General features: G+C 42.8%; 1 long non-coding RNA gene and 2 gene segments (V, D, J or C); all 3 read right to left on the minus strand.

Moving 5' to 3' along the window:
* Positions 1 to 68,622: 68,622 nt before the first annotated feature.
* On the minus strand, positions 68,623 to 71,406 carry LOC141089151 (uncharacterized). The gene is made up of 2 exons (XR_012232192.1): positions 71,292 to 71,406; positions 68,623 to 68,804 (listed from the first exon to the last, which is right to left on the minus strand). It is a non-coding gene; the product is annotated as an uncharacterized lncRNA (long non-coding RNA).
* Positions 71,407 to 76,763: 5,357 nt separating this feature from the next.
* Positions 76,764 to 92,109, minus strand: LOC141089147 (Ig heavy chain C region-like). The segment is given in 5 exon segments: positions 76,764 to 77,448; positions 79,865 to 80,191; positions 80,509 to 80,829; positions 81,549 to 81,848; positions 91,968 to 92,109. Coding segments are annotated over 5 exon segments (1,389 nt in total).
* A 12,984-nt stretch (positions 92,110 to 105,093) lies between these two features.
* Positions 105,094 to 116,036, minus strand: LOC141089239 (immunoglobulin heavy constant epsilon-like). The segment is given in 3 exon segments: positions 105,094 to 106,749; positions 106,885 to 107,172; positions 116,006 to 116,036. Coding segments are annotated over 2 exon segments (579 nt in total).
* Between the last annotated feature and the right edge of the window lie 28,143 nt (positions 116,037 to 144,179).

Raw genomic sequence — 144,179 nt, forward strand, 5'->3', positions numbered from 1 at the left:
AAATACAAAATTTGGGGCTAAAAAAATTTTTGTAGCAAAATGTGATTTCTTTATTTTTACGGCTCAACGTTATAAACTTCTGTGACGCACCTGGGGCATCAAAGTGTTCACCACACATCTAGATAAGTTCCCAAAGGGGTCTAGTTTCCAAAATGGTGTCAATTTTGTGGTGTTTCCACTGTTTAGACAGATCAGGGGCTCTCCAAATTCGAGGAAATTTTACATTAAAAAAGTCAATTAGCACTGTTTATTTTTTCCTTCTACATTCCATTAATTCCTGTGAAGCACCTGAAGGGTTAATAGACTTCTTGAATGTGGTTTTGAACACCTTGAAGGGTGCAGTTTTTAGAATGGTGTCCCTTTTGGGTATTTTCTGTCATATAGACCTCTCAAAGTCACTTTAAATGTAATGTGATACCTAAAAAAAATGAATTTTGTTGAAAAGATGAGAAATCGCTGGTCCAATTTTAACCCTTATAGCTTCATAAAAGAAAAAAAAATATTTTTCAAAAATTGTGCTGCTCAGTAAAGTAGACATGTGGGAAATGTTATTTATTAACTATATTGTGTGACATAACTTTCTTATTTAAGAATACAAAAATTAAGAGTTTAAAAATTGCTAAATTTTTGTCAAATTTCCTTTTTTTTCACAAATTAATGCAAGTCATATCGAATACATTTTACCACTATCATGAAGTAGCACATGTCACAAAAAGCAAACTTAGGACCAGTGGGATCCATATAAGAGTTCGAAAGTTATTGCCACATAACATGACAGTGGTCAGAATTGTTAAATTTGGCCTTGCCATGAAGTTGAAAACAGGCTAGGGGGTGAAGGGGTTAAAGAAGATTTTTTTTGCATTAGGTAATAAAATTTAGTGATGGTAATGCTACCGCAGGCAACAAATATATAGTTGCTGAAGAATAGTGGTTATCCACATTTGCTGTACTATGCAAGACTGTTACGTATACACCTGTGGAATGCTTACTGTGGACAGCAGAGGGAACCAAAGCTAGCTGCATTCCTCTATATTTTCATGTGAAACATATGTTGAGTGGATAACGCAGAATTCACATTCACCTTTTCATGGGTTTTTTCTTTGGAAATTTGATGTATTGTTCTTCATTATGCTCTGGCATAATAAATGTAATATGTATAGAACAAAATCTTTATACTCATCCTTCACTTACCTTCTACTACTCATCGCCACCTGTCAAGTCCTCACCGCATCATCTGATTTTATGCAGCTTGGTTTGGAATCTTCTGTCCTCACCTTGTGCCGGATTTTCTTAGTCATAGCATGTACGCGGGAGGTCAATGACATCTTGATGTTGCAACTTGCGCTGTGACCTCCCGCACGCCCGTGCAGAAGCATCTCGGCGGCATGACGGCAGAAGTTAGGCACAGTGCGAGAGGACAGACAATTCGAAGTAACGGAGAATCAGAAGTTGCGGTGAGGACCTACTGGGTAGCAGTGATTGGCGGACGGGTCTAAGAGGTTAGTGGTGAGGTGAGTATAAAGTTTTTTTACATCTTCTTAACCTTTTGAGGCCCAATATGGTTCAGATAAATGGCAGTTCATGGGAGGGAATTTCGAAGAATCTGCATTTTGTTGAAGGTGGCTGTTTGTAAAATTCAAGTACAATTTCATTCCATTCGAATTTATTTGCTCATACACTACCGATCAAAAGTTTAGGGCCAGCCAGACAATTTTGTGTTTTCCACGAAAACTCATACTTTTATTAATCAAATGAGTTACCAAATGGATTTAAAATCTAGTCCAGACATTGACAAGGCTCGAAAAAAAGATTTTTATTTGAAATAATAATTTTCTCCTTCAAACTTTGCTTTCGTCAAAGAATGCTCCCTTTGCAGCAATTCCAGCATTGCAGACCTTTGGCATTCTAGCAGTTAATTTGCTGAGATAATCTGGAGAAATTTCACCCCATGCTTCCAGAAGTCCCTCCCACAAGTTGGTTTGGCTTGATGGGCACTTTTTGCGTACCATACGGTCAAGCTGCTCCCACAACAGCTCAATGGGGTTGAGATCTGGTGACTGCGCTGGCCACTCCATTACAGATAGAATACCAGCCGCCTGCTTCTTCCCTAAATAGTTATTGCATAATTTGGAGATGTGCTTTGGGCCATTGTCCTCTTGTAGGATGAAATTGGCTCCAATCAAACGCTGTCCACAGGGTATGCTTGACAGATAGCGTCAGGCACTCTTCCAGCATATTTTCAGTTGTTCTGCATCTCACAAATGTTCTTCTGTGTAATCCAAACACCTCAAACTTGGATTTGTCTGTCCAGAACACTTTTTTCCAATCTTCCTCTGTCCAATGTCTGTGTTCTTTTGCCCATATTAATCTTTTCCTTTTATTAGCTAGTCTCAGATATGGCTTTTTTTGCCACTCTGCCCCGAAGGCCAGCATCTCGGAGTCACCTCTTCACTGTAGACGTTGACACTGGTGTTTTGCGTGTACTATTCAATGAAGCTGCCAGTTGAGGACCTGTGAGGCATTGATGTCTGAAACTACAAACTCTAATATACTTGTCTTGTTGCTAATTTGTGCAGCGGGACTACCCACTTCTCTTTCTACTCTGGTTAGAACCTCTTTGTGCTCTCCTCTGAAGGAAGTAGTACACACCGTTGTAGGAAATCTTCAGTTTCTTGGCAATTTTTCGCATGGAATAGCCTTCATTTCTAAGAACAAGAATAGACTGTTGAGTTTCACATGAACGTTCTTTTTTTCTGGCCATTTTGAGAGTTTAATGGAACCAACAAATGTAATGCTCCAGATTCTCAACTAGCTCAAATGAAGGTCAGGTTTATAGCTTCTCTAATCAACCAAACTATTTTCAGCTGTGCTAACATACTTGCACAAGGGTTTTCAAGGGTATTCTAACCATCCATTAGCCTTCCTACACAGTTAGCAAACACAAAGTATCATAAGAACACTGGAGTGATGGTTGTTGGAAATGGGCCTCTATACAGCTATGAAGATATTGCATTACAATCCAGACGTTTGCAGCTAGAATAGTCATTACCCACATTAACAATGTATAGAGTGTATTTCTGAATCATTTAATGTTAGCTTTATTGGAAAAAACTGTGCTTTTCTTTCAAAAATAAGGAAATTTCTAAGTGACCCTAAACTTTTGAACGGTAGTGTATCTATTATATACAATGCCTTGAAAAAGTATACATAGCTTGTGATCTTTTCCACACTTTTTCACTTTACACCCACAAACTTAACCAATTCAGCCCCAAGGGTGGTTTGCACGCTCATGACCGGGTAAATTTTTACAATTCTGACCACTGTCCCTTTATGAGGTAATAACTCTGAAACGCTTCCATGGATCCCGGTGATTCTGATTATGTTTTCTCGTGACATATTGTACTTCACGTTAGCGGTAAAATTTCATTCAAATAACTTGTGTTTATTTGTGAAAAAACGGAAATTTCCAACTTTTAATTTTTATGCTCTTAAATCACAGAGATTCGGCACGCAAAAAACTTGATAAGTAACATTTCCCACATGTTTACTTTACATCAGCACAATTTTGGAACCAACATTTTTTTTGTTAGGAAGTTATAAGGGTTAAAAATTGACCAGCGATTTCTCATTTTTGCAACACCATTTTATTTTTACGGACCACATCACATTTGAAGCCTCTTTAAGGGGTCTATATGATAGAAAATACCCAAAAGTGACACCATTCAAAAAACTGCACCCCTTAAGGTGCTCAAAACCACATTCAAGAAGTTTATTAACCCTTTAGGTGCATCACAGGAATTTTTCGAATATTTAAAAAAAAATGAACATTTAACTTTTTTCCACAAAAAAAATACTTCAGGTACAATTTTTTTTATTTTACCAAGGGTAACAGGAGAAAATTGACTGCAAAATTTATTGTGCAATTTGTCCTGAGTACGCTGATACCTGATATGTGGGGGGAACCACTGTTTCGGCGCATGGCTGAGCTCAGAAGGGAAGGAGCGCCGTTTGACTTTTTCAATGCAAAATTGGCTGGAATTCAGATTGGATGCCATGTCACGTTTGGAGAGCCCCTGATGTACCTAAACAGTGGAAACCCCCCACAAGTGACCCCATTTTGGAAACTAGACCCCCCAAGGAACTTATCTAGATATGTGGTGAGAACTTTGAACCCACAAGGGCTTCACAGAAGTTTATAACATACAGCGGTACAATTAAAAAATCATATTTTTTCCAGAAAAATGATCTTTTCACCCTCAATTCTTATTTTTCCAAGGGTAACAGGACCCTAAAAGTTATTGTGCAATTTGTCCTGAGTACGCTGCTACTCCATATGTGTGGGTAGACCACTATTTGGGCGCATGGCAGAGCTCGGAAGGGAAGCAGCGCCATTTGACGTTTTTGGCTGGAATTGAGATTCGACACCATGTCGCGTTTGGAGAGCCCCTGATGTACCAAAACAGTGGAAACCCTCCACAAATGACACCATTTTGGAAACTAGACACCCCCAAGGAACTTATCTAGATGTGTGGTGAGCACTTTGACCCCTCCAGTGCTTCACAGAAGTTTATAACGCCCGGGTGTGAAAATAAAAAAATCGTATTTTTTCCACAAACATGATCTTTTAGTCACCAATTTTTTTATTTTCTCAAGGGTACCAGGAGAAATTGGACCCCAAGAGTTGTTGTCCAATTTGTCCTGAGTACGCTGATACCCCATATGTGGGAGAAAACTACTGTATGTGCACACATCGGGTCTCGGAAGGGAAGTAGTGACGTTTTGGAATGCAGACTTTGATGGAATGGTCTGCGGGTGTCATTTTGCTTTTGGAGAGCCCCTGATGTACCTAAACAGTGGAAACCCCCCACAAGTGACCCCATTTTGGAAGCTAGACCCCCTAAGGAACTTATCTAGTTGTGTGGTGAGCACTTTGAACCCCCCAGTGCTTCACAGAAGTTCATAACAACCGGGCGTGAAAATAAAAAAATCGTATTTTTTCCACAAACATGATCTTTTAGTCCCCATTTTTTTTATTTTCCCAAGGGTAGCAGGAGAAATTAGACCCCAAAAGTTGTTGTCCAAGTTGTCCTGAGTACGCTGACACCCCATATGTGGGAGAAAACTACTGTATGGGCACACGTCGGGGCTCGGAAGGGAAGTAGCGACGTTTTGGAATGCAGACTTTGATTAAATGGTCTGCGGGTGTCATGTTGCCTTTGGAGAGACCCTAATGTACCTAAACAGTGGAAACCCCCCACAAATGACCCAATTTTGGAAACTAGACCCCCTAAGGAACTTATCTAGATGTGTGGTGAGCACTTTGAACCCCCAAGGGCTTCACAGAAGTTTATAATGCCCGGGAATGAAAATAAAAAATGGTATTTTTTCCGCAAACATGATCAATTAGTCCCCAATTTTTTTATTTCCCAAGGGTAACAGGAGAAATTGGACCCCAAAAGTTGTTGTCCAATTTGTCCTGAGTACGCTGATACCCCATATGTGGGAGAAAACTACTGAATGGGCACACGTCGGGTCTCGGAAGGGAAGTAGTGACGTTTTGGAATGCAGACTGTGATGGAATGGTCTGCGGGTGACATGTACGTTTGGAGAGCCCCTGATGTACCTAAACTATTGAAACTCAACAGAAGTGACCCCATTTTGGAAACTAGACCCCCCACGGAACTTATCTAGATGTGTGGTGAGCACTTTGAAACCCCAAGTGCTTCACAGAAGTTTATAGCGCCCAGGCGTGAAAATAAAAAAATCATTTTTTTCCACAAAAATTATATTTTTGCCCCCAATTTTTTATTTTCCTAAGGGTAACAGGAGAAATTGGACCCCAAAAGTTGGTTTGCAATTTGTCCTGAGTAGGCTGATACCCCATATGTGGGGGTAAAACACTGTTTGGGCGCATGGCAGAGCTTGGAAGGGAAGGAGCACCATTTGACTTTTTCAACCCAGAATTGGCTGGAATTGAGATCAGACACCATGTTGCATTTGGAGAGCACTTGATGTGCCCAAACAGTGGAAACCCCCAATTCTAACTCCAACCCTAACCCCAACACACCCCTAACCCTAATCTCAGCCCTAGCCCTAACCCTAACCCTAGCCCTAACCCTAATGGGAAAATGGAAATAAATACATTTTCTTTCAATTTTATTATTTTTCCCTAACTAAGGGGGTGATAACGGGGGGTTTGATTTACTATTTATGGCGGTTTTTATGTTTGGCAGCTGTCACACGCAAAAGACGCTTTTTATTGTAAAAATTATTTTTTGCATCACCACATATTGAGAGCTATAATTTTTCCGTATTTTTACCCACCGAGTCATGTGAGGTCTTACTTTTTGCCGGACGAGTTGACGTTTTTATTGGTACCATTTTCGGGCACGTGACATTTTTTGATTGCTTTTTATTCCGATTTTTGGGACGCAGAATGAACAAAAACCAGCGTTTCATGAATTTCTTTTGGGGGGGTGCGTTTACACCGTTCCGCGTGCGATAAAATTTATAAAGCAGCTTTATTCTTCGGGTCAGTACAGTTACAGCGATACCTCATTTATGTCATTTTTTTATGTTTTGTCGGTTTTATGCAATGAAAACTATTTTATATATAAAAAAATTATTTTTGCATTGCTTTAATCTGCGAGCTATAACTTTTTTATTTTTTCGCTGATGATGCTGTGTGGTGGCTTGTTTTTTGTAGGACAAGATGACGTTTTCAGCAGTACCATGGATATTTATATTCGTCTTTTTGATCGCGTGTTATTGCACTTTTTGTTCGGCGGTATGACAATAAATCATTATTTTTTGCTTCGTTTTTTATTTTTATTTTTTAAGCGGTTTGCTAAAGGGGTTAACTAATGGGACAGTTTTATAGGGCAGGTCGTTACGGACGCGGCGATACCAAATATGTGTACTTTTATTGTTTTTTTTTTTTTATTTCCAAAAAATGCCCCGCAGCAGCGCATAGAAGCAGACTTCCTCATGCCTGCGCTCTGCAGGCACTGAGGAAGTCAGCTCCCTGCAGGCCCCTGAAGGTCCCCGTCACCATCTTGGATCCGGGGACCTGTGGGGAAGCAGCGCTGCACATTGCGCTGCTGTGGGGGGCTCAGGGAAGCATGGAGGGAGCCCCTTCCCTGCCAATGCTTCCCTTTAACCCCCGGTACACCGCGATCGTGTTTGTTCGCGGTGTGCAAGGGGTAAACGTGTCGGGGGCGGTCCATGACCGCCCATGACACATTGTGCCGGTTGTCAGCTGTGATAATCAGCTGACACCCGGCCGCGATCAGTGGCGCGCACCACGTGGGCGCCGCTGATCGCTATGACGTACTATCCCGTCCCTGGGAATTAAATCCCAGGGCACATGGATGGGATAGTACGTCATATGGGATTAAGGGGTTAAATATATTTTATTGGGATTTTATGTGATATCCGGGCACAAAGTAGCAAGTATTTGTGAAGTGTAAAGGAAATTATACATGGTTTTCTAATTATTTAAAAAATATAAATGTGAAAATTGTGACTTGCATTTGTATTCGGCCCACTGTAGTCTGCACTCTGTAGGACCATCTTTCGTTGCATTTACTGTTGCAGTTCTTTTGGGGTATATCTCCTCCAGCTTTGCACATCTAGAGGATAAATTTTTTGCCCATTCTTCTTTCCAAACTAGCTCTAGCTCAGTGAGATTGCATGGAGAGCGTCTGTGAATAGCAATTTTCAAGTCTTGTCACAAATTCTCAATGGGATTTAAGTCTGTACCATAACTGGTCCATTCACACACATGAATATGCTTTGATCTAAAAAATACCATTGTAGATGTCATATTATGTTTAGGGTTGTTGACCTGCTGGAAGGTGAACCTATGCCCCAGTCATAAGTGTTTTGCAGCTTTTAACAGGTTTTCATCCAGGATTGGCCTGTTTTTAGCTCTATCAATCTTCCCAACAACTCTGACCATGTTCCCTGTCCTCCTGAAGAAAACAATTCCCACTGCATAATGCTGCCACCACCATGTTAGATGATAGGGGTACTGTTTTCAGAGTGATGTGCAGTTTTAATTTTTCAAGTGAGTTTTGCATTTAGCCCAAAAAGTTCTATTTTGGTCTCATTTGCTGCACAATGCAAGATTGTTTTATATACGCTTGTGTAATGCTTACAGTGTATAGCTGATGGAAATAAAGCTAGCCAGCTCTGATCTCACTATTACTACTGCTCCCTAAAGTGGCCTATTATGAAAAATCGAGCAAAGGTTTTTGAATCGGCCAGTAGTGCATTCCTCTACATTTTTATGTGAAAGTCTCCTTGCTTGGAAGTGGATCATGCAAAATTCTAATTCACTTAGATTTTCACAGGATATTCGTAGGATAGGTGATAACTAACTGATTGGCAGGGGTTTAACCACTGGATCCAACATCTGTCAGAAGAACAGGGGACTGTTAGAGTAGAGAGACAGTGCGTATGCTTGACCACCGGTCATTCATTCCGCATTGGGCTGCTTAGCGCTGCTTTCGGCTTTTCCCAGCAGCCCGTACAGAATGAATGCAGTGGCAGTCGGGCGTCTGACCTCTTGCTTTATTTTATAGCAACGATAAAGATTCCCCGTACTACTGATTAGCACAGGTCCCAGTGATCGGGCACCCACCATTCAGCAAGTTATACTGCAGATTGGTAATAACGTATTTTAATTGGACAACCCCTATAATTTCTTACCACAACTTTATAGTGTCCGAAGCTCCATTTTTATGATACAGAGTTTCAAGTCTGCGTAGACATAAATGTAAAACATAACAAGCTCGCTACAACAGGTATGACTAGTCAATATCTACGAGACAGGAATGAGTGAGAATAAATCCTGGACATATGATTTTACTTGTTCTAATTTGTACAATTTCTTACCATCCCCCACAGCAGTTATATGCTGTACTCTGCAGTTAGTCACCAGAGGGCAGCATAACCTAAGCAGTGAAGATGTGTGCAGCTTGTGAGTAGACTAAGGCCATCGCATGGGTTTATTAGGAACAGCAAAATCATTTATGAATACTTTCAGATGTGTCCATGAAAACCTGATTCTACTAATTCTCACTGGCCATAGAAAATCACTTTATGCTCTTGTATATAATATGTGATATTAATTCTGGTTCTTGGTTATTTCTGTTAATATGATATTTGGAGTGTAGAGAGACACTCACTGCTGGATGAGGTTAGGAAGCAATTTTTTAGTAAATGATGTTTATTGATTGTGTCTATGATCATATTTATAGCGACATGCTCGATGACTATCTTTTGGGGCATTTATCTTGAACATCATAGTGGTTGTAACAGCCGACACATGATATTAAACAGTGTCTAGCTTTTATACTTTTCCCCTTTGTTCTGAACATGATTGGGGTCTAGATCCTGAGACACCCACCGATTGCTCAAAAAAAGTGCTGAAGCGCTGAGCACCTGAATGTTCGTGCGTGCAGAGCGCCGTACAATCTTATAAATGTTCCACAGCTCATGCAGGAGCTCTTCAGCCCACTGAGCAGGGGGATACAGAGCAGTGTCTTCAGCGTTCACTGGGGTCTCGGGACTCATCTGATGACTTCCTACGTTGTAGAGAATGATATTCTGTATTAGTGACATGGCAGTGGTTGTAATGACTATGATGACTAAAAATAAAGTGCAGAAAACTACAGGACAAAATCTATTCAAGTGCGCCCCATTTATTCTGAACATCATTGGGGGAAGTATAGGTCGTACTCCCACTTATCATGAAGTGATGGCATGTCCCAGCGATATGTGAAAGTTGCCCTTGACTCTGTCTTGTTTTGGCGCTCTGCAGAGGGATTCTTCAACTTGTACAGCATAAGTTATAGAAAACCACCATGTACTATATCATATGGGTGAGAAAATATCAAAAGTATTTTATCCAAATTCATATCCAGTATTAATATATTAACCACTAGATAATAATATATAATAATAATTGTTATTTCTATAGAGCCGACATATTCTGCAGCACTTTACATGTTAGAGGGGACTTCTACAGACAATAAAGACAGCACAGAATAACACATAACTCAACAGATACCAAAAGGAGTGAGGGAACTGCTAGCAAGATTACAGTCTATGAGACCGGAGATCGCCTTGTCAATGGCTGCTGGTCATGCATGAATTGGTCAAATTATGTGCTAAGCACCTACATTTTTCTTATTATCTAATCAGTAATGCTATTCATAGTTCATATACCGTATATACTTGTGTATAAGCCTAGATTTTCAGCACAAAAAAACGCCCCCCTTGGCTTATACACGAGTCATTGTTCCAGATAGCTAGTGGGGAAAGGTTTTTTGTTGCGGCAGAAGCCGGTGGCTGTCAAATCATACTCACCTCCTCCTGGCGCGATTGCTGCATATCCTCCCTGCATCTCTTTTGTTACGGTGAGGCAGCTTCCTCCTGTGCTCAGCGGTCACATGGTACCGCTCATTGAAGTAATGAATATGCACGCGTCTCCACTCCCATAGGCATGGAGCACATATTCATTACTTTAATGAGCAGTACCACATGACCGCTGAACACAGGAAGAAGCTGCCTCACCGCGACAGCTGAGATAAGACAGCTGGAAAGTGCCGAGACCGCGCCAGGAGGGGGTGAGTATGACGGGGAGGACAGGATGAACCGAGCCACGTATAGGAGGGGAGGATGGAGGGAGGATTGGGACCATGCTGAACCATGTAACAAGGGGGAGGACAGGGAGGATGCTGAGCCATGTAACAAGGGAGAGAACAGGGAGGACGCTGAGCCATGTAACAAGTGGGAGGACAGGGAGGACACTGAGCCATGTAACACGGGGGGAGGACAGGGAGGACGCTGAGCTGTGTAAAAAGGGGGAGGACGCTGAGACATGTAACAAGGGGGAGGACAGGGAGGACGCTGAGCCATGTAACAAGGGGGAGAACGGGGGGCCATGTATACAACAGGTGGAGCCACACATACCAGGACAGGGATGAGGTGACAATGCATACCCAGCTTACACTTGAGTCAATAAGCTTACCCAGTTTTCCGTGGCAAAATTAGGTGCCTCAGTTTATACTCGAGTCAGCTTATACTCGAGTATATATGGTATTTCATATTTATATGATATAACATTACAGAGTGCAACTTTATTTGTGTGTTATGTATAGAGTTGGCTACTCTTAGCTCACACCTGTACACACCAGTTTTCTGTTTTGGACATGCCAGTCAGTTTTTTGTTATTTATCCCTTTAACATGGCAGTAATGAGCATAGATTGATTACAATGACAAATGTCAGTATCATTCGTTATCAGAGTATTGAAAACATTAAATAGTATACCATTTTACTGCCCAGGGTTAAGACTCCTGCTCCTCCAATCTAGCAGAGAAGAAAGTTTGGTCTTTGGCGGTCAGACACAGCCGTGGGCCCTGGGGAGAAAACAAAAGTAGTTTGCTGGCGACATAGTGCTCAGTGAGTACCGTGTAGTATATCAGCACCTGGTGTTCATGATTGCTCAGTTTCCTCCTGTGATGGTGTGATAGGCTATGTGGATATAATTTTGTGTATATTTCTATTTCACTTATTTTCATAGTGCTTTTCTTGTATGTCTATAGCCTGACTGAATCTGTCTCTTGATGACCCCCTGTAGTTCTTTAATCCCCAAGGCTCCTTTGTTATCCTCTGGGAGGCCTGGAAACCGCCCCAACCTGTTTGACTACCCCTAGACACAAGGAAGGGGGTGGGGAGAACAGGAGCTGCTCAAGTCAGTTCCTGTGCGGCAAGGATCGTGTAAAGACTGCACTTCAGAGAGAAGGACCCATTTTATCCTCTGGTGCTAGAGTTTTGGAATCTCATCTCTCTGGACATTTTATCCTGTTACTGGACTACATTCTTGTTCTGGACTATTGTATCCTCAGTGTGGTGGATTGTTTATGGACCTTCTAATTTTGCCTGTAATAAAGGTCTTGGGATTGTTCACCCTTCCCTCGCTCTGTTGATTGTGTGGTATCGGAGAAGGACCCCGTGATACCTCCCAACAATGAAGCTGCTGGATCTTAGTAAACCAAAATCAGCTTTGCCAGTAACTTCTATTACTCTGCTATGTTTTCCCCTGTAATTTGCTCTCCTGTGGATGCCTGAGTTACAGTGGAAAAATGAAAGGAATAATATGCTTCCAGAGATCTTGCAGAATAAATAGACAAACACTCATCTCTCAACATTGAAATTGCAAACCCAGGTAGGAAAAATCATGGCGTTATGGAAATCACAAGATGTATAGACATTGTTAATGATATGTAATTGATGAAAAAATAAAAATTAAATTTTTGAAACATATTATTTATTCAGTATCGAGTATGAGCACCACACTCCTTTTGGTGTTTTCACCTGTTTTCACTGCCGCTTCCGTCTCCGGCGAAAACTTACCTGCCTTCAGTTCCAGTGCTTCATGGAGCAGTGCGGAGGTCGCTTTTCATTACAAGTCTATGAGAGCCTCGTTCTGGCCTCATTCTGGCTCTCATAGACTTGTATTGAAAGCTTGTGACATAACTTCTGAATTCCAGACAGTCACTGTGCTCACAAGATGGCACTGCGGGAGCGGAGCGGTGCTGAAAAATGGTGAAGATGCCGGAGTGTGGGTATATGACCGGGGGTAGGATGCTTACATCTAAAGCGCCACTCCAGGGGTGAAAAACCCTAAAACGCTGGAGTGGTGCCTTAATAACAAGTAGATGCCATATTTGCTTGTTTTTAAAAACATTTTTGCATTTTTTTCCCATATAATATAACAGGAATAACCATTTGAAGGTAGCATCATGAGACTGACTTCAAATATAAATATATTCCCTAAAATACTATAGCCACACTGTCAATAAAAAAATAAACATATTACCCACAAAATATTAAAACGAATCCAATATATATTGCTTTCCAGTTCCAGAAATGTATACACAGCATGTAATTTAGTTAAAATTGTATTTTTTAATGATTAAGTAGCACAGTCATATTTATTTTACCTAATGAGGCTGGTATTGCAATGAAAATCCACATCACTGTGGTTGTACTGCATATTCTGATGTTCAAATGATCATTATATCACTTCAGTCTCATAACATGCAGGACTCCTAAAATGTTCATTTTTATATTAGGCAGTTTAACTTTAAAAAATCACAAGACAGTCATTTTGACATATTTTCACAATAAGTACACTAAAAAACACAGCAGAAAAGCAGAGATACTTACACCTGCTGTGTTTTTGAATTATTGGAGGATTTTTAAGTCCTCTTTTTGTGCTATTTTAGTGTTAGGATTTAGAGTTAGGACCCGTAAACGTGAGGACCTTTGGCGCAGGTCATGGGCTCACGTATTTTGGCCAAAATATCAGCTAATACCTCACATTTTTTATGTGCTTTTTGCACTTTATTATTCAGGGTGCAGTTGGGCCCATTTAAATTGGTGTCTGTTCACATGGGATGCATTTTGGAAGCGCTGGGCAGCCCGCCTGATCTAAAAGAAGGGCGTCATTAATAGGCTGTTAACCTGGATGCTGTGCATTGCCATAGTGTGAACAGCGCTGCATACAAGTTTCTATTGTGCATTAGTATACCAAGCAACCGCTCCCTCCATGTTTTGGTAGGTTGTGAGCGGTTGTCTCATCAGTATTCTTGCACCTGTGTTGCCGCCATCTTAACTATATGGGTCCGCTGCATCCTGATAGTGCATTTGTCTAGAGGCCTGGGCGGGTAAGCATCTCTGCTTTTCTGCTGTGTTTTTGAATTATTGGAGGAATTTTAAGTCCTCTTTTTGTGCTATTTTATTTACTAATATATACATTTTGTATTGTGAAATCTGATGACAAATATGATTTAATAAATATTTTGTGAGCAGATTATTATTGTGTTAATAGCAAGATATGCGATTTTTGAGTTCGTTGAGGAGAGAACTTTATGTGGTTTTAATCGTGGACTATTCCTTAATTTACTGTGTGGTTCAGTTTTATCACCTGTATCTTTATCTGTTGCTTGAAAAATGATTTAATACTAATATTTTCGCTTATGTTAAAAATAAAAGACTTTTCGAGTGATGTCCTTAATTTTTCACACCACTATATGATACAGTTGTGGTCAAAAGTATTGACACCCCTGCAATTCTGTCAGATAATACTCAGTTTCTTCCTGAAAATGATTGAAACACAAATTCTTTGGTATTATTATCGTCATTTAACTTGTCTTAAATGAAAAAACACAAAAAGAATTGTCCTAAAGCCAAATTGGATATAATTCCACACCAAACATAAAAAAGAGGGTGGACAAAAGTATTGGCACTGTTCGAAAAATCTTGTGATGCTTCTCTAATTTGTGTAATTAACAGCACCTGTAACTTACCTGTGGCACCTAACAGGTGTTGGCAATAACTAAATCACACTTGCAGCCAGTTTACATGGATTAAAGTTGACTCAACCTCTGTCCGGTGTCCTTGTGTGTACCACATTGAGCATAGAGAAAAGAAAGAAGACCAAAGGACTGTCTGAGGACTTGAGAAACCAAATTGTGGGGAAGCATGAGCAATCTCAAGGCTACAAGTCCATCTCCAAAGACCAGAATGTTCCTGTGTCTACCGTGCGCAGTGTCACCAAGAAGTTAAAAGCCCATGGCACTGTCGCTAACCTCCCTAGATGTGGACGGAAAAGAAAAATTGACAAGAGATTTCAACGCAAGATTGTGCGGATGTTGGATAAAGAACCTCGACTAACATCCAAACAAGTTCAAGCTGCCCTGCAGTCCGAGGGTACAACAGTGTCAACCCGCACTATCCGTCGGCGTCTGAATGAAAAGGGACTGTATGGTAGGAGACCCAGGAAGACCCCACTTCTTACCCCGAAACATAAAAAAGCCAGGCTGGAGTTTGCCAAAACTTACCTGAAAAAGCCTAAAACGTTTTGGAAGAATGTTCTCTGGTCAGATGAGACAAAAGTAGAGCTTTTTGGGCAAAGGCATCAACATAGAGTTTACAGGAGAAAAAAAGAGGCATTCAGAAAAGAACACGGTCCCTACAGTCAAACATGGCGGAGGTTCCCTGATGTTTTGGGGTTGCTTTGCTGCCTCTGGCACTGGACTGCTTGACCGTGTGCATGGCATTATGAAGTCTGAAGACTACCAACAAATTTTGCAGCATAATGTAGGGCCCAGTGTGAGAAAGCTGGGTCCCCCTCAGAGGTCATGGGTCTTCCAGCAGGACAATGACCCAAAACACACTTCAAAAAGCACTAGAAAATGGTTTGAGAGAAAGCACTGGAGACGTCTAAGGTGGCCAGCAATGAGTCCAGACCTGAAGCCCATAGAACACCTGTGGAGAGATCTAAAAATGGCAGTTTGGAGAAGGCACCCTTCAAATATCAGGGACCTGGAGCAGTTTGCCAAAGAAGAATGGTCTAAAATTCCAGCAGAGCATTGTAAGAAACTCATTGATGGTTACCGGAAGCGGTTGGTCGCAGTTATTTTGGCTAAAGGTTGTGCAACCAAGTATGAGGCTGAGGGTGCCAATACTTTTGTCTGGCCCATTTTTGGAGTTTTGTGTGAAATGATCAATGTTTTGCTTTTTGCTTCTTTCTCTTTTGTGTTTTTTCATTTAAGACAAATTAAATGAAGATAATAATACCAAAGAATTTGTGTTTGCAATCATTTTCAGGAAGAAACTGAGTATTATCTGACAGAATTGCAGGGGTGTCAATACTTTTGGCCACAACTGTAAGAATCAACTCGTACTGTGCATTATCATTTAGAAAATGAGATTACTGCTCAGTGATTAAAATGTCATTTTACATGGACATGTTTAAAAATAAGTTGTTTTTCTCGTTTCTCACATCTAGTGACATAGCTGGCTTCACAGCATGCAAATACCTTTCTTTATTTCACTTCTGATGTCTCAGCTGTGATGGCTACGTGTAGTTTTGCAACAAAATTTAGGCTTTTTAATTTGTCTTGTTTTTATGGTTTATAGGTGTATTTATCTAATGTATAGAAGACTAAACATCTTGAACCCTGGTGCAAATAGATCGAAGGTAAAGAAGCGATCCATTGAATATAAAAAATACAATTTTTTGTTTCAGTATAATTAAAACAGCAAATATATAAACAAAAATTAATAAAAAAGCAGAGTGTCTCAAAAAGGAGATGCCAACAGACCACAGTTTAACACCTTAAAGATAAATAATAATATCCTCTAATGTCCATAATAGGCTAAATAGTAAGTAGAAAAAGGTGAAAAAATATTAGTTATAATCTAGGCTAGTAGGGTTGTAAGTGTCTTCAATGGATCTCTTCTTTACCTTGGATCTATTTGCACCAGGGTTCTAGGTGTTTAACTGATTAATGTGACACCTTTGTTAATTTGTATACAAGACTAGCAAAATATTGATACACACACTTATAATATATCGCTTTATATATACACAGCTCAAAAAAATAAAAGGAACACTTAAACAACAGAATCTAACTCCAAGTAAATCAAGCTTCTATGAAATCCACTTAGGAAGCAACACTGATTGACAATCAATTTCACATGCTATTGTGTAAATGGAATAGACAACAGATGGAAATTATTGACAATTATCAAGGCACACTCAATAAAGGAGTAGTTCTGCAGGTGGGGACCACAGACCACATCTCAGTACCAATGCTTTCTGGCTGATGTTTTGGTCACTTTTGAATGTTGGTTGTGCTTTCTCATTCGTGGTAGCATGAGACGGACTCTACAACCCACACAAGTGGATCAGGTAGTGCAGCTCATCCAGGATGGCACATCAATGCGAGCTGTGGCAAGGTTTGCTGTGTGTGTCAGCATAGTGTCCATAGGCTGCAGGCGCTACCAGGAGACCGGCCAGTACATCAGGAGACGAGGGGGCCGTAGGAGGGCAACAACCCAGCAGCAGGACCGTTACCTCCACCTTTGTGCAAGAAGGAACAGGAGGATTACTGCCAGAGACCTGCAAAATGACCTCCAGCAGGCCACAAATGTGCATGTGTCTACACAAACGGTTAGAAACTGACTCCATAAGGATGGTCTGAGTGCCCAACGTCCACAGATGGGGGTTGTGTTCACAGCCCAACACTGGGAACAGAAGTTTGATTTAAGTGTTCCCTTATTTTTTTTGATCAGTGTATATACTTTCATTGTGACCTGCCAGTAGACAAATATACACCTTTGCAATTGATCCTTAAACTCAGACAACCTTTCTCAATCACTATAGTTCCGCTTATAAAATAATATCCTCTCATGTTGGCACCGTTTCAGCAATGTCAGCGTGTGTTCTCCTGGGACTTGCGTGACATTGATATGTTAAGTGATTCTTGCAGCCAATTAGTGTCCACTTCCCTCTCACTACACTGCAACGAACATCCAGAGAGTGTCAGGGAGCAGCACCAGCAGCTCTTGTTTTTTATGAGTGTAAGTTTCGTCCTGAGGAAGTAAGAGGAAAGAGGCCGCTTATCAGCTGCAGGGCTTGCTTAATATTTCAATGTCAGGCGAGCCCTTGGAGAGCAGGCGCCAACATTGCTGGAACGGCGCTAGCACTATAGGTAAGTATAGATGCTATTATTTTACATGGGGAACTATTGTGATTGGCAATGGGTTGTCAGAGTAGGGGACAACCCCTTTAACTCATTTCTCCCACCTCTCATTTCATTCTTGTACATCCCTCTCCCCATCGTTTCCTACATTGACTACCCTGCAGAAAGAGTGCAATTCAAAATGCTTAGGCCAGTTTAACATGTCCAAAGTTGTGAATATCCTGACCCAAACTCAAGTTTCATAGGTGTATAGGAGGCTGTTGAGTTCGAGGCAGGAGACACATGATAAGTCTGGATATTATAGTCCGTTACTCAAATCATGAATGCCCACATGTGAACAAAAAACATTAACTCTTCTCTACCTTACATTTCTGCTCAAATAAATACAACCTTACATGCTTCCATCTTATATTTACACTCTAGTCCTTGGAAAATGTTATGAAGGTAACACCCACCCACTCACGGGTAACATAAAAAGGAACACCTACTACAGGGAGACGCCGCACCCACACCAAACTGGTCACTGGACAGACTAGAGAGCCACACAACTCGAGAGCACCTTGGACCTGGCTCCTTAAAAGGCCATCAAAGTTTTTTTTCGTACCTCTAGAGCATATATTTTAACCTAAGGCCCACAGAGTGAGTATATTTGGCCTGCAACACCAGGTGGATTCCCTGAGTATATTTGGCTCACTACTTTGGACGGATCCCTCACCTGGCATCACACTTTCACCCTGCATTTTAGATACTGATACAGTTGAAAGCAATGTGAGGGAGAGTGAATTAGCTGATGCTTCCTTTAACATCATTACCCCTGCACAGTGAGTGCGGTGACATCATTACAATGTGCCTGCTGTACCGAGCTATGCAGAGGATCTGAAGACACCATTAGAAGGCCGGTGCAGCAGGGGAACGAGCAGAGGTGAGTATTTTTTTTTTATGTGGGCCTATTAAACTGTACAGAGCACAATGTAGGCCCATTATACTGTATGGAGCACTATATCGAGCCATTATACTGTATGGAATACTATGTGAGGTCTATTATGTTGTATGGAGCACTATGTGGGGCCTATTATATTGTATGGAGCACCATGTGGAGTCATTTAAACTGAACTGAGCACTTATGGGGCCATTATACTGTATGGAGCACTGTGTGAGGCCATTATACAGTATGGAACACTATGTGGGTCCCTTTATAATGTATGGAGCACTATGTGGGGCAATTATACTGTATGGACCACTTTGTGGGGCCATTATCCTGTGTGGACCACTATATGGGGCCATTATACTCTATGGAGCACTATGTGGAGCCATTATGCTGTATGGAGCACTATGGGGGGCCACTATACTGTATGGAGCATTATGCATGGCCATTATACTGTGTGTAGCATTATGTGGTGCCATTATACTGTTTATAGCACTATGTGGGGCCATTATAATGTATGGAGCACTATGTGGAGGATCCATTACACTGTTTGGGGCACTATGTGGGGCTATTATACTTTTATTGGGCCATTATACTGTATGGAGGCTTGTGTGGGGATTATAACTGGAGAATAATACAGTTATAGGGTCACCATTCTTTGTCGGGATTGAGGGAGGGGGGTACAGAAAAGTCATCATATCCTGCGTGTGGGGGTACTATGGAGGAATTAACTGGGGGGAATCATACTGTGTTTGGGGGCACTTTTATTTGCATCATACTTTATTATCTGTATTCAAAGTTTTTTTTTATCCTTTGTTAGTGCAGTGGGAAAAAAGTATTTGGTCAGTGGTATTTGGAATTGTGCAAGTTCTCCTGTCATGATCCAGGTTGGATATGACAGAGAAAATGCACAAGTAACCTTTTTTTTCCGTTAGCTGTGTGCTAAAGTTTGGAGTTTCCCCCCAGTGGCCATTAGGGTCCTTGCACTGTGGTGGTTTCAGTTCTAGTTCCCCCCCCGGTGGCCATTGGGATCATTGCACTTTGGGTAATTTAGTTTTGTGCACGCAATTATAAAACAGGTGTGATTGCTCTATAAAACGGTGTCAGATGTGGTAATCACTGTTGGTAATAGTCCTCAGTTACAAGCAAGCCTGGGTAAAGGATGGAGCTGAAGGAGAGTCCCGGGCAGCTCAGTGAGAGTCTTGGAGTGGCAGCTATGGTGTCTGCGAGGAGGGCTGGCATGGCTTGGTGGAGTTGTAGCTATGGTGTCAGTAAGGAGTTCTTGCATGGCTTGGTGGAGCAGCTATGGTGTAGAGCTGCACTCATGATGCTGGACTCAGTTGCTGGAAAGCTGGACTCAAGATGCTGGACTCTTGCTGGAAAGCTGGACTCATATGCTGGACTCTGTTTCTGGACAGCTGCACTCAGGTGGTGGACTCTGTTTGCTCCAAGGCTGCTCTATGGTGTTGGATCCAGTTGGAGGAAAAGATGCACGCAGGTGGTGGGCTCTGTTGCTGGGAGCGTAAGCAACAGAGCAAAGCTAAGTGGTGTTTCCCTGTTTTGTCTCTTTTCCTTATGTGTGTTTTAGTGCAGCGATGGGATTAGTTTCCGCACCGTCCACTTCACTAGTGAGGGTTTAAGTGCAGGACGAGTCAGGGTTTTTAGGTTCCTGATTGGCGCCCGGTGCGGAACCCGCCTAGAGAACATCAGGAGTGTAGAGACACTGACTCAGGGGAGTGCAGGAGGTCTCCACGTCCCAGTTCCCTATCGCAGGGCCACCATTGTTATTGTTATCCAGGTTTTCCCTTTTATTGTTTAAATTCGCCTTACTTGAGGTGGGTTTTCCAGACATACGTGTATGTCCGAAATTCGCCTGTTGGGGGCGGCGTATCCAGCTGCACGTTTTATTATTTAAATTCGCCCAACTGGAGGCGGTGTATCCAGGGTCACGCGTGTCATCTAAATCCGCCCTGCTGGAGGCGCTGTGTCCAGCCACGCATGACCAAGACATTATCACCAAACCATACTTTTTTCTTCTGGTGAGCCTCGGGCCATGTTCAGACCTGTGAGAATTTGCTGCTGTGCCTCACTGAGGTGAGTGAGGAGCTGCATGGTGTGTAAGCAGTTCCAGCAACAGTAATCAGGGTCTGGGGCCTTCCCTCTGACTCAACCAGAAAATCAAATAGCGGCTGGCAATGAAGCCCCCTAGAGTCGCTGCTGGGGAGCTGGACTTGCTCATACAGGCGGACGCACCCAGACAGGTGGGTGGAGTTGGTGTCCCCATGGTGCTGTCTGGGGTTCCCCGAGATGAAGGGATAGGTCCCGGTAGTGAGCAGACTGGTGTTATAGTCCGTGGGGCTCACGTCAAATCTTCCATACCACCGAAGAAGCCGCCCCCTCCTGGTCGTGTGGAGGAAGGCGACCAGGGAGTGTATTTTTCCTTCATATCCCAGGCCCCTTCCTCTCCAGTGTGAGCAGCAGGTGCGCTGCGGGGGAGTTGGGGAAAATCTCAACCCTAGCCATTAGCCAACCCTTGGAGGCGCAGACCTTGTGGTGTAAAGGGTTGGAGGGTGGTGTTCCCTTGGTGAATAGCGGGGGTGTGAGTGTGGTGATACAGGGGGACGCCTTTGTTGTCAATCCCAGAGAGAGTTCTCCAAGTGGTGACGAATGAACGAGTGGCTGTGAGCGTTCGGGTCCGGACCAGTGTGTGGACGAGCGTGTCTGGGTAGCCACTGGGGAACATCCAGTGGAAGTGTGCTGTGGAGTGTTACCAGCTCATACCAGACTTGCACATGCATAGCTCGTTCCCGGGTTGGCGCTATGGAGATGTGTGGTGCCTTCGGAACTTGCATTGCCTATACCAGCGGTGCTTTTGTCATTAACCTGAAGTGTCAGGCAGTGGTTGGGGTGAACTCTGGATCTGGGCGTCCCCGCTGTAGGTGGTTCCCTAATGAGGAGCGGTCTTGAGGGTCCAGAGGCCCCTCATTAAGGGGAGGGTACTGTCATGATCCAGGTTGGATATGACAGAGAAAATGCACAAGTAACCTTTTTTTCCTTTAGCTGTGTGCTAAAGTTTGGAGTTTCCCCCCAGTGGCCATTAGGGTCATTGCACTGTGGTGGTTTCAGTTCTAGTTTCCCCTCGGTGGCCATTAGGGTCATTGCACTTTGGTTACTTTAGTTTTGTGCACGTACAGTTGTGGCCAAAAGTATTGACACCCCTGCAATTGTGTCAGATAATACTCAGTTTCTTCCTGAAAATGATTGCAATCACAAATTCTTTGGTATTATTATCTTCATTTAATTTGTCATAAATGAAAAAACACAAAAGAGAATAAAGCAAAAAGCAAAACATTGATCATTTCACACAAAACTCCAAAAATGGGCTAGACAAAAGTATTTGCACCCTCAGCCTAATACTTGGTTGCACAACCTTTTGCCAAAATAACTGCGACCAACCGCTTCCGGTAACCATCAATGAGTTTCTTACAATGCTCTGCTGGAATTTTAGACCATTCTTCTTTGGCAAACTGCTCCAGGTCCCTGATATTAGAAGGGTGACTTCTCCAAACTGCCATTTTTAGATCTCTCCACAGGTGTTCTATGGGATTCAGGTCTGGACTCTTTGCTGGCCACCTCAGAAGTCTCCAGTGCTTTCTCTCAAACCATTTTCTAGTGCTTTTTGAAGTGTGTTTTGGGTCATTGTCCTGCTGGAAGACCCATGACCTCTGAGGGAGACCCAGCTTTCTCACACTGGGCCCTACATGATGCTGCAAAATTTGTTGGTAGTCTTCAGACTTCATAATGCCATGCACACGGTCAAGCAGTCCAGTGCTAGAGGCAGCAAAGCAACCCCAAAACATCAGGGAACCTCCACCATGTTTGACTGTAGGGACCATGTTTTTTTCTTTGAATGCCTCTTTTTTTCTCCTGTAAACTCTATATTGATGCCTTTGCCCAAAAAGCTCTACTTTTGTCTCATCTGACCAGAGATTATTCTTCCAAATCGTTTTAGGCTTTTTCAGGTAAGTTTTGGCAAACTCCAGCCTGGCTTTTTTATGTCTTGGGGTTAGAAGTGGGGTCTTCCTGCGTCTCCTACCATACAGTCCCTTTTCATTCAGACGCCGACGGATAGTACGGGTTGACACTGTTGTACCCTCGGACTGCAGGGCAGCTTGAACTTGTTTGGATGTTAGTCGAGGTTCTTTATCCAACATCCGCACAATCTTGCGTTGAAATCTCTTGTCAATTTTTCTTTTCCGTCTACATCTAGGGAGGTTAGCCACAGTGCCATGGGCTTTAAACTTCTTGATGACACTGCGCACGGTAGACACAGGAACAATCAGATCTTTGGAGATGGACTTGTAGCCTTGAGATTGCTCATGCTTCCTCACAATTTGGTTTCTCAAGTCCTCAGACAGTTCTTTGGTCTTCTTTCTTTTCTCCATGCTCAATGTGGTACACACAAGGACACAGGACAGAGGTTGAGTCAACTTTAATCCATGTAAACTGGCTGCAAGTGTGATTTAGTTATTGCCAACACCTGTTAGGTGCCACAGGTAAGTTACAGGTGCTGTTAATTACACAAATAAGAGAAGCATCATATGATTTTTCGAACAGTGCCAATACTTTTGTCCACCCTCTTTTTTATGTTTGGTGTGGAATTATATCCAATTTGACTTTAGGACAATTCATTTTGTGTTTTTTCATTTAAGACAAATTAAATGAAGATAATAATACCAAAGAATTTGTGTTTGCAATCATTTTCATGAAGAAACTGAGTATTATCTGACAAAATTTCAGGGGTGTCAATACTTTTGGCCACAACTGTAATTATAAAACAGGTGTGATTGCTCTATAAAAGGGTGTCAGGTGTGGTAATCACTGTTGGTGATAGTCCTCAGTTACAAGCAAGCCTGGGTGAAGGATGGAGCTGAAAGAGAGTCCCGGGCCGCTCAGTGAGAGTCCTGGACTGGCAGCTATGTTGTCTGTGAGGAGGGCTGGCATGGCTTGGTGGAGTTGTAGCTATGGTGTCAGCAAGGAGTTCTTGCATGGCTTGGGGGAGCAGCTATGGTGTAGAGCTGCACTCATGATGCTGGACTCGGTTGCTGGAAAGCTGGACTCAAGATGCTGGACTCTTTTGCTGGAAAGCTGGACTCATATGCTGGACTCTGTTTCTGGACAGCTGCACTCAGGTGGTGGACTCAGTTTGCTCCAAGGCTGCACTATGGTGTTGGATCCGGTCAGAGGAAAAGATGCACACAGGTGGTGGGCTCTGTTGCTGGGAGCGTAAGCAACAGAGCAAAGCTAAGTGGTGTTTCCCTGTTTTGTCTCTTTTCCTTATGTGTGTTTTAGTGCAGTGGTGGGATTAGTTTCTGCACCGTCCACTTCACTAGTGAGGGTTTAGGTGCAGGGCGAGTCAGGGTTTTTAGGTTCCAGATCAGCGCCCGGTGCGGAACCGGCCTAGGGAACGTTAGGAGTGTAGAGACACTGACTCAGGGGAGTGCAGGAGGTCTCCACGTACCCGTTCCCTATCGCAGGGCCACCATTGTTATTGTTACCCAGGTTTTCCCTTTTATTGTTTAAATTCGTCTTACTGGATGCGGGGTTTCCAGACATACAGTGGGGAAAAAAAGTATTTAGTCAGTCAGCAATAGTGCAAGTTCCACCACTTAAAAAGATGAGAGGCGTCTGTAATTTACATCATAGGTAGACCTCAACTATGGGAGACAAACTGAGAAAAAAAAATCCAGAAAATCACATTGTCTGTTTTTTTTTCATTTTATTTGCATATTATGGTGGAAAATAAGTATTTGGTCAGAAACAAAATTTCATCTCAATACTTTGTGATATATCCTTTGTTGGCAATGACAGAGGTCAAACGTTTTCTGTAAGTCTTCACAAGGTTGCCACACACTGTTCTTGGTATGTTGGCCCATTCCTCCATGCAGATCTCCTCTAGAGCAGTGATGTTTTTGGCTTTTCGCTTGGCAACACGGACTTTCAACTCCCTCCAAAGGTTTTCTATAGGGTTGAGATCTGGAGACTGGCTAGGCCACTCCAGGACCTTGAAATGCTTCTTACGAAGCCACTCCTTCGTTGCCCTGGCGGTGTGCTTTGGATCATTGTCATGTTGAAAGACCCAGCCACGTTTCATCTTCAATGCCCTTGCTGATGGAAGGAGGTTTGCACTCAAAATCTCACGATACATGGCCCCATTCATTCTTTCATGTACCCGGATCAGTCGTCCTGGCCCCTTTGCAGAGAAACAGCCCCAAAGCATGATGTTTCCACCACCATGCTTTACAGTAGGTATGGTGTTTGATGGATGCAACTCAGTATTCTTTTTCCTCCAAACACGACATGTTGTGTTTCTACCAAACAGTTCCAGTTTGGTTTCATCAGACCATAGGACATTCTCCCAAAACTCCTCTGGATCATCCAAATGCTCTCTAGCAAACTTCAGACGGGCCCGGACATGTACAGGCTTAAGCAGTGGGACACGTCTGGCACTGCAGGATCTGAGTCCATGGTGGCGTAGTGTGTTACTTATGGTAGGCCTTGTTACATTGGTCCCAGCTCTCTGCAGTTCATTCACTAGGTCCCCCCGCGTGGTTCTGGGATTTTTGCTCACCGTTCTTGTGATCATTCTGACCCCACGGGGTGGGATTTTGCGTGGAGCACCAGATTGAGGGAGATTATCAGTGGTCTTTGTATGTCTTCCATTTTCTAATTATTGCTCCCACAGTTGATTTCTTCACTCCAAGCTGGTTGGCTATTGCAGATTCAGTCTTCCCAGCCTGGTGCAGGGCTACAATTTTGTTTCTGGTGTCCTTTGACAGCTCTTTGGTCTTCACCATAGTGGAGTTTGGAGTCAGACTGTTTGAGGGTGTGCACAGGTGTCTTTTTATACTGATAACAAGTTTAAACAGGTGCCATTACTACAGGTAATGAGTGGAGGAAAGAGGAGACTCTTAAAGAAGAAGTTACAGGTCTGTGAGAGCCAGAAATCTTGATTGCTTGTTTCTGACCAAATACTTATTTTCCACCATAATATGCAAATAAAATGAAAAAAAACAGACAATGTGATTTTCTGGATTTTTTTTTCTCAGTTTGTCTCCCATAGTTGAGGTCTACCTATGATGTAAATTACAGACGCCTCTCATCTTTTTAAGTGGTGGAACTTGCACTATTGCTGATTGACTAAATACTTTTTTTCCCCACTGTATGTGTATTTCCGAAATTCGCCGGTTGGAGGCGGCGTATCCAGCTGCACGTTTTATTATTTAAATTCGCCCAACTGGAGGCGGTGTATCCAGGGTCACGCGTGTCAGCTAAATCCACCCTGCTGAAGGCGCTGTGTCCAGCCACGCGTGACCATGACATTTCCAACTTAAAAAGATGAGAGAGGCCTGTAATTAACATCATAGGTAGACCACAACTATGAGAGTCAAAAATTAGAAAACAAATACAGAAAATCACCTTGTCAGATTTGGCAAGATTTATTTTTCAAATTATGGTGGAAAATAAGTATTTGGTCACCTAAAAACATGCAAGATTTCTGGCTCTCACAGACCTGTAACTTCTTATTTAAGAGGATCCTCTTTCCTCCACTCATTACCTATAGTAATGGCACCTGTTTGAACTTGTTATCAGTATAAAAGACACCTGTCCACAACCTCAAACAGTCACACTCCAATCTACACTATGGTGAAGACCAAAGAGCTGTCGAAGGACACCAGAAGCAAAATTGTAGCCCTGCACCAGGCTGGGAAGACTGAATCTGCAATAGGCAAGCAGCTTGGTGTGATGAAATTAACTGTGGGAGCAATAATAAGAAAATGGAAGACATACAAGACCACTGATAATCTTCTTCGATCTGGGGCTCCACACAAGATCTGACCCCATGAGATCAAAATGATCACAAGAATGGTAAGCAAAAATCCCAGAACCACACAGGAGGACCTAGTGAATGACCTGCATAGAGCTGTGACCACTGTCACAAAGGTTACCATAACACTCTACGCCGCCAGGGACTCAGATCCTGCAGTGCCAGACGTGTCCCCCTGCTTAAGCAAGTACATGTCCAGGCCCGTCTGAAGTTTGCTAGAGAGCATTTGGATTATCCAGAAAATTATTGGGAGAATGTCATATGGTCTGATGCAACCAAAGTAGAACTGTTTGGCAGAAATAAAACTCGTCGTATTTGGACTAGACAATGCTGAGTTGCATCCAAAGAGCACCATACTTACTGTGAAGCATAGGGGTGGCAGCATCATGCTTTGGGGCTGTTTCTCTGCAAAGGGACCAGGACAACTGATCAATGTACAGGAAAGAATGAATGGGGCCATGTATCGTGAGATTTTGTTTGCAAACCTCCTTCCATCAGCAAGGGCATTGACAATGAAACGTGGATGGGTCTTTCAGCATGATAATGATCCCAAGTACACCACCAGGACAATGAAGGAGTGGCTTCGTAAGAAGCATATGAAGGTCCTAGAGTGGCCTAGCCAGTCTCCAGATCTCAACCCCATAGAAAACCTTTGGAGGGATTTGAAAGTCTGTGTTGCCCAGCCACAGGCCCAAAACATCACTGCTCTAGAGGAGATCTGCATGGAGGTGTGGGCCAACATACCACCAACAGTGTGTGCCAGCCTTGTGAAGACTTACAGAAAATATTTGACCTCTGTCATTGTCAACAAAGGATATATAACAAAATATCAAGATTAAATTTTGTTAATGACCAAATTCTTATTTTATACCATAATTTGAAGAATAAATCTTGTCAAATCAAACAAAGTGATTTTCTGGATTTGTTTTTTCATTTTGTCACTCATGGTAGTGGTCTACCTATGATGTCAATTACATGCCTCTCATCTTTTTAAGTGGTAGAACTTGCACAATAGGTGGTTGACTAAATACTTTTTTTCCCCACTGTACATATTTAAATTAGGCAATTGGGCCATATACTTTCTACGGCTCTGAAGTAACATATTATTCCAATATTTTATTCTAAGATATTTTAATTAAAATTAACTTTGCTCGTGGGACAACTCATTTCAGCTTTTTTTCATATCAAAAAGTTCATCATTATATTTGATAAGGAAAAACTTCGTCAACTGTAGACAATTTTTTAATAAATATCAAGGTTGACCCATGACAGTGTCCACGTTATTCATTTTGGCCCCCTGTGTACTTGAGTTTGACAACCACATGGGAGGCCGCAACACACTGCCAACTAGAGGAAAGGAATGTGTGCAGTAATATACAACACAGGAAGAAAACGCATTGTGAGACCATTAGTCCACGTTCGTGTAGAGTAGAGAGGGGAGTCTAAGAAGAGCCAAAAGTAAAAAAAACAAGTATTACCTCCCAGAAACCTAAAGAGGTGAAAGGAACAGGAACTGGAAAGGAAAATAAACAGACTCACTGCAGGAAGACAACTGATGTATACCTTGCAAGATAAACCCCTTAGCTGAAGGGCTGGAGCTCCTAAACCCAGGTCCACCTAAAGATATAGCCAGCAAGGAAGTGCAGTGAAGGGTGAACATATAAAACCCAACTCAAAATAGGGCAGACCAAAACGGCAAAATGGAAAACACCTAGAGAGGAGTAATCCAAGAAAGGAAGAATAAAGACAATTGGAGCCATCAGCATTTGGACAGGGAAGAAAAGACAATAGCTCAGGAGACAGGGACCCAAACCACTCAGAAACAGGCCAGCGGATTGAATCACCAAACCGAGCCATGACAAATGCTCTCTGAAAATTAACCACTTCTTTCTCTGGCCTCTTGTATCTGTTCCATATTCTTATAGATTGCAAAGTAGCATAGACTTGACATCTAACAGGGCATAGCTTAGAGTGCTTTCTGTTTTCGTACTGCTATGTGGAGTAACAGTCAGGTGCTTTGCACTCTGCTCACACCGAGTGACATTTAATTGGGTGTGTTTAAGGTGCTTACTCGTGGCTACGCTCCGCCATTGACCTCTAGCTGTGGTTTCGCCATCACCGCACGGTGGACCCCGGGTTGCGAACGCACCTAATTATAATTTATATTTAGTGCATTCCGCTAATCCTAACACTGTCTCTCTCAATCTCTCTCACTCTCTCGCGTGCTCTATCGCTCTCTCTTTCTCGCGCTCTCTCACTTTCTCTTTCTCGCAGTCTCTCTTTCTCGCACTCTCTCACTCTCTCACACTTTCTCACTCTCTTTCTCTTGCTCTATCACTCTCTCTCCTCACCACCGGTGAAGCTGCTACAACCAACGTCCTGGAGATGATGCAATTGTGCGGCATGCTCTAACTCCTGCGCATGGGCTGGTGGCTTTGAAGAGAAGGACACATCTCCTGTTATATTATAGATATATAGTTGACACAGTCAAGCGCTGTCAGTGCCTTAGGAGGTGCATGTGTAGTAAGGTCTTCAGGATGTCACCAAACCCAGTGAATAGATCAGCACATGCACTGCCCATAACTGAGGGAATGATAGGCAAAGGAATGAGCAGCAGTGAAGAAGTGTAGGTGTTAGGTTAAAGAAAGCAGGTTATTGCAACAAGATTGATCTGTCAGACAAATGTGGCAGGTGGGGCATAGAGAAGGCGGGCAGGAAAGCTGCAAGTGCAATGTTCCACCCTGAATCACATGCTGATAATTTGCATACGATTTAATTACTGGATTTCCTGGAAGTGGCAAAACGGATTTCTACACTCAAGTTTTGGATTTGATCATCATGACCGCCTGTTAATATATACCTTTAGTTTGATGTATGCAATCTTAATGACAGGTTCCCTTTAACTTTATTTCACAGGCCAGTGCCATTTGAGACCACCTGCTGTCTGAGTTGGCAGATTCCCCCTTGAGGGCAGGAGCAATGAGCAGCATTTGACTTTTCTCTTGGAAAACCAAAGCAAATATTCACACTGCATTATATGCTTAATGTACATACTTGTTTATAAGCCGACCTGAATATAAGACAACCCCCCTAATTTTACCACAAAAAACTGGGAAAACTTATTGATTCGCCTATAAGCCTAGGGTGGAAAATGCAGCAGCTACTAGTAAATTTCAAAAATAAAAATAGATACCAATAAAAGTAAAATTAATTGAGACATCAGTAGGTTAAATGTTTTTGAATACCCATATAGAATCAGGAGCACCGTATAATGCTCCATACAGTTCATGATGGCCCAATAAGATGCTCCATACAAAATACACTCCATATAATGATGCACAAAGGTTAATAATGGCCCCATAAGATGCTCCATAAAATAATATGCCCCATATGCTGCTCCATAAAGGTTATGGCCCCATAAGATGCTCCTTAAAGGTTATGGCCCCATAAGATGTTCCATAAGATGCTCCATATTTTATGCCCCGTCTGCTGCTCCACAGATTTTGCCCCCATAAAATGCTCCCTAGATTATGCCTCATAAGATGCTCCATAGATTATGCCCCCATATGCTGCCTCATAAGATTCTCCATAGATTATGCCCCATATGCTTCCCCATAAGATGCTCCATAGATTATGCCCCATAAGATGCTTCATAGATTATGCCCCATATGCTGCCCCATAAGATGCTCCATAGATTATGCCCCCATAAGATGCTCCACAGTTTATGCCCCCATATGCTGCCCCATAAGATGCTCCATAGAATAGGCCCCATGTGCTGCAAATAGGAAAAATGACATGCTCACCTCTCGTCGATGAGGACCAGGTGCCGATGTCACCGCTGGCTCAGGACCCTGGCACTGGTGATATTTACCGATCCCTGCTCCATTGCTGCACGCGCTCTATCTTACGGGTCCTCTGTCAGAGACTGTTCAGGCAGAGGGCGCAGTGTGCACTATCTATGTCATCACGCCCTCTGACCTGAACATCACAGCGAGAGGATGCGGAGGACAGAGCGGCGCACAGCGATGGAGCGGGGACAGGTGAATATCTCATATACTCACCCCCTCCTGGTGCGGTCTCTGCAGCCCCTTCTCCCACTGTCTCCGGCAGCTATTCCTTCCTTCAGCGGTCACGTGGTACCACTCATTAAAGTCATGAATATGCGCATATTCATGACTTTAATGAGTGGTACCACGTGATCGCTGAAGGAAGGAGCCTGAGACCGTGGGAGAAGCAGGGAGGCGGCAGAAAAACGCCGGGGGGGGTCAGTATGATCTGACACCCCCGCTCCCCCTCCCCTGCCGACCCCCTGGTGTATATGACTTGCATGTAAGCCGAGAGGGGGACTTTCAGCCCCAAAAAATGGGCTGAAAATCTCGGCTTATACGCGAGAATATACGGTAATTGTGGCATTTTGATGCAGTTTGTGGTGGTCAAGCAAAAATGCATTAGATGGCCGCTACACTTGAAATAACTCTTAAGGTCTAGTATGTTCAGATACTCTAGATTTGCTGCATGGATTTTGCATATCTGCAGCAACTTATACTACAATACATGTTGATGATAAGTTTAAAAATAAATGCTTCATCTTCTGTTGCACAAATTCTGGTGTATTGCAACCCTTCAGTGTATAGTACAGTACAGGGCTTTGAAAAAGTATTCATATCCTGTGAACTTTTCCACATTTTTTCGTGCTATACCCAAACTCTTCAATGTATTTTATTCGGTCTTTATGGGGTATACCAACACAAAGTAGCAAGTATTTGTGAAGTGTAAAGGAAGTGATAAATGGTTTTCTAATTTTAAAAATATAAATCTGAAAAATGTGATGTGCATTTGTATTGAGCCCCCTGTAGTCTGATACCCCTAAATAAAATCCTGAGTGACCAATTGCCTCCAGAAGTCACATAATTAGTAAAGTGATGACATCTGTGTGTAATTTACTGTCATTATAACTACAGCTTTTCTGTTAAGGCCTGAGAGGTTTGTTTGAGAACACTAGGAATAAAACAACATAATGGAAACCAAGGAACAGACCAGACAGGTCAGGGATGAAGCTGTGGAGAAAAGTAAAGCAGGGTTGGTTATAAAATAAATAGCCCAAGCTCTGAACATCTTACAGAACACTGTTCAGTCCACCATCCAAAAATGGAAGGAGAATGGCAAAACTGTAAACCTATCAAGACACGGCTGTCCACCTAAACTAACATCCCAAGCAAGGAGCTCACTAATTAGAGAAGAAACCACGAGGCCTATGGTCACTCTGGAGGAGCTTGTTATGATTCCACCACACGGCAGGGGAAGAGGGTGCCACTGAGCTCCACCCACCACTGACCCTACCTACTTGCCGGTCCCACCCTAGCCGGTGGGCGACAACTGGGCGGCGGTCCCTACCTCGGCGTAAGTGCAGGGAGCTACAATGTGGGTAAACCGAGGGTGGAATGAGTGCAGGACAACCTAAGGGAGACAAGCAGCAGCAAGGAGGACTCCTAGAGTGAAACTAAGAGTGAATGAACCTGAAGGGTAAAACCACGAAAACCCCAAGCTAACACAAAAATACTAAGATTTCAGCAAAGACCAAAGCGGAAAGCTGGAGTCCCAGAGGTACTCAACGAGAGACCGGGAGGCTGTCAGAGGTTGTACCGGACAGCGCTGTAGGGAAGACAGGAATCCGTACCACAGAAGAATCACCGGCAGGGAGTGAGAGCCCTGTGGAGTGCTAAATAGGAAAAAGGCGGGACATAAGCACAGGAAACAGTGAAGCAGCCTATCACCAGAATGGAGGAAGAACAATGAACGAAAAAGAACTAGTTGATCAGAAACTGTATAATACGAATGGTTGTGTGGCACAGCAAGTAAGGCAGCGAGACTTGCTGTGGAAACCAGACTAGACCCCAGTACGAATCCTGACATTACCCCCTCCCTTATGAGGGGCCCCTGGACCCTCACACAGGGAAGGCTTCTCAGGAAAATTGATATGGAACCTCTTACATAACCTGGGAGCATGAACCTCAGAATGAGACACCCACAACCTCTCCTCAGGGCCATACCCCTTCCAGTCCACCAGGTACTGCAGGACCCCACGAACTTTCCTGGAATCCAAGATCTTTTTTACCTCAAACTCGGGGTGACCAAGTACAACAACAGGAGCAGGAGGTGTGTCAGCCGGACAAACTGGAGGTACATAAGGTTTTAGGAGAGCGACATGGAATACCTTATGCACTCTCATCGCCTGGGGGAGATCCAATTTGACAGAAACAGAGTTGATTATCTGAGATATTTTAAAAGGACCAATGTACCGGGGAGCCAGTTTACCAGAGGGGACTCTTAGTTTCAGATTTTTAGTAGAAAGCCACACTTTCTGCCCAACTTCAAAGGAAGGACTTCTCCTCCTTTTCATATTAGCAAAGTGGCATTGTGACTCCTGAGCCTTTTTGATGTTGCCTTGGACTTGCTCCCAAACTGACCGCAGATCAGAGGAAACAATCTCTACCTCAGGATTGTCCGAGGGGTCCTCAGAGAAAGAGCTGGATTTAGGGTGAAATCCCATGTTGCAGAAGAAGGGAGATATCCCTGTGGAAGAGTTTACCCTATTATTTATGGCAAACTCTGCCAGGGCAATAAAAGATGCCCAGGTCTCTTGCTTATCAGCCACATAGCAACGTAAGAATTGTTCAAGGGCTTGATTGGCCCGTTCTGTCTGCCCATTGGTCTCCGGGTGAAAGGCCGATGAGAAAGCAAGGGAAACGCCAATTTTACTACAGAAAGCTCTCCAGAATTTGGAGACAAATTTGGTACCCCTATCTGACACAATATTAGAAGGAATTCCATGCAGCCGCACCACATGATTTAGAAACAAGGGGACCAATTGCTTGGCGGATGGCAATTTGGGTAAAGTAATAAAGTGTGCCATCTTACTAAAGCGATCCACCACAACCCACAAGGTAGTCATTCCCAGGGAGGAAGGTAAATCAGTAACAAAGTCCATGGAAAGATGGGTCCATGGCTTGGAGGGAACAGGTAGAGGACATAGTTCACCCAAAGGCCGTGAGCGGTTAACCTTAGACCGGGCACAAATGTCACACGCCTTGACATAGGCAGTGGCATCCCGGCGTAAGGTCGGCCACCAAAAATTTCTGGAGATTGACTCCATCGTACCAGAGATACCAGGGTGACCTGAAAGAGGAGAGTTGTGGTGTTCATTCAGCAGTCTCAAACGCAAATGACAGGGAGCGAACCATTTATTATCAGGAGAGCCGGACGGAGACAAATGTTGAAATTGCTTAACTTCAGCAAACAAATCAGAGGAATTAGCAGCCAAAAATACTTTATCAGGTAAAATGGGAACAGGTGGGATGTTTGACGGTTGTTCAGGCAAGAAGCTTCAAGATAGCGCGTCTGCTCTGGCGTTTTTGCAGCCGGGTCTGAAAGAAATCACAAAATTAAAACGTGAAAAGAACAACGCCCACCTTGCCTGTCTTGGATTAAGCCGTTTGGCCGTTTTGAGATATTCAAGATTTTTATGGTCGGTGAGGACAGTAACAGGATGTTTGGCCCCCTCCAGGAAATGTCGCCATTCCTCAAAGGCCAATTTTATAGCGAGCAGTTCCCTATTCCCAATATCATAATTTTTTTCAGCTGGGGAAAACTTCTTTGAGAAGAACGCACAGGGTTTCAAACGAGTCAAAGACGAAGTCCCCTGTGAAAGTACTGCCCCTACCCCTGCCTCCGAGGCGTCAACCTCAACAATAAAGGGTCTCTCCTGATCGGGCTGGGTAAGAACAGGAGCAGTGGCAAAGCTCTCCTTAAGAAACGTGAAGGCATCCACTGCATCCTTACTCCAGTTTACCAAGTCGGAACCTTTCACAGTAAGATCTGTGAGAGGCTTCACCACAATGGAGAAGTTTTTTATAAACTTGCGGTAAAAATTGGCAAACCCCAGAAATCTTTGAAGAGCTTTCAAAGATACAGGACGAGCCCAATTAAGAACCGCTTTTACCTTCTCCGGCTCCATTGTGATGGCCTGGGGTGTCAAAATATGACCCAAAAAAGATAGACTTTGGACCCCGAAAATACACTTTTCTTGCTTGGCGAAAAGTTGGTTATTGCGGAGTACCTGGAGAACATCCCTTACATGCTTTAAATGTGAGTCCCAGTCCGGAGAGAACACTAAAATATCATCCAGATAGACAATTACATAGCGGCCAATAGCATGTTGGAAAATATCATTGGTGAAATTTTGAAAAATCGCCGGAGCATTGCACAGCCCAAAGGGCATAACCAGACACTCGAAGTGGCCCTCGGGGGTATTGAAGGCGGTCTTCCACTCGTCGCCAGCCTTTACACGAATGAGATTATACGCCCCTCTCAGGTCCAACTTCGAGAACCATCGAGCCCCCGAACCTGGTTGAACAGGTCCGGAATCAACGGTAGAGGATATTGGTTATGGACAGTTATTTCATTAAGACCTCGGTAGTCTACACACGGCCTAAGTCCTCCATCCTTTTTACTGACAAAAAAGAAACCTGCGGCCAGAGGTGAGGTGGACGGAAGGATATGCCCCTTTCTTAGAGCCTCTTGTACATATTCACGTAAAGCTTCTCTCTCAGGAGGTGATAAATTATACAGGCGTCCCTTAGGGAATTTACAGTTGGGAACCAAATTGATAGTACAGTCATAGGAGCGATGAGGTGGCAACCGCTCAGACTCCTTCAAAGAAAAGACATCTGCGAATTGGCCCAAAAGACTCTGAAGAGAAGCTTGTGCGGAGACGATACCACAAACGTGTGTTAACAAGCATTTCTGTGAACAATCTGCACCCCACTTCTCCAATTCACCAGAAACCCAGTTAATGTTGGGGTTATGGAGCTGGAGCCATGGAAGCCCCAGTATGACACTAGTTGGGAGGTCATGCATAACCAAAAATGACAGTTGTTCCACATGCAGTACACCAACCTGAAATGATAGCAATGGAGTACAGAGACTAATCTCCCCATTTGCTAGTGGGGTGTTATCAATACCAACTAATTTAGTGGGGTGAGCGAGTGGAATTAAAGAAATACCCAATGAGACAGCAAACTCATAACACATAAAATTAGCAGTAGCCCCTGAATCAATCATGGCAACTCCTTCTCCCTTAGAGGAGGTGAAAGCAATAGAAATTGGCACTAAGAGTCTCTTAGAACTTAAAGGAATTACCTGTCCACCCACAGGCCTAGGTGGTGTATTCCGAGAAGATTCCTGTGGAGTGCCAGGGCGCCGCGGGCAATCCTTTATCCAGTGCCGAGGATCTCCGCAGTAAAAACAGGTTCCAAGTGCGTGGCGTGGACGGCCAGGACTTGGATCTGTGGCAGCTTGCATGACTCCCAATTCCATAGGTTTGGCAGCTGGCAGATTCGGAACAGCCGGGGAGACCCTAGAGAAAACGGGAACTTGTGCTGCTGCCTGCTCCGATCTCCTCGCCCTTAACCTGCGATCTATTCTGACCATTAAAGCCATCAGCTCCTCCAGAGACTGGGGAAGAGTGTAGTGTACCAATTCATCCTTTAGGGCTGGTGAAAGGCCCCGCTGAAATTGATTCCGAAGTGCGGGATCATTCCAACGGGTAGCTAAGCTCCATCTACGAAACTGGGTGCAATAAACCTCTACCTCCTGATCACCCTGGGTCAGGGAGGTAAGGTTTGCCTCGGCCAGAGCGACTTGGTCAGGCTCATCGTAAATATTCCCTAAGGCTTGAAAGAAGTTGTCTACAGAATCACGGAGATTTGAATCTGGCGGCAGAGAGAAGGCCCACTCTTGGGGTCCCTCCCGTAAGCGAGAGATTATGATACGGACTCTTTGAGCTGGGGGGCCAGAAGAAATAGGTCGTAATTGAAAATATAATTTACAATTTTCTTTAAAAGAAGCAAATTGGCTTCTATCTCCGAAAAATGGCTCGGGTAAGTTAACTCTAGGCTCAGAATTAGTTGTCCCTGCAACGGCAGCTGCTTGAATTTGCTCCTGGCGCTGGACCTGGGCAGCAAGATCTTGCACCAGCTGAGTAAGACCCTGCATTTGATAGACTAAAGAGGTCATAGCGTCCATAGGGAAGGCCGGTGATTCTGTTATGATTCCACCACACGGCAGGGGAAGAGGGTGCCACTGAGCTCCACCCACCACTGACCCTACCTACTTGCCGGTCCCACCCTAGCCGGTGGGCGACAACTGGGCGGCGGTCCCTACCTCGGCGTAAGTGCAGGGAACTACAGTGTGGGTAAACCGAGGGTGGAATGAGTGCAGGACAACCTAAGGGAGACAAGCAGCAGCAAGGAGGACTCCTAGAGTGAAACTAAGAGTGAATGAACCTGAAGGGTAAAACCACGAAAACCCCAAGCTAACACAAAAATACTAAGATTTCAGCAAAGACCAAAGCGGAAAGCTGGAGTCCCAGAGGTACTCAACGAAAGAGAGACCGGGAGGCTGTCAGAGGTTGTACCGGACAGCGCTGTAGGGAAGACAGGAATCCGTACCACAGAAGAATCACCGGCAGGGAGTGAGAGCCCTGTGGAGTGCTAAATAGGAAAAAGGCGGGACATAAGCACAGGAAACAGTGAAGCAGCCTATCACCAGAACGGAGGAAGAACAATGAACGAAAAAGAACTAGTTGATCAGAAACTGTATAATACGAATGGTTGTGTGGCACAGCAAGTAAGGCAGCGAGACTTGCTGTGGAAACCAGACTAGACCCCGGTACGAATCCTGACAGAGCTTCAGAGATTCACAGCTCAGGTGAGAGAATCTGTCTACAAGACAAAAATCACTGGGTTACCCCTCAACTCTGGCCTACATGGAAGAGTGGAAAGACGAAAGCCATTTTTTAAAGCAAACCATAAGAAGTCTTGTTGAAGTTTGCAAAAAGTCATGTAAGGTCCTCAGCTAGCATGTGAAAGAAGGTGATCTAGTCAGATGAGACCAAAGTCTAACTTTTTGGAATAGATACAAAAAGATATGTGTGGCGGAAAACTAACACAACACATCAAATTGAAAATACCATACCCATCATGAACATGATGGTAGCAGCATTATGCTTTCGGGATGCTTTTCTTCAGCAGGGACAGGGAGAGTTCATGGGAAAACAGATGGAGCTAAATACAGGATAATCCTGTTAGATTCTGCAAAAGACTTGAGACTGCGGAGGGCGTAGGTTCACCTTCAAGGAGGACAATGACCCTAAACATAGGGTAAAGTACAATGGAATGGTTTAGATCAAAGCAAATTCATGCGTTGAATGGCCTAGGTAAGGAGCCGGCCTTGTTCCGAAGACTATTGGACCAATGGATGCAGACTTTTTCCAGCACGGAGCACCGGTTATGTTGAACTTATTGTTGTGTTTTATTGCTATAGCTGTGTATTCAAATCACTGTATTCAACATCTAGTACATGAGATTAAAATTTAATAACCATTAACCTCTCCAACATGTTTCGCCAAGCGGCGTCATCAGGGGAATGAGGCTATCCAAATAGATAGTGATGATAAATGGTAAATGGACTTACTAGATGTATAGCAAGATAGTTAGGTCAGAAATTGGTGTACTGACTGATATGAGCTCCGGCCATAGAGTCAGCATAGTCTCTCATGAATGACTCTTTATGATTGATCTGAATACTATCAAGTGAATATACCGACATCATCTAGTAAGATAACATCAGCTCATAATATTGAGTACAGTAGTCAAAAGGCTGCATGAGCCAATTAATCTGCCAATAATATAAGTACAAGCACTTTATTTAAATCAGAGATTATTATTTCATCACTAAATAATTATCACTTTCTAGGATCATGTGTATTTAAAGAGTGTGATTCATTCTGTTATTTACATATATAAGAAATAAAAGTTACATTTTAATTTAGGGTCTTTATTAGAGTTGAGCGAAACGGGTCGAAAAAATTCAAAAGTCGCCGACTTTTGGCAAAGTCGGGTTTCATGAAACGAAACCCGACCCTAGGATGAGGTCGGCCACGAGGTCGGCGACTTACGCTCCAAAGTCGCGTTTCAAAAGTTTGTTTTGCGCTCTTTTTCAGCCAATCAGGATCCACGGACACTGTGGGCAACGTGATGACCTAGGCACGGGTCACCACCATCTTTCAGAAGGGCATGCAAGTGATTGGCTTGCTTTGGTGGGCGTCACAGGGGGTATAAAAGGGCGTGCACGCCGACCGCCATCTTACTTCTGCCGATCTTAGTATAGGGAGAGGTTGCTGCTGATTCTGTAGGGAGAGCGTTAGGCAGGGAAGAAGACAAAAAAACTGCTTCTGCTGCTAGCGATTTGGCCTGCACAACACACAAGTCACTGTGTGTGCAGTGCAAGGGGAGGCTATATTGTGGTGTATCAGTGGTGTTGGTTGTTGGGCTGCCTTTTAAGGCTTCCTGACACGCTGGCATTGCTGTTTACCCACTGCTCCGCAAACTGCTTTTTTAAAAGCAATCCAATCTCCCTTATCCTCTAGTCACTTTTGTCACAGCTGTGCCATCGAGCCTGTCACATAGCGCTCAGATATCAGTGGGCCTCACACAATCCACAAGTGTCCAGTGTCCAAAAGTGTGCGCAGAGATTCAAAATCTCCATTATCCTCTCGTCACTTTGGTCACAGGCAGCTGTGCCATCGAGCGTGTCACATAGCGCTCAGATATCAGTGGGCCTCACACAATCCACAAGTGTCCAGTGTCCAAAAGTGTGCGCAGAGATTCAAAATCTCCATTATCCTCTCGTCACTTTGGTCACAGGCAGCTGTGCCATCGAGCGTGTCACATAGCGCTCAGATATCAGTGGGCCTCACACAATCCACAAGTGTCCAGTGTCCAAAAATGTGCGCAGAGATTCAAAATCTCCATTATCCTCTCGTCACTTTAGTCACAGGCAGCTGTGACATCGAGCCTGTCACATAGCGCTCAGATATCAGTGGGCCTCACACAATCCACAAGTGTCCAGTGTCCAAAAGTGTGCGCAGAGATTCAAAATCTCCATTATCCTCTCGTCACTTTGGTCACAGGCAGCTGTGCCATCGAGCGTGTCACATAGCGCTCAGATATCAGTGGGCCTCACACAATCCACAAGTGCCCAGTGTCCAAAAGTGTGCGCAGAGATTCAAAATCTCCATTATCCTCTCGTCACTTTGGTCACAGGCAGCTGTGCCATCGAGCGTGTCACATAGCGCTCAGATATCAGTGGGCCTCACACAATCCACAAGTGTCCAGTGTCCAAAAGTGTGCGCAGAGATTCAAAATCTCCATTATCCTCTCGTCACTTTGGTCACAGGCAGCTGTGCCATCGAGCGTGTCACATAGCGCTCAGATATCAGTGGGCCTCACACAATCCACAAGTGTCCAGTGTCCAAAAGTATGCGCAGAGATTCAAAATCTCCATTATCCTCTCGTCACTTTGGTCACAGGCAGCTGTGCCATCGAGCGTGTCACATAGCGCTCAGATATCAGTGGGCCTCACACAATCCACAAGTGTCCAGTGTCCAAAAGTGTGCGCAGAGATTCAAAATCTCCATTATCCTCTCATCACTTTGGTCACAGGCAGCTGTGCCATCGAGCGTGTCACATAGCGCTCAGATATCAGTGGGCCTCACACAATCCACAAGTGTCCAGTGTCCAAAAGTGTGCGCAGAGATTCAAAATCTCCATTATCCTCTCGTCACTTTGGTCACAGGCAGCTGTGCCATCGAGCGTGTCACATAGCACTCAGATATCAGTGGGCCTCACACAATCCACAAGTGTCCAGTGTCCAAAAGTGTGCGCAGAGATTCAAAATCTCCATTATCCTCTCGTCACTTTGGTCACAGGCAGCTGTGCCATCGAGCGTGTCACATAGCGCTCAGATATCAGTGGGCCTCACACAATCCACAAGTGTCCAGTGTCCAAAAGTGTGCGCAGAGATTCAAAATCTCCATTATCCTCTCGTCACTTTGGTCACAGGCAGCTGTGCCATCGAGCCTGTCACATAGCGCTCAGATATCAGTGGGCCTCACACAATCCACAAGTGTCCAGTGTCCAAAAGTGTGCGCAGAGATTCAAAATCTCCATTATCCTCTCGTCACTTTGGTCACAGGCAGCTGTGCCATCGAGCGTGTCACATAGCGCTCAGATATCAGTGGGCCTCACACAATCCACAAGTGTCCAGTGTCCAAAAGTGTGCGCAGAGATTCAAAATCTCCATTATCCTCTCGTCACTTTGGTCACAGGCAGCTGTGCCATCGAGCGTGTCACATAGCGCTCAGATATCAGTGGGCCTCACACAATCCACAAGTGTCCAGTGTCCAAAAGTGTGCGCAGAGATTCAAAATCTCCATTATCCTCTCGTCACTTTGGTCACAGGCAGCTGTGCCATCGAGCCTGTCACATAGCGCTCAGATATCAGTGGGCCTCACACAATCCACAAGTGTCCAGTGTCCAAAAGTGTGCGCAGAGATTCAAAATCTCCATTATCCTCTCGTCACTTTGGTCACAGGCAGCTGTGCCATCGAGCCTGTCACATAGCCCTCAGATATCAGTGGGCCTCACACAATCCACAAGAGTCCAGTGTCCAAAAGTGTGCGCAGAGATTCAAAATCTCCATTATCCTCTCGTCACTTTGGTCACAGGCAGCTGTGCCATCGAGCGTGTCACATAGCGCTCAGATATCAGTGGGCCTCACACAATCCACAAGTGTCCAGTGTCCAAAAATGTGCGCAGAGATTCAAAATCTCCATTATCCTCTCGTCACTTTAGTCACAGGCAGCTGTGACATCGAGCCTGTCACATAGCGCTCAGATATCAGTGGGCCTCACACAATCCACAAGTGTCCAGTGTCCAAAAGTGTGCGCAGAGATTCAAAATCTCCATTATCCTCTCGTCACTTTGGTCACAGGCAGCTGTGCCATCGAGCGTGTCACATAGCGCTCAGATATCAGTGGGCCTCACACAATCCACAAGTGCCCAGTGTCCAAAAGTGTGCGCAGAGATTCAAAATCTCCATTATCCTCTCGTCACTTTGGTCACAGGCAGCTGTGCCATCGAGCGTGTCACATAGCGCTCAGATATCAGTGGGCCTCACACAATCCACAAGTGTCCAGTGTCCAAAAGTGTGCGCAGAGATTCAAAATCTCCATTATCCTCTCGTCACTTTGGTCACAGGCAGCTGTGCCATCGAGCGTGTCACATAGCGCTCAGATATCAGTGGGCCTCACACAATCCACAAGTGTCCAGTGTCCAAAAGTATGCGCAGAGATTCAAAATCTCCATTATCCTCTCGTCACTTTGGTCACAGGCAGCTGTGCCATCGAGCGTGTCACATAGCGCTCAGATATCAGTGGGCCTCACACAATCCACAAGTGTCCAGTGTCCAAAAGTGTGCGCAGAGATTCAAAATCTCCATTATCCTCTCATCACTTTGGTCACAGGCAGCTGTGCCATCGAGCGTGTCACATAGCGCTCAGATATCAGTGGGCCTCACACAATCCACAAGTGTCCAGTGTCCAAAAGTGTGCGCAGAGATTCAAAATCTCCATTATCCTCTCGTCACTTTGGTCACAGGCAGCTGTGCCATCGAGCGTGTCACATAGCACTCAGATATCAGTGGGCCTCACACAATCCACAAGTGTCCAGTGTCCAAAAGTGTGCGCAGAGATTCAAAATCTCCATTATCCTCTCGTCACTTTGGTCACAGGCAGCTGTGCCATCGAGCGTGTCACATAGCGCTCAGATATCAGTGGGCCTCACACAATCCACAAGTGTCCAGTGTCCAAAAGTGTGCGCAGAGATTCAAAATCTCCATTATCCTCTCGTCACTTTGGTCACAGGCAGCTGTGCCATCGAGCGTGTCACATAGCGCTCAGATATCAGTGGGCCTCACACAATCCACAAGTGTCCAGTGTCCAAAAGTGTGCGCAGAGATTCAAAATCTCCATTATCCTCTCGTCACTTTGGTCACAGGCAGCTGTGCCATCGAGCCTGTCACATAGCGCTCAGATATCAGTGGGCCTCACACAATCCACAAGTGTCCAGTGTCCAAAAGTGTGCGCAGAGATTCAAAATCTCCATTATCCTCTTGTCACTTTGGTCACAGGCAGCTGTGCCATCGAGCCTGTCACATAGCGCTCAGATATCAGTGGGCCTCACACAATCCACAAGAGTCCAGTGTCCAAAAGTGTGCGCAGAGATTCAAAATCTCCATTATCCTCTCGTCACTTTGGTCACAGGCAGCTGTGCCATCGAGCCTGTCACATAGCGCTCAGATATCAGTGGGCCTCACACAATCCAAAAGTGTCCACTGTCCACAAGTGTGTGCAGAAATTCTAAATCTCCCCTGTCCTATAGACACCTTGTACCTTGTTTTACATTACTATATAGTTTGTTGGATTTTGTCTACATTTCTACCAAAAATGAGGAAGGCTGGTAATGATGGTGTTGGTGGTGGATCTGATGGTAGTGGCAAGAGCAAAATAGGACCGAATGCAGGAGGTGCTGACCCTGCGTCATCGTCTGGCTACATAAGGCCTCGAACGCTTAGTTTTCTAGGAGTTGGCAAACCGCTTTTAAAGGCAGAGCATCAGGAAAAAGTTTTGTCTTACATTGCTGACTCAGCCTCCAGCTCTATCGCCTCCTCTTCTTCAGTTGTAAAAAGTAAAAGCACTGAGTCGTCATTGGAGGCTCATGTTCATGAACCACACCTTTCCTTGTGTCCTTCACCCCAACCAAGATTGAAGGATGACGCAGGCCATACTACTGATTACTCCATGGAGCTGTTTTCTAATACCATGCCTGGATTATCAAGTGAAATGGTGAATTACCCAGGCCAAGATGAATCTGACATGGAGTGCACTGATGCACAGCCGCTGATGGATGATTCTGCTGGTACATTCACTCAGAGCACTACATTGTCCTCGCAGTGTACAGAGCCAGATTTTGACCCTGATGAGACTCAGGTGCCCCTTCCCGCACACTATACCACCATACACGGTGACACAGAGAAAGGTGCACATGACATAGAAGAGGAGGTGATGGATGACCCAGTTGTTGACCCAGATTGGCATCCATTGGGGGAAGAGAGTGCTGCTTCCAATAGCTCAGATGAGGAGCATCCACAGCAGACATCGACATCGCAACAGCTGTTATCTGGCAGGCCCGGAGCACTCCAAAGACAGGTTCCAAACATCAAAAGAGTTGCTGGACAGCTTGTCCAGAGGGTCAAAAGATCACAGCGTGCTAGGCCGCAAAATGTCTGCCAAAGTAGGAAGAGTGCAGTGTGGCACTTTTTTGACCAAAATCCACATGATCAGGCCAAGGTTATCTGTAAGAAGTGCGCAAAGACCTTTAGCCGAGGGAAAAATCTGAAAAATTTGAATACCAGTTGCATGCTTAGACATTTAACCAGCATGCACTTGCAAGCGTGGACACAACACCAAACCTCAAGTGCCACATGTGCAACTGATCACAACGAAGGTAGTCAGCAACGCTACATTGTTTCCCCCACTGTAAGCCCACCGGTTAGCACAGCAGCAAATGTTGAGGTGTCGTTGCAAGACCACAGCAGTCAGGGAATCCCACTGTTATATCAACGAAAGACTGATTCTAGGCCATCAGAAAGAACACCAACTCCATCACCATCATCAACCCTCTCTCAGTCCGCCCTGTCCACCGCTACTTCCACCATATGCAGCTCTCAAGTCCAGCTCACCCTCCCAGACACTATGAGTAGGTCAAGAAAGTACTCAGTCTCTCATCCGCGTACACTGGGTTTGAACGCCCACATTGCCAAACTAATCTCGTTTGAGATGATGCCCTTTCGGTTGGTGGAAAGCACAGCTTTCCGCGAACTCATGGCCTATGCAGTACCACGCTATGACCTACCCAGTCGCCACTTCTTCTCTCGCAAAGCCATCCCAGCCCTCCACCATCATGTGAAAGACCGCATTGTCCATGCACTCAAGCAGTCAGTGAGCGGAAAGGTGCACCTCACAACTGATGCATGGTCCAGTCGGCATGGCCAGGACCGTTACGTGTCCATCACTGCGCACTGGGTTAATGTGGTGGATGCAGGGTCCATAGGGGACAGCGGTGGTGGGACAGTGCTGCCTAGCCCACGGTATAGGAAACAGTTGGCTGTAGGCGTTCGACCCTCCTCCTCCAGAAGCGAAAGCTCGTCCACAGAGCGCAGTCGTACGAGCACTCCATCTGCAGCTGCCACTGTTGCACACGATGTGTTCCCCTATCGAGCAGCTAGTGGAAAGCGTCAGCAGGCTGTGTTGCAGATGATGTGTTTGGGCGACAGACACACCGCCGAGGTGCTGGCCGAGTACTTGAAGCGACAAACTGAGTCATGGCTGGGCAGTGTACATCTTGAGGCAGGCAAGGTAGTTAGTGATAACGGCCGTAATTTTGTGGCAGCCATAGCCCTTTCAAAACTCAGCCACATACCTTGCTTGGCTCACACCTTGAACCTGGTGGTGCAGTGCTTCCTCAAAAATTATCCGGAGTTAACAGCCCTGCTCCAGAAGGTGCGAAGACTGTGCGCGCACATCCGCCGGTCGCCTGTACACTCCGTTCGTATGCAGAAGCTGCAGCGATTGCTCCACCTTCCCAACCACCGCCTCATTATCGACATTGCAACAAGGTGGAACTCCACCCTGCACATGGTGGAGCGGCTGTGCGAGCAGAGGCAGGCCATAATGCATTTGTGGGAGGATACACGGCCAGGCACTTTGAGAGCAGACATGGAGTTGACAGGCGTGCAGTGGTCGAAGCTGAAAGACCTTTGTAAAGTCCTTCAGTGTTTTGAGGAATGCACACGGCTGGTAAGCGCAGACGACGCCATCCTAAGCATGAGCATCCCACTTATGCGTCTGCTCATGCAAACTTTGACGCACCTTAAGGAGCAGGCGTCTGCAGCCAATGTTGATGAGGAGGAAGAGGAGGAGGGAATCCTTGATGACATTCAGCCATTGTCTGCTCAGGGACCTCTCCTGGATGAGGTGGAGGAAGAAGAGGAGGAGGAGGAGGATGATGGGGATGATTACTTAGGGGAGGAGGATGCATCTCGTGGGGCAAGTGAAAATGTTGGCGTGGCAAGGTCTGGTACAGGGTTTGTGCGTGACTGGAGGGATGTGGATTTGCCAGAAAGTGCTCCTCCACCCAGCACTCGCAGTGCATCATTGACACCGGGAACATTGGCCCACATGTCAGATTATGCCTTGCGGATCCTAAAAAGGGACCCCCGCATTGCCAAAATGATGAACGATGACGACTACTGGTTGGCCAGCATCCTGGATCCACGCTATAAAGGCAAATTACAAAACATCATGCCACAGGAGAACCTTGACCTAATATTGGCTAATAAACAAGCAACTCTGGTAAATCGGTTGCTTGAGGCATTCCCAGCACACAGCAGCGGTTATGGTTCTCACACGAGCCGTACGGGCCGGGGGCAGCTTGGCAGAGGTGTTCGTGGTGCACACAGCAGAAGTGGCGTTGGAGACAGGGGTTTCATGACAATGTTGTGGACTGATTTTTCAAATACCGCTCACACAACTGGTAATACTGCATCGATGGAAAGTGACAGGAGACAGCAGTTGTCAACTATGGTTACAAACTACTTTTCCTCCCATATCGATGTTCTCCCACACAGGTCATTCCCCTTTGACTATTGGGCCGCTAAACTGGACACCTGGCCTGAATTGGCCCAATATGCCTTACAGAAGGTCGCTTGCCCAGCTGCAAGTGTGCTATCGGAAAGAGTCTTCAGTGCAGCTGGATCAATCCTGACAGAAAAAAGGACCCGTCTGTCAACCCAAAATGTGGATGATCTAACCTTCATTAAAATGAACCACGCATGGGTTTCCAAGGATTTTGTCCCACCTTCCCCTGATGACACATAGGGTGACAGAAAAATGGCTTGCTTTGGTCCACCTTTTCCTGGTACTTCACCTATTTCGCCTTTTGCATCAGCTGAATGTCCAACATCAACATATGCCACTTTCTAAAACTCCCTAACTGTGCTGCCTCCCCCCCCATGGCCGGGGTCACCACCTACCGCACGACACCGTGCGAGTGCCGTTGCCCTGGACAGGTGGGTAGGCCGACTCTTGGGCGCGGGCACTGTCACAGGGTCCCTCATAGTGCAATCAAGTGTCTCTGACGGTGGTGGTGCACACCCGCCGTCAGACACACCGCTGTACTATGAGGGGCCCAGTGCCAGTACCGACGCCCACGAGTGGGCCCCCCTTGCTTGGGCAGGGCCCCAGCATTTGCAATCTTTACCTCTCCCTGCTCCTCCGCTGTGTAATCTGGGCCGTCAAATCCATACTGTGCCTGACACCGTCTGAGCCTGCCTCCTGAGACATATATTTTGAATGTGTACGCTATCCATACATGTTATCCGGGGATACGGTACCCTTTCTAACCTTTGTGCAATCACGTGCAATCCATACTGGGCCTAACACCGTCTGAGCCTGCCTCATGCTGTATAGACATATATTTTGAATGTGTACGCTATCCATACATGTTATCCAGGGATACGGTACCCTTTCTAACCTTTGTGCAATCACGTGCAATCCATACTGGGCCTAACACCGTCTGAGCCTGCCTCATGCTGTATAGACATATATTTTGAATGTGTACGCTATCCATACATGTTATCCGGGGATACGGTACCCTTTCTAACCTTTGTGCAATCACGTGCAATCCATACTGGGCCTAACACCGTCTGAGCCTGCCTCATGCTGTATAGACATATATTTTGAATGTGTACGCTATCCATACATGTTATCCAGGGATACGGTACCCTTTCTAACCTTTGTGCAATCACGTGCAATCCATACTGGGCCTAACACCGTCTGAGCCTGCCTCATGCTGTATAGACATATATTTTGAATGTGTACGCTATCCATACATGTTATCCGGGGATACGGTACCATTTCTAACCTTTGTGCAATCACGTGCAATCCATACTGGGCCTAACACCGTCTGAGCCTGCCTCATGCTGTATAGACATATTTTGAATGTGTACGCTATCCATACATGTTATCCAGGGATACGGTACCCTTTCTAACCTTTGTGCAATCACGTGCAATCCATACTGGGCCTAACACCGTCTGAGCCTGCCTCATGCTGTATAGACATATATTTTGAATGTGTACGCTATCCATACATGTTATCCAGGGATACGGTACCCTTTCTAACCTTTGTGCAATCACGTGCAATCCATACTGGGCCTAACACCGTCTGAGCCTGCCTCATGCTGTATAGACATATATTTTGAATGTGTATGCTATCCATACATGTTATCCAGGGATACGGTACCCTTTCTAACCTTTGTGCAATCACGTGCAATCCATACTGGGCCTAACACCGTCTGAGCCTGCCTCATGCTGTATAGACATATATTTTGAATGTGTACGCTATCCATACATGTTATCCAGGGATACGATACCCTTTCTAACCTTTGTGCAATCACGTGCAATCCATACTGGGCCTAACACTGTCTGAGCCTGCCTCATGCTGTATAGACATATATTTTGAATGTGTACGCTATCCATACATGTTATCCGGGGATACGGTACCCTTTCTAACCTTTGTGCAATCACGTGCAATCCATACTGGGCCTAACACCGTCTGAGCCTGCCTCATGCTGTATAGACATATATTTTGAATGTGTACGCTATCCATACATGTTATCCAGGGATACGGTACCCTTTCTAACCTTTGTGCAATCACGTGCAATCCATACTGGGCGTGAGAACGGCTGGCGAGCTGTTAAGCAAGCTACAGCACCTGTCCACACAAGTACAGGGATTCCCTAGTGAGGAGACTTATTTGATTGTTTTCAATGTTGGGACAGCAATTTTTGGGGAGCACTATACTCTGGAGAATGATAGATGGGGCCCACCATACACTGGAACATTCCAAAGGTGGACATCAGACACTGGAGCAGCATTTACAGGGCCCATTATACACTAGAGCATTAGAAATGGGGCCCATTATGTTTGGAGCATTATTTGGGCCCATAAGACAGTGGAGCTTCATCCATGGGGACCAACATATACTGTAGCATTATGTGGAGCTCATCATATACTGTTTCAAACATTATATGGGACCAATGATTCTGTATGGAGAAATAGATGGGCCTCGTCATGAGATGTAAAAAGTGAGGTATTTTTCATTGTACTATACCGCTATTTATCTGCCGTATCGGAGCATGATGAGTTGTGGTATGTGTTAAAGGGGCGCTCTTTCGCCCAGGGCACATGAAAACCTGCAGCCAGCCCTCCCCCCCCACAACTTTAGCCAAATAACCCCCATTTTTCAGTGCGTAACTTGTATTATGAAGTTAATTAAGGTTGACAAGCTTAAGTAAGAAGAATTGATGCTTTTGGCATTCAAATGGGAACTGTAGGTGTGTTTCCTGTCCTTCTCTCACTGCCGACTTTTATTCCCCATTGACTTACATTGGGTTTCGTGTTTCGGGACGACCCCTACTTTTCCCTATAATCGGACGATCTTGCTCGACCCGACTTTTGGAAAAGTCGGGTTTCACGAAACGAAACGCGACCCTAAAAAACCAAAAGACGCTCAACTCTAGTCTTTATTAATGGATCTTTATTTGCCTTTGGAAATTTGTGTGTATATTGTTATACCCCTAAGCTGACATCTGAACAGTATTACTCTAATGTTGGCACATATGGTACAATCATTAGTTTAAGGAATTTGTTTCCATTTTTTTTTAAATACATAAAATCTATGTATTTACTAGGCAGTTAAGGGATACAAAATCACCGTTATAATTGAAGATTAATTATATTTTTATAACACTTTAGTTATAAAATTATTTTTTTTGTTTGGCTAGTGGCAGCATGTGATGTGTTTTTAGTTTCATGTTCCTTTAGTAACAGGTGGTTACATGTTTCGGTTTCAGCAAAGAATGAAGATATTCTTCCTGAAACTAGATTGCTAATTGTAAATTAGGAGCCTGCAGGTGTTCATGTTTTTGCCTATCTATCTATCTATCTATCTATCTATCTATCTATCTATCTATCTATCTATCTATCTATCTATCTATCTATCGGTGCTTGTCACAAAATTAGAATATCATAAAAAAGTTAATTTATTTCAGTTCTTCAATACAAAAAGTAAAACTCATATTATATAGAGTCATTACAAACAGAGTGATCTATTTCAAGTGTTTATTTCTGTTAATGTTGATGATTATGGCCTACAGCCAATGAAAACCTAAATGTCATTATCTCAGTAAATTAGAATATTTTATAACACCAGCTTAAAAAATGATTTTAAAATCCGAAATGTTGGCCTACTGAAATGTATGTTCAGTAAATGCACTCAATACTTGGTCGGGGCTCCTTTTGCATCAATTACTGCATCAATGTGGTGTGGCATGGAGGCGATCAGTCTGTGGCACTGTTGAGGTGTTATGGAAGCCCAGGTTGCTTTTATAGCAGCCTTCAACTCATCTGCATTGTTGGGTCTGGTGTCTCTCCTCATCTTCTTCTGGACAATACCCCAATAGAGTCTCTATGTGGTTAAGGTCAGATGAGTTTGCTGGCCAATCAAGCACAGGTATTGTTACTTTTGGCAGTGTGGACAGGTGCCATGTCCTGCTGGAGAATGAAATCTCCATCTCCAAAAAGCTTGTTGGCAGAGGGAAGCATGAAGTGCTCTAAAGTTTCCTGGGAGACGGCTGCGCTAACTTGGTCTTGATAAAACACAGTGGACCTACACCAGCAGATGACATGGCTCCCCAAACCATCACTGATTGTGGAAACTTCACACTAGACCTCAAGCAGCTTGGAGTGTATGTCTCTCCACTCTTCCTCCAGACTCTGGGACCTTGATTTCCAAGGTCTAGTGTGAAGTTTCCACAATCAACGATCACAATCAACGATGGTAAACTGAAATAAATTAACTTTTTGATGATATTCTAATTTTGTAAGAAGCACCTCTATCTATCTATCTATCTATCAATCTATCTATCTGTCTGTCTGTCTGTCTGTCTGTCTGTCTTTCTATCAAATTATCTATCTGTGTAACTAAAATTGTCTAAATTCCCACAATGAGTATTTGGTGCATTTTGATGTCGCAGATTTTCTGTGGTATTTCTGCATTTATTAGACAAAATATTTTATTTTGCATATTGTAAGATGTACCCCAAATTTTGAGATGAAAAATAAGACTTTTTTTTAATAAAATGGTGGTTGGTGGGGTATCTTACAATCCATAGCTTACCTGGGGGCTGCAGTGGTGGAGCAGGGTCACATGAGGCAGGGTTGCTGCTTCAGGAGGCTGGCACCAGCAGCAGCAGTAGTGGGGCGATGCTGCGGTGCCTAGGCGTTCATTAGATGTTGGTGCCGGTGAACAGAGTCGCCTTTCCCATTCAGTTACCTGTGGTGGGCTATGGGAAAATGGGCGCCGGAGACGGCGGATAAGCAGATTGAGATCTCAGTAAACGAGAACTCATCTCCCGATGTCTCATTCTACACATATGCCGCTTTCAGCGGCCATTTTTCTGAGGCCCATGGCAGGGAATTGAAGTGGAAAGGGGACCCTGCTCACCAGCGCCGACATCTAATGAACCCTCAGGCACCGCAACATCGCTGCAAACTCCACCACTGCTGACCCCAAGTAAGCTCACTTTAGATTTTAATCCGGCAAACATCCAGAATGGCTGTTCCAAAGAAAACTTGTTGTTCAATATTGGCTTTTCAAAACAGGTTGCCAAGAACAAGCAAAACACTCAGTCGTCAGGTGAGATAGTTATATTGACTATTGTAAACAGGATATGTGCTGCTGCTGAGAAAAATATTATTGTGTGCACACAGAGTGAATACATAATAGTTTTGTGTGCATGGGAGTGTGGTCTGCCTGTTTAAACAGGCTGTTAAATTACCACAGTTTGTGTGTAGCTGATCGGCGCTCATTAACCAATCATAGATTGACTAGTGTATTTGCACTCTTCACTGTCATATTTGAAAATGTCTCAAGTAAACTTAGAAAAGACTAGGTCATAATCAAAAGGGATAAGAAAGCTTAATAATCGGATGGGGTAACAAAGGGCTCAAGGACCATCATGAAAGAAATTACCTTTAAAAGAGGAATACTTAAGGCCCTGTCACACATAGCGAGCTCGCTAGCGAGATCGCTGCTGAGTCACAAGTTTTGTGACACAACAGCAATCTCACCAAAGAGATCGCTGTGTGTGACAGCGATCAGTGACCGGCCCCCCTGCCGGTATCGCTGATCGCTCTAGGCAACCTCTGGAAATTTCTTCCATCGCTGGTCTCCCGCTGGCCAGCATGCATCGCTGCGTGTAGCAGGCTGGAGACCAGCGATCAGCTGGTAACTAATGTACACATCGGGTATCCAAGGGACGTGCGTCCCTTAGAAACCCGATGTGTACGTTAGGTACCAGCGCGCTGATGCAGGGAGCTGGTAACTAAGGTACACATCGGATATCTAAGTGATGCACGTCTCTTAGATACCCGATGTGTACCTTAGTTACCAGCTCCCTGCATCAGTGCGCTGGTAACTAACGTACACAGCGACGCCGCGCGCTCGGCGTTGCTGTGCTGATCGCTGGTGAAGCTGTCTGTTTGACAGCTCACCAGCGATCATGTAGTGACTCATCAGCGATCTTGACACGTTGATATCGTTGTCGGGATCGCTGGTGAGTCGCTATGTGTGACTCCAGCTTTAGAGTAGACAGGTTTTCCCAGCAGTGCCATATCTGCTCGTAGTCCTCCAAGATCTAGACAGAATTTCCACCCTAAAACTGTAGATATTTCTTGTCTTCGGCAAGTTTATCTCCTAACTCCATCATTTGAGAAAGATTAAAATTGTAACTCATGAGTGAGTTGCAAGACTGAATCCTTTTATTTTTAATGGTAACAACCATATTTGTCTACATTGGCATGAGAAATAGCCATTTTGACCCCCATTATTTTGGCATTAGTTCCTGTGATCACATGAACAAAAAGTTGAACTCTTGAGATAAAACCAGCAGCATGATGACAGCATTTAATAATAGGAACATTATGGTAATGGTAGTGTGGAAGTACAGGGTACTGTGCTATTTTTGGCAAAATAGACTGCAAAAATTATAAATTGTATTTATTTAAAAAAAAATCCTATTTCATAATATATCTAATATGCCTGATTGTCGGTCTATAAACTAAACAATGAAAGTTAAACAGAAAGGCAGCTACAATTTACATGGAAATGTTGAAGAAGGCATAATAAGCGAAATGAAGTGATGTCACTCATTTATATATATATATATATATATATATATATATATATATATAAATATATATATATATACAGTATATATGTGTATAAATTAATTGTGAAAAGATATTCTGAAGATTTTTTTTAATGATTTGTTTAGATTAAATCTGTTACATGACAAAAAGTGAACAACCTTTAATGAGATGCTGAAGGAAAGGATTTTGGTTACAATAATTGTTGCTAGAAGGGGTACAAGTACAAAGTGAATGGCTGGTGAAGGAACCACCCAATGTGAATGTGCAATAGCAGGGGGTAATACTACTACATCTATCCATTCCTTTGTAATATTTATTCTCCAGAGAACAAAATTGTTTTATTTTGCTAAAAGAATCTATTAACACGTGTAATATCTGCATGGTTGTGCATTTTATTTACGCTAAACATGAAATGTGTGATTTATACAAGGGCCCATAAAGGATTAAGCCGATTTGCCATACTATTGAATATTATGGTTTGCTCTTTAGACAATTGTGAAAAGTTTGCCTTGGCTGGGTGGTTCAGTGGTTAGCAGTGTTGCTTTGCAGCGGTGGGATCTTGAGTTCATATCTACCAAAAGAAAACATCTGCAAGGAGTTTGTATGTTCTCCCCGTGTTTGTGTAGGTTTCCTCAGGGTTCTCCACTTTCCTCCTACACTCCAGAGATATACAGATAGGGAATCTAAATTATGAGCCCCGGTCAGGACAGTGCCGATAATGTCTGTAAAGCGATGTGGAATTTAATGGAGGTATATAAGTGAGGAAAATAAATAAATTCCACTTGAGTATGGCGGTGGTATACAGCTCCCAGAGGACCCAACTTTTTCACGTTGGACTATTTATTAAATGTCATGACAGTTGTCACACCGTCTCTGCATACTCACTCGGCCATCGCTCCCACGCCGCAGCCCCTCGCCGCCCGACAGCCACGGTGGTAACCTCTGACAGGCGCGCGGCCGACGGCGTCTTTGCATGCAATGCGCATGCGCCATAGGCCGCGGCCACGCCTCCCTTCTGCTTCTTGTGCTCTGGCTATGCTCTACCCGGAAGCACCCCCTGACCAATGGCAGACCAGACAGGGGCATATCAGGCCGCTTCCTCTTGAGGGAGGCGCCTGATCGTTGTGTTTCCTAGCACACTGGGCCTCGCTTCTTCGTGTGCTTTCTGCAGTCTTACAGTCCCGTTCTTGTGTGCTCCCTGCAGCAGCCTTGCAGTCCGGCTATCCGTGTCCCCTGCCCTACTCCAGTCCTGCCTCCAGTGTTCCTGTTCCATCCTGCTCCAGTCCTTCCGTCCTACTCCAGTCCTGCCTCCGGTGTTCCTGTTGCATCCTGCTACAGTCCTTCCGTCCTACTCCAGTCCTGCCTCCGGTGTTACAGTTCCATCCTGCTCCAGTCCTGCCGTCCTACTCCTGTCCTGCCTCTGGTGTTCTTGTTCCATCCTGCTCCAGTCCTGCCGTCCTACTCCAGTCCTGCCTCCAGTGTTCCTGTTCCATCCTGCTCCAGTACTGCCGTCCTACTCCAGTCCTGCCTCCGGTGTTCCTGTTCCATCCTGCTCCAGTCCTGCCGTCCTACTTCAGTCCTGCCTCTGGTGTTCCTGTTCCATCCTGCTCCAGTCCTTCCATCCTACTCCAGTCCTGCCTCCGGTGTTCCTGTTCCATCCTGCTCCAGTCCTTCCGTCCTACTCCAGTCCTGCCTCCGGTGTTCCAGTTCCATCCTGCTCCAGTCCTTCCGTCCTCCTCTAATCCTGTCTCCTGTGTTCCTGCTCCAGCCATCCCTCCACGTTCCAGTCTACTGTCTTACTCCATTCCTGTCTCCTGTGTTCCAGCTCTGTCCTGTCATCTACACATCAGTCCCTCCATGTTCCAGTCTACAGTCTTACTCCACTCCTGTCTCCTGTGTTCCAGCTCTGTTCTGTCATCAACACTTCAGTCCCACAGTCCTACTCCAGTCCATCCTGAGCCGCCCTCTCGGTACCGGCTACTGTAGTACTCGAACCCCCGCTCCCTGTATAGGGGTCGGTTCCACCTGGCAGCTCGCCCGGGGCCCCTTGTGCCATGGCCCAGAGGGTCCACTCCTGGAGATTCCGGCTCCAGACCAGCCACGCTAACAGTACGATCAGGCCATGGACTCCGCCGGTACTACTGCTGCTACCCAGAAAGAGTTACTCTTCCTGTGGGAGAATCAGAGACGCATTATGTCTGTCATGAAGTCTATGGACACCCGTTTGTCGGTCCTGCAGGTGGCCGATCCTGGAACTGCCAATCAACTGGCCAGTCTTCAACAGGAGCTGGGCCAGCAACAGGATACTCAAGCCCATATTTTGTCTTACATGGCCTCCTTTGATAGCCGCTTGTCGGTCCTCCAGTCTGCCGCCGCAACTCCGACTCCTCCCTCCGCTCCTACAGCTCTCCCGACGCCCCGCCTCGCCAAACCGCCTCACTTCACTTGGAATCCCAAGCTCTGCAGGGGGTTCTTAAATCAGTGTAGCCTCCACTTTGAATTGTTGCCGCAGCAATATCCCTCTGACCGGGCCAAAGTAGCCTTTATTATGTCCCATCTGGAGGGAGAGGCCCTGTCCTGGTTGAATCCTCTCTGGGAACGTGACGATCCTGTTGGCTCAAGTCTTCCGGTTTTCCTGGATACTTTTCGCAGGGTCTTCAATGAGCCGGGTCAGTTAGCTGCTCTCACCGAGTCACTCTTTAACCTACATCAGGGTTCTCTCACGGTCGGACAGTATGCTATCCGCTTTCGCACTATCTCCTCCGAGCTCGGCTGGAATAACACGGCTTTGGTAGGAGTGTTCTGGCGCGGTCTTTCAGGCAGAATAAAAGATGAACTCGCAGGTCGAGATACCCCGACCACCTTAGAGGGCCTTATCTCGCTGGCTACCCGCATTGACCTACGCATCCAGGAGCACGCTCGGGAGTCAGTGAGAGACAGGAGGTCCACCAGGCCAGCTCCCCTTCTCACCCATTCTGCCAGTCCTCGTTCGGCCGGGTCCCCTTCTTCCTCCTCGGTCGAGTCCATGCAGATAGACTGCCTCAGGTTGGCCGAGTTGCGTCAGCAAGAGAGGCGGGCACAAAGTCTGTGCCTTTATTGCGGAGGTTCATCACACTATTTCCGCACCTGTCCTAAGAGACAGGGAAACTCCTCCGCCTAGGTCAGGTAAGAGAGGCCTCCCTAGGTGATGATAATCCCTCTCAACCTCTTACTATATCTGTTCTTTTGCTTTCAGGGAAGAGACGTGGGTCCTAGGTGGTCTACGTCGATTCAGGCTCGGCAGGTAACTTCATTTCGCCTGACGAAGTGAACAAATACCAAATTCCCGTGGTTGCTCTATCTAACCCTCTCCAGATTGCTGCGGTGGATGGTAAACCGCTACAGGTGACCATCACCTTGGTCACTGAAGAAGTGGAGTTGCAAGTCGGTGCCTTACATCGAGAGAAGATTGCCTTTTACGTTTTGCCTAAGCTCTCCCACGCCATTTTACTCGGTCTCCCATGGTTAAGGACTCATCAGCCTGTCCTCGACTGGTCTTCTGGGGAGATACTCCGCTGGGGGCACCCGTGCCAAGCTCGCTGTCTGACTCCTGTCCACCTGGCGGCCGCTCCTCGGCCACCCCCAGACCTTCCGGGTCTCCCTCCAGCCTACAGTTCCTACGCCGATGTCTTTGATAAGAAGGAAGCGGAGGTCCTTCCTCCACACCGGCCTTTTGATTGCCCAATTGAACTTGTTCCCGGTTCAACCCCCCCAAGGGGCAGAATCTACCCCCTGTCTCCCGCTGAGACCACAGCCATGTCCGAGTATGTCCAGGAGAACCTCGCTAAAGGCTTTATACGGAAATCCTCGTCGCCCGCGGGAGCCGGATTTTTCTTCGTCAAAAAGAAGGACGGAACTCTACGACTGTGCATTGACTATTGGGGCTTGAATGATATTACCATCAAGAACAGGTACCCTCTTCCACTCATTCCGGAGTTGTTTGACCATCTCAGAGGGGCTCGGGTCTTCTCTAAGCTGGACCTCAGAGGAGCCTATAATCTGGTCCGTATCCGCTCTGGAGACGAGTGGAAGACGGCTTTCAACACTCGAGACGGCCATTACGAGTACCTGGTCATGCCCTTTGGTCTCTGCAATGCTCCTGCAGTGTTTCAAGAGTTCATCAACGAGATCTTCTGGGACCTCTTGTGCTCCTGTGTGGTCGTGTACTTGGACGACATCCTCGTCTTCTCGCCGGATCTCTCGTCCCATAGAAAGAGTGTCCGCTTGGTGTTACAGCATCTTCGGGAGAACCGCCTGTATGCGAAGATAGAGAAATGTCTCTTCGAACAGACCTCTCTGCCATTTCTGGGATACATTATCTCCGACGCTGGACTGAGGATGGACCCCGAGAAGTTGTCTGCCATTCTCAAATGGCCTCGCCCCGTCGAAGAAAGGGTGATACAACGATTTCTCGGATTTGCCAATTATTACCGGCAATTCATCTCTCACTTTTCTGCAATCACAAGACCTATTTCTGCTCTCACCCGTAAAGGGACTATTCCCAAGGATTGGCCTCTGGAGGCTGAAGAGGCCTTTCTGACCCTAAAACGGGCTTTCTCCATGGCTCCGGTCCTGCATCACCCAGAGAGCAACCGACCTTTTTGTACTCGAGGTGGACGCTTCCTCGACAGGTGTCGGGGCAGTATTGTCCCAGAGATCCGCCTCCGGTTGTCTGCACCCTTGTGGCTTCTTCTCAAAGGCCTTTTCTCCATCCGAGTGTAACTACTTGGTCGGCAACCGGGAACTTCTGGCCATCAAGTTGGCCTTGGAGGAGTGGCGTCACCTCCTGGAAGGAGCTGTCCATCTCTTTGTCATCTTCTCAGATCACAAGAATCTGGCCTATCTCGAGTCTGCCCAGAGACTCAACCCTCGTCAGGCCAGATGGTCCTTGTTTTTCGCCCGATTTGACTTTGAGCTCTGTTTCCGTCCCGGCAACAAAAATACCAAAGCTGATGCTCTGTCCAGGGTCTTCCAGCCACACGAAACCATGGAGGAGCCCTCGCATATCATTGACCCCACTAGGATCATCACAGTGGCTCCAGTGAACTGGCTTGCTCTTCCTCCTGGCAAAACGCTTGTGCCTGAGAACCTCAAGCGAAAAGTCCTCCAATGGGGGCACTCCTCCAAACTGGCCGGCCATGCTGGGTCTAAGAAGACCCTGGATCTTATCGCGCGTCACTACTGGTGGCCCACGCTTCGCCAAGATGTACTCGATTTTGTGGCTTCTTGTCCATCCTGTGCAAAAAACAAAGTTCCACGAAGACCTCCGTCCGGCTTGTTGCTGCTGTTGCCCGTCCCTGCGGTTCCTTGGGAAAACATCGCCATGGATTTCATCACCGACCTACCCTGTTTTTCTGGTTGCACAGTCATCTTGGTGGTGGTGGATCGTTTTTCCAAGGTGGCCCACTTCGTCCCTCTGCCCGGTCTCCCCTCGGCTCTGGAGCTGGCCAAACTCTTCATCCACCAAATCTTCAGACTCCATGGACTACCTCAACGCATTGTGTCGGACCGTTCTGGCGATCACTTTGTAAGCTCATGAACGTTTCCCTTGACTTCTCCTCGGCCTACCATCCACAGTCCAACAGGCAGGAGGAGCGTACCAACCAGACGTTGACTGGGTACCTATGTCATTTCTCCAACGCCCACCAGAACGATTGGGTTGACTTACTTCCCTGGGCAGAGTTCGCTTACAACAACCATGCTGGCGAGTCCTCGGCCAAGTCTCTGTTTTTCATTGTGTTCGGCAGACATCCTGGTGTTCCCCTTCCGATAACCCCTGCCTCCGAGCTACCCACTGCCAACGCTTTGTCCTCCGAATTTTCCAAGATTTGGGCCGAGACCAACACGTCTCTCAAGAAGTCCGCTGATCGGATGAAGAATTATGCCGACAAGAAGAGATTGGATCCTCCATCCTATCGTGTCGGGGGCAAGGTCTGGCTCTCGTCCAAATTTATCCGGTTGACACTACCTTCCTACAAGTTGGGGCCACGCTACATCGGTCCGTTTGAAATTCTTGGATGTATCAACGAAGTCGCCTACAAATTGAGGTTGCCTGCTTCGCTCCAGGTCCCGAACACCTTCCACGTCTCTCTCCTGAAACCTGTGGTGCTGAATCGCTTGCCTGATTCCGGTCCTCAGCCGGTGGGTGCCCATGATGTCTTTGAAGTGGAGGACATTATCGCCATGAAGAAGGTTAGAGGTAGGACATTTTTTCTTGTTGACTGGAAGGGCTTTGGTCCTGAGGAGAGATCCTGGAACCTCGGGAGGATATCAATGCTCTTCGTATCCTCAAGAGATTTCTTGCTAATCTCCGGGGAGGGCGGCTTAGGGGAGGGGGTACTATCACGCCGTCTCTGCATGCTCACCTGGCCATCGCTCCCACGCCACAGCCCCTCGCCGCCCGACAGCCACAGCGGTCACCTCTGACAGGCGCGCGGCCGACGGCGTCTTTGCATGCAATGCGCATGCGCCGTAGGCTGCTTCCGTACCTCCCTTCTGCTTCTTGTGCTCCGGCTATGCCCTGACCCGGAAGCACCCCCTGACCAATCGCAGACCAGACAGGGGCATATCAGGCCGCTTCCCCCTGAGGGAGGCGCCTGATCGTTGTGTTTCCTAGCACACTGGGCCTCGCTTCTTCGTGTGCTCTCTGCAGTCTCACAGTCCCGTTCTTGTGTGCTCCCTGCAGCAGCCTCGCAGTCCGGCTATTCGTGTCCCCTGCCCTACTCCAGTCCTGCCTCCAGTGTTCCTGTTCCATCCTGCTCCAGTCCTTCCATCCTACTCCAGTCCTGCCTCCGGTGTTCCAGTTCCATCCTGCTCCAGTCCTGCCGTCCTACTCTAATCCTGCCTCCGGTGTTCCTGTTCCATCCTGCTCCAGTCCTGCCGTCTTACTCCAGTCCTGCCTCCAGTGTTCCTGTTCCATCCTGCTCCAGTCCTGCCGTCCTATTCCAGTCCTGCCTCCGATGTTCCTGTTCCATCCTGCTCCAGTCCTGCCGTCCTACTCCAGTCCTGCCTCCAGTGTTCCTGTTCCATCCTGCTCCAGTCCTTCCGTCCTACTCCAGTCCTGCCTCCGGTGTTCCTGTTCCATCCTGCTCCAGTCATTCCGTCCTACTCCAGTCCTGCCTCCGGTGTTCCAGTTCCATCCTGCTCCAGTCCTTCCATCCTCCTCTAATCCTGTTTCCTGTGTTCCTGCTCCAGCCATCCCTCCACGTTCCAATCTACTGTCTTACTCCATTCCTGTCTCCTGTGTTCCAGCTCTGTCCTGTCATCTACACTTCAGTCTCTCCATGTTCCAGTCTGCAGTCTTACTCCACTCCTGTCTCCTGTGTTCCAGCTCTGTCTCCTGTCATCTACATTTCAGTCCCTGCACATTTCAGTCTACAGTCTTACTCCACTCCTGTCTCCTGTGTTCCAGCTCTGTTCTGTCATCTACACTTCAGTCCCACAGTCCTACTCCAGTCCATCCTGAGCCGCCCCTCTCGGTACCAGCTACCGTGGTACTCGAACCCCTGGGCCTGCTCCTAACGGTCCCTGTATAGGGGTCGGTTCCACCTGGCAGCTCGCCCGGGGCCCCTCGGTGCCACGGCCCAGAGGGTCCACTCCTGGAGATTACGGCTCCAGACCAGCCATGCTAACAACAGTATAGTTTAAAGATAAACATAGACCTTTCATAGCTGTCAGTTGAAAGTTCATTGGGGTGATAACTATGTAAATATGACCCCTTCATACACATGATTGCTCGGCCAAGAAAGCCACTGGCAGACACCTCTGGCAGTAGCTTATCTCCCATGTGAACAAAAGGTTGAGTGTTTTAATTTATTCATAACTGCTCTTTTTTCTTCCAAAATGATGTTGCGGAGGAGTCAGGGAGACCCCTTACATATTGCTCCTTCCAATATTCGCAGGTTTGGTCAATTATAATCCAATGTGATAGGACCCTGCCTAAAAAGTCATAATCATTTAGAATATGCAAAATAATATATAGTGAGCATTTCAAATCTTTAATTTCAGTCAGCGCTTTGCGCTGCATTCCCTTTAGCTAAATCCCTTTAGTACTAATCAGAATAACTATAGAAATTAAATTATTATTTTACTTATTCTTAACTGTATGTATTTAGCAGACAATGAATCTCCACTATCAGTTCCATGGTTAGTTGCAGTGAAATAGGTGTTGTTTGTAAATTAATTGATTGATTCATTAATTTGCCAAGTTTTATAGCAATATGTGCTCCGTTATGCAATTTTATTGTACTCCATCCTCATCGAAAAATCCATGTTTTCTATAGTTATTTCGATCTATAGATTTCATTTGATACTTTTGCAAACAAAACTCATGACAATAACCGTCAGTACTGTTTCATGTAGAAGTCACGTTTTTATGACTATCATTATTGTACAGCGTTGTTGGCGTTTTTGGATTCTGTGGAGTAGAATTTCTCACTTCCCACCACCGAGGGAGTGTGCAGATTTCGTTACCGCTAGTCCTAAACCTCTCTGTTTCCTAGTTCCTCTTTTCTGTTGAGTTCTTTCATTTTTCTTTATTGGGGAACTATTACTAGATTGCTGTATCAGAAATAGAATAAATGGAAACACATTGATCTAATATTTGCTATGTATACCATTTCTAGATTTAATTGAGTATTCATAGCTAAAGCTCAGCTGTTCCCAAGTTACATGTAGAAAGATACACTTAGGAGAATTGCCAATATTTTTATTTCTTTATCATAGACTTAAAGAGTTATTCAGTCTTTGGGGGAAAAAACAGCAAATTTAAAAATCAAAAAACAATACTCACTTCTTCTTTCTAGGAGCGATCCAGTGCTGACCCTCCGGCCGCCCTCCCAGCGTGCAGCCAGCGGCTACCTCAATCACTTGTCATAATTCAGTGGCAACTGTGAAGTATTGGTAGCTGGCAGCACAGTCTTAGCACCAGTGCTGGATCGCTGGGGGAAAGAAGAGTTAATTAGCGTTTCTTTTTTGTTTTATACTCATTTTCAGCTGATTTTATTTTTTCAAAGATTAGATATCTCCTTTATAAGATTTTTTTCAACTAAAATAACCTCAGAATACAAAAAGGGAGAACCCCATTAGAATAATAAAAAAAAAAAAAATCAGAGGGGGTCATAGAGGGGGTCCTAAGGCTGGTTTCACACTTGCGTTTTTTTGCGCTGCGTTTTTGCGCATACATGCGTATGCGTTTTTTTCCTATACTTAACATGGGTGCGCATTGTCATGCGTTTGTACGCGTTTGTATGCGCATGCGTTTTTTTGTAGCGTGCGCCCAGGCGCACAAAATGCATCCTGTTGCATTTTTTGTGCGTCCGACCTGTCTCAAAAAAACGCATGTGCACGCAATGCGCACAAATTCACCCCAAAACACATTAAAATCTATGGGAGCCCTGATGTGCGCTTGTCAGAGCAAAAAACGCATGCTTTTTTTGCACAAACCATGCGCAAAAAACAAGAAAACGCATACAAAACGCATGATGCGTTTTTTATGCGAGTTTGCACTGCGCATGCAGCGCAAAAAACGCAAGTGTGAAAGTAGCCTAAGTGATAAAAAAATCTGATATTTGTCTGAACATTTTTTTTGCGTTTGTTGGTGTTTTCCGAGACCAATATCGTTTTTTAATTTTTCGGGATATGGGGCTATGTGAGGGCTAATTTTTTGCACCCTGTGCTGTCATGTTTACGGATACCATTTTGGGGTAAATACAATGTTTTGCTGCCAAAAGAAGAAAACGTAATTCTGGCATTTCAATTTTTTTTCTTACTATGCTATTTACCCATTGGATTAATTTATTTTATATTTTGATAGATCAGACTTTTACAAACACAGCAATACAAAATATGTGTAATTTTTAATTATTTTATTTTCATTGGGGCAAAAGGTGTGTGATTTGAACTTTTCTGGGCTTTTTCATATGTTTAAAGTTTTTTTTAGCTTTAACTTTTTACTGCGTTTAATAGTTCCCTTAGAGGACTTTAAGTTGTGATTGTCCTCTTGTGCTTCACTTCTATATATAGCAGAAATCACAGCTTCCTATGAATGTCAGCCTTGGGCCGGCGTTTATAGGAGGATTGTAATGAAAGGCACTGGAGTCTTCAGCAGGCCCCTGGTTGTTATGACAATGCATTGGTGCCCGCTATCATATGAGGGGCACATCGATGGGAGCATTAACAGCCCCAGGTAGACCACTTCTGTACTCGCGGCTGTTAAGGACACATGATAGCTGATTAAATCCGGAGTCATTTGCGTGGAAAGATGCGAGCTCGGCATGTAAGCCTGATCAAAGAAAGGGGCATGACATATGATGTAAATATAGCCCCACATGCCAAATGTTGTGAAGGGGTTAATGTAATACACTTATCTGATAATCTGAAACATTGCTTTATGCAATGCATTTTTTTTAGTATATTCCTTGTGTAAACCATACTAAGGACTTGGCACATTTAAGCTAAGTAAACATTTTCGTTTGCACATTTTGTTTGTCTATTCTGTTTTGATGAACAGATAAGCAGAATGTGAAAATGCAAGCAGAGAGACCCATTTCATTATTATGGTGTCTATCTGGGTTCTCTTTTGTGTCAGTTTTTAGAAGTAAATGTTCTGCTGTCTTTATTAGTTACATATGGTGGATATACTATTGTCCTGATAATGAGATGGAAGTTATTAGACAAAGCCCAAATAACTGTGGATTGCGTGATGGGATTTCTGGACAAATGTACATCCACATTGACTTATTCCACTGTGGATTTAGATGGCTAAGGGTGAACTGTGTTTTGAAAAATGCTCATCATAGATTTTAAATCTTTAGCACATGTTAAGTTTTGTTGAGTATTTTCTCCACACCATCTGGATGAGATTTCTCAAAATCTTTGCTGGTACCATAATAGTGGATTGTGTGCTGAAAATCTGGTGTCAAAATCAGCTGCATATGATTGCTGTGTGGATGTAAACTACAACTTCAGTATTTAAAGACTAAGTTGTTATTTATGAAAATATGTTATATATTTATGTTATATATTTATTGATAACATAGTAATGACACATTGTACATGAGGGTTTGTAAAAATGTTTGTTAATAATAATAATCTTTATCTTTATATAGTGCTAACATATTCCGCAGCGCTTTACAGTTTGCACACATTACCATCACTGTCCCCGATGGGGCTTACAATCTAAATTCCCTATTAGTATGTCTTTGTTCATAGTTCTCAACCATCAAAGATCCAGCAGGGCAGTATTGATTTGGGGAATATGTCCCACTGTCTCTGGATGTCAATATTGTGTCCCAACTTTCACTCTGTGTCTGTGATGTCTTGTCTTCTAGCTGTGTAGTGAGCACCGCGCATGATATTGAGTCAAACTCCTTGTTCAGTATTTGTCTCTTAGCTCACTTTACTTGAAATGCGATCTACTTTGGGACTCAAATACCCAAATCCATGTATTGGAGTCAGCAGCTGTAGCAATGAGCCGCAAGCTCCACTTCCAAGTGCAAGAGAATTGTCATCTTCATTACAGGCACATTGTGCAGTACTAGTAGATAGTGCTACTTCTCTATGAACACTACCAATGCATTGCTATATACCTGTATTCTAGAGGTAATATACTGTAAATGTCACATTTTTTTCTTCCCAAAATTACTAAAATAAACTATGAAGAACAATTACAATGATGACATTTTCCATTCACTTTTTAACCCCTTATCACCCAAGGGTGGTTTGCACGTTCATGACCGGGCCAATTTTTACAATTCTGACCACTGTCCCTTTATTAGGTAATAACTCTGAAACGCTTCCATGGATCCTGGTGATTCTGACATTGTTTTCTCGTGACATATTGTACTTCATGTTAGTGGTAAAATTTTATTCAAAAAACTTGCGTTTATTTGTGAAAAAAATGGAAATTTGGTGAAAATTTTGAACATTTCGCAATTTTCAAACTTTGAATTTTTATGCCCTTAAATCACAGAGATATGACACAAAAAACTTAATAACTAACATTTCACATATGTTTACTTTACATCAGCACAATTTTGGAACCAAAATTTTTTTTTGTTTGGAAGTTATAAGGGTTAAAAGTTGACCAGCGATTTCTCATTTTTGCAACACTATTTTATTTTTACAGACCACATCACATTTGAAGTCACTTTGAAGAGTCTATATGATAGAAAATACCCAAAAGTGACACCATTCTAAAAACTGAACCCCTCAAGGTGCTCAGAACCATATTCAAGGAGTTTATTAACCGTTCAGGTGCTTCACGGGAATTTTTTGAATGTTTAAAAAAAATGAACGTTTAACTTTTTTTCACAAAAAAATTACTTCAGGTCCAATTTTTTTATTTTACCAAGGGTAACAGGAGAAATTGGACTGTAAAAGTTATTGTGCAATTTCTCCTGAGTACGCTGATACCTGATATGTGGGGGGAACCACTGTTTCGGCGCATGGCAGAGCTCAGAAGGGAAGGAGCGCCGTTTGACTTTTTCAATGCAAAATTGGCTGGAATTCAGATCGGACGCCATGTCACGTTTGGAGAGCCCCTGATGAACCTAGGCAGTGGAAACCCCCCACAAGTAACCCCATTTTGGAAACTAGACCCCCAAGGAACTTACCTAGATATGTGGTGAGAACTTCGAACCCACAAGGGCTTCACAGCCGTACAATTAAAAAATGATCTTTTCACCCCCAATTTTTATTTTCCCAAGGGTAACAGGACCCTAAAAGTTATTGTGCAATTTGTCCTGAGTACGCTGATACCCCATATGTGGGTGTAAACGACTATTTGGGTTCATGGCAGAGCTCGGAAGGGAAGCAGCACCATTTGACTTTTTTGTCTGGAATTGAGATCGGACATCATGTCGCGTTTGGAAAGCCCCTGATGTACCAAAACAGTGGAAACCCCCCACAAATGACACCATTTTGGAAACTAGACCCCCCAAGGAACTTATCTAAATGTGTGGTGAGAACTTTGAACCCCCAAGGGCTTCACAGAAGTTTATAATGCCCGGGTGTGAAAATAAAAAAATCATTTTTTCCACAAACATGATCTTTTAGTCCCCAATTTTTTATGTTCCCAAGAGTATCAGGAGAAATTGGACCCCAAAAGTTGTTGTCCAATTTGTCCTGAGTACGCTGATACCCCATATGTGGGAGAAAACTACTGTATGGGCACACGTCGGGGCTCGGAAGGGAAGTAGTGACGTTTTGGAATGCAGACTGTGATGGAATGGTCTGCGGGTGTCATGTCGCGTTTGGAGAGCCTATGATGTGCCTAAATTGTTGAAACTCCCCACAAGTGACCCCATTTTGGAAACTAGGCCCCTAAGGAACTTATCTAGATGTGTGGTGAGCACTTTGAACCCCCAAGTGCTTCACAGAAGTTTATAACGCCCGGGCGTGAAAATAAAGAAATCATATTTTTTCCCACAAAAATGATATTTTTGCCCCCAATTTTTTATTTTCCTAAGGGTAACTGGAGAAATTGGACCCCAAAAGTTGTTTTGCAATTTGTCAATGCAGAATTGGCAGGAATTGAGATCAGACGCCATGTTGCATTTGGAGAGCCCCTTATGTGCCCAAACAGTGGAAACCCCCCAATTATAACTCCAACACTAACCCCAACACACCTCTAGCCCTAATCTCAGCCCTTACCCTAGCCCTAATTCTAACCCTAGCCCTACCCCTAATGGGAAAATGGAAATAAATACATTTTTTAAATGTTATTATTTTTCCCTAACTAAGGGGGTGATAACGGGGGGGTTTGATTTACTATTTTTTACTATTTTACTAGTTTTTATTTTTGGCAACTGTCACACGCTAAAAGACGCTTTTTATTGTAAAAATAGTTTATGCATCACCACATTTTGAGAGCTATAATTTTTCCGTATTTTGACCCACCGAGTCATGTGAGGTCTTATTTTTTGCGGAACGAGTTGAAGTTTTTATTGGTACCATTTTCGGGCACGTGACATTTTTTGATCGCTTTTTATTCTGATTTTTTGGACGCAGAATGAACAAAAACCATCATTTCAAGAAATTCTTTTGGGGGGTGCATTTACACCGTTCGGCATGCGGTAAAATTGATAAGGCAGTTTTATTCTTCGGGTCAGTACGGTTACAGCGATACCTCATTTATGTCTTTTTTTAATGTTTTGGCGCTTTTATGCAATGAAAACAATGTTATATAAAAAATAATTATTTTTGCATCGCTTTATTCTGCGAGCTATAACTTTTTTATTTTTTGCTGATGATACTGTGCGGTAGCTCGTTTTTTGCGGGACAAGATGACGTTTTCAGCGGTTTCATGGTTATTTATATCCGTCTTTTTGATCGCGCGTTATTGCACTTTTTGTCCGGCGGTATGATAATAAAGCATTATTTTTTGCTTTGTTTTTTATTTTTATTTTTTAAGGGCTTCGCTAAGGGGGTTAACTAATGGGACAGTTTTATAGGGCGGGTCGCTACGGACGCGACGATACCAAATATGTGTACTTTTATTGTTTTTTTTTTATTATTTCCAAAAAATGAATTTATTAGGGAATTTTTTTTTTTTTTAATTTATTTAGCGATTTTTTATAAATTTTTACCCTTTTTTTTTCTTTAACTTATTACAATGTCCCAGGGGGGCCATAACTGTCATGTGACAGATCGCTGATCTGTCACATCACAGATCACTGTGACAGATCAGCGATCTGTCACAGGCAGTGCTGCAGGCTTCCTCGTGCCTGCACTTTGCAGGCACTGAGGAAGCTGGCTCCCTGCAGGCCCCCAAAGGTCCCCGCCGCCATTTTGGATCTGGGGACCTGCAGGGAAGGAGACCCCCGCAGCAGCGCTGCTTTGGGGGTCGCAGGGAAGCACGGAGGGAGCCCCCTCCCTGCCGATGCTTCCCTAAACCCCCGGTACACTGCGATCGTGTTTGATCGCAGTGTGCCGGGGTTAACGTGTTGAGGGCAGTCTGTGACCGCCCCTGACACATAGTGCCGGGTGTCAGCTGTGATACTCAGCTGACACCTGGCCGCGATCAGCGGCACTCACGATGTGAGCGCCGCTGATCGCTATGACGTACTATCCCGTTCCTGGGAATTAAGCCCCAGGGCACATGGACGGGATGGTACGTCATATGGCAGAAAGAGGTTAAAAAACAAATATTACAGATCAGAAATTAACACAGAAAATCAGCAAATAACACAGATATATTAGTTGTCCCTGTAACCGTAACAACCCGTGCAATATAGTGAACTGATCTACATTAATCAGTAAATGTAGTGAAAAAAACGGCATGATTAATTTTTTTTCTCCATTAAACCCATAAATATGTAATAACACTGAGGTCAAGAGTTTTTTAAAGACTCTCCATAGAAACCTATAGTGAAAAAATGCATAAAAAATGCGCAGTTTAACAGCGTCTTCAGATGCATAGTGTGCGTGTGTTTTTCATGAAATCACATCTGCTTTTCTTGAACAGTCACACAGCAGATTTTCTTCACGAAAATGTGTAATATTTACCTTACATGTGAACACAACCTTACAGATGTAAAAAATTGCAGTTAAGAAAATCTATAGTTCAACTCGTAGAAAAAAGCAAGATTTCATATAGTAAAGCTTACGTAAAAACAAAAAAGTTATGACTATCAATCAATCAACGAATGAATGGCCAACATATAAATCCAACTCCCTCACTGCCCCATGCCCACTCTGACATCTCCTGTCAAGGTAGAAAAAATTATTAAATAGTTGTATGGTGAAGGGTGTGACTATAAATTTAGCCGTTGCACACGTACCGTGCTTCATAGTTTGTCGTCTGTGAAATTGGGAAGTATGGTAACACCCTGTATTTTTCTACTAGTAGTAGAATAGAATGTAGACCTTTGTGAGGAACATAATGGTTTACATATACTCAAGTACACTCGGTATATTAGAGAAATATATGTTTATTAAAGAAATCTTTAAACACATCTATTACAGTTATGACATTATGATTTCTGTGAAAAAAATGCATCTTCTCAACTTTTTGACACATGGAGACATGTCCTGCTTGATATGCAGCGGGTCCTAAGTATGTCGTACACAGGAGGGAAAGTTGGACTCACTTTACCTGTGAAGATAACCGCAGACTTACATCAGTATGGGACAAGTATGCAGTGCTGTGCTGGTCATAATATATGTATTTTATGGCAGAAGCAAAATCACTGGCGCGTGTCCGTGGAAACACTCAAAGCAAGGTCTCAGGCCGCTCCTTGAGCTAATTTTATCCTCTGTACCTAGTTATAATTAAAGTATTAAAACAGTGGTAAAATAATCTTTAATGTTCTGCTACTATTTCTTGTTGGAGTTTGTGGATATAAAGTATCCCCAACAAGTCACTTAATCTGCATATTTGGCCTTAATTACGTAGAAGTATCTTCGTTAGTGTCAATGCATAAATAATTTTCATAGATGCACGTCTTCACACATCCGCCATCCATGGTCCACAATGTAAGGACTAGTTACGGATCTCCTGACTGGAAGTTAACAGCTTTTTAGGCATAGATGAAGCTGTTGAGTTCTGTACAGGAAACCCACCGCTGGTCCATATATCATAGTCGCTACTTGAAGATTGAAGATTGGAACACTCTAGAACTGGATAGCGTACAATTTGAGAAAAATTTAAGGAAGTTTTACAGGCTTTCACAGCACCAGTCATCTTTATGGGTTGTGTCTTGTTTAGCAGCTTATTCTTTTTAAGTAAGTAGAGCTAATCTGATGTGTTATGCAATCACATACAACCTAGTGACATGTTCTTCAGTTAAAAGCATACATTTATTGAAAAAATAGAAGCAAAAAAGTTAGACATATTTTTCAATTTGGAATTTGTTACTTTTTTAATAAATGTATGCATTTAACTGAAAATCATCACAGGATTTTTTTTTCAAATTTCTATATTGCTCCGTGTGGTACTACAAGCATTCGTGATTCGGATCTCCTGCTGGGTGAGCCGACTTTTCAATTTTTTGCTTCTACTGACATGAGTGTCTCTGTTTCTAGAAAAAAAGCAGACTTTATTTCTAATCCTGTCCAGCCTCATTAGGGTACATTAAAAGTCAGTCTCTAACCACTACACATAAACAGGAATTGACTTTAATGCGCTAAAATGTGATAGACGTGAGCTATACAGTTATTTTCTGCATTTATTCTAATAGATAAAATGCTTTAATTTGGGTGTGATCTGTCCATTGTAAGGTGCTTAGAGGAAAACATTAGCATGGATCAGGGAAGGTAAAATATTAAATACTAATATTAACACAAAACATCTTGGCATAATAAGTTTCAACATTACTTATGATAGCTGGTGTTCAAAATCTAGTCTAGTGTACTATGCTTGAGAAGGGACCCTGGTATTGGTTGCGTATGCAGGAAGAATAAAGAGCTATTGAAATTTATGATATATCTGATAAGGCTGTTTGGCCTTTATTGTGATTATTTGTGTTGATCACATATAATAAGATACTCACACATTGCAGATTTTTTTGCAAAAATTTCTGTGACTGAAAATGGGTGCTATACTGGTGAATGTGGTTTGCTCTGCAGTATATACATGGATTTTTGTAAGCTTCTTTATAATAATAATAATAATACATTTTATTTCTATAGCGCCGACATATTCCGCAGCGCTTTACATTTCAGAGGGGATTTCTACAGACAATAGACATTACAGCATAACAATAATCACATGGATCATAACAGATACCAAGAGGAGTGAGGGCCCTGCTCGCAAGCTTACAATCTATGAGGAAAGAGGTAGACATGAAAGGTGGGTGGTAACAGTTGACCTGATTGTTTGGACCAGCCATAATGTTAAGTGTGTAATGGTACGGACACAGAGGGCTAATGGATGCATAAAGGATGTGGGAACATGATGCGGGGAACCTGGTTATGGTAAAACTTTTGGCTGTGCCACACAGGGATAGATTAGGTTAATGTGTTGAGGCAGTAGGCCAGTCTGAATAAATGCGTTTTCAGGGCACACTTAAAATTGTGGGGATTGGGGACTAATCGTATTGACCTGGGAAGTGCATTCCAAAGAATTGGCGCAGCACGTGTATAGTCTTGAAGACGGGAGTGGGAGGTTCTGATTATTGAGGATGCTAACCTCAGGTCAACAGCAGAACGGAGGGCCATTGTCCCATTCACATGGGACAATTTCTGTAATGTCTGGGTCAAATCTGACCAGCATCAACACAGAATAGGTCTCCACCAACTGTATCTGAGCCATCAGAAGATAACAATTGCCCTACTATTCCATTATTTGCAAATGTTTGCAATTAATTGTAATATATTAATGTACATGTAAACGAAAAACTATTCTGAAAAGATAACTCACATAACTGAGTTGTAGCATTCCTAGTGATGTTGAGAATGTGGTCTGTCTGCTAGTTTAATTTTTATGCTTTAATTTTTTGAGAAAACCTTTTTAATTTGACGTTACACTGGATCATTCTGAGTCTGAAGCAGGGATTACGACATTTACTCTTATACCAGTTATATGTGATGTTCTTACAGAGAAGGATGGATATTACAGCTTTGATAGACAGTGGTTTGTTACCTTGAATAAAGTTACGGTGACGCTATAGACCAGACTCAAGACAAACAAGGACATGAATGTTGTTGAGATCTCCCATGGATTCTCTATATCCTCGTCTTCTTCTTCACCTGCAGTGACTTTGATTCCTATATTTTCACAGCCGCCTAAATAAAGAACACATTTATTAACTAATGACCAAATATTCCCAGGATATACTCATTAAACTAAATTCACAGTGATCTGTAACCTACTATATCTATGACTTGACTATTTTCAAGATACCCCTGGATGAAGCATTTCATTGTGAAACGCGCGTTGGGTGTGGTGGGTTCCTGGACTCCTATTATGCTTGTAACGGTACCTTTACATATTGGTGTCTTTTTTGTCTGGTATCCTTTGTGATAGGTCTACAAATGACTATTGTATTAACACCATCTATTGCCATCATATTAATATGCATAATATAGTGTTTTATCATGTTTATATGTGCCATCTCTTAGCCTAACTTTACATATATGGATGTGAGATGCAGCTGTAAGAATTTACTAGGATTTTTGTATAGGTTGATCCCATTATTACATTGACATCTTATAATTAAATCAATTGTATGTTATGGTATTCTTTGTATATATGAAACCACGTTTTCATTATATGGCTTAAACATCCGTCCATAATATATGTATGTACTATACTCTTACCCTGGCATATCCACCTTTCTTCTGTATTGCCCTGTTTTTACACTTTTATATGATTCTTTTGTTATCCTTGTTAATACATTATAAATAAAGATTTTTTTTTTATCCCTGTCTAAAGAGCCTCATCTCTTGAAGTGTTTGTTTTTAGTATACATTAAAAAAATAAATGTTTTTATTTTGTATTTGTGTATCGTATTCCATTAATTCCTCCTGTATAACATATGAAAGTCAATATGTTCTAGTGTTCTACAAAGCATAAAATATGGTGTTTTGTCTAAATTTCACTTCCCCTGAAAAACAGAAGTTACAAGATTAAGAAAGAACCGCACCTACATCCACAAACATGTGATGTGCACCTGCAGTTCGGTATTATTCATTGCTCCTGAGCTGTATGCAAAGATCTGACTCAGAAACGGAGCATCTCCACTTCGGAATACCGTAATTAGAAAATTACTAAATATAGTATAATAACATGATGCTATTGTTGTAGTCAGATCTATGACAAGTCCTCGGGTTTCCTTATCCTCAAGTGCTTGAAAATAAAGGGTGATTAGTAAGAAAGATAATTGGAAACGTCTTCGTATTTGTTTTAAGAAAGATAATTGGAAACGTCTTCGTATTTGTTTTATTAGTTTGATTGAGAGGTCAGTGTATTGGTGAAAACTTGGTGAAGAAAAGCAATTTAGGGAAAAAACTGCCATGGAATAAGTAACAATTTATGCTAATTGTAGTTAATGAAGATGAAGTGAATTTTGTCTTAGGACAGAAGTCAAGCACATATTATGACTAGTAAAGAATAATGTACTTAGAGGGATTTTCTCGTGCCGTACCTTTAGGAGAGCCCCGCTCCTCTGCCTCTCAGCTTCCTGGTTGATGGGTGGTATGTACCCGAAGACTGGCAATTCAGACCAGCAGCATGGTCGCGCTGCTGGTCCAAACTGTGAGTTCTCCCATGCTGCCAGCAGAGGTAGATTTGCCTCTGCCGCACGGGAAAAACACAGGGGCACTAAAGAGCCAGCGATCTGACCTGCTTATCACTGAAGCGCAAGCAGTCACCAAAGCATAGCACCTACTAGCAGCACGCGCTCTTTATCTAGGCCACGCTGTGGTTTCTGAGACAGCAGCGTGGTCGGTAACCTAGGCAGTGAGTTGTACACTATAAAATTAAAAATCCCTTCATTCTTCACAATGGAGAGGATTTTTTAATAAGAGGTTAAAAAGAGGTTTTACAATCACTTTGTAATTTTACTTATTTAAAAACTTGAGAAAACCCCTTTAAGGCAGATTAGTCCAATGGGGACAAAGCTGTCTAGTAAACTCGTTTTTGTTTTCATACATTATAATAAGGGCTCCAGCAGATGAACATTTTTGGGACTCACATCACATCTCAAGTATGATGTTAACTTGGACTGTGGGATATGCAGATGTATTTTACGTTGGGTCCCATATTTTTACATAGAGTTTTACTGAAAGAAGCCTTGAATTCAGTGTTTCAAGATACAGATGAATACAGTTCAGTGCATAATAATTTTTCTTATTGTGGACTGTCTTATGGGTCCAAGTATGACATTAATGCTCCCGTGAGATTGCTGGTTCTTAATATGTATTAACTTCCCAGCACTTTTTATAACCCCATGTCCTTAAGCTCATGATTCCTGCCACTTATGGTCCTTATGGTCCTCAGACAGGAGGTGGAGACAGGTTTCAATATTATCATGTTTTATATGTTATCAATATCTTGAAACTGATTTCTAACTAGTGCCAATCGTTTCTGTATTATCTTTTTCTTTTCTAACTAACATTTTTCAGCCTTTTCTAGCATTAAAAATGAAAAACATTTAAATAAAACTTAATGACAAACTTTCCTTGCCTTTTCTATAATCTACAATTATTGTTAAACGGCAAAAAACATCATTAAAAATTTGGTATACTATTTTGGCACCTTTATTTCTGTCCCTAATTTTCCAGTCTTTTGCTCTTCATTGCCTATGAACATGTGCTGCCCAATCACAGTAAGGGCACATGCATAGGACCGTGACTAGTGCATGGAGAATTCATGACAGTATATGACGGCACCATAGCTTTTTAGTCCTACAGCCTTCATGCACTGCCATATAAGCTCCCTTTGACTCCATCTGTATGGATATAGTCTGCCTTAGAATTAATATTTATGACACTGGATGGATTTTAGAGCTGATCTAGAGTCCTGGGCAGTGGCTGGTACATGTTTAATGCAGCTGTCCAGTTCAGCTCCATTCATTGTTAACAGCCACCATAGGTGATTGGTGGGGCTCGGGGTGTCGAAATCTCTATCGATCAGATATTGATGATATATCCAAAGGGTAGGTAATCAATATTAGATACCTGGACAACCGCTTGAGGAATGACTTCGACACTATCTCATTGATATTTCTATTAACATATATCAGAATGAACTGCAATGAAAATCTTAATTCACTCTTTAATCTGTAAACTGCAAGTATGGGATAAATAGTGGCTTTCTTCTCTAGACTCCGGGATTTATTCTAATAATGTACATAGAAATTGTGAGGGTTGAGTTTGGCCACCACTGGTGTTGACCTATGGTAGTTGTAATGTTTCCCGGTATATGCTTTGGTTATTTGTACAGCCCTCTTACTTATATGTAGTAAAGAGGAGCGGGGCAGGATTCAAGGTAAAAGCCTGGATGCCTAAATTTGCTATGTGTCTGTTTGTCACGTTAGTGTTTCATTCACAAGTCTGGGTCCTGTATAGGGAAATACTCACCTGAATAGTGTATGGGCTATGTTGGTTGTTTTTTATAGGGTGTGAGGGAGGTCTTGTTTTTTTGTGGGAATGTTTAGCAGTGCTAAAACTGTTTATAATAAACCTTTTGTCAGATCCAAGTTGGAGCCCTTTGGGGTATTTAGAAGTCATTAAATGTGGTTCCCCTGGTTTTGATAAAATAACACGATAACCATAACCATAGAAGTTCCTAGGGCAATACTGAATTATACCTAGTACATAGGAGTGCCATTCTCATGTTGTCTGTGAAGTTTTATTTATAGATAATTTATGCAGTTATATTTGGGTTATAGTGGTATAATTTCATACCATATATTTCTTCATGATTTTATCCTTAGATCTTTGCACCATGTGTATGGGGGCCTCGTGACTCTCTCCTGGTTTAGAGAAGGATCCAACACTCGATCCTCTTTTTACTGGAGATAAGTTGCTGCCAGCGACTCTCTCATAGAGACTACAGGAGCGCATGACGTTTAGAATCGATAGTCTGAAAGATCATCCCAGTGGTTAATGCTGGATGATAATTTTTGTACCATTAGACTCGTCTGCTGGAATTGACACTACCTATTTGTTAGCATACTTTATGTGAATAATTTGTGCCATATCTTGGCGCACAGTGTGGCATTTAAGCCACAATTCTTTTTGGCAATTCCACTATCCAGGAAGCCACCTGACAAGTAAGGCACTAAAGGTGTCTAAAACACAACAAATGGTGCAAATAGTGGCAGATTTCTTACCTTACTAAATCTCCCTAATTGTCTGAGTTTATTGCTTAGATAATGTACAGTTCATATATTTATATTTCTTAGAATATTATTTTCAGATTATGCTGAAATGTAGATCTAACATTACTTCGTGGTATTTATAATAGATATACTGTCACTTTTTAGGTAAGATGTAAATTACAATTGCCAATGAAGTCACGGTCTTGTTTGGCCTTATCAGTAAAGATAATAATAAATTTGCATACGATAGTGGGTAATATATTTTTTTGTAGTATTAAATGATGTGCATTTTTAAAAGTGAAAAGTCTATACTACCTAGAATTATTTTATTCCATGCATTGTGGAAAGAAATCCTTTTCTTTTTATTGATGATTTTTGTCTATTTTAGTTGATGGCACGCTATCCTTGAGATGAGGTATTGAGTCGTAAAAAAGAGAGCCCTAGACATTACTACAGCTTATGACACCAAGTAAGACTTAAAGAGAACTGTCACTATGACAGATTTAATAAACTAAAGTCATCGTGTTTCTTCACATATCCAAGTTCTTTGGAACCTTAGGAGTCAGTTTACTAGTTGTAATAATGCACACTGGTATTGCGTTAATAGTGTGTCATACTTGAAAGAGTCTCAGAGTGTGCTCCGGCTGGGAGTTTCGTTTTTTACTGTACATTGTATAGTGTCTTTGACTGGGCAAATAGGCTTTTCACAGAAGATCACGCAGTCTCTACTAGTATCATTTATAGGAAGTAGCAATTGTATAAGTCAATGAAGACGCTTTAAAGAACCTCTCAACATCAATTTTCTCCACAATCTCTATTTGGGTTGGCTTTATATCCTAAGTCAGGTAGTAACGATCTTTGGAAGATTAATATTGATTTATAGAATTTCTACTTACAATGGGTGGCAATAGAGATCACATTTTCTTTCTTTGTGAAAAGGCTATATACATAATTTATTTTCCAAGGAGCAATGCGTGGCCTATATTTTTCCCTATGCCAACTTGGCAGTCTCCTTAAGGAGAAACGTTACCCCCTTAGACTTCTTTAACTTTGGTGCCTGCAATCCCTATGCTGTAAAAAATAAATGTGAAGAACTGATAGAGCACAAGAGTCTGATGCCACAATAGTGTGGAATAACTGAAAATATGGTGACCTTGACACATAATTTTAATCAATCTAGATACATCTTGCCTACAATTATCCCTGCAAGTTCTTTAGGCAAAGTGAACAAATGCCATATTCTAAAATGTAAGAACCTTATTCTAGTCACTGAATCCCCATCTCTAAAATTTGTCTTTATAGAATTTATTGCAACATCAATTATTTTAAAAAACATTTCCACATTTCTACCATTGTAAAATCACAAATAGACAGGAGAAGATACAATTAACAAAGTCAAGACAAAAGAATCGGGGAAGACGTCATTCATTCATTTATATAGAAAGTTATCTGTAGTTCTTCTTACAGTTGTAATCACCTTTTATCAACATGTTGAGCAATTTGTGTAACATACACCATAAAGGGAAGAAAGTACTGAAGAAAATTTGGTAGAAAGAAAGTGGAGGATGCTATAGTTGACATTTTAATAACAACTGAGGGTAACATCAGACATTTTGACAGACACATTGACCACTGTTGGTTTACCAGAGTTTTTGTCAGAGGATATTCTTTTAAAATTATTGGGGATGGTTTCATGGCCTACCACACAGCCATAGCTAAATCCTGAATCCCAAGAACTAGCTGGAATGGTAAGCTTGCTTATCATAAAATAAGTTTTCCCGCCGGTTTCAATCATGGGTTTACTGTTGACATAGAGATCTTTGGAAACTTCCAAATCATTTTCTGTCCAACCCATGAAGATATTTGAAGGATTAAATTTGGAGCTCAAGCATAGCAAAGTGTATGTCTCCTTCTGAGCGAGTTCTTCAGTAGATGGTGGGAACACGGAAACAACAGGTTGGGACGTCTTTGTTACTGTGTATAAAATATATTTAAAATTAGGTATAGCAATGCTTAATGTACCAGTACAGCAGTCTGACAGATTTACAAGGAAATAACTCAATTCACTAAAATTCACCTTTTGAGAATCATAATTTTGAGCTCCTGTTGAGATCAAGACAAGTCAGATTTGATTCCATTGACAAAGACAAAATGAACAAGCTAGATTTTTTTTAACTGGCAAAAAATCTACAGAAAATAACTATGTTAGTTAAATATATCTGAGGCAACAGAAAGGAAGCATTTTGCTCAGAATCATGCCTTCTGCTCCATCAACATATTCAGTAGTCTTTAAACCACAAATGATTCGCCAATTGCATGAATTTTGCAGTGTAGCACCATTGTTATTCTATATACAGTTGGAATATACAGCATCATCATATGGGCAGTCCAGAATTGTTTATAGACATAGTAATCTTAGTGTATGTAAACTTTTGACTTTGCAGTAAGTAATAAAAATGCCTTAAACATTTTCTCTCTCATTATTCTGGTATTTGGCAAATATTAATAATTATGGTAATCCTAATTGACCTAAAACGGGAAAGGTTTTTTCTGATTTCATGTCAGATATTGAGGAAAATCATTCATATGTCTTTTTATATAGTGCAGTGTATATATATATATATATATATATATATATATACATATATACTGTATTTTGCAAATTATAAGACGCACCACAAATTTGGAGAAGAAAATAGAAAAAAATGTTTTTTTTTTTAAATAAAATGGTGCATGTTATTATCGCTTTTGAGGCAGCTTACCTGGGGGTCCCAGGTGGTGGAGGTAGAAGAGGCTGCGGACTCCTGGCTGGTAGGATGGGGTGTTCGGCCGCGGCAGGAGTTGGGCCATGACTGCGGGTCACAAGCTTGTATGACAAGGTGTTTAACATTGCGGAGGCTCCACCAACATTTTGTGAAAGCCTTGAGCCCCACACTTTCCATATTTTTCTATGCGCAATTGAGATCTCAGGAGCCAAATTCTCAGGAGATGAGATCTTGATGTTGAGATCTCAATTTGCGCATACGCTGCCTTCGGCAACCATTTTCCCGGGGTTCACCGCATAGAAGAGTATGGAAAGTGCGGGCTTGGGGCTTTCACAAAATGTCGGCGGAGCCCCCTTACTGCTGAACACCTCGTCATACCAGTCTGCGGCCCGCAGCCATCATCCGACTCTTGCCTCCGCCAGAAGCTTCTGGCTGCAGCAACCATGGGACACTGCTCCACCACAGCTGGTAAGCCCCACCGCAGCTAAAATTTGAATTATAAGAAGCACACCCATTGTCCCCCCCCAAATTTGGGTAGAAAAAAGTGCGTCTTATAATCCTAAAAAAATACATGTATGTGTGTGTGTGTATATATACAGTATATATATATATATATATATATATATATATAATATATATGTATACAGTATATATATATATATATATATATATATATATATATAATATTTATACTGTTAGGGTTGGCGGATCGCACTAAGTAAAATAAATAATATAGTGTGATGGCAACCCGGGGTCCACCGTGCAGAGATGTAAAACTGCTGCTAATGTGATCAATGACGAACTAAAGACAGTTAGCGAACTCCTTAATAGGGCTACGTTAACTCCACACAGTATGAACAGAACACTCAGCTCTGTTAGCTCACAGAGAGGTAGAACTAAAGGGTTGCGCTCCCTCTGTAACTGACCCATGCCAATCGCACACGTGGCTGAAACAAATGCTGAGTTGCAAGAAAAATACAAAAACTGACGCTACCTACAAACCCTCTAGACTTCACAGGGAAGCACAGCTCTTTGGTTGGATCTTGTAAGTCCACTGTGCTAACCGCACACATGTGGGAAACAGATGCTAAGCCAAGCAGGATCAAAAAGCCCTAACTGGCTAAAACCCAGGTGGTAACTAAACACACACACGTGCATACAGAGTGGTAGCGTATCCACTCACACACACCAAACATAAATGATACTAGCGCACCAGCGTGCGCCTCTGAGAGCCTTTTATACATCAGGCTCATGTCCAGATGGACAGGACTTTGCCCGTGGACCAATCCGGAGTTGCCACATCACCAGAGCATCTGACGTCCGACCTTCAATAGGAAGACACCACATCACAGACTTGCTCAGTAAGGTGATCTCTGGACCTAGCCTCCAGAGAGCAAGGCTGCACCTGTATGCCACTGGTAACTAAAGACTTAGCTGGAGAGACAGCAGTATCCAAACGCATGACATGAACCTGAGCAAGACAGCGGGACCGATGCCTGCACTGAGCAGCAGTCTCAGTGGTTGGATCTGAATGGAAGACTGCAGGGCCAGGCAAGGCTTGGGATCCATGCAGTAAGAAAATCCCAGCACCTAACATATACATATATAATGTAGGTGTTCCTCACCTTTTTCCTTCTTGAGTCTAGTAATGATGGGTTCCTGGAGTCCACTGTGACGGAATAGACAGGTAAATTCTGTCTCTTGCAGCCAGACATCTGGGAGAACAGTGAGGACACTGGACACAATGTAAGTTCCATTGTATTGTAGTTGTGAATCCTCAGTCTGAATATTGAGGTCAGAACCTCCAGGAATGCTCCATTCAAATGAATAATTTTCATTTGTATCTTTCAGGTTGGTGGCCACACATGTAACACGAGCAGTTTTATGAACATAGAGATCTTCAATAGAGGGGGCCATGATAAACACATCAATTCCCAAACAGTTAAAGCTTTCTATGAGATAAAAAAACAACAATTAAATGACAATTATTATTATAATGGCATATTAGAATTGACATATATCGTATATTGTTCTATAGTGTACTGCTTTAATAAGCTTGTCAAAGACTGCCTTAGTACTGATATCTACATTTTCCATGTGGTTGGAGTATTGCGTGATCTTTGAATATCCCTGCAAAGCAACGTGTCCACCCTCCTGTAATGCATCTGCCCATTTATGATGGTTGGAACTTGCTGCAGTTTTCCAAATGAATATATCTCAAGTGCAAATATTTAGCATAGGCAACATTTTAATTATCATTGTCCTTTACCTGAGCATTTCTTAATTGTGTCCTCTGCTGTTGTTTTAGTATTGGTATCGGTCACATGACATTTCACACGGACACCATTGTTCCACTCAGACTGACCAATGGTCACTGTACTATGCAAAGCAAAATAGTGGTTCTGGGATTTTCCCAGTTCGAGTTTGTCTTCTGCAAACCTCCTTTCCTGATCATTGATATACCATTTCAATGTGGCATCCTGGGAGGTTAGGTTATACACCTGGCAAGTGAGCTCTATTTCACCATTGCTTTCAGGACAGTTTCCTTGCAAAAGGTGGACAGTCGGTGCTTCTGGTAGAGGGTCAAAAACTGAGGGTAGAAGAAATATTGTAAAATTATTTCCTGTTTCATAATCACAGTCTAATGAGTTAGGCCTGGTGCACATTGCACTTATCAACACTGTGGGGCACATACTTTCAGGCGTATTATTACCAACTTTGACCACAGTCTGGATGGATGTTTAGGTATCCGTCCACCATAGAAAGCTATTGCACTAAAACATATATTACAAGTTATACATCTTTTTGTGGTTGATATATGGGAAAGTGCCTTTTGCAGTGCTTTCCCGTACAGCATACACAGTACTCGGATGCATATCTGTCAGATGCAGGACAAAGAATGCATCTATGACAATGCTAAAGTATAGGTTGAAAAGCTCCCAATATACAGTATACTTTTGGCTAAGAGTGCGAGTCCCTAGGCTTCATGCAATGAACCGGTTTGTCAGTGCATAAGTCTTTATGGCTCCCCTGATGAAGCATTCCAAATCTCTGCTAGGTCACCTATGTAATGAGATAGCTTTCCCTTTAAGCAATGATGCTATAAAAGAATACCTCCATAGACATGGTGTCCAATGAAGTTTGCCACAATTTATTTTTTGTTGGCCTCCATACGAAATCATGTCACTGGGGCCCAGTAAAGGCTCCAAGCACTACATTTGTGCATGGTGCCTTAAGCAAATATCATTCTCAATCACTTTTATGCAGTATAATTCTCTCAACCAATTTTAAGCATGACCATTGACTCACCTTTGGGAATAATTTTCACAATGTTGGTGGAGTGAAAACTAACATTGCACTGGTAAGTCTTACTGTCCCAATCATTTTTATTGATGGTGACTTGACTGAGCAGGTTGTATGCTGGAGGGTCTCCACTAAGAGGGAACATGATGTCCTTTACTCCAGATAGTTTCTCCCCTTTAGTAGTGTCCCATGTGACAGACACAGGTGGAGGCAAAAAACGGTTTACCAGACATGCAATGGAAGTGGAAGTGCTACCAGCATTCTCAACTGCAATCACTGGGTAGACAGCTGGGATAATTACCTGAGCTGCAAGAGAAAAGAATATGATAAAATGGCATAGAAATGTGTAAGTACACCTTGTAAAGAATAGAAACTTATTTCTTTATTTTATTTTTACTATTACTTATATTGCTTCAAAATATCCTACGATGCTATGTACAAGTCACCATCCCTCATGTCTGTCCATGTCACCAGTGTGTCTCATAATGTACTTTCACACATACTGTATGGCACACAAGGGGAACACGCACAATGCAGATAGTACCCTTGGTCAAACTTTAACCCTCCAGTGCTGCAACAGGAATAGCCACTGAACCTATCTTCTCATATGGTGGACCCAGCTTCTCATATGGTGGACCCAGCTTCTCATACGGTGGACACAGCTTCTCATACGGTGGTCAAACTGAATTGTGATTTATCGCAAATCTTTAGTACCGTACCTCAACTTGGCTGTGTTATTCATGTAAAAATGATTCACAACTTGATGGAACCCAACCAACCCAATTATAAGTCATTGGGAACTGCTGATGCTCCCGTTCCTTTCAGCACAGTACTGTCATTCCTGTCATACTAAAAAATGGTTAAAAGCAGATTTATAAAAATGTATTAAAATATTTATGATTTTTGAAATGTTCAATTCTATGTACAGTTGTGGCCAAAAGCATTGACACCCCTGCAATTTTGTCAAATAATACTCAGTTTCTTCCTGAAAATTATTGCAAACACAAATTCTTTGGTATTATTATCTTCATTTAATTTGTCTTAAATGAAAAAAACACAAAAATAATTGTCCTAAAGCCAAATTGGATATAATTCCACACCAAGCATAAAAAAGAGGGTGGACAAAAGTATTGGCACTGTTCGAAAAATCATGTGATGCTTCTCTAATTTGTGTAATTAACAGCACCTGTAACTTACCTGTGGCACCTAACAGGTGTTGGCAATAACTAAATCACACTTGCAGCCAGTTGACATGGATTAAAGTTGACTCATCCTCTGTCCTGTGCCCTTGTGTGTATCTCATTGAGCATGGAGAAAAGAAAGAAGACCAAAGAACTGTCTGAGGACTTGAGAAACCAAATTGTGAGGAAGCATGAGCAATCTCAAGGCTACAAGTCCATCTCCAAAAACCTGAATGTTCCTGTGTCTACCGTGCGCAGTGTCACCAAGAAGTTTAAAGCCCATGGCACTGTGGCTAACCTCCCTAGATGTGGACGGAAAAGAAAAATTGACAAGAGATTTCAACGCAAGATTGTGCGGATGTTGGATAAAGAACCTCGACTAACATCCAAACAAGTTCAAGCTGCCCTGCAGTCCGAGGGTACAACAGTGTCAACCCGTACTATCTGTCGGCATCTGAATGAAAAGGGACTGTATGGTAGGAGACCCTGGTAGACCCCACTTCTTACCCCGAGACATAAAAAAGCCAGGCTGGAGTTTGCCAAAACTTACCTGAAAAAGCCTAAAACGTTTTGGAAGAATGTTCTCTGGTCATATGAGACAAAAGTAGAGCTTTTTGGGCAAAGGCATCAACATAGAGTTTATAGGAGAAAAAAAGAGGCATTCAAAGAAAAGAACACGGTCCCTACAGTCAAACATGGCGGAGGTTCCCTGATGTTTTGGGGTTGCTTTGCTGCCTCTGGCACTGGACTGCTTGACCGTGTGCATGGCATTATGAAGTCTGAAGACTACCAACAAATTTTGCAGCTTAATGTAGGGCGCAGTGTGAGAAAGCTGGGTCTCCCTCTGAGGTCATGGGTCTTCCAGCAGGACAATGACTCAAAACACACTTCAAAAAGCACTAGAAAATGGTTTGAGAGAAAGCACTGGAGACTTCTAAGGTGGCCAGCAATGAGTCCAGACCTGAATCCCATAGAAAACCTGTGGAGAGATCTAAAAATGGCAGTTTGGAGAAGGCACCCTTCAAATATCAGGGACCTGGAGCAGTTTGCCAAAGAAGAATGGTCTAAAATTCCAGCAGAGCATTGTAAGAAACTCATTGATGGTTACCGGAAGCGGTTGGTCGCAGTTATTTTGGCTAAAGGTTGTGCAACCAAGTATTAGGCTGAGGGTGCCAATACTTTTGTCTGGCACATTTTTGGAGTTTTGTGTGAAATGATCAATGTTTTGCTTTTTGCTTCATTCTCTTTTGTGTTTTTTTCATTTAAGACAAATTAAATGAAGATGATAATACCAAAGAATTTGTGTTTGCAATCATTTTCAGGAAGAAACTGAGTATTATCGGACAAAATTGCAGGGGTGTCAATACTTTTGGCCACAACTGTATACATCACAGATGGACCTAACATGCTGTTTTAGGTCAAACATTTTATACTGATTCATTACATCTTTATATTCATCGATGTGATTTAATAGTACAGAATGTAAAATCCCTTGTGTAAACATATATTTTAAATGTGTTGGCCATTTTTTAAAGGGAAGCTGTCTGGCGATTCTTGCTCCCAAAGCACTGGCAGAACAAATCTGGCTGAACAATTGCATCTAGGACTAGGTGTATTATTCTCTGTTATTCTCCGGTGTTTGTAAGATTATATACTTAGAAGATCTGGGCATGGATCATAGCCAGAAAAGAGACCAGTCCGGTCCTTCCCAGAACTGCCTGCTGTTTTGGCAGCACCAAACATTTCTACAATGTCCAGAAAACATCCAATTAACCTGGTGAATAATATATTGTAATTATCACATTGGCACTGATGTCCTCAATTCAAAAATTCTACAATGTGTTGTGTTCTCCCAAAACATGGCTGCTGATGGATGGGTATGTGATCAGACCTGTCCATTAGTGGCTTCCAGTAAAACTATGAGCAATGGGAACTAGCTCATGCATGGTGTTGTATTCAATGGAGGTGTCTGATGAAAGGGTCTGATCATATGCGCCTTCATCAGTCACCATGTTCTGGACCACATCGCAGCACCGTAAGCACCGCAGCACTTTTGAAATGAGGACATCAGTGCAGTCGTGGCAATTACATAATTAGAGTGACTGGATTAAATGAATCATTCCCTGTGAATTGTTAAATTATTAGAAAGTAGTTCCTTTTAGACATAACATGATATCTCCAGCTGGTTCTGTATTATCATAAAGGTTAATGTATGACTGTACATATACCATAATCTCCTAAACTCCCTCTAGTGACAGCTGGAGGGAGCCAGAATCTTTTCTAGGTGGGATCACTTTATATAAAAAAAACAACAATAAACTCTTATTTACTATAAAAATAAAATAAGAAATTAAGAAATTAATCTGTACAAAATTGTGAATTTGATTTGAACAAAAAAACAGATTTGATTTATTTTTAAGAATTGTTTACATTTTAAATAAATGGCAAAAAATCTGTAGTTTTAAAAATTGTCACAAGTATGAAGTATGCATCCATGTAATGATCGCGTACATGCCGCCATTTTTTAATGTAAGTTGTAAAATGTGCATTGTTTGATTAGCAGAATTCACTGATAATGTTACTTAAAGATGAGCGAATATGTTCAGCTCCCTCCTTATCCGAATAGCTATAGCGCTTAGGCTGGGTTCACATAATGTTATGGAAGTCCGTTTAATGGATTGCGTAACACCGCTGCATTAACGCGATGTAACGCATCTGTTAATGCTGCCATAGACTGCCATAATGTGGCGCATAACAAACGCATGTCAAAATCGGCATGCGTTAGCGATGTGCGGTCATGCTGTGATGGACCCTCGGATGCGGTCAGCAGCATTCGAGGGTCCGTCACTGCCAGCGCAGATAGAGAAGCTGATTTAAAAAAATGCAATACTCACATCCATTCTGATGCACCGAACATCTCAGGGCAGCAGTGCTATGTTGTGACGTCATCGTGCCCGCTGCGCTGAGACGTCAGACACCGAAGGGAAATTATGGAAGATGGAGTGTCTGCTGACGCTCCCTCAATTATCATTACTTTCAACTGTATCCGCCTCATGAGCCCCATTGGCTTTACTCCACTGCTTTCAACTGTATCGTCATCCAGGATGTTGATACATTTGATTGTGCGATGACAGGTAGGGGGGCCCGGTGCTAGAGCCGGGCTCCCTTAGCTCTCTTAGCTTATGGACCTCATAGCAGCCACGTGGCCTGCTGTCACTGGCGGTATGCCATTGATGTCAGGCTGACACAACTGTATAGGACTCTGCCGCAGCCAATTAGGGAACTTTTGTTGTGAAAAAGTGTCAGTGTTATAGTTTTTGTTTTTGTGATTTAATGATCCCAGTGTGTCTTGTACAGTATTTTGCAGATGTCAATTCAGGGACATAATCCTTAATTTGAATGTATAGACCAATAATTATTACTAGTTGGTTTTTACATATCAAGTACATAATTATTACCTTATGTCCAATGAATACTAGGATTATATGGTTTTAATCCTCAACACTAAATCCAAAATGGACAAAAGTGTTTACTTACATTTAATAGATCAAATATGTAAGCTTGCCAGCTAGCTAATGCATACCAGGTAGCTACTAAATAATTACTACCAAAGGTTCAAATATATACTAAGATTACAATAATCATTACTGCTAAAGAAAGAATAAGTACGGTAATAAAAAACCCAAGTTCACAAGCTAGCTATTGACTAGCTGCCATCTATTGGCTTGCATATATCTAGTAGATACTAGGAAAAATTGAGCCTATCAACGAAAGCTAAAGCTATGCACTGACTTTTGACGTGCTCCAACCATTCATATTAAGTAGATCAATTACACAAGCTCACCAGATAACTATTGCTCACTGGCTAGCTATTATTCACACAGATACATTATATGCTAGGAAAAGATTATTCTAATCCTATCCACAAAAGCTAAAATCATTTGTAGAAATTTGGCCTGTGCTAACCAGTTATATTCAGTAGATTAATTACACAAGCTCACCGGCTAGCTACTGCACACTGGCTAGCTATTAGGCAATTACTCACACAGGATCATTATTTATTTGGAAGAGATAAATCTAATCTAATCTAGTAAACTTAAAACCAATATTTTTACCCTGTGCTATCCATTTATACTCAGTAGATCAATTACCAACTAGCTACCTACTAGTTACTAACATAGATCCAGTGCATACTAGGAAGAAGAGTCATATTTCCTATCACTATATCTAAAATCATGGGCCAAAAATCTGACGTGCTTGCCATTTCTATTTACCACCTCAATTAGCCACACTCACTTGCTCACAATTGTATACCAATAACTACTATATAATAATACTATAATGGATCGCCTGCACAATCAATTTATATTCAGTCGTTTAGTTAACTAAGCTCACCAAATCCCGCTATTTCAAACTCACTAACATCTACCGTATTTTTCGGACTATAAGACGCACCAGACTATAAGACGCACCCTTATTTTCAGAAGGAAAATAGGGAAAACAAATAATAATGTGTCAAATGGGGGTCCGTCTTACAGTCCGAATTCAGCTTACCTGGGAAGGGATCCGGCACAGGTGAAGTAGTCACAGGGGTCATTCAGTGGTCCAGGCTCGTGCGGTGGCGGCTTTGTGCTGGGGCAGGTTGGTTGAGCTGGGGCAGCTGCGCTGGGGCTGGGGCAGGTGGGCTGTGCTGGGGCAGCTGTGCTGGGGTAGGGGCAGCTGTGCTGGGGCTGGGGCAGCTGTGCTGGGGCAGGGGCAGCTGTGCTGGGGCTGGGGCAGCTGTGCTGGGGCCTGGGCAGCTTCAGATCTCGCCCCGAGATTTCGGGGGACGAGATTCAAATCTTGGCAATGAGATCTAGTCCCCCGAGATCTCGGGACGAGATCTGAAGCTGCGCATGTGCCGTCCCCGGACCGGCGGCCATCTTCCCGGCATCTATGCTCCTGGAGGCCACCGCAACATGGCGGCAGCCAGCAAGGGAGGTGCAGGGGCCTCCGGGCTGCGAAGAAATGCCGGTGGAGCCGCCGCCCCTGCACCGGAGCACAGCCCGCTGCAACCACCGAACCGCAGAGCGCCGCCCGCTGCCACCACCGCACCGCAGAGCCTCGCCCACTGCCACCAGCGCACCAGCCAGAAGGTTAGTACCGTGTATTGCGACCATAAGACGCACCCCCCACTTTCCCCAAAAATTTTTTTGGGAAAAAGTGCGTCTTATGGTCCGAAAAATACGGTATTTAATTACTACTAAGTCCAGTGGATACTAGGAGTATATGACCCTATTCCCCTTTACATAGATAAAACCAGAGGTAGAGAATTGACCGGTGCTAACAATTTAGATTCAGTAGATGAAATGGTTAACTCACCAGCTAGCTATTGCATGCTGGCTAGTTACTAGCTATGTACTGGCATAGATCCAGTGTATACTGGGAAGAGATTCTCCTAATCCTTACCACTAAATCTAAAACTTTGGACACAGATTAGCCCTGTTTTAACCATTTATATTCTGTAAATCAATCAAGCTAAGCAGTTAGTGATTGCATACCAACTAGCTTCTTCATAGTTACTAGAGTAGATCATATGAATACAAGTGATAATCCTTATCAATTTAGCTAAATCCATAGGAATATGAATAAAGAAAAACAGGCAGCACTCCAATGAACTGTGCAAAAAAGTGTGGCAGCAACGTTTTAGTCCTAACAGGACCTTTCTCAAGCCAAGTCCTGTGCTATGACAGAAACGTCATTGCCACATTGACTAATAAAAGTCCATTTTTTGCACAGTTCATTGGAGTACTGCCTGCTTTTCTTTTTTCTACATCTCTTATGACCTGTTGATGGAGGGTCTCGGAGGGCTGGCACCTGACATTGAGTGATTTTGGTGCTGCTTTGATTTTTCGATATAAAGTCATAGGCAAACTTCTAACCTGTGATAGCAATTTCTATTCTGTAAATCACTTAATCAAGCTCACCAGATAGCTATTGCATACAAGTGATCTACTCTATAGTTGCTAGAATTGGCCCAGTCAATACTAGTGAGAGATGGTCCTAATCATCATCTCTAAAGATAAAACTATTGTCAGAGATTTGACCTGTGCTAACAGTTCATATTCATTAGATCAATTACCTAAGCTCACCACCTAGCTATTGCGTACTGACCAGCTATTATATACGGTAATTACAATCATAAAGCCAGTACATAGGGAGAGATAATCCCAATGCTCATCACTGAAGATAAATCCATGGGCAGAAATGTGGCTTGTGCTAATCATTTGTAGCCCATAAGTCAACTAAGCTAACCAGCTAGCTTTTGACAACGAGCTAGCTACTATATAATCACTGGATTAGGTTCTATGGATACTAGTGAGATGTTAGTTTCAATTCTAACCACTAAAGATTAAACTATGAGCAGACATCTAACCAATGCTGTCAATTTATATCCCATAAATCAATTAACTTTTAATGGTTAGCTTATATTTGCTACAATTGGTACTGTTAATACTAATGAGAGAGGGTCCTAATCTCCACCACTAAAGCTAAAGTAATGATCAGCGATAAGACCTGTAATCCCCAGTTATATTTATTAGATTATTTGCCCAGGTTTTCTGGCTAGCTATGGCATAATGGTTATACAGTTACTATAATAGGCCAAGTGGATATATGTGAGAGATGAATGAACATAATCCTCATCACTTAAACTGAGATAATGGCCAGATGTTTTGCCTGTGCTAGCAAGTTATTATCAGTAACTCAATTAACAAAGCTCCTCAGCTAGCTACTGCATATTGGCTAGCTACTACAGTATATAGTTAGTAGAATAGGTCCAGTGAATTCTAGCGAGTGATGGTCTCAATCCACCAAAGCTAAAACCATGGGCAAAAGTTAGTCCTGTACTAGCAATCTGTATTCAGTAGAGCAACTACCTTAGGGCACTAGCTAGCTATTACATACCGGCTAGTTTTTATGTACGGTAATTAATTAATACTAGGAAGAGAAAGTCCCAAGTTCACCTCTAAAGCTAAGCCCATGGTCAGAGATCTATCCTATGCTAACTATTTATGTCGTATAAATCAACCAAGCTAACCAGATAGCTACTGTATAATTATTAGAATAGGTCAAGTGCATACTAGTGTGTGATAAGCATACTCTCCACCACTAAAGCTTATACCATGAGTAGACATCCAGCCTTTTAATTATATTCAGTAGTTCAATTAAGAAAGCTCACCAGCTGGCTATTGCATACCGCTAGCTACTATATTGTTACTACCATAGACCCAATAGATGCTAATCTCCACTGCAAAGCTAAAACTATGGTCACTGATTTGGCCTGTACTAGCGTTTTATATTCAGTAGATCATTAGCTAGCTATCATATGTTGGTTAGTTACTAAGTATGTACCGGCATAGATCCAACGCATACCGGGGAGAGTTGGTCCTAATCCTCACCATTAAAGCCAAAATAAATGGAAGATATATGGCCTGCGTGAGCCATTTTCATTCTGTAAAACAACCAAGCTAACCAGCTAGCTATTGCATAACATCTAGGATACTGGCTAGCTATTATATAACGACAAGAATGGGTCAAGAAAATACTAAGGCGTTAAGAACTTACCCCTCATCATTAAAGCTGATACATCTTGCCTATGCTAGCAATATATATTCAGTATTAGCATAGCTCACCAGCTAGCTCATACTCACCAGCCAGCAATTGTACACCTATAGCTACTATATAGTTATTAGAAATGGTACAGTTAAAATGAGAGAGAAATGTCCCCAATCCTTAGCTTTAAAGCTAAACCAAGGGCAGAGATTTTGCTTATTCTAGCAAAGCAATTTTTATTCTGTAGCTCAATTAACAAAGCTCAGTAGCTAGATATTACATATCAGCTATCAACTAAATTATTACAGCATATTAGCATAGACCGTTGAAAACTAGAAAGGGCTAGTCTTAATTCTCACCACAAAAGCTAAAACCATGGATAGGGATCTGGCCTGTGGTCCCAGCGATCTAATGCACACAGTCAAGTTACTAAATATTAGCTAGAATCGATCTAGTGAATACTCGTGAAAGATCACAACTAAAGCTTAACCCATAGGCAGAGGTTGACTGGCCCACCAGAGAACCGGAGAATCCTCCGGTGGGCCCTGGCTTCTCCTTAAGGAGAGTTCATAGTACAAACCTTGCAGCTGCTATAGGGCTTTTAAGGGGGGGATAAAAGTGGGACCTCAGAATAAAATCCTCTGGTGGGTCCAGTGTTCCTCAGTATGACACTGCCCATGGGCAAACGTTTTGCCTGTACTAGTCAATTATAATCAGTAGTTCAAGTTAACAAAGCTCACCAGCTAGCTAAGGCATACCGCTAGCTACTATATAGATACTGGAAAATGTTCAATCAGTACTAGTCAGAGATGGTCATAATCATCACCACTAAAGCTAAAAACATGATCATTGTTTTGGCATGTACCCTCCATTTGTGTTCAGTAGGTCACATAACCAAGCTCACCGACTAATAGAGAATTTCTAGAATGTATGAAGTCTTTGACGTGCGTTTCTTTGACGTTGATTTCATACAGTGACATAAAGAGACTTTGTTGTGACTTGTATCAGACTCTGCACGAAGGGAAGTGTTTTCCTTTTTAAGTATTTCTTTTAGGGAAGAATATGACTGCCTACATGACAGCTGACAGTCTGTCGCAATACACTGAGGTCTTAAAACTCTGGACAAGGTAACTGTATTGCTTTGGTGCCTTTCTGTACAATTTCGATGTATATGATTGTATATGTGTAAAACCTAAAGCTCTACTGTCTTCTAATTGTTGCTACAGTCTTCACGCAAATATCCATGTTTGTGCTATCCAAGTGTTATCAGACTTGTAACACTCTTCATATACATGATTATGACTATTTAACTGCCAGAGCTTCAATTTGCCTTAATGACTTTATCAGTAGAGGTTTTTTAGAGATCTAAATAGCCAAACTTCTGAAGTTCCACACTCTTAACATCTTATTAGGTCATTAGCTGCCTAAATTAGTAGTTGCAAAGTCACTACAGGCATGCAATTTGTATGTCAACTTAGCAAATGAGAAAATGTACTTACCTGAAATTAAAGTGTCACTTTCATAGGACAGAACCCAAAGCAAAGGTCCTTAGCCTGTTAGCGTTCCAAAATAAGGAAAACTACATGGAAATATAATTTCTATTACGCTGTTGTGGACTAATAAATTTAGTGTAATTTTTAATTATTCTTACCCCTGGTTTGTAGATGGTGGATCACTTTCAAGACCATGGTCTCAGTCATGTTGGGATCATCCCTTGCAATTTATAGCCAAGGTGTGTTTAGTCGAAGATGGCATTGCAGATCATATGCTGTTCTACTATAGCATGTTGCCTCTTCTTAAGATGTTCTTTTAGAGATCTGAGGTGGAATCCTGCCTACAGAGTGGTATATGTGTTTGGCACAGATTTAGTCTATTTTTGGGAATGCTGGTGGGAGGAAAGGAGATTTTGTATAGCATCTGTTAGCTGTTGTTCATGGTATTACCATATTATTTGTAGGCCTGTGGTTTATGTGGTGCTCCACATGTCTAGTCTGGGTATGTATAACCCTCAAAGTATAACTTGGTTCAATCAAAATAAAATATGCCCACTTCCTTTTTTTTCTGTCTCATCTGATCATCAATATCAGAACATTTCTTATTCTAAAAATTGATACTCTACTATCTTTTATATTCAGAATAATAATAATTATTATTTATTATTATAGCGCCATTTATTCCATGGCACTTTACATTTGAGGAGGGGTATACATAATTCATACAAGTACGGTAATACTTTTGATCCCCCCTGACCCCGCACCTTTGATACATAAAAACCTTTTTTATCACATCTATTGAACTATTTTCTTCCTCTGCTTCCGGTGTAATGCGCAGGGCTTTACTCAGGTATCCAGGTAGAGTGTCTTGCATGTGAAAACTTCCGGGTCATAGACGGCAGGGAAAAATACCGGCACATGCGCAGTACTGATTATATGCTTTGCCCACAGCTGGGCAAAGCATACTGCGCAAGCGCAAGCAGTCTTTTCAATGCGCAGGCGCGAATACACAATGGCATCTGTGATATTCACAGATGAAATTACATCCAGGAAGCCAAGGGGGGGAGGAGGAGAATAAGCCATGCCCATAGGACTGGACCGCAGCGATTTACATACATTGCAAGAGTGATGAAAAAGGTTTTTATGCATCAAAGGTGCGGGTTCAGGGGGGATCAAAAGTACTACTAGAATCCTTATGTAACACACAATTGAATGATATCTTTACATGATATGTCCAAAAATGGGTGACAGATTCCCTTTAATATAAGGCTGACGTTATTTCCTTTATGCGCTGCAATAAGGACCGTTTTCATTTAAACTTCTTTCTATTGCATTGTGCTCCCTCTGTATTCAGTAAACTGCTATCCATTTATTTTTGTGGCGAATGATCACCTGTTTTCCCCACCTTCAGTTGCTATGGTTGCCATATACCAATGCCCCCAAGGGTGTGTGTTCGCATCTTCTGCCCTGCGTCCAGTTGCCTTGGTTGCGCCTCTCTACAGCCTCGCCTCTCCCCTCCTACATCTCTTGATGCATGTGATGTGGGTGGGCAGCGGTGACATCAGACATGTACCTTGGGAATTCCGGTCTTGGCGCAGTCGATAGGAGTGCCACTATTTCATCAGTGTAGAGTTATAATATAGATGCTGCCCACAAGCCACCCCCTGGAAGAAGCAGTAAGCGAAACGCACGTTGGGATGTTCCCTTTGGCCAGTCACACTCAGGTTTTGTCACTCTGCCACTTTGTGCTTCATTGCTCATGTAACTCATGGCAAAACTTTTTTGCTATCTTGCCTCCCTTAAGGGTATATCTCTAAACTTTACATATACATATACTAATAAACCGATGCTTGAACTTGTTTTGTGGATATACCATCTACTTTGACATGCTCTTTTTATGTTTTTATCTTGTTTTTTTTTTGAGTAGTAAAAATTTATGAAATGTAATTCTGGCCTTTGCACTTCTAATGCTCTGTAGTTATTTTTGTCTGTTAAGGAGGGCCCTTCACTATTTAGGTCAATTGTAGGTACTTTCTTTAGAGAATTTGTATGCCTCTATTTGAAAATTGAGCCATAGATTGATACAATACAATTGTATTACTTCTCTGTACTTTGGACTGAGCCTAATGTTGATAGAATATGATTTTTTTGTCACTAAACTTTATCAGCATGCACAGGAGACAAATGTAGCATGACAAAAACGCAACAAAAAAGTAACAAAAACGCAGCAAGAATACAAGAAAAACCAAGCAAAACTGCCATTTTTCTGTAGCTTCTTTACTGCCAAGAGAACAGGTTTTGCTGCAGAACAAAATGCCAGTGTGAACATAGCCCTATACTCTCCTCACCTCTCACCTGTCCTGCCACTCCTACACCCCAATTTTCCTTTCCTGTTCATCCTTTTCAACCACTTCACTCCAGGCTTCTAGCACGTGCAGGCCTCTGACTTCACTGCGCTGACTAAGCCTCAGGTGGCACAAGTCATAATGTCGTGAAGTGATAACATGCACTATGATTGCACAACATGCAGTGATATCAGAGGCCTAGTCTGCAATGGAAGCCACAGAATGGAGTGAAGTGCAGAAGAGGATATGCATGACATGGGAAGGAGAAAAGAAGATGCTTGGCACACTGGACGATGGAGTGTGGGCATGTTGGGATTGATGAGCTGTGAGGTGAGTATTATCATTTTTTTATTTGTAGCGGTTTCTCTTACTCTCATTGGCCACAGCTGGCTGCAATTTTGCTGAATTAAAGAGGAGCGAATTGCAAAAGCAAAATCAGTATTCTTGAGAATATGAATTTTTGTAAAATTCAAAGAGAATTAAATTCCACATGAATAAAGTCTCTCATTTCTAGTTGAGTTTAAAACTTCTTTCTTGATAAATCTGGATAAAAGTGTCAGCATAATTTAAGTAGCTATATATGTGGTGCTGGTTTGCTTTCTTTCTTTGGATTTTTTTCCGCTGCAGAAGACTACTTATGATGCTTGTGTATTAAAGTGGTGCTGACCAGCTCTGATCTCATGATTACATACATGTATTTTATATATTACTAGCTGAAGTCCCAGTGTTGCCTGGACATAGTAACTAATTGTGGTTAGTTATAACAAATAACGGCTGCAGTTAAGGGGCCTTATTCCTCCTGCACCTCATGCTCCTTCTTTTTACACAGCCTCCTCCTGCACCTCACGCTCCTCCTTTATACACAGCATTTTTCTGCAGCACAGCTTTTATATAGACACAGTGGCAGGCAGTGTCACCGGGCAGACAGCGCTGCCAAGTCCCCTCCATATCTGTACTGTCCCCTCCATGCCAGCACTGTCCCGTCCTCTCCATGCCAGCACTACCCCATCCCCTCCATGCCATCACTGCTCCATCCCCTCCATGCCAGCATTGCCCCATTCCCTCCATGCCAGCACAGCTGCCCCTTCCCCTCCATGCCAGCAGTAGCCCTAAACCACTCTCAGGTGGTTTCCGTTAACCCCTTTTAGGCCTGCGGGACCCGTAGCGGGGCACGGGTGTGACTTATGCCTTCTGCACGGGTTTGCACCTCTTCCTGCTGGCGTACAGGATGTTTTTGTTCATGTTGCTGCTGTTCTCCAGTGCAGACTGACATCTGGGGCTCCGCCTGTGTGTGGTGGGTTTCTTCTTTCCTCCTTCCTGCCAAGCCTGCAGCTGGTGCACAAATCCCATCCTGGGTCCGGAGAGTTTCTGGGCTTTATGTCCCAATCAGCACATTGGCACCATTGGTTTTAACATATAAAATACTAAAACTGACCTGCTATTATAATTCTCCAGGTGATTACGAATTCATTTACACCAAACATGTCTAGGTTCTTTTTTATTTAAGTGATGAAAAAAATTCCAAACTTTGTTGAAAAAAAAATTGGGCCATTTTCCGATACCCGTAGTGTCTCCATTTTTCGTGATCTCAGGTCGGGTGAGGGCTTATTTTTTGTTCGCCAAGCTGTCATTTTTAATGATACCATTTTGGTGTTGATACAATCTTTTGCTCACCCATTATTGCATTTTAATGCAATGTCGCAGCGACCAACAAAACGTAATTCTGGTGTTTTGAATTTTTTTCTCGCTACGGTGTTTAGCCATCAGGTTAATCCTTTTTTTATTGATATATCGGGCGAATCTGAATGCGGTGATACCATATATGTGTATGTTTGATTTATTTTATTGTTTTATTTTGAATGGGGCGTGATTTGAAATTTTATATATTTTTATTTTTTTATATTTTTAAAAACATCTATTTTCCACTTTTAACTTGCTTCAGTAGTCTCCATGGGAGATTAGAAGCTGCACTTGTCCGATCGGCTCTGCTACATGCATGTAGCAGAATACCTCACTTGCTATGAACGACGTGCACCGGGTGGCGCTCATAGCATTCTGGCAGTGACAACCAAGAAGGTCTCCAGGAGATGTCTGGTTGTCTTGCCAACCCATCATTGACCCGCAATCAGGGTGAAGATCACCGATGGGCGGATTTCCAGCACGATTGCCAGAAATGCATGTTAGATGCCACTTTCAACATTTGACAGCGGCATTTAACGGATTAATAGCCGAGGGTGGATTGCGATTCCACCGGCGGCTGTTAATGGCACATGTCAGCTGTTCAAAACAGCTGTCATGTGCCGGAAAAGTTGTGGGCTCACCGCCGGAGCCTGCACCAAACAGGGGGAGGCGTCCAATGATGGATAGATCCATTATTGGCCATTACAGGGTTAATGGCCAGGTTATTTTATATCTGATTAGTAACAATCGACACTAAACACATGAATAGAGATCCCAAAATCCCCTGTGTGAATGGAACAGTAGTGACTTTAGCATGTGACTGGTATTTGCAAATTCTCACTACTGCTCCTTTCACACCAGGAATTTTACCCCCCCATTCTTGAGATCAGTGGGTGTCTCAGCCGCTGGACCCCAAGGGCTCTTGCACTTATCAGCCATCCTCTAGATAGGTGATAATTTATATTTAAACCATGAAACAGCCTTGCTGGCATGTTTCCATAATCAATAAACATTAAAAGGTTGTCCACTACTAGGAGAACCCCTTCTCATTCCCCATGTTTGGCCCCGTTAAAATATAAACACCTATAGTAATCTCCAATGCCGGCCCCATTTCAGAGATGTCAGCAATCGCGTTCCTGGGGCTCACGTGATGTTGTTTTGTCATACGAACCCTCTGCCTAATCAGTGCTGGCGTCACTATCCTCAACTTTGGACATATTGAACAACAGGAAGTCAGAGCTGTGGCTGCTCTCTGACTTCCTCTTGATGATCAATTTGTCCGAAGGTGGAGTCAATGACATGGAGCACTGATTGGGCTCAGGGCTCATGTGACATAACAGCCTCCCATGTGCCCCAGGAGTGCGAGTGCCAGCACCGGAGCAGAGTATAAGTGTTTTTATTTTAATGGGGCTAAACATGAGGAATGAGAAGGGTTTCTCCTAGTATTGGACAACCCCTTTAAAGGATATATCAACAATAAACCTATTCACTGAGCTCAAAAGTTGGATTAAACACCCCTATAAAAGCACTTGTGACTGGGAAACAGTCTGTGTTTTTATGTGTGACCATTGATGCCAAACATGGCAACTTGCATGAGGATTGCACAGTGATGGACACAGACACTGCAGGGCTGAAATCAAGCAAATTTACTCAACAACAGGTAGCATGACATAGTAGTTACAGTCTCTCAATGACAGCACAAACTCGACTACACACTGGTGTTTGGCATAGCGTTTACAAGTTACAGTATTGATACAGATCTTGATGGGATTGCTGCTACTCAAGTCCGGCCCAATTTCTGTCTCCGACTTCTCTCTTTTGCCGAGCTGCACATTGTCACACACTGGCTACTGTTACGAATATGACATCCAGGAAGGGGGAGGTGACTTCCCGACTTATTTAAACTTGGCGTGCGCATCCTGGGACATGCTAGCCCTACAGCACCATACATCTGTAACTCTATCTAGCCTCCTGATGAGCTGACAAGCAAAACGCATTGAGGCGATGTGGCATCAGCTTTATTCATCAAACCAATAAATACAACCCACCTCAATACCATCCCTTATCCCTTGCTGCTATTAGACTGCAGAGTATCAATATATAGTGTCCTGTAGGGGATTTGTTTTGGTTAATATTGGACAAAAGATGTGAGCAGGTACATCAAACTGTATATGCAGACTGCTATCGTTTGTTAAAAATCAATTTCATTGGGTCCATGGAGTATTTTGAGGATGTGGTTGTTTGTCTCTATTAATCATTTTTATTATCTATTTAGTGCTTATCATCACACCCTACCCAATATGATCCCTATTGTCTGATTTGTGGTCATTCTGGGACAGCCTTCCCTGTTTATGTATGGCTGCACACCATGTGGTTTTGCTGACTTTGCCCCAGGGTCTACTATAGGGCCTTGCAGGGATTTTGTAGGGGCAGCCGCAAAGGAGTGGGGCGCCATTATCGTCTCTTGTAGGGTGCCAACCTCCTCTGGTAGGCAGGTGACAGAAAAGGATTTGTACAGGCTTTAAATAGCTGTTGACACATTATAGGGTCTTGACAACATTAAGTAAAATACAAGTCATTATTATTAGTCATTCCCTGCAACTCTTTTTTGTCCCAGAGAGGTATATTAGGTATATTAATATATATATCTATTTTTCTGACATACCTTTATTCCCTTGCACACACTATTACCAAACTAATTCTAAGAGTCTGTCCAGGAAATGTTTATGGGTTTGGGTTTTTCTGCCTGTGTCTGTCTTCTATATGTCCCTCTATATACCTAGGGTCATCTAGGGTGAATAGGGACAGCCGCCGAGGAGCAGGGGCTTCACTATTGTATCCCCCTAGGATGCCAACCTCCGCTGGTAGGCAGGCAATAGGAGAGGAAACAGGCTAGGGTGTGGATACTAACTCCTTGTTTGTATTAGTGCCTTTGTTATGTATGTTTGCTATTGGATGTTAATCATCATTTTAATGTATATTTAAAAAATGTAACATTTTAGGTCTTTTTTCTATGCTAAATACCAATATCATAGATTAGATATAGGATAATGTGAGTTATTAAGTATTATTATATTATAATTTTTTTGGACACACAATACACAAATGCATATTCATAAATTTTTGTAAGGATCATATTATGAGAGATATATTTGTAAAACAGATTTAAGGGCTTACGTGACAATTTACAGTAGCCCTATGTATCCATTGCACACATAGCAGTTAGTTATTACTTATACTGTAGGTGATTCCCTCACCTTGACAAATGTGGCTGCGGCATTGTAAAACATACTGAACAAGAACAAAATTATGAAAATGACTGCTGTGGTCCAGACGCTGTCATCATCAACATCAGCATGGTCATCACCAACTTCCTCATCATCGTAAGTACTGACTTGCATGGGAGACTCTAATCACACAAAGCAAAAGAGTGATTACTGTAGTCATCAATTATACTCTTTTCAGTATCATAAAAATGCACATTCGCATATATTAAACCATAGATTATTGCACAAAATACTGACACTCAGTTGATCAGATGGCCTTTAGAACTGACCAATTTTGAGACTTCAAGACATTATTTTTCACTTTTTCATTCCTTTGACCTAACCATATCAGGTCTTGTTTTTTGTGGAATGAGTTGTATTTCTCAGATTTTTCAGTGTCACCATTTTGGGGTAGATATAATATATTAATCAACTTTAACCCCTTCAACTCTGAGTCATTTTCCATTATTTCATTTTAGTCTATTCCTCCCCTTCTTCCAAGAGCCATAACTGTTTAATTTTTCTGTCAATATAGCCATTTGAGGGACAAGTTTTACTTTTGAATGACACCATTGATTTTACCTCATAGTGTACTGAAAAACAGGAAAAAAAATTCAAGTGCGGTGAAATTGCCAAAAAAAAACCCCTGATGGAGTGCTGTGTCATGGCTACTATAATCACCCAAACCTCATCCCAATTGGTTTGGGATGATTCTGACTGCAGAGTGAAGGCAAAGGAGTCAACAAGTACTCAGCACTAGAGATGAGCAAATATTTTAATATTTGGTTTGGCTCACGATCACCGAATTTGCAATATTCGCCTATTTAATCGTTGATTTAATCGCAGCATATAGCCGAACATACACAGCACAAAAGCTGGTGTTTACCACGCTGTGTGACAGGGGGCAGAGGCTGCGGTCATTGTCACAGCCTCTGCCCCCTTCCTGAAGCAAGGTGTCTTCAGCGCTTACTTTACAAATATCGGGGGAAACAATTGGTCGTTTAGTTTCCCCCCATCTCACTCTACCCCTCCACCAGACATATCCATCAACGTTAATGGCTGCTCACTTTCCCCAGTCCCGCATGCTAAGTGCCTCAGAGTGATCCTTGACTCCGCCCTCTCTTTCAATCCACATATTCAAGCCCTTGCCTCCTCCTGCTGACTCCAACTCAAAAATATTTCCAGAATCCTTACATTCCTTAGCCAAGAAACTACGAAAACACTTGTGCATGCCCTCATCATTTCCCACCTCTACAATTACAACCTCCTACTCTCTGGCCTCCTCTCTAGCACTTTTGCACTATTCCAATCTGTCCTAAACTCTGCTGCCCGACTAATCCACCTGTCTCGCCGTTATTCCCCAGCCTCTCCTCTCTGACAAGCCCTTCACTGGCTTCCTATTGTCCAGAGGCTCCAGTTCAAAACCCTAACTATGTCATACAAAGCCATCCACAACCTGTCTCCTCCTTACATCTGTGACATGGTCACCCGGTGTTTATCTACATGCAATCTTCGATCCTCTCAAGATCTCCTTCTTTACTCCCCTCTTATCTCTTCTTCCCACAACCGCATACAAGACTTCTCCCGTGCTCCCCCCATACTCTGGAACTCTCTACCCCAACATGTCAGACTTTCGCTTACCCATCTCTTCCGGAAAGCCTACAACCTGCAGTGATCCTCAGTCTACTGAACCGCCGCATGACCAGCTCTACCCTCTCCTAGTGTATTCTCATCCATCCCCTGTAGACTGTGAGCCCTCACAGGCATGGTGCTCTCCTCCTTTTATACTTGTGTGTGCCTTGTAATTCTCATGCCTGATCCTTTGTTCTCACAGGAGAGAAATATGCAAATAGTCTCTTTTAAGGGAAAGGGGACTTGAACTCTAGGGACACTTATTGGATATAGCTACCTAAAAAGTTCTTTGACTCCCTGTCAGAGGCCTCTCATTTAGCCAAATCAGACCTCCTGCTTTGCACTGATGAGACTGTAAGCAGGTTGCAGGATGCAGTGATGCAAGAAAGGCAGTGCAAGGGTTAACAGTTCAATTAAACAGTAAAGACACTCCTTGCAGGGAGATAAACCGTTAAATTGCAAATTATAGGGTAATAGACAACAGCCATGTGATAGCAGTCCACTCAGTAAACTTATTGTGCTTGTGGTTTCCTCGGCAAAGGATGATCCGATGAGGGTTGTAGTCCCAGCAACGGACAGTGCAAAGTCCTCCTAGGAGATTCCACAACTCATGGTATATCTTCGGGAATCAACGGGCGGTCTCCGATTTTACCCGTTGAGCCACTAGTCCATAAACTTGTACAGCCAAAGTCAAGGGAGCTGAGTACAGTCTATTGTTGAGGGAGGTCTGTGGTGTGCTGTCTGGCAAAGAGGGCCACAACGAACAGTCTTGAACACAGCCCCCATTCCTATGCTCGCATGCGGCACTCAGCTTAATGGAGCTCAAGACCCTTCTGCTGCTGGTCTCAATGGCATGCTCGGTACATTGCGGTGCTGCTGCACACTAAGCTGTGCACACACCTGCTCTGTAAACGCCAGCGGGAATCTGCCTGTCACTTTACGCACTTTCCCTTTTGCCACACCCCCTGCTTCCAGGTGACAAGGTCTGTCCATTCCCCTATTCTTTCCCCCAGACAACCTGGGATGCAGCCTTGACAGTTCTGGACCCGGCACAGTGCAGGTGCCCGCAGTCCGGTCTTCCACCTTACAAGACAAACACAAAGGGAACCTGTCAGCAGGATTGTGCACAGTAACCTACAGACAGTGTCAGGTCGGCGCCATTATACTGATTACAATGATACCTTGGTTGATGAAATCCATCTTGTGATTGTGTAATCTTTATTTTCAGTTTTGTGCTAATGATATGCCCGTGCTCCAGGGCGGGCCTGGAGGGAAGTCTTCTTGTAGTGCTCTGATTAGGTATTCATTAGGCAGACTGCTGACAGGTCACTGATCCCTTACTGACCTGCCTGCTAGTTTGCATAATGAATAAGTACAGATGTACATAGTGAAGAAAAAAAAATCCTTCTGCCGGCAGGTGCCAGCCGTGGCACCTACGCTGCAGCATAAATGCATGTTTAATGTCCCAATAGTAAATGTGGTTGATGTTATTCAGAAAGAAAAAAAACCCGTCATCCTCCAAGATGACTGCGCCCGTGCCTACGCAATAGCAGCTATTGCAGATAGCCGAGACAATGTCTGTAGGTTACTGTGCACAATCCTGCTGACAGGTTCCCTTTAAACATGTGTGTGTAAATGGAGTGTCTGGTTTGGCTTTGAATCCCGTCATATGGCAAGGATCAGTGAAAGGTCTTTTAGGATTCCTACTTCCAATAGTTGGCACTAGAGTTTGTCTTGTTCCTTTCTGAAGAGGCTATTTGCATATTTAAATACCCAGAGAAGCATTGCATGACTTATAAGTCTAATTATGCCGACTTTGAACTCCCCTCAATGAGAAACATTTTCCCTTGGAACCACAGGAGATTAGACACTAACATATGAATCTGGCAGGAGCTTGTTTTGCTATAGGTTAGTTGAATATCGTTAGTACAGGTAAACATATCTACATGTTTCTGAATGTAGCCATTGTTTACATAGCAGATATGTGTGGAAAACATTGGTCATGTTGGATTTTAACATGCCTAATCCTCTTTTCAGCACAGAAGATAAATATGAAAATAACCTCTTTAAAGAGGAGTAGGATCAGAACTCTAGTGCCATCTAATGCATATGGCAATCTAAAATTCTTTAGACTTCTTGTCAGAGGTCTTTCACCTAGCCAAATCAGACCTCCTGCTTTGCACTGATCAGGGGCAAACACCCTGATACTTGTGTCTGCACTATATAGTAGTTACTAAGCGTAACAGTTCCATCACTGTTTTCTTTGTTTCATTTTTCCGGTGTCCGATGTGGGTAAAAAAATTACACCTAGTACAATCATAGTGATACCAAATGTACGGTATATATTTTTCTGTATTACAACCTTATTTTCAATACTTTAATCCCTTACCAATGTAGGACTTGATCGATTGTTCCAATTGCTACTTTGTAACCATTTAAGCATTGTTGCAAATCATTGACAGTGGCAGTCAAATAGTGTAATTGCCAGTATCTAAAAAAATCCTTCTTATCCTTCTAACTTTATCAGTGGAAATATAATAAGTTTTAGTTCTTGGAAGGAAAAGAAAAAACAATAGCACAAAACAATAATTGGTGGTGGCAGTAAGGGGTTAAAAACAGATAAATACAAATATTGAAATTTATTTTTTGTTGCCAAACGATTTTTATTTTTTCCATTGTTAGAGAAGTGTGTGAGTGATTGTTTTTAAGACCGAGCTCCCGTTTTTTTTGGTACCTTTTTATGGAAGACAATAAGAATGAAAGGAAGCATTGCTGACATTTTTAATTATTTCTAATGTCATTTACCATGTGTGATTAATAATGTCATTTTTAATACTTCAGATTTTTATGGTCACAGTAATGTTGCTTTTTTTATTTTTTTCATTGTTGCAAGACTTCTGTATTGTAGTCTGTAGCCTTTTACTAGATGCAGCCCTATTGATCTCACTGGGCCACGTATGTTGATAATTTACATCAGTTGCAACATACCGTATTTTTCAGACTACAAGACGCACTCCCCCTCAAAGTTTGGGAGGAAAATTGGAGCTGTGTGTTATAGTCCGAATGCAGGTTTACCAGGGGGGTTGCGGTGGTGGTGGACCAGGGTCCCTTCCTCAGGAAGCCGGCAGCAGCAGCAAAGGTTTGGCGGTGAGCAGAGCAGAGTGCATCATTGGTTTCCCGGCAGCCATTTTCCTGAAGCCGTGAGCCGCTGGATTGGGATCTTTTCCCACCCGAGATCTAAGTCTGTGCATGTGCCACCTCAAGCAGCCGTTTTCCTGAGGCTGTGAGCTTCAGGGAAATGGCTGCTGGAGGCCGCGCGTGAGCAGATTGAGATTCCGGCTGGGCCGAGGTTCTAACCTGCGCAGGCACCGCCTCTGGTGGCCCGTGGCTTCAGACATATGGCCACCTATAAACCAATGATGCACTCTGCTCTACTCACTGCTGACACCGGGCTGCAGCATCGCACTGCTGGGATACCCCCTCCTTTCACCCAGGACCTGTAGCAATGCCTTACTTCTGCCGCCGCCGGCATCCTGAGGAAGGGATCATGTCTCCTGTGACATCACTCCATCGCCGCTGGCCCCCAGGTAAGATTCCTTAAATTCAGACTTTAAGATGGACCCCCATCTTATAAAAATCTTTTTTTTCCTATTTTCCACCCCAAAATTTCATGTGCATCTTATAGTCCGGTGTGTCTTATAGTCCAAAAAATATGGTAAGTTTTAAATTATTATCCAAATGACAGATCTTCAAATGTAATCACTAAGATATTTCATGAAAAATGTAATATTACAGGTTAAGGGCATTAGATTACGATGGGGCGTTGATCCAGGGAACTAGTCTGATCGCCATATGTGTAGTTGGGAAGTAATTTTTCTCCTAATATGGAGCTATTAATGTCTGCCCCATGGGGTTTGAACCTTAAAAACTATTAAACTATTACAGCACATAAAATATATCGCTTTGTTAGCCCTTCATTATTGTTCACCATACTAAGATACATTGGGTAAGTAAGGAAGATATAGGGGAAATACTGTATGGAAAGAAAGATCATCCTACATTGGGATATATTTGATGCCCATTACCATGGGATACATAGGTCTGCACAGGAGCGGTGAAATCCAATCACCTTCCTTCTAGGATACATTTTCGTCCATCCCTTTTTCATATTTTAATGACAATTGCAAGGGGATTGGAAAAACTATGGAAATATCTCTTGTGTGTATATCTATGGTGTGTGATGTTTCTACCATGATATAGTTTTCTTGCTGATTCTATTAGCGTTCATCTATCAATAAAGACAAATACACATAGACAACACATGTTGCCAAGCAATAGACAGCCAGAGAGCAGTGAGATCGTCAAAAAGGACATTTTAATGCATGGTTACAAGTGAATATGATTGAATATTACAGTTCAGCATATGAACCCAGCTGAGAAAAGCAAAAGGAGAAACATAAAGAGGAGAAAAACAGAAAAGATGACCTGTCACATGCTTGTTCTAAATACCCTGGTAATGTAATGTCCAAACTAAACATTCCTACGGTGCTGTCGTTCCAAAATACTTCATTTTAGGCTATCATTAGTTGCACAAAGTATTTATTCCTCATGCACTGTCTGTGGGATATCATGTTTACAGATATCACATCCATCCTGACAAGTCTAATAAAATATAAAAGCTTAAAACCGAATTCAGGCATCCATAAAATACGGTCCAAGTATGGATCGCAATGTACATACTGGCCGCGGGTCTCCTTACCCAAATTTGCCAGTCTCATAGGCATATATAAGGTTGCCAAGATCGGTCAGGAGACCGGCGGTCAGTATGTGCATTACAGTCCATTCATGGACTTTATTTCACAGACATCTCAAGTCAGCTTTAAGCGAACATTTGGAAGGTCATAAAACTTCCAAATCATCAATCAGTTGCCAATTACCCTATGAACAAGGTCACATTCACTTTCAAACACAGAGTGTCAGTATATATAGTCTATTTAGCCACATGGATAAAACTAGTTTTCACAGGTATGCTCATCTGTTGCAAGTTATTGGGGGTTGTCCACTACTTTTAGGATAAGATCACCATTATGAGACCAATAGGGGTGTAATCAGCTGTTTCAAGAGGTGGCAGTGGCCTGACGTGATCAGTTATTGAACCGAACAGCATAGCTCCATCAGCTGTATAGAGGCCGCGGCTACACATCGGCCCCATTCTAATCCTGCAGCACTCCCACCATCAATTGCTCGTAGCTCCAGCGGCGGCCGGATATAAGCAATGTTTGAAGCCGGAAGAGCACTGCTCTGTACACTGTGCAGTGGCCATTCCCAGTACTGCAGTTCAGCTTTTATTGGAGTGAATGTGAGTTGAGCTGCGGTACCTGGGAACATATACTTCACAGTGTGCCGAGCCATGATGTTTCTGCTCTCTCCACAATGATCTGATTTTGATGACCTTTCTTTAAGATATGTAATTGCAGGACAACCACTTTAATAATGGGTAATGTAGGAATGTAATTAAGCGGCAGCGTCTTCTCTATGATTATATACAAGTACATAGAAATACATTGGTAGCTTGTCAGATAATTGTAATGCTATATAATCACTTTATTGATATAGGGGTGGCTACACATATTACACAGGCTGTGATTTGAAGCGCATAGATCAATTACCATTGCATTGACTCTTCTGTACCTCAGCTTTTGCTACTTCGTTTTTTCCTTGTAAACTGCAACTATATTTTTTGTTTCTCTCCCATTTCTCCTTCTTGATGGTCAGTATACTGATCTTTACATGTTTTTTTTCAGGGTCTTTTGCTGTGTATTCTGTGATCATTCCAGGTTCCATTATAGCACCACCTTCAGTCCATAAAACATTGATGTTACCCTTGCTGAAAGTTTTGATCATACAGACAAGATTCACTTGACTATTACTGCTGGCTTCTTCAATTTCCCATGTATGAGGGCCGAATAAATATAATGCCGCGTCTGCCACCTCATCTGTTGCCTCTTGATCCTTCACTGTAAAGTTCCAAATAAAGACATGGGGTTACATTTGTGACCAAGATACATTTGTATGGTGCTCGAATACAGTACACATTGACATGCCACTATTCTTTTTTGCTCTTCAAACATTGTCTGTGTTCTTGATCTTACCTTTTATTTTAATTTCGGTTCTAAATTTTGTTAGTTCATGCTCCACTGTACAACTTTGGTTCTCTTTCTTTAGACTAGATCGAGGTATGGCCAGGAAGCTACTTGTGGCAAATATGTTCTCATAATGTACGGTCATCTCCTTGGAAGAACTTGTTATGGACCCTGAAATCAGCTGAATCTTTACTGGTCCAGGAACATACCCAGTAGCCAAACATCCAATCATGATATTTTCAGAGGTCACACTCTCGCATGGGATCAAAGGGAACACATTCGGTTGCTTCGGTTCTCCTGAAATGTAACAATAGTATCACATTTTATAGGGTAACAAAAGTTAGGTAATAACAGTATGACATTTTATAAGGTTACCTACATTTAAACCAACTTGCATTCCATCTCCTAATTCAAGCACATCTGCTTTATAACCTAGAATTTGGACTCCAGAGTCATGGGTTTTGCCACCAAGGGTGCAGCTTTTAAGTCCCATTCCCTTGTAAACCTATTTGATTTGGTTTCTCGATGCACAACAGTCAAATTTTTGGATGACAGTGATTGCTGGGAAAAGTGCATTAGATGCAGAGGGCGATTGTCTTACTATATATCTGAAAAATGGGATGTGCTTAGTGGAGTTGTAGTTGTTTAGTGAAATACACATAGGTCGGTCAGCTATCCTGACTTGTCTGTTTTAGGAAATACTCTGCAGAGAGTTTCTTTTAGATCGCTATGTTGTACTATTCTTCTGTTTTTCCTCCTGGAAATGTATGAATAAATTTACAAAAAATGGGCATTGCCAGTGCTGACATTGTTAAAGAAGTCAATATTGGCTTCCTTGACTTCCTCTACTCACAGCCTTATGTCACCCCCCCTCCCCAGTCTACTGATATTAATTAACAAGTTCACGTGGCCGCTACAGCACTCACTTTTTTGTCAGAACTGATAGTCGGGAAGGGGGGTATAGCAAGGGGTTGCCCAATAATGGATAACCCCTTTAAGTGTGTTGAGAGTGCCTGGATTGGTAACACCCAGTTGTCAATTCACTCATACAGTAACAGGAAGAAAAGTAGAGGAAAAGCATAACATAAAGTTTGAATAGAAAGTATCCTCCAGCTTTGGGAATACAAGTATCTCAAACTGTTTGTTAGAGTTTTCTAGACTATTGGACTCGGCGCTCCTAATTCAGACTGGTTTTGTTGTCACATTAAACTTAACATGTAGGTGATACAAGTAAATTCCAATAGAAAAACCACAATTTAAGATGTGCTCATTGCAAATGTCCTCAATACAAGTGTTCGGGAGGCATTTTGGCAAAAAGAAATGGATTGGATACCATTATGCTTAGTCATGGAAACACTTTTTTTCCGCTCTAGTAAAGATTTTCCTGATCACACATAGTGGAATCCAGTATTTTTTTTTTCTAATTTTATGTATATAAGAGTTTTACATCAAGCTGAATCTCAGTAGTTCGGGTAACATACAGTATACAAATAAAGCACTATGTACACAGCGTTGGTCAATTTATGATCTGTATATTCTATTTAAGAGATCTTAAAATCCCACTCCCAATGCTGCTTCTGCAATATGCAACTGATCTGGAAATATGATTCCTCTTTGTGGCCCATCTGAGTAGTCCATTAGTTCATTACAGGCTAGCATACAAAGCCGCTGATAACGGAGGTGGGAGGGACAATGGGGAAAATCCTAATCCAGAAATCCATTTTTTTGTTCACACGAGAAAAAAGGGACAATCTTTTATCAGTGTTATCCATACATCTGATTCTACATTTAGTCCATGTGTCCGTTTTTACCATCAGGTGCATCCATTTTCTCAGATGCAAAGAAAGGTCCAAGCTTCTACTACCCATTAAACAGTAAAAAATGGAGAGCAATCAAATTGCACACAGATGTCATTCACGTGATGTTTTTTTTTCACTGACCCATTAACTGGCATTGAATTTCGGTCTGTGGGTCATGGTTGCCAACTTTATTTTTTCTGGACAGCTTCTTGAAAAAAATCACGAACAGACAACTTTTTTATTACATTAGAAGACCATATCTATCCGTACATACCATATGTATCTGTAAAAAATGCTATTCTGTGGCATAAAATTTTGAAATTTAGTGAAAAAAATTGTTCATCTGCTCTGCCCCATTGAATAACGTTGGTATGAGTGTGATCCAGATTGCACTCAGGCCAATGTTTAGCACTTGGACCAAAAATACGGTGGTGTACATGAGCCTTTAGTTTTCCCAAAAATGTACAAGTGAATGTGTCCATAGACTATAATTGGTAAGTATCTAGAGGGGTCCAATTTAATTTAGTCATGCGACTTTATCTTTGTGAGTAACTGGACTGTGTATAGACAGCAGAACAATGAGTATTTTTATGTTGCCATCTCTGTACCCTTAGAGAGTCTTTGCTCACATACTATCTCCCCCGTTCTCTCCCATAGCCCCTACCTACCTGATTCTACATAATCTCTGCCAGCTTGAATCTCCTTCTTTGCCCCTTCTTCCCCTGCTACTTTTTATTCCACCAACTATCTTCTACACCTGCAACCTACTCTCTATCTTTTGCCTCTGCAAATTTGTGTATCACCTCTACTCCCTCCCGCCATCTTTTGCTGCCACCTCCCTCTCAGTAATGAAGAAGGAGGGGCAAGGCCCAAAAGCTTTGGCTATATTGGACTCTTGTGCATAGGCATCCCTCGCATAAAATCCCAGTGCATGTATTTCAATGATACAAAGTTTTCAAATATAAAAGTACAGGGAAGCTGCAGGCAATAAGAGTATTTCAGTTTACAACAATTATCACATATCCATTGGATAGGTGACATATATGGATGAAGTGTAAAGGTGTAAAGATTGTGGCTGGTGTGTGTGGGTACTGATCCCTATTGCTTAAGGATCCCGTAAAAAGAATACCATAGAGTATGAACAGCACTTGAGATTGTGTGATGGAAGTCGATAGTTATTGTGTCTACAGGGTTTCCCACAAGAACAGCAGAAGCTTCAGACAATTATCCCCCAACAGAATGAGTTTTGCAATGTGCGCTCTCAGCATTTCCCAGCCTGAAGAAGGACACAATTGTCTGAAGGTAATGCTGTTCTCGTTGCATCACAAAGTCTGAAGTTCTGTTTATTCTTCTTTGGTATGCCACTGGATAGGTGATCATATTGACAGTCAACTGCTGAGACCTCACTTAGCATTAGGTACTTGTGTCCTCTGGTCTCCCTTTACTGTCAGATTGCTTCCAATAAGAGATGAACAGAATGGCATGTCGCTCCAGCACCCTGCTGTTCCATTTTAAGTATCAGGGTGCATGTGGCCAAGAGACCATGGTAGGCACATATCCCCAATCTGACAGTTTGTTAGTAAACAGTAGCGAAGAAAGTCATCTCACCCACTGGCGGTAACCGGAGGCACGGAAGTGTTGGTGCTGCAACGGATATATTGGAATCAAAGAGGTAGATCCAGCTTCCAGAGATGTCCATATAAAATCCAGTTATTTATAGTAGAAAAACATTATAAAAACATTACAGCTATATGCACCATTACTACAGCAAATGTGTTTCCGTGATCAATGACTAAATATGGTTGCGTCTGAAACGCGTTTGCAGTGATAATTGTGCATGTAGCTGCAATGTTTTTTATGTTTTCCACAATAAATAATTGTGTTTAATATTGACGCCTTTGGAAGCTGGATCTACCTCATTGTATCCAATGGATAGGTATTTGTTGTAGACCAGAATACACCTTTAGGATCAATAGCTCAGATTATATCTGCTTTTTAAACATATGCCCAATTAACAATGCTAATTGTTCCAAAAATACTAATGATATTACACAATACAGTGGGCAATAGATGCCATATCCAAATAGTCATGCTACAATGTTTACAAAGAATAAAGCTCTACAGTGTAAAAAAAAAGCTATTGTCATACAATAGTTCACTTCCTATATTAAAGTGTCTGCTACATCAGTGACTCTATAGTAGAACCTGGTACAACATCCCTGTCATGGCCGGCGTCACCACCTAGCGCACCCGGGTAAGTTCCGGGGCCCTGAGCAAGCGGGAGACCCACTCACCGAAGGGTACACCGGCACGTTATGGGGCCCATGAGTCGGAGGGGGCGACTCCAGTGACAAATGCTCCTGCGCTTTAAACTGTTTGAAATACTCACCTCTCCTTGTTCCCTACTGGCCGCAGGTCCAGTCTCTTCTTATGTTTTATGACTTTGTGACATCTCAGGGCAGAGGGTGCAATGACGTCACTACAGTATGCCCTCTGCACTGAGCAGTGCAAAGAGCCAGAATAGGTGAAGGCACCGGAGCTGCATCCAGCAGTAAGAATTTGATTATTTATTTTTTATGTATGGATTCCGTTCTGTATGGAGCATTATATGGGACCTATTCTGTAAGGAGCATTATATGGGGCCCATTCTATATGGAGCATTATATGGGGCACATTCTGTATGGAGCATTATATGGAGCCTACTATTCTGTATGCAGCATTATATGGGGCCCATTATTCTGTAAGCAGCATTATATGGGGTCCATTTAGTATGGAGCATTATATGGGGTCCATAATTCTGTATGGAGCATTATATGGGGTCCATTACTCTGTCTGGAACATTAGAAGCCCATTATTCTGTATTGAGCAATATATGGAATACATTATTCTGTATCTAGCATTATATGAAGCTTATTATTCTGTATGGAGAAATAAATGGTGCCCATTATTCTGTATGGAGCATTGTGAGATTGTGAAGCCCAATATTCTGTATGGAGCAATATATGGGCTCCACTATTCTGTATGGAACACTAATTGGAGTTCATTATTCTGTATGGAGAATTATATGATGAACATAATTCTGTATGAAGCAATATATGGGGCTCATTATTCTGTTTGGAGCATTTTATGAGGCTCATTATTCTGTATGGAGCATTTTATGGGGCTATTATACCGTATGGAGCATTATATGAGGCCCATAATACTGTATGGAGCAATATATGCAGCCTATTATACTGTATGGAGCAATATATGGGGCTCATTATACTGTATGGTGCATTATATGGGACTCATTATACTGTTTTTAGCATTATATAGGGCTCATTATACTGTATGTAGCAATATATGGGGCTCATTATACTATATGGAGCAATATATAGGGCTCATTATACTGTATGGAGGCCAATGTGGTGCCCATAATATGGGGGACTATGTGGTGTCTCTAATACTGTATGGAGGACTATACTGTCCGGTCTAAAATGAAATCTTTTGAATCTCCCCAGCGCATGCATTGTGTGCTGCAAGGATTGACCCGTTTTCTGAGCTACTGAATAATTTGCAATAGCTGTCACTCATGTAATGTTAGAAGTGAAATCTTTGACATTGTATTATACCTACATTTCTCTGCCGTGTGTGTGCATCATGGATCGTGGTATGTGTTAAAGGGGCCCGCTGAGACTCTTTCGCTCACAAAAACCTGATGCCTGCCCTAACCCCTGTAGCAGTGCACAAATAAATGGTAGTGTCTACGATAATGCTACAATGCTGTATAAGTGTCCCTGTCACACCGACTTCACAACAGACACGATTTCAGGCATATTGCACAGGGCTGGACTACGTAAGTTTGGTAATCTACGGCATATCAGGTTAATGAAAGCTTTGGACATACACAGTTTACGTCACGTTGACCAGAAGAGGCTAAAATGTTTTACTGTGTAATCTACACATTGCGTGCCTCAGATAGATGATGACCAGAGTCAGTCATCACTGAGGAGGCATTGAGAGCACAGCTTTATACAGGCTTGGAGTGGCCCACAGGAGAACAGGAGAATCCTCTGGTAGGCTCTTGTGGAACAGTGGGCCACCACCCTCTTATATGAGCAATACTTGGCACAATATACTTGAATCATTATGTACAGACAGTACAGACAAAGTCAGCATCTTATTAATTTAATAATCTGCTCAGTTCATTGTTTTACAAATTTGTGATTGAGGATAATGTCACATTATCATGTAATTGTGAAGTGGGGCCCTGAAGTTGGTTACTGGTGGGCCCTTGGCAGCCCAGTCCGATACTGGCTTTATATATGCCTCTTTTTAAGAAGCCTTGGTTCCCTGTACTGGTGAATGAAGCCACAATTGGTTACTAATTGCCCCCTCTTCATGGGGCATATATAGGAGGGGCAGGTGGGGCATTTACCTTTGCTCCAGCCAGCAGGGGCGTGCCTTCAGGCTGCCTGATGCAGCAGTCTGATGTCTTTCCCCAGTGGTAGTATTATGCCTTCCACGTAGTGGGATTTGGCCATTTTCTGAGCTGGCTGACAAGCTGATAGCTGGCTTGGAGAAGGCGTAGTGCGCCAGCTCCCAGCAATCTGTTGTACTCGCGTCATTCAGATGTGAGTACAATTGAAGCTCTGCATGCCAGCACAACTGGGTCAGGGCAACATCAGCAGCGTGGTCAGCTCACCTGGTTACACCGCTGACGTCACTCTGTGGCGCTGCAGAAGCACAAAGCACGTGTTGGTGCCCTCACATACGACTGTGCAGCTCCTCCTTTCTGCCATGTACTAGAATTATTCTTTCAGATTTCTGACTATGAAGTCAATATCTAATGTGTAGAAAATACATATAGCACAGCAAGCAAAATTTTCAATGACATATTTAAGAAATAGTTGCTCAGTCAGGTGGAATATATTTAATTGCTTCCCCAAGCACAACTGAGGGGAGAGTGTCACCTGCTTCTCCTCTAAAAAATCACTGGTCATGTTTCAAGCCTTTTTGACATAGACATAGATGGCAGTTACCTATAGGTGGAGACACAGAGAGAGTTTTTGTCTGTTTGGAGAAGATCTATCCTGCATACCTTTTCCTAAGGTCCACCGTCTATAAGATTCCCTAGGCAAAGGAGAATTAGTACCCCATGAGACACCCATGACAAGCTCTCCTAAGACCTGTTCTGAATACTTTTGCTGGGCTCTTGCATGAAGTAGAATCCTTCACTATGGGCAGCAGGCCACCAGTCTGGGCATAAATCACTTTTGAATTTGCCTATAATTTCTGTAATATATAATACATTTTTTTGGGGAGACACTAAAAGTACTGCATGTTACTGCCGGCAAAGCAGGAAACAAAAAGCTTCTCTCTGTATCATATGCTCTTCTAGAATAGGTCAGTGGAAATGATCTGACAGGTTCGCTGTACAAAATATAAATATTACAGCCATACTGTGACCAAAATTCCATCACAAATCACTATACATTCACTTACATACCTTAATAATAGGCACACAAATGTGCACTTACTAGATACAGACACACTCAAATATGCTTACTACATACACTAAAGAGGGTGTCCACATCTTGGACAATCACTTTTTAATCCCTATGTTTCCTGCCAGTAAAATAATAACACCTATACTCGCCTGGCTGGCACCGTTTCAATGTTAGCCTCTTTGTACACATGCTTCCTACATACCAAAATGTCACACCAAATGACATATAGGGGTAGTATTTTTGCTATATACAGGGGGGCTTAGTATTATCTACTTAGAAATAAAAGTCTGTTACTTGTTTGAAGCTAGGAGAAGGCAGATGGTATCTTTTCTAAGTGATAGAATAGTTAAGGTGGCAGGTATGGCGACCATCAGACGATAGTTGTAAAACCTGCCAATATTCTGCAAAACATTCAGGGACGCTTTTGGTGTGACCCTCAGTGTTGCGCCCCATCACTATGCTGCAGTGTAAATGTCCAGAGCTGACATATCTGTGGCTCGGAGAACACTAAAAAGGGCACAGGCAGCAGCTGGCTATTCGACTATGACTGTGTAGTAGAGGAGTAAGTGTGACAGAGAAGGTACAACGCCACAACAGTCAGAATGACATTATTTTTTAAATAGCACCCCCCACCCCATGTGATACGAGGTAGCGCCGTAGGCTGTGGCCTACTTCTACCCACGCTTGGTCCCAGCATTGCAGATAGGGCTTTCTAAGAAAGAGCTTCTTACAAACCACAGGGAGCAGAAATAATAGTATGCAGAAGGGAGCTATATTTTTGTCCCAGGAGATTAGACATCTTTAAACTATATGGGTTCAGAAAATCATTTCAGTAGAGGTTAAATAAAGTTAATAGAAATACGCCAATCCCATCGAACCGTAAGGCACAATATGTCCAAAAGTGAGACACCAATGCTCCTAGCATTATGTATCCACTGTAAGAACACTGAACACAAGGCACTAATGCTTAGTTCACACTGCGTTTGCGGATTACAGCAGGAGAATATGCTTGAAAATCAAAAAAGTGTTCAGTGAATGATACATTTCAGTGGGTCAGACAAGTCAAGTAAATGTTGTCATGTGTTTCAAGTTCGCATCTGGCGACAGTTTTTACCAGTTGTCAAAAGCTTCGACTTCTTTGTAAGTCCGTGCTGAAAAAACCTGTAATGCTGCCTGCGATCTATGCATTTGACAAGTGTAACCACCTGGTGCCATATAGATGTGTATGTTAATGAAAACATAAAAATACAACATGTTGTTATATGCGTGGCACAAAGATAGTCTAAACATTGCCCCAATTACTGCTTTAAGCACATTTTACAAATATGTTGAAGATTTTGTATATTACAGGTGTAATAAGTGCCCCCGGCTCGCTGTATAATTAAACATCCATGAATAGGTATAAAAGTAGGTGCAGAGTACGCTGCCCAATATTAATCTACCAACATTTGGCATTTTCTTCTATTTGTCTTTGTACCAGTATTGCTAAATCAGAGTCATGCATGCATCTGGTGTTAAAAAGCAGAAACTGTATGAAATCACCCATTTCTTGTTATCGTCTATCTTGCTCAAATATGCAGTGTCTTATGCTTCTTCATAGATCTGTTAAGGTGTAGTTTATAGACATAATCCATCAATATATTTTCAGTCATTTTCTTAAAATATACATGGGACCCCAATATAATAGCTTATACCACCAAACGTAATACACATATAAGATTTGTCAGGTGAAATGTCTGTAAATTCCTGAGAAGCAGGCCTTGGAGGAGTCCATGACGATGATTCTACTCACCTCTAAAATTTACAGTCAAGGTCTGTAGAATAAAATGTCAAAATACTCACTAAAAAGCCTTGTGTTATGTGTCAACTTGGGTGTTGGTCCTACAAGAATGAGTAACTTTCAAGAACGCGGATACCAACAGTCAGAAACTGCATTTCCTGTTTTGTTTATTTGTTTGCAAGTAAATGCAACTTTCCAGTGAAAGAAGTTGCCCAAATATTGCCATAATTAATTCAGCTGCTTAAATAGTACTACCGACCAGACTGCTCTATCATTCTGGAACATTCATCATTCTGGAAAAATGTTTCACTTGCTTGGGTTATCTTTTATTTTCATCCATGCTCTTTTTTTCTTAAAGAGACACGTTACTGAAATGCAAAAAAAAAGTAACATATTTGTTTGTAGAAAGTATGAGCACTGAGCAGCAAATATTTATGTCATTTACTGTTTTTTTTTGCCGTTCTCTCATCAGCTTTACTGAATGGATTGAGTAATAATTAGCAGAGTCATCTCATTGTAGAGCAGAATAGGTAAAACCTTACCATTCTAAGATGTGTTATTATGTCCTGGGCATGTGAGTATTATAGGTAACCCGAAAGGAGACTGTCACAGGTGTGTCAGATGCAATAGACAGTCACTCTGCATCTGGATGCAGAAAGTCTCTGCGATTGGCATTGCAGACGCCTTCTTACTCCTTCTGACTTTTGGAAACAGTGGCAACCTTTTTCCTGCTCTAATTGACACACTTGGATCTGGGAGTTTATGGACTCTCAGTTTGCTTCAGGGAGCAGCCGGTGATATTCACATTTTCCCTTGTGAAGTTTTGGAGCTTTAGCAGTTGGCTTACTTCCTCTCTGGTGCTCTTGGAGGACGTTTGGTGTTACTTCTCTGTAGTCTGCTCAAGTTAAGTTTCTTCCCCCTTGTTTGCCTCCCTTTGTGTTTTTAGTGTACAGTGGGGACTGACCAGTGCTCACCCCCCCTTCCCTATTCAGGGCCTAGCTCTAGGGATATACATACAGGGCTTGAAAAAAAATCAAAACGCTAGAATTACATTTTTTGGTCCTCGCAACATTGCATTAAAATGCAATAACGAGTGATCAAAAGGTTGTATCTACACCAATATGGTATCAATAAAAATCTCAGCTCAGCACGCAAAAAATAAGCCCTCACCCGGCCCCAGATCGCAAAAAATGGAGACGCTACTGGTCTTGAAAAATGACACCTTTTTTTGTTTTGTTAGACAGACTTTTGATTTTTTTTCACCGCTTAACTAAAAATGAACCTATACATGTTTGGTATGTACGAACTTGTAATGACCAGGAGAATCATAATGGCAGGTCAGTTTTAGCATTTAGTGAACTTGGTAAAAAAACAAAAAACAATTGTGGAATTGCACTTTTTTTGCAATTTCACCGCGCTTAGAATTTTTTTCCCATTTTCCAGTACACTATATGGTAAAACCATTGGTGTCATTCAAAAGTACAACTCGTCCCACAAAAAACAAGCCCTCATATGGCCATATTGATGGAAAAATAAAATAGTTATGGCTCTGGGAAGAAGGGGAGCAAAAAACAGAGACACAAAAACAGAAATACCCCTGGTCCTTAAGGGGTTAAAGGAAAAAGAAATCCAAACCTATAGGGCCCTGAGTGAAAAGTGATTGCCTCCCATCCCCCGTAAAACATAATTTAACTGTGGTTTATCACATCTTTGGAAAGCTGAGTTCAAATTCTCTAGCTGCACCCAGGTCTGACTACTGAAACGCAACATCTGTTCTCAATAAAGAAATCACTTAAATAGGATGTGCCCGACAAAGTTAAGTAGACCAAAAGTTCTTCAAAAGCTAGACATCATGCCGCAATCCAAAAAAATTCAGGAAAAAATAAGAAACAAAGTACCGTATATACTTGTGTATAAGCCGACCCGTGTATAAGCCGACCACCCTAATTTTGTCACATAAAACTGGGAAAACTTACTGACTCGCGTATAAGCCTAGGGTGGAAAATGCCAAAGCTACTGCACAGTGAGTGGCCCCTTATAATGCTGCACAGGGATTGGTGGCCCCTTATAATGCTGCACAGTGAGTGGCCCCTTATAATGCTGCATAGTGAATGGTGGCCCCTTGTAATGCTGCGCAGTGAGTGGTGGCCCCTTATAATGCTGCACAGTAATTGGTGGCCCCTTATAAGGCTGCACAGTGAGTGGCTCCTTATAATGCTGCACAGTGAGTGGCCCCTTATAATGCTGCACAGTGATTGGTGGCCTTTTATAATGTTGCACAGTGAGTGGCCCCTTATAATGCTGCACAGTGATTGGTGGCCCCTTATAATGCTGCACAATGAGTGGCCCCTTATAATGCTGCACAGTGAGCGGCCCCAATACGTTCTAATATTGCACAGGTAGTGTAAGGTAATCCAATCATTTTGCTGCTGCTGCCTCAATAAAAAAACAAAACAAAACTATATACTCACCTCCGTTGCTGCCGCTGCTCATCAGCGTTGCCATCTCTGCAGTGACTGTTTAGGCAGAGGGTGCATACTAACTGCGTCATTGCGCCCTCTGACCTGAATGTCACTGCCAGAGCATGCAAGACAGCAGAGCGACGTGCAGCAGTGGAACGGGGACAGGTGAATATGGCTCCGCTCCGTCATACTCACCCCCTCCTGGCGCAGGTCTCTGCAGCCCCCATGCTTGTTCCATGTTCTCTGTGCCGCTTCTCTTCCTGCTTTCAGCGGTCACGTGGTACCGCTTATTAAACTCATGTATATGCGCATATTCATGAGTTTAATGAGCAGTACCACGTGACCACTGAAAGCAGGAAGAGCAGGGGTGCCGAAAGCATGGAACAATGGAACAAGCAGTGGGGCTGCAGAGACTGCACCAGGGGGGGTGAGTATGATCTCTGACACCCCCGCTCCTCCTCCCTGGCCGACCCACGGTATATGACTCGCGTATAAGCCGAGAGGGGGACTTTCAGCCCAAAAAAATGGGCTGAAAATCTCTGCTTATATGCAATTATATACAGTATTTGAGATCTATCAGTCTGGAAAAGTTTATCAAGCCATTTTTAACAGATTTGGGACTCCAGCAAGCCACAGTGAGAACCAATATCCACAAATTGTAAAAGCTTTGGGACTCCAGTGAGCCATACTGAGAGCCATTATCCACAAATGACAAAAACCTGGAACAGGAGTGAACCTTCTCAGGAGTAGCCGGCCGACCAAAAGCGTTGCGACGACTCATCCAAGATGTCACACAAGACCCCACAACAACATTCAAAGAACTGCAGGCCTCACTTGCCTCATTTGAGGTGAGTGTTCATGACTCTAACATAAGAAAGAGACTGGGCAAAAATGGCCTGCATGTCAGAGTTCCAAGATGAAAACCACTCCTGAGCAATTAGAACATAAAGGCTTGTCTCAGCTTTGCCAGAAAACATCTTGATGATGCCCAAGACATTTGGGAGAATACTCTGTGGACTGAAGAGACAAAAGTTGAACTTTGTGGAAGGTGTATGTCCCATTACATCTGGGATAGAAGTATCACAGCATTTCAGAAAAGGAACATCATACCAACAATAAAATCTGGTTGTGGTAATGTGATGGTATGGGGAAGGAGAATGTCTGTCCATCTGTTCGTGACTTCAAGCTGAAGAGCACTTGGGTTATGCAGCAGGACAATGCTCCAAAACACACCAGCAAGTCCACCTCTGAATGGCTTAAGAAAAAAAGAAAAAAATTAAGACTTTGGAATGATCTAGTCAAAGTCCTGACCTAAATCCGATTGAGATGCTGTAGCATGACCTTAAAAAAGCTGGTTCATGCTCCTAAACCCTCCAATGTGGCTGAATTGCAATTCTGCAAATGTAAGTGGGCCAAAATTCCTCCCGAGCGTTGCCAGTTATTGCAAACACTTGATTGCAGTTGTTTCTGCTAAGGGTGGCCCAATTAGTTATTAGGTTTAGGGTCAATAACTTTTTCATACAGGGCCCTGTAGGTCTGGATTTCGTTTTCCCTTAATAATAAAGACCTTCATTTATAAACTGCATTTTGTGATTGCCTGTTATCTTTGTCTAATATTTAAATTTGTTTGGTGAGCTGAAACATTTAAGTGTTGCAAAATTGGATCTCTGCACCAAAGAAGTGGTTTGGCATTCCCAAGCACTTACTGTTTTTAAAAGAAAAACTTCTCAACAGGATGAAGGAGATCAAAGGGCGATTTGTGAGTCTAAGCAGGCATTAAAGCTATTGGTCCATAATTGCATCAAGATATGGGGGAACAAAATTAACAAACTACAAGATCAATTGAAAAAATCCATGTCACAAAGTGATATGGAGACATTCCATAAGGAGATGGATGAGTGCTTTGAATTATGGGAAAAACAAATTAAAACTACCACTAACAAATATCAGATCAACGTATGAGCTCAATGTCCTCATCGTCGTCTATTGATATGGAATCTATTGACTCTCTCACTTCTCAACATAGTTATCATACTCGCCTTGGTCAGAGAAATTTTGATGTTAAGAAAAAGACTACTAGAAATAGAAACAATGGCAGTGATAACACTAAAGGCCCTGTCACACTAAGCGATATCGCTAGCAATATCACTATAACGTCATTGGTTTTGTGACACAGCAGCGATATCGCTAGCGATATCGCTATGTGTGATACTTACTTCCAACCGGCTCCCCCACTGATTGCGCGAGAACAGCCTGGGCCATTTCTCGTCATCAGCTTCCTGCTGGGCTTCCTGCTGTGGAGACGAGCAACGCGTGGACGCTGCTATGTCGCTGGTGAGATCTGCCTGTGTGGCAGCTAAATAGCGACCGCTTAGCGATGCACCAGCGATCCTGACAGGATCATATCGTTGTCGGGATCGCTGGTGCATCTCTAAAGGTACTGTCACACTTAGCGATGTACCAGCGATCCCGACCAGCGATATGACGCGGTCAGGATCGCTGGTACATCGCTAAGTGGTCGCTAGTGAGCTGCCACATAGGCAGATCTCACTAGCGACATCGCTGGGGACGGGGATCGCTACTTACCTGTCACACCAGGCGATCCTGTGTCCTCCCGCCCGGCTCCACGCGTCGCTCGTCCTCACAGCAGGAAGCGCCACAGGAAGCTGACGACGAGAAACAGTCCTGAACGTTCTCGCGCGATCAGCGATAACCAGCGGGGGAGCGGGTCGTAGGTAAGTATCAGACACAGCGATATCGCTAGCAATATCGCTATAACGTCACTAGTTAGTTAGTGTGACATGCCCTTTAGTGTGACAGTACCTTAACTCATCACTAAAGGTAGTTAATTTATCTGATAATAGTCTTGCTCAATCTCAAATTGATGTTTCAAGTAAAGGACTTACCTTTTCACCCACCAGATGATTTCATTACTTCATTAAAGGATTTACACCTGTTTGCCAGAAAATTAATTTTTAAAAAAATCTTTAACTGAAACGTCGATGAAACAATTTTTTCCATTAAATGCTCCCCAAGATCTTTTAGTCGAGCAACAGGAAGTGAAAATTGGTAAGCTACCCAAATCCTTAAAGCCTCCTTCACAAAAGTTTCTCTCTATATCTCTATACCAGAATATTGATCTTTTTGCGAAGTTAGATAGTGAAGATTTTAAAAATATTTTTTTATAAATTACCATATAACAATTGTACATCTGAAGAGAGGAAAGCATTGGAGGAATTAAAACAAATGAAAGACATAGCAATCAAAGCTTCAGATAAAGGGTGCAATATTGTGCTCTGGCCTTCTCGGATGTAAGAACACAGGGTCAAACAACATCTACGTGATCTTTCTACATACAAAAAGTTAGCATACAACTCTTTATCCAGCTATCAAACACATTCACAGAATATCCTGTGTAATGTTTTCTCTAAAGGGCTAATAATAAAAAAGAAATGGACAGCCTTGTCTACAAAAATCCAAGAATTGCAACTTTCTACCTGATACCGAAGATTCATAAAAATCCAGAAAACCCACCAGGACGACCTATCTGCAAATTTGTTGACTTTATACTGAGACTATTAGTCAAGGGATTGCATTTGCCATCATACCTGAAAGATACCCCTCCGACTTTCTAAGGAAAGTTGATGAGATTTATGTAGATGAGGAAACATTGATGGTAACCTGCAATGTAGAGTCTCTATATACATCAATACACCACAGAGATGGAATTCGTTCCACTTAATTCTTTCTAAGAATGTCCAATCACAGTAGTGAAATGATTGATCTCATACTTAAGTTGCCAAAATTTGCCCTATCACACAATTTTTTTGTTTTTTTTGAGACTTTCTATAGAAGAATCAAAAGATTGACATTCCAGCTTCATAAAATTTCTTGCTTTATCCTGAATATTTTAAAACATAATGAAAAGGCAGAAAAAATCCTCCATAATAAAGGAATTCTCACAGAAGTGCTGGTAATAAGGCAACGCGTTTCGATCACAGGTGTATCTTTATCATAGCTGACCTTAGGTTAACAGAATAGGATATATAAATGTAGAAGTGATCAATAGTATTGGAGGAATGTATTTCATTTAAGGTCCTGAATCGGAACTTATTGCACAAGATACAACAGATAATGTGTTGTTAAACCTACAAATACAAATAAAAACATGCACATATACTGTATAGACAGCATGTAAATAAAACATGAAAATTAATAATGAAACATTAGCTCATTTCTTTTGTTTAAACCTTTGGGATATCTTGTATCTAGATTGTAGATCCAGAATGCTTCACTGGTGAGCAAGCGACTACGTATGTCACCTCCTCTTTTTGTTTTTTTTTTACTTGCTCTATACCAATAATAGATAATGAATTTATGCTACCATTATTTCTAGAGATGCAATGTCTTGCAACCATTGAAATGTTGCGTACGGCACTGTTATTATTTTTTGCATCTCTATTGTGCTCTGTGTAATAATGTTGCAGGTGCTGGGGATGTCACCACGGATCAGAGACAGACCAAAAATTAAAGGGTTTATTTACAGGGAATAGACTCACCATGCAAAACAGAAACAGTGGGGGTTAAAAGTGAAAGAGTAAACAGTAAAAAGGCTAGGAATAGATATTAAACAGTTATGCAGAGTTGAAACAGTGAAACTGGAATTCTTGTAAATTATCAGTCCAGGGTAAGCTTGTTTGCAAGGTCTTTTTCTCCCACGTTGGCACCATCAACAGTGGCACTTGCAGTCTCTGTAGTCTCTCCTCTGGATGAAACTGGGACCTCAGGGGTTAAAGCAGGAAGCAGGGAGATGCTGCAAACCTGAGTCTCCCCTGCTTTAACTCTCTGTATGATACACTAACAGTCTCTCCGCAGGAACAATGCTGCACACACTGGGAAGTCTCTTTGACACACTTAGGGGTCTCGGCTTCCCACTGTAGTCACCGGAACTGTGCTCACGGGTCACTATCTCTGCACTGTCAGGGGGGAAGTCTTCTTTGGTCATGGAGGCTACCGAGTCCACGTACTCACATACAGCTTTCACTATGTCTCGTATTTCAGTATCAGTGTTCTGATGGGGAGTCCTCTCTCTCTGGGAGCACTGTGCTGCAGCCTGCTTTTTCTCTGACGCGCTCCCCCAGTCTCTGGTGCACTCTCCTCTGTTACTGGCGCTCTCTGCTTTCGCACCCTCTGCCTGCACACCTTCCAGTCCACTGCCCCTTCCTTTTCCTTCCTGCCCCTAGCAGACACATGGTCCAGTCAGTCCAGGGCAGAAAGTCTTCCCCCCAGCCACCCTGCTGTCTGGCTAATTGGTTCCGGATAAGGAGCAGGGAAGGTAACCTCCTTTGAGCTCTGCTTCCTCTACGCCCCCTTACATCTGCAAAACAGGGTTTGAGTTTCCTCGTGGTACAGCCAATATAAATTAAATTACAGGTGGAACATTGTATTTGATAAACCACATTTTTGAATTGCAATTAATATATTGATTGATATTAAAATTTTGTGTTCCATCAAAATTGCTGAATGATTTGGTCACATTTGCGTATTTACATGTTTTACAATAATTGATTCCACATTTATAGAACCCATTAAATTTTAACCAATTCTGTGTAGGCAACCTTGATAAGAAAAATGCCGGTGAAAGCGCATTTCCTATGGTAGGAGCTTTTCTAGCAACAATATTTTCTCTTGATTCTAGAATTTTAGCTAGTGTATTGTCTTTATAAAGAATGGGTAGACATTTATTTATAATATTTCTGATGTTATTAAATTGGGGACTATAACGCAAGCAGACAAAAGGTTTTTTATTTTTGTCTGATTCCATAACATTAGTTTTGGGCTCTATCAAATCATTCCTATTTCTACCCTTAACTATGTGTGAAGCTCTCTTTAAAGTCCATTCTAGATCTCCTCATTTTTTTAAATTTCTTGTGGAGTGAATCAATTTCTGATTTGAGATGAACTTCATTGGAACAGTTTCTTTTTAGCCTGATATTTTCCCCTACTGAGATAGACTTTATAATATGTTTGGGGTGGCTACTGTGTGCATGCAGGATAGTGTTCCCACTTACTGGTTTATGATGCGTTTTACTAATTATATGTTGACCCTGTATACCCGAATGCTCCAAATCTAGAAAAGTGATAGAGTTGTTATATTGTTTAAATGTAAACCATATATTATAATCATTTGCATTAATGTAATCTATAAATTTCGGTATGGCAGATACATTGCCTCCCCATATAATGAGGGTATCGTCAATGTATCTGCCATATCAAATGAGATGATCAAAGAATGGATTGTTCTCTGAGTATATATAATGATGCTCCCAAAACACCATAGTGATGTTAGCAGGAGATGGTGAGTATTTTTTCCCATTGGAACACCTGCTTTTTGTAAAAAAAATTCATCATCAAAGGAGAAAATGTTATGTTTTAACAAACAGAAAATTACTCTCAACAAAAACTAATAAGGTTTTCTTAATAATGGCTGTAATTGATAAGAAAAAATTCCAATGCTTCCATAGCCAGTGTGTGAGGAATACAAGTATAAAGCGATATAACGTCACAACAAAGCCATGATTGATTTTCATTCCAAGTCATCGAGGAAAGTGCTCCTAAAATGTCTCTAGAGTCTTTGAGGTATCCTGGCATTTTTTGAACCAGGGGCTGTAGGAGAGAGTCCACCCATTCTCCCAAATGTCCATGCATAGAATCTATTCCTGAGACTCTCCGTCTCAATGGTGGAATATTACTGGTTTTATGTATTTTTGGTAAGCCATATATTATTGGCATAACAGGATCAGATGCGACTAGAAAGTCCGCTTGTTTTTTATTGAGCACACCCTCATTCAGACCTTCTGAGACAATTTAATTGATTTTTTTCGCAGAATCTAACTGTGGGATTGTTTGATAATTTTTCATAAACCTTTTCATCTGACAATAGTTCCAACATTTTTTGTCTATAGTCAGCAGTTTTCATCACAACTACATTGCCACCTTTGTCACTTCTCTTTATAATGATATTTTTCATTTTTTTCAATTCTGAAAGCGCTATTTTTTCTTTATACGAGAGATTGCTATGTTCCTTTTTGAAATCTGTAGTATTTATTTCTTTTTCCAGATTTTTCAATTCTCTTTCGATTACTTCTTGGAGTTTCTCCATGCATTCAGCCCTAGACTGAATAGTGTAAAAAGATGGATTTTTAACATTCAAATATTGAGACTGATTGATAGTTTCCACATTTCTTTCCCATGACTGGGCTAAACTTTCAATAGTGCCATTTGTTCTTTAAAATTTAATTTGTGATATTCATTGCCTCTTTCTCTTTGTATTTGTGACTGTGGATCCGATGTTTCATAAAAAAAATGCTTTTTCAATGTTAGAGTGAACCTGTCACCCCCCAGGGCATTTTTAGGTAAAAGAGCCACCTTCAGCAACACTAAGACTGCCTTCTGTGAAGGTGGCTCTTCTGTTTCTGACCCCTAGTAACACAGAAATATTGACTTTTATAAATAGGTCCTCATACCTGTAATGCGTCCCATAGGTATGGTGTGTCCCCCTGTATCAGCCGTCTGCCAGCCGTCCATCATGCCTCTGTCCTGTGTCTGGGCGCCGCCTCCTCCTGTGTAGTATGCCTGTGCTGTGACAACTCTAGCTGCAGCTTCCCCCATCCCCCTCCTCCTCTTTCTTTTTCCTCCCTCAGCACGCAGCCTCTGATGAGCTGACCTGCCAGTGACTTGCTTGTGTCCCGAGAGAGGAAAAAGAAAGAGGAGGAGGGGGTTGGGGGAAGCTGCAGCTAGAGTTGTCACAACACAGGCATACTACACAGGAGTATGCAGCGCCCAGACACAGGACAGGGGCATGATGGACGGCTGGCAGACGGCTGATACAGGGGGACACACCATACCTATGGTGCTAAAGCATGTCAATGTGGAATATATGTAATTTGTATAGCAATACAGCATTAGAATATTAGGAAAAAATATATGAGATGCTTAGCATAAAATGTGGCCAAATATTATCTGCCCACCAGCCAACGTCAAGGCGGTCTCAAATCTGATGGGTACCTATGCTGTGTGAATACCTCTCTAAGGCTGATGTCTGAATTCCTGGGTGAATGTGGACACCTCTGTCAGTCCCTACTTACCCATAAATGCAGGTATTGCTGACAGAGGTGTCCACATTCACAAAGGAATTCAGAAATCAGCCTTAGAGAGGTAGTCACACAGTGTAGGTACCCATCAGATTTGAGACCGCCTTGACGTTGGCTGGTGGGAAGATAATATTTGGCCAAATTTTATGTTAAGCGTCTCATATATTTTTTCCTAATATTCTAATGCTGTATTGCTATACAAATTACATATATTCCACATTGACATGCTTTAGCATGATAGAGTGCAACCTTTCTTTGTATTTTATATATGGGGGTAGCTCCTCTTGGTATGCACCTATTCACACTAGTTTGGATGTGCCAGTCAGTTTTTTTGTCTTTTACACCATACCTATGGGACGCATTACAGGTATGAGGACCTATTTATAAAAGTCAATATTTCTGTGTTACTAGGGGTCAGAAACAGAAGAGCCACCTTCACAGAATGCAGCCTTAGTGCTATTCTTTTACTTAAAAACGCCCTGGGGGGGTGACAGGTTACCTTTAACCCCTTCACGACCTTTGACGCCACGTAGGCGTCATGAAAAGTCGTGCCAGAACGACCCATGACGCCTATGTGGCGTCATGACTTTAAAGCCCCCCTGCGGGTCGGGTGACCTAGGTCACTGAAAGGTCACCCGACCCGCAGATACAGGGGGCTTTGTTCTTCACCACAGGGGGCGTGGCTTCGCCCCCACGTGGCTACAATCGCTCTGATTGGCTGTTAAAAGTGAAACAGCCAATCAGAGCGATCGTAATATTTCATCAATGAAAAATGATGAAATATTACAATCCAGCCATGGCCGATGCTGCTGTAGCATCGGACATGGCTGGAGACACCGATTCCACCCCCCCCCACCGGTGATCGCCCCCCGCCACTGAATGACAGCGGCGATCTGCCACCGCTGTCATCATCTGCCCCCTCCCATTCCCTCAGCTCCCCGCCAGATTCCGATAACCCCCTCACCCCCTCTCCCTCCCCCGGCACCTTCTAAGTCCCCCTGTCGCTCCCGGTGTCCGGCGGGTCCGGTTCATGGGCGCCGCCATCTTAGAAAATGGCGGGCGCATGCGCAGTGCGCCCGCCCGAATCTGCCGGCTGCAGATTCCATTCTTTCATTTTGATCACTCTCACAGTGATCAAAATGAAAGAAAAAGTAAATAAACCCCCTGATTATCACCCCCATAGGTAGGCACAACTAATAAAATAAAGAAAATATTTTTATTTTTATTTTTCCATTAGGGTTAGGGTTAGGGTTGAAAAGAGGGTTAGGGTTGGAAAGAGGGTTAGGGTTGGAAAGAGGGTTAGGGTTGGAAAGAGGGTTAGGGTTAGGGTTGGAAAGAGGGTTAGGGTTGGAAAGAGGGTTAGGGTTAGGATTGGAAAGAGGGTTAGGGTTGAATTAGGGTTAGGGTTGGAATTAGGGTTAGGGTTGGAATTAGGGTTAGGGTTGGAATTAGGGTTAGAATTAGGGTTAGGGTTGGAATTAGGGTTAGCGTTGGAATTAGGGTTAGGCTTGTGGTTAGGGATGTGTTAGGGTTAGGGCTGTGGTTAGGGGTGTGTTGGGGTTAGGATTGGAGATAGAATTGAGGGGTTTCCACTGTTTAGGCATATCAGGGGGTCGCCAAACGCGACATGGTGCAACCATTGATTCCAGCCAATTTTGCGTTCAAAAAGTCAAACGGTGCTCCCTCCCTTCCAAGCCCTGACGTGTGCCCAAACAGTGGTTTACCCCAACATATGAGGTATCAGCGTACTCAGGAAAAATTACACAACAACTTTTGGGGACTAATTTCTCGTGTTACCCTTGGGAAAATAAAAAATTGGGGGCTAAAAAATTATTTTTGTGGAAAAAAATGATTTTTTCATTTTCACGTCTCTGCATTATAAACTTCTGTGAAGCACTTGGGGGTTCAAAGTGCTCACAACACATCTTACATACGTTCCTTGGAAGGTCTAGTTTCCAAAATGGGGTCACTTGTGGGGGGTTTCCACTGTTTAGGCACATCAGGGGCTCTGCAGATGTAATGACGACCGCAGACTATTCCATCAAAGTCTGCATTTCAAAACGTCACTACTTCCATACCGAGCCTTGACGTGTGCCCAAACAATGGTTCCCCCCCACATATGGGGTACCAGCGTACTCAGGACAAACTGGACAACAACTTTTGGGGTCCAATTTCTCCTGTTACCCTTGTGAAAATAAAAAATTGCGGGCTAAAAAATCATTTTTTGAGGAAAAAAAAGATTTTTTATCTTCACGGTTCTGCGTTATAAACTTCTGTGAAGCACTTGAAGGTTCAAAGTGCTGCTCACCACACATCTAGATAAGTTCCTTGGTGGTCTAGTTTCCAAAATGGGGTCACTTGTGGGGGGTTTCCACTGTTTAGGCACATCAGAGGCTCTGCAAACGTAACATGATGCCCGCAGACCATTCCATCAAAGTCTGCATACCAAAACGTCACTACTTCCCTTCCGAGCCCTGACGTGTGCCCATACAGTGGTCATCCCCCACATATGGGGTATCAGCGTACTCAGTACAAACTGGACAACAACTTTTGGGGTCCAATTTCTCCTGTTACCCTTGTGAAAAAAAAATTGCGTGCTAAAATTCATTTTTTTTAGGGAAAAAAAATTTCACGGCTCTGCATTATAAACTTCTGTGAAGCACTTGGGGGTTCAAGGTGCTCACCACACATCTAGATAAGTTCCTTGGGGGGTCTAGTTTCCAAAATGGGGTCACTTGTGGGGGGTTTCTACTGTTTAGGCACACAGGGGCTCAGCAAATGTAACATGACGCCCGCAGACCATTCCATCAAAGTCAGCATTTCAAAATTATTATTATTATTATTATTATTTATTGTTATAGCGCCATTTATTCCATGGCGCTTTACATGTGAGGAGGGGTATACATAAAAACAAGTACAATAATCTTAAACAATACAAGTCATAACTGGTACAGGAGGAGAGAGGACCCTGCCCGCGAGGGCTCACAATCTTCAAGGGATGGGTGATAATACAGTAGGCGAGGGTAGAGCTGGTCATGCAGCGGTTTGGTCGATCGGTGGTTACTGCAGGTTATAGGCTTGTCGGAAGAGGTGGGTCTTCAGGCTCTTTTTGAAGGTTTCGATGGTAGGTGAGAGTCTGATATGTTGTGGTAGAGAGTTCCAGAGTAGGGGTGATGCGCGAGAGAAATCTTGTATGCGATTGTGGGAAGAGGAGATAAGAGGGGAGTAGAGAAGGAGATCTTGTGAGGATCGGAGGTTGCGTGCAGGAAAGTACCGGGAGACGAGGTCACAGATGTATGGAGGAGACAAGTTGTGGATGGCTTTGTATGTCATGGTTAGGGTTTTGTAATGGAGTCTCTGGGCAATTGGGAGCCAGTGAAGGGATTGACAGAGGGGAGAAGCTGGGGAATAGCGGGGGGACAGGTGGATTAGTCGGGCAGCAGAGTTTAGAATAGATTGGAGGGGTGCGAGAGTGTTTGAGGGGAGGCCACAGAGCATGAGGTTGCAGTAGTCAAGGCGAGAGATGATGAGGGCATGGACTAGGGTTTTTGCAGATTCTTGGGTGAGGAATGAACGGATGCGTGAAATATTTTTGAGTTGAAGTCGGCATGAAGTGGAAAGGGTTTGGATATGTGGTTTGAAGGAGAGATCAGCGTCAAGGATTACTCCGAGGCAGCGAGCTTGTGGGACTGGGGAGAGTGGGCAGTCATTTACTGTAATTGATAGGTTCGTAGGGGGGGTCACGTGAGATGGGGGAAAGATGATGAATTCTGTTTTGTCCATGTTGAGTTTCAGATATCTAGTGGAGAAGAAGGATGAAATAGTGGACAGACATTGAGGGATTCTGGTTAGTAGGGAGGTGATATCTGGTCCAGAGATGTAGATCTGTGTGTCATCAGCATAAAGATGATACTGAAAGCCATGAGATTCTATGAGCTGTCCCAGGCCAAAGGTGTAAATAGAGAACAGCAGGGGCCCAAGGACTGAACCTTGTGGGACTCCGACAGATAGGGGGCGAGGTGAGGAGGTGGTGTGTGAGTGGGAGACGCTGAATGTCCGGTCTGTTAGGTATGATGAGATCCAGGAGAGGGCCAAGTCTGTGATGCCAAGGGATGAGAGGGTCTGCAATAATAGGGAATGGTCCACTGTGTCAAAGGCAGCCGACAGGTCCAGGAGGAGGAGGACAGAGTAGTGTCGCTTGCTCTTGGCAGTTAAGAGGTCATTGGTGACCTTAGTAAGGGCAGTTTCAGTGGAGTGGTGTGACCGGAAGCCAGATTGTAAGCGGTCGAAGAGGGAGCAAGAAGAGAGATGGGAGGACAGTTCAAGGTAGACGTGTTGTTCCAGTAGCTTGGAGGCGTATGGGAGAAGTGATATAGGGCGATAGCTAGATACAGAGGATGGGTCAAGAGAGGGCTTTTTGAGGATAGGTGTGATGGAGGCATGTTTAAAGCTTTAGGGGAAAACACCAGTTGTTAGTGATAGGTTGAAGAGATGGGTTAGGGTTGGGATGAAGACTGTGGTGAGGTTTGGGATGAAGTGGGATGGGATCGGGTCGAGTGCACAGGTGGTGAGATGTGATCTTGAGAGTAGAGTGGAGAGTCGATCTTCTGTAATGGTGGAGAAGTTGGTTTTGAAGGTGGAGGGCTGGGAAGTCGGGAGGAAGGGCTCTGGGGGTTGTTGACCAAAACTGTCCCTGATGTTATCAATTTTCTGCTTGAAAAATGAGGCAAAGTCTTCAGCTGAGATGAGTGGGGAGGGAGGAGGTGCTGGGGGGCGGAGGAGAGAATTGAAGGTGTTGAATAACTGTTTAGGGTTGTGAGACAGGGAGGATATGAGAGATGAGAAGTAGGTTTGTTTAGCTGTGGCGAGTGTGGTCTTGAAAGTTGTGAGGGACTGTTTGAATGCGATGAAGTGCTCGTTGGAGTGGGATCTTTTCCATCTGCGCTCAGCAGCCCTGGAAGCTCGCCTCAGCTCTTTGGTCAGGCTGGTGTGCCAGGGCTGTCTGTTGATTTTGCGAGTTTTGGTATGTGTAAGTGGGGCAGCGGATTCCAAAGCTACAGCTATTGTGGTGTTATATAGAGCGGCAGCGTCATCCGCATTGTGTAGGGAACTTATATCTGTAAGAGGGAGGAGGGATTCAGAGAATGAGTGTAGGTCAAGGTGTTTAAGATTCCTGCGAGGGTGTGAAAGTTTGTGGGGTGGGGATTGTAGACATGGAGTGAAGAGGGAAGAGAATGTGAGCAGGTTGTGGTCAGAGAGAGGAAGAGGTGAGTTAGAGAGGTTAGATAGGGAGCAGAGGCGGGTGAAGATGAGGTCCAGTGTGTGGCCATCTTTGTGGGTGGCTGTAGAAGACCATTGAGTGAGGCCGAAGGAGGAAGTGAGAGATAGAAGTTTAGTGGCAGCTGAGAGGGAAGTGTCAATGGGGATGTTGAAGTCGCCCATGATGATGGTAGGGATGTCTGCAGAAAGGAAATGAAGTAACCAGGTGGTGAAGTGGTCAAAGAAGGTGGTGGCTGGCCCTGGGGGGCAGTAGATGACAGCCAGTTGGAGGTTGGAGGGGGAGTAGATGCGCACAGAGTGCACCTCAAAGGAAGGGAGGGTAACAGAGGGTGGCAGTGGGATTGGGGTGAAGGAGCAGGTATCTGACAGGAGAAAACCAACTCCTCCACCATGTTTGCTGCTGGGGCGGGGGGTGTGAGAAAGGTGGAAGCCGCCATACGAAAGTGCAGCAGGAGAGGCTGTGTCAGAAGGGGTGAGCCAGGTTTCGGTGATGGCGAGGAAGGAGAGTTTGGTAGTAACAAAAAGATCATGGATGTAGGAAAGCTTGTTGCAGACAGAGCGAGCGTTCCACAGAGCTCCTGTTAGTGGGACTGGGGAAGCGGGGCCTGGGTGAATGGGTATAAGGTTGGAGAGGTTACGGAAGGTTGTGATAGAGTGTGGATGGGAGGTAGAAATGACTGTGGGAATGTGGTGAGGAGGACCAGGATTTGGAGAGATATCACCAGCAGTGAGAAGGAGCAGAGAAAGTGTTAGCAGGTGGGAGCAGGAGAGGGCATGAGGGGGCTGTCTGTGTTTGGAGACAGAGGATTGTATGTTAAGGAACAGTTTTGAGGTGGAGGTGAGGTGGATGGGGAGGATTGAAGAAGAGATGAACAGTTCCTTACTAGGAGTAGGGATTAGGGGAATTAGCAGAAAGTGAAGGATTATTGGGGTGAAAGTGAAAACAAACAGAAACATTGTTTACAGTGACTGTGTACAGTTACCTTCAGTTCCCTTCTGGTTCAATTCTGGTTTTAATTCTTAAATTAATCTTCACACTTCTAGCACACACTTATAGCAATCACAATGCAGACTGAAGTCTATGCAGACTTCATGTCACTACTTCCCTGCTGAGCCCCAACGTGTGCCCAAACAGTGGTTCCCCCCCACATATGGGGTACCAGCATACTCAGGACAAACTGGACAACAACTTTTGGGGTCCAATTTATCCTAGTACCCTTGTGAAAATAAAAAATTGCCAACTAAAAAATTTTTTTTTAGGAAAAAAAAGAATTTTTATTTTCATTGCTCTGCATTATAAACTTCTGTGAATCACCTGGGGGTTCAAAGTGCTCACTATGCATCTAGATAAGTTCCTTAGGGGGTCTAGTTTCCAAAATGGGGTCATTTGTGGGGGAGCTCCAAAGTTTAGGCACACAGGGGCTCTCCAAACACAACATGGTGTCCGATAACGATTGGAGCTAATTTTCATTTCAGAAAGTCAAATGGCGCTCATTCCCTTCTGCGCCCTGCCGTGCACCCAAACAGTGCCCCCCCCCACATATGGGGTACCAGCATACTCAGGACAATCTGGACAACAACTTTTTTGGTCCAATTTCCCCTATTACCCTTGTGAAAATAAAAAATAGCGTGCTAAAAAATTATTTTTGAGGAAAAAAATGATTTTTTATTTTCACTGCTCTATGTTATAAACTTTTGTGAAGCACTTGGGGGTTCAAAGTGCTCACTACACATCTAGATAAGTTCCTTAAGGGGTCTAGTTTCCAAAATGGTGCACTTGTGGGGGAGCTCCAATGTTTAGGCACACAGGGGCTCTCCAAACGCGACATGGTGTCCGATAACGATTGGAGCTAATTTTCCATTCAAAAAGTCAAATGGCGCTCCTTCCCTTCCGGGCCCTGCCGTACACCCAAACAGTGGTTTATGACCACATATGAGGTATCGGTGTACTCAGGAGAAATTGCGCAACAAATTTTAGGATCCATTTTATCCTGTTGCCCATGTGAAAATGAAAAAACTGAGGCTAAAAGATAATTTTTGTGAAAAAAAAGTACTTTTTTTTTTTTTACGGATCAATTTGAGAAGCACTTAGGGGTTCAAAGTGATCACTATGCATCTAGATAAGTTCCTTGGGGGTCTAGTTTCCAAAATGGGGTCACTTGTGGGGGAGCTCCAGTGTTTAGGCACACAGCGACTCTCCAAACGCGACATGGCAAGCGCTAAATATTCCAGCATATTTTCCATTCAAAAAGTCAAATGGCGCTCCTTCCCTTCTGAGCCCTGCCGTGCGCCCAAACAGTGGTTTATGACCACATATGAGGTATCGGTGTACTCAGGGGAAATTGCCCAACAAATTGTAGGATCCATTTTATCCTGTTGCCCATGTGAAAATGAAAAAATTGATGCTGAAAGAAAATTTTTGTTGGAAAAATTAAAATGTTCTTTTTTTCCTTCCATGTTGCTTTAGTTCCTGTGAAACACCTAAAGGGTTAATAATCTTCTTGAATGTAGTTTTGAGTAGCTTGAGGGGTGCAGTTTTTAGAATGGTGTCACTTTTGGGTATTTTCTGCCATATAGACCCCTCAAAGTGACTTCAAATGTGAGGTGGTCCCTAAAAAAAATGGTTTTGTAAATTTTGTTGTAAAAATGAGAAATCACTGGTCAACTTTTAACCCTTATAACTTCCTAACAAAAAAATATTTTGCTTCCAAAATTGTGCTTATGTAAAGTAGACATGTGGGAAATGTTATTTAGTAACTATTTTGTGTCACATAACTCTCTAGTTTAACAGAATAAAAATTCAAAATTTGAAAATTGCGAAATTTTCAAAATTTTCGCCAAATTTCTGATTTTTTCACAAATAAACGCAAAAATTATCGATCTAAATTTACCACTAACATGAAGCCCAATATGTCATGAAAAAACAATCTCAGAATCTCTAGGATCCGTTGAAGCGTTCCTGAGTTATTACCTCATAAAGGGACACTGGTCAGAATTGCAAAAATGGCCAGGTCATTAAGTTCAAAATAGGCTGGGTCATGAAGGGGTTAAGTTACGAATGAATTTAATAACATCTAGTATTGTGGAAAAAAGATCAAACTTCAACTTCATCTGACTGAGATACAGACATGTTTAAAAACTGGAAATATATGTGCAGCAACCAGCAATTCTAGTGCAATTCCTTCTTTCTGCAGCTCCAGGGAACAGCAATGGGGCGGCATGCGCACCCTCCTATGTCAATCTGTTCCTGGACCTGTGGGAGAGGGAACTCTTTATGACCGATCACAACTCAGGAACCAATCATATTTTACTGTGGTGTAGATTTATAGACGACATATTCTTTTTATGGCAAGGCTACAAAAACAGTCTTAAACATTTATTCAAACCCTCAATGACAACACCAATAACATCCGTCTCACTTGTAAGTCGGTCAGACATAACATGGAATTTCTGGACATTTTACTTGATATTGATGAATCTGTTTTCATTGAAACAGGTGTCTTTCGGAAACTAACGGCAGCCAATACCCTTTTACATCCTGACTATTCTCATCTGTGGAATCTGATTAATAGTATAGCTACAGTACAGGACAATTCCTATGAAAGCGCAGAATCTGCACTATGACAAAAAATTTGAGAATCAATCGAGAGATTTAATAGAGAGATTTCTGAACAGAGGATATGATGACAGTCATTCAATGAGGCTACTGAAGAGCAAATTTTCCAACAGAACTGATCTTCTTTACCAACATAAACAATCTAAATCCAACAACAAGGTGAGATTTATTTCCACTTTTAATTTCAGAAATGGAGAAATGTGGAAAGCACTCAAAAAATACTGGAACATTTTACACTTAGATCCCATTTTGGCACCGTATATGTGACGACAAAACCTTCAATTACTTACCGATGTTCTCAAAATTTGAAAGACACCTTAGTAAAAAGCCACTATGATGTTCCCAAAAGGATCTCTGGTTCTTTGGTGTCCTAATATCCTATCTGTAAAACTTTTCAATTTCCGCCAATCAAAAGACTTTCACTATTACCCACAGAATTACCTGCAGCACAGTTGTGGTTATCTATATCGCACACTGTCCCTGCAATAAAATCTACATAGGTTTGACAACAAGAGAACTTAAACAAAGAACTAGAGAACATGTTTTAGATATGCTGCAATGGAAAAACATAACATCAAGGAATTGAAAACACTACCTCGTCATTTCAAACTTTTTCATAATTGTGATGCATCCAAACTTCAGGTTAGTTGGATAAACAAGATTCAAACAAAGAGAGGTGACTGGAAAAAGGTATTGGCTCAAAGGGAGGTTAAGTCGATCACCATGTTAGATACCATGACATCGAAGGGTTTAAATGAACCTGTTCACTTTATGCCATTTTTATAAAAATTTAATATGTTGATATGACCTACATACCCTTGTTAGTATTCATTTTAATTATTTTTCATGTTCTTTTAAATTTTGTCTTGTCTGTGTTCTAGTTCTTTCTCCTTGTTGTCTTCTTTTAGTTATTTCACCATCACGGGATTTTGAGTGACTCCATTTGATTCACGTTTTAGGATCCTTGGCTTCCTTTTGGGCTTTTCTTTAAAGTAGTTCTTGATAGATTTTTGTCACCTTCCGTACTCCAGCATTTGAGCTTTCACTCCCCTTCCCTTATTGTACTCTATGTACCTTAGATATTGAAATTATACCATTCATGTTATTATTTGATTATGATATAACATGATTTTCTATACTTATTTGGTTTATCTTATGTTAGGCGTCAGATTCCAGCAGCTACACAACAGGAATCCAGAGCCTCACATGCTGCTCTGCAGCAAGCCATTCCTGAGGCTAAGTTCCTCTGCCGCTCCACTGAGCATGCTCACGAGACGATCTCCCAGTGGAGGTCGGGAGTCATGTGCTCAGGTCCTTCTCCAGATCTGATTGGTCCATCTCAGAGATCTGAAAGGTCCCGCCAGCGCACAGATATAAAAGGCCCGCATGGCCGAACGAGCATGCGCTAGTATAGACTTAACTTGCTAGATGTGTGAATGGTGATGGATGTATGATTCTGGTGACTGACTCATTAAGAATCCCCTCCCTCTGATATTACGCATGTGGATAGGGAATTAGAGTAGCAGTCAGTGCCAGTCAGTGGCAAGCCTTAGGCCACTGTGCACACCACATCTCTACACTAGCGTCCGATTGTGCTACGCCTCACGGCACTATCGTCTAGCGGCAGTGTCCTACGCCACGCTGCAGTTGCAGCTCTCTTTGGCGTCCGCAGTGGCGACGCCGTACGCACGTTAGGTCTAGACAGATGCAGTTCCTCTGCCTTGGGTCCTGCACCTGTGACTGGATACCGTGTGTGCATTTATCTGAGACCTGTGACGTTAACAGGCTCAGCCTTTTGTGTTTACCTCTGCTGGCATCACTGTGAGTAAACAGTGATTGCTTTGCGCATCTGGGTGACGTTTAACCCACGTGCGCATTTCCGCCATATTGCTCATCTGTCACTACTTAGCAACAGTGTTCACACCTACTGCACGGTGGACCCCGAGCGGCGAACGCACTTTATTATTTATTTTATTTAGTGCGTTCTGTCGTTCCTAACATCTTATTTGTATTACTATTTTTCTACTTGTACTAATTTATTCATTATTTATTATTCATCTTTTTCATTCTGTCCTTCACACTATTCCTGTTTATGTCCCACATACTTTATCACTATAATACACTCGTCATCTCTTCTTATTTCTTGTTTTATCCTGTAGCAGTATAAATGCTTACACTCATAGAATCATAGAATGTAGAGTTTGAAGGGACCTCCTGGGCCATCTGGTCCAACCCCCTGCTCAAAGCAGGATTCACCCTCTGTTTGAAGACTTCTAATGAAGAAGAACTCCCCAACTCTCATGGCAGTCTGTTCCACTCATTGATCACCCTAACTGTCAAGAAGTTTTTTCTAATCTCTAATCTGTGTCTCTTCCCATTCAGTTTCATTCCATTGCTTCTTGTCTTTCCTTGTGCAAATGAGAATAGAGTTCATCCTTCTACAATGTGACAGCCCTTGAGATATTTGTAGACAGCTATTAAGTCTCCACTCAGTCTTCTCTTTTGCAAGCTAAACATTCCCAAATCTTGCAACCGTTCCTCATAGGACATGGTTTGCAGACCGGTCACCATTCTGGTTGCTCTTCTCTGAACTTGCTCCAGTTTGTTGATGCCTTTTTTTAAAATGTGGTGGCCAAAACTGGACACAGTATTCCAGATGAGGTTTTACCAAAGAGGAGTAGAGGGCAATAATGACTTCATGTGATGTTGATTGCTTGGTAAGCGCTTGTGTGATTTGTTGTCCATTCTGTTAGTTGCTGCCAACTCCTCCAGTTTATTTATATCTTTTTGAATCCTCATTCTCTCCACACGGTGTTTCATTAAAGATCACATACTGTCGATTCAGCACTCTATACACTGCATATGATTCATTTCACAGTACCCCTTGCATTCTACTATGGAATGCACTAACACTTCACTTCCAGTTGCGCGTCACTATGCAGGAACTCCTTTCCCAGCCCTGCTTTCCATTGTGGAACATACTCTTATCTCTCTTCCAGTCCGGTCTCTGCGCTGCCAGCCCGTCCTACAGCCCGGAAGTAGAGTGAGTATAACCATGCACCGAACTGAAAATCGCTACTCATTAAAAAACCCTCCACATTCATTGGCCAATTCTTTGCTAAATAGCCCAGTCCTCCTAACTTCTTTGTCCCTGGTCAAAGCTTTGGCACAACACGCGATGGACAGTCAGTAAGAGTGGGTAAGCATCATCCATCTAGCAATATTATAACATTTTCTTTCTCTTGTCCCTAAAGAACCAATCACTTTATCACTTGTCAGTATTTTGGTTGCCATTAGGACTTGTCAGTGGAAGTCTTGCCAGTAAACACCGGTATTGATATTATATATGATATTATATATGTTATATTTTGATCATGTTTTCACATTAGTTATATCATGATTTGATGTACCGTTGTCTACCTCATTTTCCACCCTGTTTTATATACAGTACTGTGACTCGTGCCTTCCTTGTATCTCCATCTAGCTGCTAATTTTCCTTCATTATTAATTACATTTGGGTTATTATTTAATATTTATTTATATTTAATATTTATTCCTATATTTATTAAAAAAAATCCCTCCGAGCTGATTATGATGAAGTTTGGGCACCATTTTATTCAAGACTCTTGTTCATTTTTGCTGATATTGAACGTACGATAATCTGCAAATCCAAAGTATGAAATTCCCTCCCCATCTCCCGCACTTTTTTCCTGTTGAGTGTTTTATTTGTCATCATGTCTTTATATTTTTTATATGAATATATCAATATGCAATTAAATTTTATTCAATAGTTGTGTTTCACATCTATAGGTTCTATTATCCTGATAAGAACTGAATGAGTTAAATGAATTCTGCTGAACTTTATCTTTTCTTCGAGGAGATGTCTCAGACATCTCCCTTGTGAACCAAGGTCAAATATTTCCTGCTTACATGGCAAAGCTGTTGTAGAAGTAACTATTTTTCTTTTCTTTATTGCGCATGTCTGTAAATATCTAAATTCCTTATCATAAAAGGGGAAAGCTTGACTGAGGGGGGCAGAGGCGCTCAGCAGGCATCCCGAGTTGTATCATACAGCTTGTGTCTGTGTAATTCTTCTCGACGGGGCAATCAATTAGAGACATATGGTGTCCTACACCCAAGAACATCGGTCCTTCAGATGAAAGAAGTATCTGAGGGATCCCGACAGTTTCCTGGCGCCCGAACAGGGACCCGAAATAGGCACCTCTCCAAGACTACCCGACCTCCGGACCACACCGGTTATTGATGATATTGTGAACAGCAGACCTAAACACCTGGCCAGGTAAGAGATCATTTTTCTCTTCTCTGCTCTTCATAATATATCATTTTAACTAAGGTCCGTATCAAGGGGAATCTAGTAGAGGAGGGGGCCGTAAAATCGGGTCTGTATACGAACTCTGAGGAAATTGGGTGTGACATACATATGTAACTTCTGCTTGAATGAGAGGTTATTGTAGATTATGCCTGTATACTGCTATCTTTAGGAGAAGAGCTGATGCAAATCAAAATGGGTATGGTGCATGGACGTTTGCGGGAACAGTCCCAGGGTTGAATATACAAAAATTTCACCACATATGTAAGGGAGATGAATGGTGGATATTACTAGCATTAAATACACATATCCCATTGAATGATACGTTGAGAGGTCTAACATTACGGAATCTAAGGCTGGGTGAACAGTTCATACTGCGCAGCCCGGACGGACAAGTTTTTCACAATAGACGATTCCGCGTTAGGAATCAAGGAGGTCGTTGAGTGGCTGCTTTGATCTGAAAGATTGTGGAAAGTAGAAAAATAAGCTGCACAGTAGGTATTCGTTCAAAGAGTGGTGATATTGCCTAACTGGGTTATGTGACAGCGTCCTTTCGGGGAGGTCACCGCCTAAGCTTAAATCAACACCCTTTATGAATAAACCTTGTGACAGATAAGAGTGTGACTGAATGAGCACAGGACCACGAAATGAGCCTGTGACAGGATATGATTGAAGAACCCCAGTAGATGGACACTTTATTTACAATCCTGTGTGTTGTGGGAGTGTTACTGTTCGGATGCTACCTAGCATATAAGTACACGAGACACGTAGTACAAGAAGGAACAGACACCCCGTTTAACCTGTTGGCACCTTAGGAAGAAGGTAACGAGGTATAGTAGAGCCTAGTCTTGAGCTTACCCAATACACCACCTAAGGCAGGGGACCAACAGGAAAGAAACAAGAAAAACAGGATAAGAATAAAAGATAAAATGGGGAACAATCAGGGAAAGACACCCGAAGAAGGAGACCGGTTATGTGATATAATTGAGAATAGATATGGAAGTAGTGCAGCAAAGAACCTGGAAAAAGTATTAATCAAATCCAAAGTGCAAGATAGTCAGGCTGTGTGAATCCTTGTATATATGTCTATGAGAACCTCTGAATAAGATGAGAGATGAGTAATTGAGTAAAAAAAAAAAAAAGAAAAAAAAAATCAGTGAATGAGCACGTATGAATGAATCATCACACATCATTTTTGTGTCAAGAGATTTGTGACCTTTCTAGTTGTGGTGGAATCCCGGACAGATGCGTTATAGATATTTCAAATCTACATCTGAGACTGAATGAATTGAGTAATGATATAGTTCGTGTTATATGTGGCATTACATTGTAAAGTTTCCTGAATGCATTTGGCCAGAAAAAGGACAATGCATTGTTAATCTCATTATACAGTTATCTGCCCTTACAGTGAAATCCCGTGATTTTGAGTTTCTTTGTAGAAATTGATTTTGATAAGTCTAAAGAACTACAGAATTCTGTGAAGGACGACGCTGCATTCTGACGGGAGGGGGGAAGGATGGCGCTGCGCAGTTTTTCTTCTCCCTTCGCTCTTATCTCTGCTGAGTGTGAGCTGTGCTCAAAATTCTCTGTAATTCTATCCGTAAGGTACGCGCTGAAAGATTTGTGCATTTTAAAGCAACAGTACTTAATTGAAGATTGGAAGTTAAAAGTAAGATATGGTGCCTAATTTAGAAGGGAATTGTAAGTGATTGTTTGGTCATTGTAAGTGATTGCTTGGTCATTAATGTGTTTGAACCTGCTTCTAGTTGTGTGATTGATTTGTATAGCAAATTGTGTCAAATTATAAAAGACAGAGAAGGAAGGAAGCAGTAAAACAAGTGGGACAAATATTGAAAAAGGCAAAAATACCAGAGTGTGAATGTTTGGATGTACAAAAAGGCACAGACAAGGGAAGAAAATAGCAAGTGAATAAATGATGCTTGAGAATGTGCAGCAGTATGGAAGGTGTATTATGAATGTTTGATTGACAAAGTGTAACCAGAGACCCAGACAAAACAGATGGACTTGTAAACACTGTGGTCAGACTCAGACAAACCCAGACTGAATAGCTACTTGTGTGACCTGTGCTACTGACCTAAGCGAATTGCACTAAATCCTATCCAGACAAGATCATAAGAAGCTGACATAATAGTGTGGATAGTGGGTAGTGGGGACATTGGCCCTTGAGGAGTAAGCTGACAGTAGACATCAGATGACCAACCCCATCAGGACCTAGAAGTGTGACTAGAATAAGAAAGATGCAGGTGTATTATCCCTGGAGCCCCTCTGACCAGCTAGCTTTGCTGAAGCAGCTGCCTGACCCTGAAGACCAACCATTCCCGTTTTACAGACACATAAAGGAAGTACAGCAGACATATAAGTGTACCTGGGCAGACCTAGAGAGATTGGTGAGTTTAAAGGCAGGTGACGCACTAGATCATATAATTAAGACACATACAGATGTGACAAAGAATCAGGCTTGGGGCATGGATGATAAATCTGCACGATCTGGGGAGACGTACTGTGAGTCACTAAGACAATGGGCTATAGTGGAACAATCAGAGCAGTCTGTACTCCTGACTAATGTGACACAGCAAAAAGGAGAGAGTGTAGAGATGTACTTTGGACGGTTACAGCTGAAATGGGCAGACATGGGGTACATTTGCATAAACCCACTTGATGTTAGAATACTGGTGAATGCATTCATTGACGGTATGAACAAAGACTTAAGAGACGCAGTACAGACAGCCAGACCTGAATGGAGACATGTAGATCCGAAAGACCTCCTTAAGGTAGCTAAAGAAATTGAGCAAACAAGGACAATAAGACGACCTGTCATGTATGCTGGAGCACAAGGAAAAAAGTGGAGACGTAATAGGGAAGGCATGTGAGATCACACTGACGTTTCTTTTGACAATCTACTCCCCACATGACATCCATGCCATACTCCTACAAGTTCAACCAAAACATCTGTCTATGGCCAGACAGCTCCGACTTGAGTGTGCTCTACTAATTCCTGAGTATGTCACTCCTCAAAAGATGTAACGTTCTGAATCCAGCCACCCTCCTGCCTGTGGATTCAGAAAAGGGGGAATTGGTGACCGTATTAGCAAGTGAGGAAGGATACTTTGACATGACGCATGAACATGTCTGCATAGAACTGATGAGTCAGGAGACAGTTGGGTTTGCACACATTCATGAAAAACCTGTTCCTAATGCAGACTTTGAGTTTCTTTTTTGTAGATGGCCCCAGATACCACCAGGATGGACGATTCTACACTGGATATGCAGTAGTATCCTCACATGAGGTAATCCGAGCGGAACCACTCTCTCCTCACATGTCGGCGCAGGAGGCAGAGTTGAAGGCACTCACTGAGGCGTGTAGAGCCGCTGCAGGTAAAGTCGCTAATATTTTCACAGATTCGAAGCCCATTAAAAATGCAGAGCTGGTGAAACAATTGATGGAGGCATTGATGTTACCAGTCCAGGTTGGCATTGTCAAGGTAAAAGCACACACAAAAGTGACTCCGTGGAGGTAGAGGGCAATAGAAGGGCGAACGAGGCTGCTAAAATAGCACAAGGCGGCCTAGAGAGAGCAGAGGACGGTGGCGGGGAGTCAGCGTATTCCAGCCACATTGGGTCTAGATGTCCTGAAATCCCTCCAGCAAAAGGCTGCCCAAACAGAGAAGGTACACCGGGGGAGACTGGGAGCTGAGCTGAACTCAAATGGAGTATGGGAGAATAAGGATAAAATGTGCCCACCAAAGTCCCTGTTCCCAATCATGGCGCAAGCAGCACATGGCCCCAATCACACCTCAAAAAGTCACATGTGTGCCATCGTAGATGCCTTCTGGATCGCTCCTGGTTTAAGTTACGCAGCGAAACTTGTACAATCATGCCTCATCTGTGCACAGCACAACCCAGGTAAAACAGTAAAAGTCCCTAAGAAAGCGACACCTAGGCCTCTCTACCCGTTTCAGAGACGGCAGATTGACGACATACAGCTACCAAGGTAGGAGTGTATGCAAATATCCTAGTATGTGTAGATCTCTTCTCTGGGTGGCCGGAAGCCTATCCGGTAAAACGTGCAAATGCTAAAATGACTACAGACAAACTGATGAAAGAACTGATCTGCAGGTATGGTGTCCCAGAAACCACAGAAACAGATAGGGGTGCACACTTCACGGGAGAAATAAAGAGGGAAGTCATGCAGGCCCCGGGTGTACAGCAAACATTTCATACACCATAGAGGCCACAAGGTAGTGGGAAAGTGGAAAGACTAAATGGGACACAAACTGAAAATTCAAAAGGCCATGGCAGACACAGGAAAGAGCTGGGTGGAGTGCTTGCCTCTTGCACTCTTTTCAGTCAGACACACTCCAAATAGAAACACAG

The sequence above is a fragment of the Dendrobates tinctorius genome, unplaced genomic scaffold, assembly GCF_039654945.1.
Source record: "Dendrobates tinctorius isolate UK_male_01 unplaced genomic scaffold, ASM3965494v1 ptg000044l, whole genome shotgun sequence".
NCBI classification, from domain to species: Eukaryota; Metazoa; Chordata; class Amphibia; order Anura; family Dendrobatidae; genus Dendrobates; species Dendrobates tinctorius.